This window comes from Thermobia domestica, chromosome 5, assembly GCF_964235325.1.
Source record: "Thermobia domestica chromosome 5, izTheDome1.hap1.1, whole genome shotgun sequence".
NCBI lineage: Eukaryota > Metazoa > Arthropoda > Insecta > Zygentoma > Lepismatidae > Thermobia > Thermobia domestica.
The window spans coordinates 130084316-130195609 of NC_137458.1; the positions used below are offsets into that span (position 1 = coordinate 130084316).

General features: G+C 34.9%; 1 protein-coding gene across 3 annotated transcripts; it reads left to right on the forward strand.

The window, feature by feature from the left end:
* Positions 1-6419: 6419 nt before the first annotated feature.
* Positions 6420-106916, forward strand: LOC145686127 (protein croquemort-like). 3 transcript variants are annotated; one of them, XM_081759103.1, is made up of 9 exons: positions 6420-6670; positions 69363-69541; positions 72385-72545; positions 74327-74468; positions 77308-77517; positions 86887-87098; positions 90345-90636; positions 93122-93195; positions 95549-106916. In XM_081759103.1, exons 2-9 carry the CDS (start codon positions 69422-69424, stop codon positions 95796-95798), a joined length of 1461 nt encoding a protein of 486 aa, XP_081615229.1. In that variant the 5' UTR covers positions 6420-6670; positions 69363-69421; the 3' UTR covers positions 95799-106916. The 3 variants fall into 3 exon arrangements, with proteins under 3 accessions (XP_081615229.1, XP_081615230.1, XP_081615228.1); XM_081759104.1 differs by lacking the exon at positions 6420-6670 and adding an exon at positions 33815-33937; XM_081759102.1 differs by lacking the exon at positions 6420-6670 and adding an exon at positions 56543-56857.
* Positions 106917-111294: the final 4378 nt, after the last annotated feature.

The window sequence follows — 111294 nt, forward strand, 5'->3', positions numbered from 1 at the left end:
TAAACCAAAGTGGAAGAGAAAGATGATATGCTTAACCAAGCCTATCAATTATTTACGAAGATCATGGTTTACATAGAAATCTTTGCAATTTTTTTTTTTTTTTTTTTAACTCCTACGGCACTTTTACTGCGTTTGTATAAGGTGTGTATAACAACACGTGTAATAATACGTCATTGACCAAAAACCTACGTGGTCATTTCTTCTTCTTTCGATGAGGTGATTCCATTGTTAGGTAACAAGAATTTATGAACTCTATGGGAAACAAATTGTCCAACTTACTGCGCAATTTAGGGTTGCATTTCCAAGAAATCCAGAACAAGAAATAAGTAGGCCCTACATTCTTTGTTTTCATGTCAGAAGCGATTAAAGAGAAAAAGATTGTTGAGAAAGTAAAAGCGAAGTGTGTTTACAGATTTACGCCCATGGTTTGACATATAGATTACAGAAGAAAATACAGAACAATAATAAACTCTGATAAAGACAATAGAGATGATCACAAGAAATATTTCTATGTATGGGATATGGATAGCCACCGTTAAAGTCTCTTTCCCATTAGGATGTTAACGACTTGACTCCATTAACGAGCTCGATCGAGACAATCGCTCTAGCTATCGATTGTAAAAACCAGAATTTTAAAAATCGTATCTATTCAAGAGTTATCATGCGGAGTAATTAACAGAGTAGCCTACTATCAACACCATCTGATAAATTAATCTCACTGCGCAATCCTAATAATGATTATGGGTAACCAATAAGAACATCGGAAGCAATCATGTCCCGAAGATGTCCCATGAACACGATATTGCTCACTATAAGTAAAGCTCCCAGATATCGTAATTTAGCCGGGACGGTTCCGGGTTTACATAATCTGTTCCCTTAAGAAATTGTTCTGGATTTCAAATGTTCAATCTTATTTTTAAATCCCGCCGTTATTAGTTACCGATACTCAACTGATAAGTGTACTGTAAGAGTTGGTCTTTTATGATGGTCCTTAAACCTGTAAAACTGCTTCGGACTCGTGCGTAGACCATGGTTCGGAGCCTAGCCTAATAGTAGGCACTGTTCTTGATAACCTCGATGATGCTTCGGATGTAAAACAAAAACTCAAAACCGTATAATTTTTATTTGTAATTAAAGTAGCCCTTAAATAGATGAAATATGAGAACACAAATCCTTATGAAAACATTTTTCTTTCACGCTCTTCCTAGGCAGAACGTTTGTGGTGTTACTATTCAAGAAATACTGTCCAAGAAAAGTATTCTTCCAGTGCAGCTGAACGTTTGCATAATTTTTGAACTGTTAATATGGTAGAAGTAGGCGTAATTCATTATTATTTACTGTCTTGGTTTAAAACATCTGACAGTCCACTTCTCTTTGCAAAGCCTAGCACTCTTACCTATCATTGAGCTTCCTCGTGGCTAAGTGGTTAGCGTACGCATCTTTGGCGTGGGAAACCCGAGTTCGATTCCCAGTGGGAGCTCATGGGTTCGGATCCCAAGTTAAGCTGTAGTTCCAGTCCCATATAGCCTCGCTGCTGAAAAGGACATTAAACTAAAAAATCAAATTGTACGTTATGTGTTTTCTTTGGCCAATTGAGATCTTTATCCAGGGCCAAAGTATTAGAATTTCTAACTGTACAGTTATCAGAATATGACCTTCTAAAGCAAAGCGGATGTCCAAAAGGTTTTGAACACTACTGTACACAAGGTAGATTCAGAAAAAAAAAATATTTATTTGACACCATTCTCTAGATCAGCAGTGTCAGATGATTCTGCCATGTCTTTACCTGAGAGATCCCAGAAATTAAAACAAAATATCTTGAGATATCTTATACGTAAGTGTATTGTCAGAGATGTCGCTATTATGTGCTATCTGCCCGTTCTACTAAAATGTTAAAAGGGAAATTATGAAGAACTAACTTACATTAAAATACAAATGCTGAGCAAAGCACCGTTTTATTATAACATAATAAAATAATAAATGTGACAATTTCGGATATATAACATATCCTTCAGACACTTATCGAAAATAAATCGACACAGATTTATTTTCGATAAGTGTCTGAAGAAGGATGTGTTATATATCCGAAACTGTCACATTTATTATTTTATTATGTTATTATGTTTGCTCAGCATTTGTATTTTAATGTAAGTTATTGAATATAGCAAAGCTAGTATGAATCAGTTAGTTATTGAAGAATTCAATATTCATAATTAAGGATTTTGATCCAAATGAAGTTTAGGGTGTTCACTAATTGGAAATTTCCCACAAAATATGATTTGCGGCATTTGGTGTGTGTGTGTGTGTCTCATTAGCTTTTCGTATAAAAATTAGTTACTTAGATCTACCAAATTCTGTGCGCAGATAGATTTTTAGCATATCTAATCGCGTACGAAGTTGATTTATCTATTTTCGGTTTGAGGGGTGAAATAAAGTGAAATCTTTCAGTTTTACGTCCCTATGTTATACTAAGCTGGGTAAAGAAGACAGTGATGATGAGAATGAATGATATGGTGGAATAAAGAAAGTAGGAGGAAGGTTTAGAACCGCAAGAAAACCAACACATATTGTGTTTGTTCACTACAGAGTCCACTTGGCACGAGGTGGAATTCAATCAGGAACTCCATGCATCAAAGGTGAACGCTCTACCATTGACCCACTGCGGCCTTTTGGTTAAAAATCCTTATATTATACAACCATCATTACATATTTGATGTGCAGGCTTACATAACAGCAGAGGATAAATAATCGGACAATGGAATTGATTTGGAAACATTCCTTTAAGTATATCACGTTTTAAAGATAAATGAGAGGAGGTGGGAAAGGGTAACATGTAAAATAATAATTGAAAACGATAGATATTAGTGTCGAATCCATAGTTTTGAGGATCACTAATATGATTGGTGTCAGTCGAGATAGTGTTTAGGCAAGAAGGGGCTTGCTAACTGGTGCAAGAATTGATAGGGTCAATGTCAAAGCGTTGTTCTTTGCTATCAATTAATTTACTCATATTGACACGGACACCCATGCTAAGAACGAGCATTTCAGCTAGTGTAATTATAAATGATAAAATGATGACATGTTGCCAGGGCCGGCCTTAGGCGGCGCGGGGCCCGATTGGAAACATTTTGCGGGGCCCCAGGTTTACAATTAACTTACACCAAGATCTGTAGAACCTATATATATATATATATATATATATATATATATAGAGAGAGAGAGAGAGAGAGAGAGAGAGGGTACTTCAAAACAATACCAACAACGTTTGGAAGGTGATTTATTACACCAAGGTCAGACAAAAAGTATAGACCAACCTGGATACACAAATGCTTTCTTTCGAATTTATCGACTGCTGAAAACATGAGAAAAATGAACTTTAAAGGTCCATAATTTCAAAACAATGGGACTTACCATAGTCGGGTCAAGACTACATCTAGGAGCCAATATGTGTGCTATCCAAAAATACATATTTCAGAATCTTAAGGTACTCACGAAACAATTCTTATAGAGGGAGTTTGACTACGAGTATATAATTTGAAGTACTCACCAACTACCTCTATAAAAATTGTTGTGGAAGTAGTCCAGGATTCTGAAACATGGATATTTGGATAGGGCACATACTAGTTCCTAAATTAAGTCTGGATCTGACTATGGTAGATCCCATAGTTTTGAAGCTTAAAGTTCATTTATTCATGTTTTCGGCAGCCTATAACTACGAAAGGAAGCATTTGTGCACCCAGGTTCGTCTATATTTTTTGTCTTATCTTGGTGTCAGGAATCACCTCTCAAATGTTGTCGGTGTTGTTTTGAAACACCCTGTATATATACCCCCTAGCGCTCTCTATGCTGGTGTAGTGGTTAGCGCGTGCACCCTGTGGGGTACATAATCTCGAACCCGATTGCCGGTGGGAGAGCACACAAAATTAAATTTCATAATTGCCTCCTTTCAGTAATCATCCAGTTCTTAAGAAAAAATCCTGGATAAATATACGTATATAATTTTCATTTCATTTCAAAAGTTTAATAGGAATTTTGCAATCAGAATGGATGGCAATCGAAATGTGTGCTTAAATAGTGCGTGAAAATTAATAGCCTAAACATATATAAGGTACATTTCAATATTAAATTGTATATATATATATATATATATATATATATATATATATATATATATATATATATATATATATATATATACAACTAGCAATATGAGTACATCATATCTGGAAAGGACATAGTCATAATACTACTTGTTTTAGTGACCTCCAGAAATTTGAAATTTTGAAAAGTTGTTAAAATAATGCTTAAAACTATGTTTTCAGTCCTCACATTGCCAAATATTACCAAACACTGACGGCCCCCGGACGCCTGAAAATTTTCAAGTTGTTAAAAGAAACCCTAAAATTGCGTTTTAGTTTCCCCATTGCCGAATACTTTCCAGGGAAGGACCCTCGGAACCACCCCGAAATGAAATCCTCGCTACGATACTGTACATATATTAAATCTGGTAAATATCTATAGTACTATAGAATTTCATACTAATCTATTAAAGATAACTGTATCAGCAAGCCAATGTAACAAGTTTCGACATGTATTTCGAAGAACTGAACACTTTTCGAAAATATAGGTGATGTAACTGACACCCTTGCCTCACCCTGCGGGCGGCCGTGTATACGACAATAATTATACTTTAAGATATGTTTTTAGAAGTTTAGTAAAAGCTATTAACAATCCTTATATTGTGTAAAATGTAAGTGAATGACGTCTTATACGTCATAATAACTATAAATACCACAGTTTCTTTGTCAATTTGGCCGCCTTACACGAATTGACTTTCGAAAAGTTATTTTGAAATTTAAGGTTAAAATAATAGACCCTTCTTGCACTGTGTGTAAATATGACTGAATAAAACATAACACCTGCGTATAATTTCTTATGAAAAGTCGCCCATTACTTAAGACATAATTGAAAATGAATGAATAAAAGAAATGAATTCATCTTAGGGGTGTGTTAGAGGTCTTGATGTGTGCAGAATACTCCCTGGACATAATATCTAGGCTATTTTTACAACAGAAATTGTAAACATAAAAAAATAAAAAAGAAACTACTGCAGCACTAAATTCAGAAAATGTTTGCTTATGCCCGAATACTAAATACAAGCTATTCATTTACTGGTTAGTGAGACGCCATCCCCTCCCCTGTGGAATCCATAAATGTACCTGTATTGCAATATGTTGTGTGTACTTGACAACCGAGAGTAGCAGAGCAATCTTAACGGTACTATAACCACTTGGCCGGGACCCCGCAAGCATTGGGGGGCCCGGCGAACAGAATGGCACGTATTAATTACATGTATTAGGAGCAAAATTTAGTCATAGGGACCACAACACACTTGTTTGTTCTGGGGCCTAGTATGCTGTTAAAACGATACTGGAGTAGATTAGACTGAAGAGTAGAGTAGACGGCAAGCGCGGGGCCCCCTTAGGCGCGGGGCCCGATTGGAAGCAATCGGTGCAATCGGCTTAAGGCCGGCCCTGCATGTTGCAAAGAACATAGTTGGTACTTGTTTATTTCATTTCTAATTCTGGTTGTCTATTTTCAAATTCGAAAATATGCAAAATAAACACAAATGAAAAGAAGTGTTTAATTTAATTTATTTTTATTTTTATTTTTATTTATTTATTTATTTATTTAGTTTACCAAATTGACGAAAAGAGAGCCCTAACTCTGTTAACCATGTAGGATCTCTAAGTTCAGACTTGCTTCTCTGGATAAATCCAGTGGCGTGCGCAAGGGGGAATTCGGTGTTTTAACCCCTCTTAATCAAGATTGTATACAAAAATAAAAAACTGGAAGTTTGAACTCATCTTCCACCCTTTACGAATTTCTGCGTATGCCATTGGATGATTGTATGAATGAATGAAAATGCAGCTATTTTAATTTTAATGTATTAGGAGGGCCACAGTATCTTAGTGGTAGAGCGTTCACTTCTGGTGCGTGGGGTCCCTGATTCGATCCCAGCCCGCGCCAAGTGAACTTTGTGGTGGACAAACACCGTGTGCGAAGGATTTTGTGGGGGTTCTCCTGTTTCCTCCCATTTTATTCACTCCATCATCAATTCATTTCTCATCATCATCGTCTCCTTTAATCTAGCCGCAGCCGGCATAAACGTGGGACGTAAAGCTGAAAGATTTCTGATAGATTATGGAATTAAACTTTTCTTGTTACACAAATTCTGTATTTTCAGCGTCGTTAGTTATTATATGATATTTATTTATCACAAATTATTCTATCCCTCTTTACGCTTCCTCTTCCCCGCGTCCTCGCACTAATATCAACCAATAACTTCCTCTTGGTTTGTGACGTAATCAACCATCATAGGCTGACAGAGGACTTCCAGCAGAAGTATTGTGGCAGTTTGCAGCGAGATTTTAGTTTGTCAGTGCTGGACGGCAATCGCTCGTGTGTGTGTTGTGTTGAGAGAAACAGCGGCGCCGAATACGAGTTTAATCTTGTTCTTTTCTTTTTTTCTCTCTCTCTCACTTAATAATCATTTTCTACGTAACCAATAAAAAACAAGTGTAAAGTTCTGTTTGAGCTCCAAAATCCAGTGAAGATTAGAATGTGTGCCAGAGTTTAGTTTATATTATTTCTAGATAGGAGGAAAAAGGTAAGTTTCTAAATGTTGATTTCTTCTTATTTCTCTTTGTTCCAATGTCATATGAAAGATGATTGTGTTGTTTACCCGAAAGGCCAATCATGTGTGTTGATTTAACTTGCGCAATTACTTTTAAGTTTCCTTACTTTGAACATGAAGGACAAGTGGCGGAAATACAAGACACTAACATGACATTGTGTGTATGTCTTTTTTCTTCTTCTTTTATCCAGACACTTCAAACCGACATGAAACAACAAAGTTTCATGTATAAATTTCTCCTTTCTTCTTCTTTGTCAAGATGTAACATCAGGAATTTCTCTCCGAGTAGAGAACAAAAAGTTTATGAAGAACCGGCCTGACTTTTGTTTAAGAACTTCCTTGTCTAAACGGTTAGGGTTTTCGACTTCGAAGCTGAAGGAACGGAGTTCGTTTTGGAGGGCAGCACGGTGGCTCAGTGGTACAGCCCTTACCTTTGGTGCGTGGGGTTCCTGGTTCGATCCCTGTCCAAGTAAGTTTGTGGTGGACAGCATCGTGTAGTTGGATTTTCTCCCACATTAAAATTCCACCAATTCTTCCATTAGCATTCCCTTCTCTTAATTATTCGTTTCCCTTAATCTAAAGGGCATAATCCTGTGACGTTAAACTGGAAGATTTCATTTCATTCCATTTTCCGAGATCGTTTCGTTGTAAGAGTACACATTAAGATCCCATATGTAGATATATATGTCTTGTGTAGCCATGGTGGTGAAAAGTAATGTTGAATCTCACACCAACAAACAAATTGTCTCTTGTAAGTTTGTGTCTCAATATTGCTAGTAAAAATCAGAGAAAGTTAGAGAGAACAAGGAAAAAAAGATGTGGGTGGATCTGAACTCTTCCTTACAATGAGACTAGCTTAGTCGAAAGTCAGAAGTCGTGGGTTCAAATCCTAAGTAATAAAATTATTAATTCTTTATCTGCTGATCAATACTTGGAGACAAATAATTTCAGCAGAAGAAGGGCTGTGGTGACTCAGTGGTAGAGCGTTCAGCTCTGGTGCATGGGGTACCTGGTTCGATTCCAACTCGCACCAAGTGAACTTCGTGGTAGACAAACACCGTGTGCGTGAGTTTCCTCGGGGTTATTCCGTTTCCTCCCATTTTCTTCATTCCACCATTTCATTCATTTCTATTCATTTCTCATCATCAGCGTCTCCTTTAGCCCACCCCGGGATAATCGTAGGACATAAAACTCAAAGATTTCATTTCATTTCAATTTCAGCAGAAGATGAAAATAAGAAAAAAAAATGAATAACTAACTATGTGGGCTATGAAACCCAGAGCTTAAATGTCACATTCACTTTATTGACTCCTCCATTACTGAAGCTCGTCATTGATTTCTACCCTTAGCCCTGGTCAGACATATTGCAAGTTGACTCCAGTATCTATTTTGTATGCTTCCTTCTGCGACGTCCATCTTAATATTGTCCTCCCATCTGTGCCTAGGTCTTCCTATTGCCGATTGAGTTTCCAATAATAATTTTAAAAGTGTTCCTATTTTCTTCCATCCTGGCTACATGGAATGCTCAACTGAGCTTCTTAGTCTTAATGACTCACAATGTCAGGTAAATTATATAAATTATGCTGTTTCTCGTTATGAAGTGTCCGCCATTCCCCATTTCGGCCCCTCTTGGGTCCGAATATTCGCCTCAGGATTTTATTCTCAAATGCTTTCAGTCTGCGTTCTTCTCTGTAAGTAGGCGACCATGTTTCATAACCATACAGCACAACAGACATAATTATCGTTTTATATATTTTAAAGCTTCAAATTCTTCGACAGAATTTTCGAAAACAAAAGGACTACTAGACTGAATAAATAACATGAATTCCCTGTTTTCAGTCGTGATTTAATTTCTTCGTAAATATAGTTTTGTTCTGTTAATATTGATCCTAAATATTTGAAAGAATCCACTTTGTCAAAAGTATTATTTGATATTTTACACCTATAATTTGCAGTATACAGTCACGGCGAATTTCTATGTATTTTAGTTTTCTGTGCCTTTACTTCTAAACCCGTAGCCGTGCAGGGAAGAAAATACATAGCTATATTTAAATGGGAAGCAGCAAAACAGTATTCATACCGGTACGAAGTATTCCTAGTTGAATCCCAGTCATTAGCGCTGATCCTGTGAGATTGGAGCTCCCGTGCCACCATCCCCCTTAAAACATGCTTCAGCCATCCATATCTGTATTAAGATCCTAATTGATGTCTTGTTACCCCCCCCTCCAAGAATTAGATAGAAATTGGTTCCACTGATCCCAGTCTATATGAGCTTGTGGTACACAACATAACGCTCTGGCTATAGGTTTCTTGTGGTTCTCTCTTGTCTTTCCAATATTTCCATTCCTCATTATTTTTTTCGTTTCCTTGTGTTTATTATTCGTTTCTTTTAACCTATAAGACATTACAGTAGTACCGGTACGTTAAAACTAATTTTGCATCTAAACTTGCGGAACGGGTTCGTTCATTGCATTCCAGCATAGCACTGTTTTTGTGACATTAATTATTATTATTATTATTATTATTATTATTATTATTATTATTATTATTATTATTATTATTATTATTATTATTATTATTATTATTATTATTATTATTATTATGAATTGAAAACAGCTCATAAATTTAACGGCTTTCAAATCTGAAGTCTGTCTTTTCGATATATCTTTTCTATTTTATCGATATGTAGTTACGTGTGAGAGTGATTGAAATGAGATCAGTGGTGATAGACTGTCTTCCACTGAAACTGAAAACGTCAGCCAATTGACAAGCGTTAACCTACTTACAAGATAGATCTCATGCATGCGGGCAGATGTGCCACACTATGAGCATACGGGAAGGATCTGATTCCTTAATACGCAGCGATTAGTACACTTTGGAGAGTTAAAGGAAATCTAGTTTGACTCCTATGATAAGGTTAATCTCTATAACTCCAGAAATTACGATCGGGTGATTTCATTAATCATACAAGTGAAGTACATCTACTCCGTGTAGGCAAAATATAGCCGAAAGCCTTTGAAACCACGAGCGTCATTTCAGATTTTCCATTAGGGGAGAAGTGGAGGTTGTTCACCGAAATGAAGGTTTCGCGTTTTTTATTAATATATGTTGTTTCTTTAAAGAAAAATATAAGGAAGTGTCTTTGGTGTTTGAAAACTTATATCTCTTCCTTTCATGGTGTACGTGTTACGGGAGTACCATACATGGCATCACAACCACACCATATCGTTGCGGTATTTATCCTCTGTATGTGTGGGGAACAGTGTCAAAATGGCCGCACTATTGGAAATATCGACAGACTTGCCATCCACCAGGTCTGCTGAAATCCATCGATAATTGCAGTGTGTATATGCAAATGCAGTGATGTCTCTTAAGGAGATATGTAAGTGGTGCAAATCACTTTAAGAAGGAAAAACTGGTGCGTTGGGGAGGTTGCTGTGTTCATTGAGAGACTAAGCAAGGAGTGCTGAATAATCACAATGCAGAATGTAGCAAAGGGAGTAAACATTTAAGTAAAACGTACCCGTTATGTAATGCATTAGGTACTTGACTACAGAAAAAAGTGTGTTCAATATGGGTACCAAAATTATTATACGAAGACCAGAAAGCCACGCGAATGGGCACAGCTCTGACCCATCTCCAGGATTATCATGTGGAGGGGAATGAGTTTTTGAAAAGTATTATTATCGAATATGACATGCTCCATAAGAAAACGTATTTTGTTACAATATATTATTTTGTTTCCGTACGGACAGTAAATACATGCATTTTTTCAAACTCGGGAGTAGATATTTCCCCCCTGACCTCTCCAGAAAACGCCCCTTTTTAAAACACTTTCAATTATCAGGGGATACTCTTTTTCATTAACTTTCTATTTTGGAACAGAAGATTTATCGTGGACATTGAATATACGCGATCAGTTCGGAAAGTAATCAGGCTACTTAAAATTCCTCGAAATAACATCCCTGAATTCCATTGGATACCGTTGTCAGTAGTTCATGCCATGCCTCGTAGTGAAAAGTCTCGAAGAGGGTCATCTTTCAAAGCACTTATCACGATAGCTTGCATGCTTTTAAGTCCCGAAATGGTGTTCTTGCAAGCTGGATTTGAACCACGTGCCTCGACGCATTGATGGGGTGAGGAACTTGAAGCACGAGGTTCGGTTCTTCAGCCGTTTAAGAACTTTCACATAAAATGCAGAATTGACCATTTGTCTGAGTGATAGAACTTCCTATGGAAAATATCTTAAATTAAAAAAAAAAGACAATGAACATCGATTTTACTTTCTTTGTGTTTATTTGAGCCTTCATTGGTTGAGGAGATTCGGTAGTGTGCACTCAGAACTTGACACTATATCTAACTTCTTGGAATGCATTGTGTCATCCCCTCCTTTCGGAAAGACATCTTTTCAAACCTTTATCGCCTTTCGCTACTCGACTCCTCTGCATTTTGAGTATAACGTAACACACAAACAATGTTCACTTCACAAGTGATGCACGCTTTGTAACAGTTCAGAGCCAACAGACCAGAAGTAGATCGTTTAACTAACACTGCTCATCAACTATCACGTCTGGAAACGACTCTTCGACAGGCTCAAGAAAATAAGTCTCATCTTTCCTTTGGACAATTCTTGAACATGAATACACTATGAAACTATAAATAGTTAGGTCTTGCTAAACATTAAGTCTGTCCTTGTTAATGGAAATGGACCTTGCACTCTGAATGACTAACAGTGGTGAAGGGTAATTTGGAATATTATCATATATCATGGAATGTTTTAGTGTAACTAACACATTGTTGGGAATAAAAGCGAGTTTTGTGTGTGTGTGAGTGTGTAATTAGAAAATAATAAATTCTGATAACTACGGTAATGAAGATTAATCGATTCCATGTACAGGATATGGATAACTACTGTTAAATTCATAGTTACCCGTGGAAATGTTAACGATTTGATTCCATAAACGAAATTGGCTGAGATAATTGCAGTATGAAAAGCTTCATATCCTTTTATCATAGGCAACCAACATTTCTTTGCTGTAGTGTTGATTGCATAAAAGCTAGATAATGCTATAGATTTTAAACGATATATGGACAGTCATAGTTAAAGTCACCGTTACCCTTGCAGGTGTTAATGATTTGATTCCATGAACGAACTCGGTCGAGATAATTCCAGTAAGAAAACCGACATATTCCTTTATTGTAGGGTGAACTCACTCGTGGCTAAGCGGTTAGTGTACGCGCCTTTGTCGTGAAAGACCCGGTTTCGATTCCCTGCGGGAGCTCATGTGCTTCGAATTCCACGTTAATCAGTAGGTCCACGTCTCATATAGCCTAGCTGCTGAACGGGACGCTAAACTAAAATCAACTCAACTCAACTCAACTTTATTGTAGGTAACCAACATTCCTTTGCTACTGTGAAAATTCCATAGAAGCTAGGGATTGTAGGAAATTTTATTGATTTTAAATGTGATATGAATCGTTACCGTTACCCATGACCCGTCGGAGTCTCTAACCAACCAGAAGACAAGTTTAGTGCTTTTTGCCCTGATGTATATATGTATATTGTCTCAAAAAGGACACTACTGTCCTAGTCTACAGGGCATAATCGTGAGACGTTAAACTGAAATATTTCATTTCATTTTTAATTTCGTTCAAGTGATCGTGTGGATTAACGGATGGACAGACAGATATATTAACAATACAATCTTCTAAGTTCCACTACAGGATCCTAATAAATTAACAAAATGTAAAGGCAGTATTGTAAACACAATGTTTTAATATTAATCAATACAGATTCTGATGTCAAAAGATGAACATGTTATCACTTAGTTACTGTGGTTGCCTTACAGGCAAAAATTCTTTTTTATAAATTCACGAAAGGACGGAAAAAGTTATGTAACAACGTTCTCCGTAATCAATCTTTACCTTGAACTTCATGATAGAGAACAGGTTATGGAAATATGGAAAATTTTCATTATATAAAAAATATATGTAGACCTATCATATATTGTTGTTTGTGAATGCTTCTGTACGAAAACTAGTTTAAAAGCGGATGTGTAAACGGTACAGGATAACAACTATAGGTTCGTCATGCGAATATTTGTGTTTTTGTTTATTGCCGTATTGTTAAGCGTCTTGTGTTAATTAGACGTGAATTATAAAGGTGAGCGCACTCACAAGGATAAAGAAAAAAACATACATTTATAGGAAACAGACAATGCTTTTAAGACTTATTATGATCCCGCGTAGCGTAGTTACTAACGCTCTCATCTTTGGTGCGAAATATCTCGGGTTCGATTCCCGGTGGGGACACTCGGTCGACAAAGTGTAAAAAAGCTTTTTTCAGACCAGCCATTCTGAGTGAGGTTTTCCTGGGTTCTTCTCATTCACACCAGGCAAATGCCGGAATAGTACCTAACGTACAGGTCCCAGGCCGCTTCTTTAGTTTCCTAAATCTTCCTTCCCTGCCTTTCCTTGGATGGTGTGATCGCCGAGGGACGTTATCCCTCATACGTGACGGGCTAACATGGCCATAGGTTCCGAAATCCCAGAAATCTAATTCATAATCCTAATTCTCAGGACTTATTTCGATGTTGTTTAAAGTGAATCTTAAGATTCTCTCGAATTTATCGAATATGGTGATATTTAAGAGAAATAATAAGTTTTCCGATTGCGGAGAAAGTTTATCGTTGATTGATTTTATTAAATCTTTGCTATAAGAGTACACACTGCACTTCCTTAATGTTGAACAGGTTTGTTCCATATACGAATATTTCGACCTAATTCTTGTTCAAAGAATACCGTAAATACCAATAATTTGTTTTTGAGTCTTTCAAAAATTTGACTAAGTCCAAACTAAATATGACCCTTTTCGAACATCAAAACTGTATTTCGTTTTTCATATTTTCAAAAAAAAAAAAAAAATCTATTTTTATTTTCTTTTATTATTTTGCTCTCGAAAAATTCATTTTTCGATATGGGGAAAAACTGTGAACACTCGTGTTCTTTCTGTAAACAATATTTTATTGTTACTAAACTACAGTTACAGAGAGCGTAAAATTAAACCACGTGACTAGAAAAAGAAGAATATTTTGAATATATTCTTAAATAGTCATTACTATTAAACGACGCCATATTAGCGCACAATAAGATTGTTCTATTTAATTTCAGTAAAGGAGCAGAGCCTTATCTCTTTCTGAAGTTGCGTTTCGTTTCCTTTGTTTGTAGTTTCAAATAGATAGAAAAGGAAACTCTGTTCTTTCATAACTTTCAAGATTTCTCTTCATTTTCGCTTTGCATCAACATTTTTCCATCTTCACTTGGGCCACATGGATACCAAATGGCCCAAGTCGAAAATTGAAATTTTGCAGGAGAGAAATTTAAAGAGCTACACCTCATGATCAATTCATATTTATGTTATGATTTTTTTTTTTTTTAACCAAAACCATAACTGTGTACTTTATGGTCTTATAATTTACTGTTTACAATAATCTTTTTAAAAAGGTATTCATGTGTAGAACTGAATGAAAGCATTTATCCATTCTTTTTTCAGTTTTATTGATTTAGGCCACTGGCATCCAAGTGGTACAATTGTATATATATTTAGTCTCGTTTTCAGGGGAATCGAGGCGATACGGGAAATTTCACGAACACCGTCTTAAATCGCGTTCCCCATTTTAGTATTACATTATTCATAGTAAAGAAACTCAAAGTGAGTCTCTGAAGGACATAAGAAACATTTATCTATGTCTAAAGATGCACAAGTGATCATTACACAATGACTTCAACAATAAATGTGGTTTAAATGTTGTTGTACCACACCCTTCGTGGGTCTCACGTGATTCGGAAGGATTCTTATATCTTCTACATGAAATTAAGAAGAAAAAATTAGATCATAAATTTTGTACATAAATTTACGAAACGAGACTGGAATATTTTCGAGACGAGATGTGTAAAGCTTTCTGAGGATCGAGACGAGGCGAGAAAGAATTCTTCGAGAATTGAGACGAGACGAGGCTTCTGAAAATACATGTGAGACGAGAAATAAAGTTTCTCGTCTCCATTTCATTTCGGGAGCAATTACTTTCTGAGCTTTCACGTACGCTACGCCTCTGATACGTATTAAGCAAATCAAAATTTCCATGTAAAGTTTAGTCAAGATCGGTTACGTTTCATAAAGATTTGATTTGATTTTGAGTTTTTAGCGTCCCTTTCAGCAACGAGGCTACATGAAACGTGGATGTACAAATTAACATGAGTTCCGAACCACATGAATTTCTTCCGGGAATCGAACCCGGGTCTTCCACGCCAAAGGCGCATACTCTCACCGCTTAACCACGTGGATGTACAAATTAACATGAGTTCCGAACCACATGAATTTCTTCCGGGAATCGAACCCGGGTCTTCCACGCCAAAGGCGCATACTCTAACCGCTTAACCACGAGGGTGCTCATTTTGTAGATTGCGTACGATATATATTGTATGTCTTTGTGAAATATTAAAAAAAAAGGAAAAGAAAAATCAAAAGAATGGAGAAAATGTAACACTTACACTATGCCCCACATACTTTGGTGCCAGAGACAATAAAAGAGTGGGCAGTTACCCTTTCTTCCTCACTTTTGGTTCCTTCTTCACTTCCCTTACGTAGAAGGGAAAACAAATATTTCTTATATAAACAGTTATGACTTTAAAGGTTCCTCACAAAGAATGAATTGTTCTGTTCAAAACTTAATATTATGATACTCCTACGTTTCAAATATATGCAAATTTTAACAAATTTCAGATATTAGCTATTTAGGAGCTTTGAAGCAGGAATTAACCCTCCACGTATATAAGCTGGGTGAACGAGCGAAAGATTTCAACGTATTTGTATAAGTTATTAACAACCTGAATCTGTAACTGAATAACAGTTTCATGTTTCAAATACAAGTTGTAGAATTGAGAGTTTCGGAAAATATTCATTGCATGATATATTAGGAAAAAACAAGGACTTTCAGAAATAGGTCATTATATGGCATATTAGAAACGAGTTTTGAAAATAAGTCATTGTATAACATTTAGAAAAAAAAAAAAACAAGCAGTTTTCAAAATAAGTCATTGTTTAACATTTAGAAAGAAAAAAAACAAGGAGTTTTGAAAATAAGTCATCCTATATCGAAAAACAACTTGAATAGTATAATGATGAACACTGAATAAACTCATTTGATGTGAAACTGCATCTATAAAAAACTATATTTTGTTCGATGTTATAAGAACATATAATCCAAACGGACAGTCAAATTGGGAATACATTACTCATTATATGCTCGTATGTACAATATATTCCAGTCTTAACTACCTTTCTTTGAGGATATGTTAAAGAACTTAACAATTTTCATTGCAACACTTGTATAAAAATAAAAGCACTATAATTATTATTCCCACGCACAGACTAATATCGTATATTCGTGATCGCGTGTTACTGCAGAAGTGACTAAAACAAATACATAACATTAATAACATGTCGGAGATTATATTTTCATAAGTAGGTAAACGATAAGTAGGTATACTTCAATGAATACAGTACTTACCAGTGGAATTCAAACGGGCAAGAAAGAAAGAACGATTTAAACATCCATCACCAAAAGTTTTAAAATCAGTTGGACAAAGCTGACTACAAAGATTGACGTAACCCTTTCGTTATATGCAACCTACCTTACTTCGTTGAGTAGCTGGTTGTCCCATACTTTAGGGTAAGTTTTTCCTCAGACGACACAGGAATTATTTGTTTTCTTTTTTAAATAATTAATTGATTATTCATTTTTGAAAAATATTTTATACACAAGAACCTTCATTGGAAATAACTTGTTGGGTTAATGAAAACCGCATCGAAATATAAGCAATGGTTCTTGATATAATCGCGAATACCTACATACGAACATACGTACATAAAAATCAAACTGAGAACTCCCTTTTTATAAGTCGGTTAAAACTGAGAGAGAGAGAGAGAGAGAGAGAGAGAGAGAAGTGAGAAATGAACAAGTGCGCTCTTAGGCATTATTTTCATAAACAGTAATAAAGCTTGTTTCAAATTATCACAGCTGGCATAATTTGCAGCATCTTGATGATGTTGAATACCTATGTAGTTCTTATTTTCATTTCGCTCATTGATTTCTATGGGGAATTATTTTTCAGTTTACTTTAAAATAGACTGAAATTTTAATGATTTGATTTTTACTGATTTCTCCCTTAGGTCTACTTAACTCTTGCTCTTTTCTAAAATGAATTTGCATCGTTTTAAATAACAGACACGTAATAACAGATATTTATATAAGATCTAAAGAATCCTGTAGAATCAAACCACTGAAATTTCAGTTTATTTTAAAGGAAACAGAAAAAATAATTCCTCATAGAAGTAAGTTGGCTAAAAATTAAATATGACGCAGGTTTTCGACACTGTTAATTTACTATCAGTATACAGTGAATGTTTAATGAAGGAAGCATTAATGGAAATTAGAGACTTCAAGATTGGAGAGCAGATCATTAACAAGATCAAGTATACAAATGTACGGTCATTATAGCCTAGAACCGAAGAAGGACTACAGGAGATAATAGTTGTTCCTAGGGAACTATATGGAACGGAAATCAACATCGAAAATTCGAAAATCATGAGAGTATCCCGTGGAAACGCACATTTACGGGTCAGAGTAGAACAAAGAGAACTTGAGGAGGTCGATCATTTCAAGTATCTGGGAAGTATTTTGACGAGAGACGCTTACTGCACCAAAGAGATGTGGTCAAAAATAGCCATGGCTAGAGAAGTATTCTTCAAGAAAAGATCACTCTTAACTAGCAGGCTCAATATTGGACTTAGGAAGTAGTTTGTCGAATGCTCTGCTATGTGCGGAGCATTGGATTGTATGGTTCAGAGACGTAAACATTACGAAAGTTAGAGAAAAATATATTTAGAGAGCTTCGAAATGTGGTGTTGGAAGAAGATGGAGAAGATAAAATGAACAGAGAGAGTAACAAACAAAGATGTTTTAAAATAGATAGGAGAGAAGAGGACGCTTCTAGCCACCATCCTTCGTAGGAAGGCCAATTGAATTGGGCATAGCATGCTAAGAAATTGTCTTCTTCATACCGCCATAGAAGGAAAGATGAAAGGAAAGCGAGGAATAGGAAAAAGAAGAACACAGCTGATTGATGATTTGAACAATAGAAGAAAGTATTGGGAGTTAAAAGTGGAAACTGAAGACCGAGAAACGTGGAAGAAACTCTTCCAGGTCCAAATCTAAAGTTAATAATAATAATAATAATAATAATAATAATAATAATAATAATAATAATAATAATAATAATAATAATAATAATAATAATAATAATAATAATAATAATGAAAACTTCATTAGTCTCAGGACCTGCCAAAAGGCAGAATACTTAATAATAGTGCCATACCGGATTTTATAGGACTAATATTATTACGGAAATTGGTACAAATATATATTCATAGAAGAACTATTCATATTTTTTAAAATGTTTCTTTTTCTCTTTACTAGATTCTTATAGATATTCGAAATCTTAAGAAAACTGAAAATTCATGCTTTAACTCTTAAATGTATCCCCAGATTCTTCAAAAATAAAGCTTAAATTCAAATTACTGCCGTGCTACTGTAAATCTATATGCACTAACTAACTAACTAACTAACTAACTAACTCTATGGCCTATGGAACCCGAAGGTTCAATGACGCGTTCACAAAAGCTCTCCACTGACTTCTATCCTTAGCCAATTGGATCCAGTTTCTACATTGCATTTCTATCTCTGCGAGATCCATCTTAATATTGTCCTCCCATCTGCGCCTGAGTCTTCTAATGGTCATTTTCCGATTGGTCTTCCAGTCAAGACTTTCAAAGCGTTTCTACTTTCTTTCATTCTAGCTACATGACCTGCCCACCTAAGCCTCCTAGACTTCACGACCCTAACAATTTTGGGTAAACTGTATAAATTATGTAGTTCCTCGTTATGAAGTTTCCGCCATTCCCCATTTCCGTTCCTCTTGGGTCCGAATATTCGTCTCAGGATCTTGTTCTCAAATACTTTCAGTCTATGTTCTTCCCTCAGAGTAAGCGACCATGTTTCGCAACCATACAGAACAACAGGCATGATTATCGTTTTCTATATTTTAAACTTCAAACTCCTCGACAAAATTCGCGACGACAAGAGATTTTGAACCGAATAGTACACGAATTCCCTGCTTTTAGTCGATATTTAATTTCTTCGTGAATATGATTTTCATCTGTTAACATTGATCCTAGATATTTGAAAGTGTCCACTTTATCAAAAGTATTATTTAATATTTTAACGTATCTATAATTTGCCGTATTACGGTTCCGACGCACTTCCATGTATTTAGTTTTCTCTGCATTTACTTCTAAACCCATGTCCCTGCAAGCGTTTAATAAGATCTCTGCACTTCTTTCTAATGTTCTCCTATCAGCCCCTATTAAATTTACATCATTAGCATATGCCATAAGCTGGTGAATACCGTACAGATAAAAATAAAAGTTCTTTAATTATTGTTATTTATGACAAATTCCTTTTGAAATTTGTTATTTATGACAAATTCCTTTTGAAATAATTACCAAGAAAACCTTCACAGAGAATAAGTAACCGGCTCCAGGCTTTGAAAAATAAACTAATCTAATTGCATTTCAAGTTTGTAATCAATATCGTGTTCTCATCGTTCCTTTTTTTGCTTCCTCTTACAAAAGTTTGGTTGTAATCTCACGTTTATGGTTTCCCTGAGAAACTTCTCTTCCAGTCACAAAAAGTTACATATTTATATATTGTTTAATGGTAAGGATAGTGATGTAATTATTTGGTCGTATTATTTTTGTTCGTGGTATGCTACGTTATAAACTTACTGTTTTCAGTTTCTCACGTTACGTAAGTATCTAATAAAATCAGACTTTGGTCTTGGATAGTTGCCAAATCCTGAAATCACAAATGAGAACGATTTTAAAGTAAATTTAGAATCAAGGAGTACAAGAACTTTAGATTGATGGAGGCGTTTTCTGTCGAGTAGTATTGTTATTTGCATGTTTTAAGATTAAAATTAAATTACGGAAGATTGTTTGGGGGCATGTCCGATTGATTTTCAGAGTGTATTTACCCTGTGAAAAACCATGGCACCAACATAGCTTGTATTCTGTTGAAACAACTATGGACTATCACTCGACATCACAGTTTCCACTGCGACAGAATACGTTGGGACGCAAGGATAGAAACGCTATCCCATTTCTCCCTGCAAATTTTCCACCGACAAGTGAGGCTGTTGTAGACATTGTTTTAACAGTCTAAATAGCAGATATTGACTAGCATTGGACTAGCGTCAGAGTTATTGACAGGAGTGTCATGAAAAGCAATATGTTTTCTGCTTCGTGATATGATGAAACCCGAGGTTATGGGTGGACACTTTGTCCATATGGATCCGAATGTGGTTCTTGATAGCTCTGCACAAACGAAGGGCGATTTCAGATAGAGTGGAGTGATTATGAATTCCTGGAAGTAGGCAGTTTCATTTTTGTCCACCTTGTGCACCACCAACTTCCTCTCGTAACTATATGGCGACATTCATGATTCCCTGCGGTGAACTGTATGTACATTTGTGGTAAAATTCTATATATTCCTTGTCATTGGTATCACGGTACGTATTGCCCGCATGCTACGTACCATTATGTATATGATAAAATAGACTTCATCCAATATGATTGTCGTCTTTCAGTTTTACTCTCTTCCCTCCTCAAATGTCTTGTATATAGTTTGCGATATTATGTCTTACTTTCAGAAATTTGTCGCAGGACGGAACTTTAAACCCGTGGAGGTTATGACTGACAATGGGTTGGGCCATCTCACATTGAAGTGTTCTGTTCTCCTGGCCTGCCAGTTGACAAATTTCACAAAACACTTCATGCAATATGTTCATTGGTAACCTCAAACGGACCTCTTTCGTTACTGATTGTTTCTTCATAGGCCTGATTTATGTTTGCTTAGCCACAATATCTTTAGTTATGATTACTCTGATGATTGAACATTTTCCGGACACTATTTTAATGTTCTGTTGAATGAAAAATTTGTGTGGAAAAGTGTCATGATGTATCCTTCTTAATAACGACTCACTTTCGACACTCCGACATCAGCAAACGGAGATGTCACACTGCTGACGAGGCTGGTTTCATATTTTTGGTCACAAAAACAGGCAAGAGCGTTACCAAATCGGCCACATATAATCCGAGTAACCTTCTATATTGGTTAAAATGCCTCTTTCAGCATCGAGGTTATGACGAGGATGCAAAGCTCGACTGGGGCTCTTAAATGCGGTACAGTTGTCGGATGTACAGATTACCATACAGGTCTTCATAGTATACAGGTCGTTCCCCACCATAATATCTCCACCTCCAACTTCCGAGAGAGGAATTACAGAACCACACTACCAACCTCATTTCGAGTCTATACGTATAAGACGGGATTATAAGACTACCTCTTTAACCCCTTCAGTGCGTAATTTTCTGATGCGAACCGCTGTAAAAAAGGGCAGTTTTTTTTTTTTTTTTTTTTTTTTTTTTTTTTTTTTTTAGAACTTTGGAATTTGTTTCCTTTTAATAACTTTTGAACCTCTCAAGCAATCACAATGAAATTTTCGGCATTATGATCTTTGTTGCTTTTAATTAGCTAGTACAACTTGTCATCGTCGTATTTATGGCTATTATCATCATCATCATCATCATATGGTTAGGTTACACAAAATTTGGGAATGCCTCAACAGATTAAGCCCAATTTTTCTGTGTTGTCTCTTGGGGTTCCTAGGTGAGCGCAAACTCGCTAAATATTATCAAAAATAACATTACTCATACTATGGGCAAGTATATTCGCCATACGCAATACAAAATAGCCAAAGCAAAATGAAAGCGTATATATACGCCATCCGCACAGCATGTGCGTTTTGAATACACGACTTATCTCGCCACCCACACTGAAGGGGTTTAACTTTAGAAAGGAGGCAAGGTAGCTCAGTGGTAGATCGCTTACCTCTGATGCGTGGGGTCCCTGGTCCAATCCCAGCTCGCCTCAAGTGGGCTTTGTGGTGGACAAACACCATGTTCGTGCGTTTTCTTGGGGTTTTCCCGTTTCGTCCCACTTTATTCATTCCCCCATTACATTCATTTCTCATCATCACCGTCTCCTTTAGCCTAGCCGGAATAACCGTGGGACGTAAAACTGAAGGATTTCATTTCATTTTAAACTTTAGAAGAAAGCAGAAGAAACAAAGAAACAAGTGCTAGCAAGTAAGTTAATTAGTAATTTAAAATATCATTAAATAAGTGAATAAGCATGGGCGTTAGCAAGATAGAGAAAACTTTAAAAATTACACAGTTGTTAATGCAGGAGTTTTGGCATATGAAGTAAGTAAATAAATATAATTGGTCTTTATTATGATGTAAGTTATGTTAATTTGTTTTTGATGTATACGAAAAAAAAAAAAAACTTCAAAACTGAAAACTAGCCACCCAGAATCACATGGCCCAAAATCTTGCCGCCCGATTTACCAAGGCCAATAAAGATAAAAAGTTTTCTCTGCACCTGTGTCATTTTCTTGAGACAAAAGTGAGATCATGCAGGAAAAGAATTACATAAATTCCTATGCACTTGGCCTTGAAGTCATTCGTGGTATATACTAAGATGTTACTTTAAATAATGTGCTTATACTTAAGAAATTGCACTTCACCATATAGGCCTACTCTTGTTAATCGATTGGCTTTGACGTGAAGTTTATAAAATGTTAAATCAAATTCCAGAAATGCTTCGAGCAACTTTTCATTCATCTTTTTAAAAAATAAATATTTTTATGGCTTTCTGCGTTCCGAAGTTGAAGCCAGATTATATTTAGATTTTAGTACTGCATTTCGTAACTCTGAAGGCGGAAATACATTCAGTAAAGGAGCGTAACAACTACGTATATATAAATACATAAAACACTTGCAGAAACAAATCCAGAAACGGATGTAGCATTCATAGACAAGGTTAGACACTAGACTTAGCTTTTTCGTGTCTAAGTGGTTGTCGTATGCACTTTCGGCATGGAAGAATCAGTTTCAATTCCCGTATGAAGCACAGTGTTTCGGATTCCATGTCAAAACTAGTTACAAGCATCATACAACATCGGAAGAATACTTACTGTATAATTTTCTTAGAACAATACATTTGTGGATTTCTCCTCGGAAAATAATTAATGATATATTTGGAATTTATTAATAGCGTATTGATTTTCGATAATAATATTATATAATCTTTGTTTTTACATAATCAAACTGAAGTAGACTTTAAAACTAAGCGAATCTAATATTGGTTTTTATAGTGATATGATATATACAAGGCAAATATGGATGGAAATTTTAGTCTTAATACGAGGTGATCGAAAAGTCGTAAACATCAAAGCAAGTAGAGGGAGTATTTTTTTCTGGTTTAAAACCTTACCAAAAATAATATATTTTTCTCTTTCACCGTTTTTGCTCGTACAGAGATCAATATTGAAATTGAGAGTGGAAGATTTGAATACAAGCGCCCTGAGATCACATCAATAGATAATTTCTTGTTATACCATTTTCACTGTAATACTAGCCGACAAACGCCGTAAAAAGTTTTTTTTTCGATGAGACTTCCTGTATCTATCTATCATATGCTATCACATATATATATAAATATATATATGTATATGTGTGTGTGTGTGTGTGTGTGTGTGTGTGTGTGTGTGTGTGTGTGTGTGTGTGTGTGTGTGTGTGTGCAGTGTGTCCGTAAAGTTGCGCAACCCAAAGTTTGATAGTGTGTATCTTTTGATCTGGTGTAAGAGTGATAAAGACCTGAGATTTAAAACAAATGTAAGCATGGTCTATGTAGATATTTTTGAGATCATGACCAATGCTGGAACTTGTGACGTTTTTGTGAAGTAACGAAAGAAATTACCGTAATTGTAAAATAAAAATATGCAAAATGAAGAAAGTCAATATTCAGGTGCATAAAACTGATTTCCTGCGGGTGAATTCTTGTGTATATGTACAGTATGCATCAACATTTATCCATTGGTGCGAAAATGTTTCAATGTTGATCCAGTGTTGCAACATAAAAAGGCTATTTAATGCAAGTCCGTAAAATGGGTGTTTTTTGACAGAAGCGCGGTCCCTAGCAACACTGTTGTCGTATAATTACTACAACAGGCGTGTTTCAGGTTAATTAATGATAAGCAATGAGAATTTGCACATAATTGATAAAATGAATTTTTATTCAAAAATTTGCAATATCTACATAGACCATGCTTACATTTGTTTTAAGTCTCAGGTCTTTATCACTCTTAGATCAAAAGATATAAACAATCAAACTTTGGGTTGCGCAACTTTACGGACACACTGTATATATATAGTTTGCAAGTCTAATAATAAGCATTATAGCGTCACTGACGGTTGCTTGCCATACGAAGAAACTTTGTACTCACTTTGATCTCCCACAAAGCTCTTCATTTTAGTATGGGAAATTATCAGCTTAAAACTGTCCGTCAAGTATAATCTTTTCCCCCCCTTGCTTGTTTTCCTTCTATTATACATTCTATATCACTCCGTGAAGGTTCTGGCTCCGAAACACTATAGGAAGCCAGAATACTTTGCACCATAGAAATATTAAAGTTGCGTGTATAAGTGATTACCTTTAAAAATGAAACCATAATCATACAGCTGTTATTTGCGTGGTATTCTAAACCCTAATTATCAACCTGTTTTTCTACTCCAGCTCTTAATTTCCAGTTTACCATAATTTCTTTTGAATCACAGGAAGAGTAACTGGCCATCCTATCTAGTGTTTGCTGCCCACCAGACGAGAGAAGAGATTAGAAGTATCTTTTCAAATTCGAGACGAGATTGATAAGCATAACAACTATCATCTCGTTTTCGAGATAAAATCGAGACGAGATGAGAAATTTAACGAATCTCGTTGGTAACACTAGTTGGTCCAGGTCTTACATCTCAAACATTGTTTTAGTGTTACATTATGTACACTCATGTCCAAAATTATTGTCGCATATCTTTAACTGTCTTCTTGTAAGAATATAATTTGATAATGATTTTGCAAGGGTACTTTTAATACTGATACTATGTGTACAATCGGGAAATGTATATTTGTGGTAAATTTCATAGGAAAAGAATTATAAATACGAAAATTAGGATGAGTAAAACAAAATGTTGCTAAATGGAGAAGAAAGTTTTGTTTTCGTTTTATTGTTCTTATTTACTGCTCTTTTGACATGAAATTTTCCCACATACAAGTCTTTATCGATTATACACATACTAACATTATAAGAAATATCGCGCGAATTCGTTATCAAATTATATTCCTACAACAATATATTTATAGACATGCGACAATAATTTTGGACATGAGTGTACATTATACATAGCATAAAACTGTAGATTAATAAAGTAATTGTACGAACATAATGAAGAGCATTAATAAACGTTTAAACGTTTTATAAACGTTTAAAGATACATAAATCATTGCACAATGTATTGTATTTCAATAATAAATATGGTTTAAATGTTGTTATATTACATATACTTTGTAGTTTTCTCTCGACATGGAAGGATTTTGATAAGTTCTAGATGAAATTCAGAAAAAAAATAAGACCATAAATTTTGTACATATATTTACCAAATGAGACGAGATAAGAAAACTTTATTTGTAGTGTCGTCTCGTTTTGTGGGTAACACTAATTCTACATTATTACACTATTATACTCCAAAAAAATCATCTGCTCTTAAACTTATTAACTGTTTGTTCCTTCTATTCTATGTCTCTCCCGCTGGATATAGCCTTGTTTTAAACGTGTCGTTCTTCGTTTAAATGTTTAAACTATTCTATTATGCGCTTCTACCCCCTCGTGACATATTTCGCGTCATGTCTCACCATTGTGGGCATCCTTGGTCGGAAACAAAATTTATTTCAGATCTTAACTTACCATAAAATACTTCTTGATATACTCTCGTACATACCAAATTCAACTAAACAAAGTTTCTTTGCATTATTTTGTACGTACTGGAAATACATGTTAAGTGCATTATAACGTAAATCAATGTCAACATAAGCAGCTGTGGTTGGAAAGTCCTTGTCAGCTGTACATTTTTTTTTTTAAAGAAATATAAACTAAACAGAAAACTTGCTTATTCGCATGCATTGGTATTCAAGCATGTCAATTCATTACGCATTCGAGCAAGACAAAAAGAGCATAAAACATTTCTAATTTTTTGCCCACGCAGCATGGTGAAAGTTTCTTTGACTCATATAAATAGGATTAAGTACTTTTAACTACTGACCTCATGAAATTTTATGTCACTGTGTGTTCGTGGAAATATACATAAAAAAAAAATGTACACACATTGCACATACTGTATTACTCTTACGAAAATAAATTGTACAGTATGTAGGTCACTACGTGTTACTTAACAAAATCATTTTTTAAGTTTGGTTAATATCGAATATTTTATCATACCATTTTCTTGCTTTAAAAATCTGCTATGTCAAGAAACACTAACAAGAATTTTAGAAATGGTCCCAAAAAATGGATCAAAAGATTGCGATCTTGGCCAAGGATTTTACGAATGATCCAAAAAATGCATCAAAAGATTGCGATATGGCCAATAATTAGATTTGGAACATGGAGTCACAAAAGTTTGGAACAGCCCCTAAATCGAGTTTTCGTATTTTCTACGGAATAAGCACATCATACTGAGTTAAGTGATAGTTTGGGTTTGTCTACACTATATGTAGTTCTCCAGATATAAGGCGTACAAGAAAATGTTTGATTGAATGAAATATATTGATTTTTTTTTTTTTTAATCAGGGGCCACAACATTTTTGAACGGCCCTTGAATCGAGTTTTCATATATATCGGGTGATTCAATAAGAACGTACCAGGCCTATATCGCAGCTAATACTGCACGTAGAGCCTTCAAACAAAAAATTGCACTACCAAATCGTATGTGTAGAATGCAATAAAAACAGTAGCGAGACCAGTGGCGTCTCATGAATATCTTCAACGGGAAGGGGGGGGGGGAGGGCAACTTCAAAATTTGCAGTGGAAAGTGGTATAACTGTTGGAATCGTTCGAAAAGACATTAAATGCAAGGCAACTTTTAGAGGACAAACTTTGTCATATCCTTTCCCATTTAGCCGCTAGAGACGTTGCTGCAGACTTGTATCTGACTACCCGTAGCAGGCCTTCATCTCAGCTAATAATGCACATAGAGAATCAAACAAATAATTTAACTACCAAATCGTATGTGTAGAATGCAATAAAAATAGTAGCGACACCATTGGCGTATCGCGAATATCTCCAACGGAGGTCATCTGCAAAATTTTACATGGAAACAGGGGTTGGTTGTGCCTCCATTGAAACAAGCGCACAATGGGAGAAACGTCGAGAGGAAACACCTTGGCATATTTCTTCCTCGTTGGCAGCAACACGGTCGCATTACTAGGTGAAAGTCAGATGGTGCGAGGGTGTCCTTTCGACGTTTCTCCCATTGTGCGCTTGTTTCAATAGAGGCACAACCAACCCCTGTTTCCATGTCAAATTTTGGAGATATTCACGATACGCCAATGGTGTCGCTTTGCATTCTATTTTTATTGCATTCTACACATACGATTTGGTAGTTCAATTGTTTGTTTGACGCTCTATGTGCATTATTAGCTGAGATAAAGGCCTGCTATGGGTAGTCAGATACAAGTCTGCAACAACGCCTCTAGCAGCTAAATTGGAAAGGATGTGACAAAGTTTGTCCTCTAAAAGTTGCCTTGCATTTAATGTCCTTTCGAAGGATTTCAACAGTTATACCACTTTCCATTGCAAATTTTGAAGTTGCCTCCCCCCCCCTCCGTTGGAGACATTCACGAGACACCACTGGTCTCGCTACTGTTTTTATTGCATTCTACACATACGATTTGGTAATGCATTTTTTTGTTTGAAGGCTCTACATGCAGTATTAGCTGCGATATAGGCCTGGTACGTTCTTATTGAATCACCCGGTATATATATATATATATATATATATATATATATATATATATATATATATATATATATATATATATATATATATATATATATGGGAACTGTACGAATGGGGCACTCGAGTTGCCGGACGAGGTGCATCACATGTGAAAGAGAATGAAACAAGATGTCCATATGCAAAATTGTAGCGGCTGAGGGCAACATGGATGAGCGTGAGAGGCGGAAGAAGTGGGTCCTACAGTGGGACTTAATAACACAGAAATATGCAGAATCACACGTTTCGCTCCCGAATGGGGAAAGAAATGCATGTCAAATGTATAGGAAGTGGAACATGAGAAGAGGTGCTATATTGTGGGGGATATGGACATCATGGGCGCCATCTTGAATTTGAATTCAAAATGTTAAATGAAAAGTATGGCATGTGGTATATCAATTAAGACTGAAATTTTACCAGAAATTCATTTGTGTGAATAATGTTATAGTTTCTTTATTGTGAGTTGAGAAATAAGAACATGCAACAACGTCTGGAGGGAATATATGGACATAGGCAACATAACCAATGTTTCATTTGAAAAAAATGAAATGAAATCTTTAAGTTTTACGTCCTACGGTTATGCCGGTTAGGCTAAAGGAGACGGTGATGATGAGTGATGAATGAAATGTTGAAATGAAGAAAGTGGGAGGAAACGGGAGAACCTCGAGAAAACCCACGCACGCGGTGTTTGCCCACCACAAAGTTTACTTGGCGGGGGCTGGGATCGAACCCGAATGTTTCATTTGAGTCCTGTTAAGGTACAAGTCAATTGTCCAGCAAAGAATACATGACAAAAAGATATACTGTACGCATATGACAGTGATCGTGTGGAAAACCATATTATCTAAACCATTCGCAGAATGTAGTCACTGGATGCACCTCTATAAGAAGAATACAAAAAGTGTGTTCACATGCAATTCACTGGGAATGTTGCAGGGGATAAAGATTGCTGTCTGTGTGTGAACAATATACGTACTTGTCTAAAACACGTTTCATTACACCGTGAGTCGTTTGAAATACAATAACATGAATCATAATATAGGCAACTACAAGTAAATATAGGCACGAAAAGATACCGTACCAATCTATGAAACACAGTTGATGTGGAGGGTATCGATAAGAATGTGCTGGAAGCAAAAGACATTTTCGCAGTGTGCACACCTGACGATGCTGGGATTAGTACACTGATCTTCCTGACAATTTGCTGCTATGTCAGAATCGAAACAAAAGGTCATTTGAGTTTGGAATTTTCCCGGATGTTCTTCGAGATATCCAGCTACGTAGAAGGCATGCTTAATGAAATTAATGAACCGGGAAGCACGAAATTGAAAGTGAGTGAAAGCTTGGAGACGGATGAAGTTGTTGCGATGCCAGATATGAAACCCATTAATGTTCAATGCGGCGTCAGTGATAAATCGCACATACTGCTTGTAAGTGCGAAAGAATCCAACGTCTAGAGGTTGAATAAGTCCAATGCATTTGGGGGGTATGAGTTGTTTGTGAAGGACAACATTGTCTGGAACAGTAGAATGTATCAATTGCGCATCTTTGTTACAAGACCACGAATCAACAAGCAGCAAAAGGCGATTTTCCGTCACAGTTGGCCAAAATACATCTTGGAGGAATAACTTCAGATCATTCTTGCTCATATTTGCAGTTTTTCGAGCAAATGCCTTGATATTCGAAGGAGTGTCTCGCATATTCGCGGGGAATTTACCTGTAGGTTCAGCAAATATTAGAAATAATGGTGATAACAGTTTACCATCCATCGCTATAATCGGCATTATCATACAAGAGTGCGTAACTGCTGTCGGTGATCTAATGCTAGAATACACCCGTTTGACGCCTTTAGTTGCCAGTGTTCTGCCTGAATGCAGTTCCTTATCAAATCGACTTTGATTTTTGTTAACCACCTGGCCTAAATAGAGGTTTTCTTCCACGATTATAGCATTTGTTTTCTCGGCAAACACGTCTGCAGTTCTCTGTAATTCTTGCTTACTTTTGCAGATTTGGACACGGAGTGCGTAATTTTGCGTGACACAATATTGTTACGCTTTTTAAATTTTGCTACCCAGGAAGACGATGCCTTGAAGTTAAGAGTGTCAGTTGGATCAATGCCTTTCTTTACATTCATCGCCCACATTCGAATTGTCCGATCGTGAATTACTCCATTCATGGCCCGCGTTGAAACGTAATAGCACCTCGTCCTTTATTTTGCTGATGGACGCTTTGTTGAGGTTGCGTTCTAAAGTACGAAGGGGTTTCAGACTACCCTGTATAAATTTGTACCGTGAAAATACAGACGATGTTTTTCTTCTTTTACCGGATGTTTTTTCTGTCTCAATCCAGTAAATATAGGATTTCTCTAACTGTTCCTTCGTACATTTCGTAGGTTGTTTTGGTGGAGAAGGCGCGTATGACGAACTACTACTCTGCTCACAACTGCTATCTTTTGGAGAATGAGTTGACGCATTCGCTACACAAGATTCTTCGCGATGGTCACTGTAACTACTCTCACTGTCAATCTCATTCTCATCTGCTAGACACTCGTCTATAACTAACGTTTGATATTCTTCGAGCACCGTATCGTTATTTACTAATAAGCGTCTGATGCGTTCAAAAGCATTACGATCTTTTTGACGGTGATTATCATCGGACGTCCCAAACTCACGAACTAATAACGCTACCACTACTTGGGGATTCATGTTCACGAACAGGTCCCAAATACCTTCTACACTTCAAGCACTACAACACAAAACGTCAATTTATAACACTTATTTACCAGGAAGTGAACAATCTAGGTCAAATTAATCTTCGCACTAGTCACTCTCTTGTCTCTATATTTTCGTCTACTTGCTGCTAACGCACGTCAGTTATTCATATCGCTCGCGCAGTCTCTCTCTGTTAGCACAGAATGTTGTCGATGGCTCTGTACTACCTGGTCCGACCTCTATCGTTTGTAACTTCTTTTTCTTACGCACAACTAGTTTGCATCTAGCCACAGAGTTTATACTGATCTACATTGAAATTGCAATTGAAATGTAATGCAACAAAAAGCCACATTTACAATATTTTATATTACAATATGTTATAATATTAACCAATTAAGTCTATAAGTCACAGCATTATAATATCAGTCACTTATTTCGACATTCTTTGTGTTGTCCAGTGTTCAAACCCCTACGTGCCAAAATTCCATCATTGTAGGCTTGTAATGCAACAAACAATACATACTGTCATCAGCCTCAACCTAATTACCTTTGGATTTTTTATTCTTAAGGTTTATTTCATAGGTATGACATTTGTTTACCCATCTCTGTGCTCTTTCTTACCTGCTCGTTTATTCTAATTCACAAGACAGTTACAATAGCAGTTTTCACATCAATGAATTTCTGGTAAAATTTCAGTCTTAATTGATATACCACATGCCCCACTTTTCATTTAACATTTTGAATTCAAATTCAAGATGGCTACTTTCAAGATGGCGCCTATGATGTCCATATCCCCCACAATATAGCACCTCTTCTCATGTTCCACTTCCTATACATTTGACATGCATTTCTTTCCCCATTCGGGAGCGAAACGTGTGATTCTGCATATTTCTGTGTTATTAAGTCCGACTGTAGGCCCCGCTTCTTCCGCCTCTCACGCTCATCCATGTTGCCCTCAGCCGCTACAAGTTTGCTTATGGACATCTTTTTACATCCTCTTTCACATGTGATGCACCTCGTCCGGCAACTCGAGTGCCCCATTCGTACAGTTCTCTGGTGAGTAAATTGTTAGTTTTGGTTTGGCTACACTATATGTAGTTTTCAAAATATGGGGCGTACAAGAAAATGTTTGATTGAATGAAATATATTGATTTTTTTTTGGGGGGGGGATCAGGGGTCACAAAATTTTTGAACTGCCTCTAAATCGAGTTTTCATTGTCTTTACGGAATAAACACATCATACTGACTAGGGATGATTCCATACCGGGACCAAGTACTTGGGGAAAACTTATATATCGTCCGAAAGCTCTTGTCTTGAGAAGTACGAAACCGTTTTCAAATCACGGGCAAACCCACTTGACCCTATAAGGGGCAGATTTGTTGGTGTTTGTGACCCTATGTATGGCATATTCGACAGAATAGAAATGAATGTTAAGATGTATCACACGTAAGCGCCTGAGCCCATCGTGTTCCTTTTTGGCTCATTGCTAGAACGTAACTTGGGCAAGGGTTTGATAATATCACTTTGGACCTTGACGTACCCATTTGGTAGGTGTTGCCAATGAACTGTAAATGCAATGTGGAAGATGGTTTCTGTACCACTGGATATATATCCATGAAACGTGGCATAAACATCGTTAGTCATTGGAGAAAATATATGGGTACGTCAGGGAGAACTGTTCGGAACTGTCTGGAAGAACCGTTTCTGCTTTGTTTTTCGCTTTTGGTTGAAAAGAATGTGGAGTTTGTATAGCTACCTTTTGTTAACTGACATGCTTACTAATATAGACCATAACACAATAAAATCTGATAGATTGGAACGCACCACTATTTTTCTCACAACTTGCTATATTTTCACTCAACTTTCTTTGTCCACCTTCGTAAGCAAAAGTAACTTGGGACGAGCGTAGCATGTGATATCTGGATGAAAAGTGGGCTACTGCAGTCGAATGTATTTTTGTAATAATCCAAACTTTCAACATATGAGTATCAGTCTCATAAATTTTCGTAAATAACTGTAAAGATGATCCTGAATCTTCCAAATAAGTACAGGTAACGATCACTAAAGTTCATAGTTGACTTTTTGAGAACATGCTGGCCCTAATTGATATATCACATGACTACCTTTTCATTTTAAAAACTCACAAATTTCAAAATGGTGGATTTCAAGATGGCGGCGGAGGTTCATGATCTACTCTGCCCATTCTTCTTTTGCTAATATGTGAAACTACTACTGTTTGTATTGTCTATCTTTCATTATTTTTACGACTCAACACTTTATTTGATGTATTTCTATAACATAGCATAGGCCTTCCCTACCAACTTTGACCCCTTCCCTCTCCGTTTCTTATAGCGCTCAGCCGCTATAACTTTGCACATGCACATATTTTCACATCCTCTATCAGACGCACTATGTCTCATCCCGCAACTTGATTCATCCATTTGGACCCTTTACTTGTCAGAGTTCCGGGGGTGCAATGTCCTCCCAAAACATGTCTGGAAGAAACACTGCTTGGGGGTACTTACGCTCTCTGATGACGCCAGAAGACGCCAGGAGATCCATACAAGAGACCTTAATTTTATTTAAAAAAAATTGAGTTCTATATTATTACTATATATTATGCTTATTATCTTCCTTATATTTATTATATTTTAAATGTTTACTGTCCCCTGAATCTCACTGACTACGTCACTAGTATCACTCTCTAGCCTCTGAGCACATATCCTGTAAATCATTAAAGCTTTTCCTAGTAGAATAGCTTAGTCAGAATCACAAAAGACTTAAATATAAATCGAAATCGATATAACTCATTAGGGTAATATGTCATAGCGTTTTTCTTTTCTGTGGGCGTGATCCCGGGTTCGATCACCCACTGGAGGTACTTGTCACAAATTCAAGCCTGAGTAGTTATTCAGGTCCCAATTTGAGCAGTGCATGCTGTCTGTTATAGCCTCAGTGCGTCAAACATAAAATAGCAATTGCTTTTAACTTTGTTCATCGGAGAAGGCTAAGTCGAAATATATTGTGAAAAGATTAACACTTGTAATCTCTGAATGTCGGTCACAAACCTTCATTGGGATAATAATCACCATTTAATGTAACATATTGTATCACGTTCAGTCGCGCGTGGCAGCATGTTTCTGTTGAAGTGGGTTTCACCAACCGATGCCAATGATTTTATTTTAAGGATAACCTCGTACGACCTCTGATAACATATTATGACGCTAAATAACAGTAAATAGGATATTAAACCTTTTGCTTACTTTTCATGACTCTGGTGGAAATTTTTAGTAGTTTTGAGATTGCATTGTATAGTCAAACAGTAAGTTTTACTTCATGGTCGATTAGTGGTTTGTGTATTTCGAATAATTAGGACATGCGCATGAAGTCAAATTCGATTGCTGGTAAGTACATAATTTTTTAGTGTTCCTTTTTCAGCATAGTGTGACGATTTTGGAGATCAGTTGAATTTAAAGGGTAATGCTATTCGTTCATGAAAACCAGAGCTCGTGATAAGAGGAGTCGATGAGCTGTTCAAACATCTCACAAATGAAAATCGTTTGGGTGGCATTAGTTCTTTATAGAGAGTAATGTAAATTTAAATTTAGTTTATCGTACTCTCGCGTACGGCAACACATCGGTACTTGGTAAGTCAGAAACAATATTAAGTATAGGATGGAGGTGTAAGAAATTATAGCTCCAACCTATACTTAATATTCTTCCTGAGTCATGATTGTTGTAGGGTTACTCTTGCCTGCCATTCAATTAAGTGGAGATAATAAGGAAGGATTGGACACGATCGATGGCGTGTAGTCTAGGCGAATGAAACGAGAACTGTAACACCACGTTGCTGCGAAGAGTAGCTAAGCAGATGCAGTACATCGGGAGCAAGTACCAGGTAAAAGAGACATCTCGCTCTGTTTTAAGAAGATAGACAAAACGTGACAACACTGTAGCTTTTTCATTTGCTAACAGCGTTTCAAGGTAACACGGAATGCCACCTTCAAATGCCAACAAACGCTGTCTCTTAGTATAGTTTTAAAGTAAACTCTGTTTGTGCTAAAAACAAAGTTCTGTGCAACTGTAGAAGTAGTGTTTTCATTCTCTTTTTATAACTGTTTTGTAACAGCTAAGACTTAATTTTTTTTAGGTTAATTATGGCTTACAATACACATGCGATTTTTCTTCCTTCTGAAATTGTATACAAAGATTAATGACGTGTCTTATACAAACGATAATACAGTAGTTACATACAATCTTTCATCAAAAATAGATACACAGATAAAAAGAGGGCAATGATGATCCGATGTTGTCGACTGTCGGTAAGTTCCAACCCTAAATCTGCAGTGGCTAATATTCATGGTAAGATTACGAAAGAAATAGAAGTAATACAATACTCGTACTTTTAATCAAATACTCTATCCAATTTAACAGTGTAAAATACCTGATACATTGCAAATACACTACATACAGTAAATTCAACATTTTTAGTTTTAAATCAGGTCTTTCAAACTTAATCGACTGCTGCAGATTTTGCTCGTTGTTTCCGATATCCGCCAAATGGAGGTTGCAAAACCAAACGATGAGTGTATTCCCTTTCACTACTTTTCTCAAAAGTGTCTCTTTGCGAAGAATTTGGTACATGTATGCTCTCTGTGCGTGTTGTCTCGGTTATAAGTCATTGCTTCGGATTAAAAGTGGTTCTACTTCTAAGTTTACTACAGTAGCGTACTTATTGAATGCTTGAACATCCCATTCGATGAAATTCTGCGTACGCCACTATTCCACTTTAAGCAGTTTCCATCTCATATAGAGTAACTTCTCAAAGGGTATTAAATATCTATCACACAATACGTCATCTCTGAGAACTTCTGAATTAATGTTTGATTATGTAAATTGGTGAAAAGCAATTTCTTCCTTTATATGTTCCTTCTGTATTATATAGCATATGTTCTGAACATTGTTTTCCTTCAATTTACATAAAATAGTACACTATGCATATCATATATACAGATGTTTCAAAACAACACCGGCAACATTTAGGAGGTGATTCTTGACACCAAAACAAGACAAAAAGTATAGACCAACCTGGGTGCACAAATGCTTCCTTTCGGAGTTATAGGCTGTCGCAAACATGAAAAAACTGAAATTTAGAGGTCCATAGCTCCAAAACTGTTACCTACTGTAGTCGGACCAAGACTTCACTTAGAAATTAATATATCTATGCCCTATCCAATAATACTTGTTTCAGAATCCTAAAGTACTCACGCAACAATTTTTATAGAGGGAGTATGACTACGGGCATATAATTTGAAGTACTCACTAACTACGTCTATAAAAAGTGTTGTGGAAGTGCCACAGAATTCTAAAACTGAGATATTTAGGTAGGGCACATACTAGTTCCTAAGTGAAGTCTTGACGCGACTACGATAAATCCAATAGTTTTGGAGCTATGGACCTTTAAAGTTCATGTTTTGAGCAGCCTATAACTCCAAAAGGAAGCATTTGTGCACTCAGGTTGGTATATACTTTTTTGTCTTATCTTGGTGTCAGGAATCACCTTCCAAACGTTGTCGGTGTTATTTTGAAACACCCTGTATAATAGGCCACCGTTATAAATCCACTATTGATGAAGGCACTCCAACTATTTTCCACAGCTACCTATCTTTGGCATTTCTATTTGACGTTACTCCACAGTCCTTTTGGTGTAATGGTTGGAGTGAACACGAGGATATATGAGACATGAACCTACCTTTAAAGTAGAACCCAAACCATTGCAATGCATTCAAATTTCAATGTTCTCCCACCGAGAATTGAACCCTGAAACCTGTACAACAAAGGTGCGTGCGCTAGCCACTAAATCAGTGAAGTGGGCTGTGGTGTGGTGGTATCATGCAAAGTTTTCGTATATTATTATATTTTATTTACAATGGTTCGAAAGTGCTGATACGTCTTATAGAAATTATGTACTTTTGTGTATGTAAAACTATACAGCACAAGTTTATTTAAGAAAAGCATATCAAGCAGCTATATTCTTTAAATAATTTTGTATTTGCACTATTTGTACCGTATTTGCAATTGTAAAAATTAAAATACTTTTTGTGTGAAAGTATGTGCTAATTATCGGTGACAACAAAAATATTCATCTATTTATTTTGTACAAAATTGTTACGTAACTTCCTCAAAATATACAGGGTTAATTATATTATCTCTTTTCTTCTCTTTATTTCAGTGAAAGATTGGATTACGTAAAATTAAACATAATACACCGAAAGGCTTCATAAAGACTTAGTGCAACGCATTTAAATGGTTCTGAAAATTAGAAATATGTTAGAATTTGTTGTGCTTCTCTTAATATGTACTACTCCATATAGTAGAAATAATTACTTGGAATGATAAATATCTTTATGTATGTTATACATACAACTTTTCTTGTGTGATTTCTGAAATTATCAGTTTTATTGCTTCTTGGTTGAGTCTGTCTATTTCTTGCACTAGGCAAAGTTCAATCACTTTATTACCATGTTAAGTAACCAGTACCAGGAGCAGGGTATTTACCGCCCTCACCTTCTTAAAACATCTTAAATTGAAGGGTTTATGAGATGCAGGGGCGAATTCAGGGAGTGATCGGGGCGATCGCTTCCCCCCCCCCCTAGAAGAGAAATCTTTCCCTTTTTATATATAAATAGAACCCATCCCAGAGTTTAGAGCTCTTAAAAATAGCTCTAAGTAGCAGTGTAATAACCCCCCCCCAGTTATCCGTCCTGGATCCGCCCCTGATGAGATGAATGTGGTATGTAAGAAATTGTGCATTTCGAGAAAATTGAGGTTAAAGTAACTATTATTGAATTCATTAGTGAATCGCAATTAAAGTTGTGAATGGAAAAAGTTATATTAATTTTTTTTTAGACACGAGTCACCGTTTTATTTCTAAAATAAGTTTTTAAAGACAAATATGAAATAATGTATGTAAAAACAAACGGAAAACAAAATTATGCTTAGAATGTACTGAGGTTAATTTCTATTGAAGATTTGCACAATAAAGACAAAACAGCAAAGAAATTTGAACCTACAACCTCTACATTTTGTGTAACAAATTTAATGTACAAGTACTATTGTCACATGTACACCACGTCAAGGAGTTTGATTTGAATGGTGTGATATTACCTCAATTTATACTTTAACCGGGATTGGTAATAAATTTTTAACACATCCGGAATATATATTTTTGGGATGTTCAATTGATTTGTTAGAAACCACTTCTAGTCATCTATTACCGCTTTTGCTCTATAGCGACCAACGTTAAAACCGGAAGTAGTTGATATCTGCTGTTCCCGGTTTGAATATAGGGTTAAGAAAAATGATGGTATCTATCGTTAGAACACTAAATCAATCTCACTCCCACCAAGAAAGAAAAAAAAAACTTCTCGCTATCTTGTATGACTTTTGCTCTATATAGATCAATATCGAAACCGGAAGTTGTAATGAACTTCTATTACTACCAGTTTTGGTAGAAAGTTAAGGATGGACAATAAATGTATTCTTGGAAGCAGTGCCCGTAACTTGTAAAGTGCAGGAACTAACTGACGTCTCATTCAAGCTCTCTGTCGTTCGAAGGGTCCACTTGAAGATAAAATTTTCGTACCTTGCAATAGGATCACCATATAAAAAGTGAAATGAAACGGAAGTGTGATTATTCCCATTATATGAACCCCCAGAAGTAATATATATTTCTTAAGGTTTTAAATTGTGTCAAATATTATCCGTTAAGTTTGATTAGTGAAGCACGGAATAGGGCCACCATCTCATTTACGAAAGAACTTAAAATACTTTACGATACTGCTGATGATAATCTGGACTCTGTTTCAGTAAAACCCAAACTGGAACACTTAGAAGTATTAAGAACGGATATAAAAGTTTCAAATTTTAAGGGGTAGGGCAAATTTCATGTTTTTCTAGTGAGAGCAAATATTAATGCTTGTCCTCTCAGAAAATGTTCCAAGTTACGTCGCTGCTGCTTGGAACGCTTAATCGATTGTAGGACCGCTAATCATTTATCTATTATCGTTTTCGCTCCATAATGATCAGCGTAAAAACCGGAAATGTTTGATTACTACCACTTCCGGTTTGAATATCACCTCCGTCACCGAATTCGAATCCTAACTTTTGACCGTCTACACCCTGGTCAAAATTGATAGTGACCCATCAAATAGTTCTTGATTTATTCTTTTGTCTCCCGGACGGACGGACACACAGAATAATGGAAGATGGAATGGATTTCTTTTTTTCTTTATTTCTTTTTTTCTATTTTTTAGTTTAACGTCCGACGGTTATTCTCTTTAGACTAAAAGCAAAGTGAATGATTGTGAACTTAACTTTGTTGTGCTCCTCCACTCGGAATCGCACCTTGGACCTAAGGCATATTTGGCAATAGAACCGATTCCGAGGTATTTTGACGCTTACACCTCCTTGTCAGATAAATGACGAATAATCACATCTACTCGGCTAAAAACCAGGAAACAGATACAGTGATCAATTGTTTGTTTCTGGGTTACCCTTTGGCCAGGAAGTGCCAGTGGCTATTGTAGTAAAATACCTTGTCCCTCAGATATGAATATTTCTCAACCAGAAGGAAGCGAAACTTTTTTTTGTGTGTGTGTGGTTGAGATGACCTTGACAGAGAAACCTTGCATGGATGTTGCATAATCTTGTATTGCATGCACGCATAGCTAGAAACTAACAAATAAAACGGATTAAATTCACTCTGCACACACAAATACATACCCAAATACACACACACACACACACACACACACACACACATATATATATATATATATATATATATATATATATATATATATATATATATATATATATATATATATATATATACCGCAAGTATGGATGGAAATTTTAGTCCTAATGAGTGATCGAAAAGTCATTCACACCAAACCAAGTAAGCGGAGTAAATTTTTCTGGTTTAGAGCACAAATTACACGACATACAGCAAATCCTAATAATGTTTAATTCCTTTAAATAGTATGAATAAATGCAAAATCAAAGCTAGTCTTTACAATATATGCTCGAATTAGCTGCTCTGTTCAGTAATGTTCAGTAATGTTCTACCATGTTCGAAGCTAGTTTGTCAACAATAAAAGTTCGTTGCTCTTGATTAAACGATGTGCTCCTATAACGCAATCACAGCTCTACTGAAGAGCCCACAATACCGCTACACGACAGATGACCGGTGATGGGCACTAGGAATATGCCCAGTGGAAAGGAAAATTTTAAAAAATAGGAATATTCCGTTTTTCGCCCCAGCATTTAAATTCCGGGAGGAAATTTATTTCCATTTCTTTACTTTATTTTCCAAATTATAAAAATCATATGACTAGCTACTTTATTTTCATTTATTATAATTTACTTTTAGGTTTTAAATAATTTGGAGGTTAAAAAACTTAAATTCATTGACTGTCGTTTTTCTTTCTTTTGTAACATCGTGTATCAGGGACGTACGTAGGAATTTATTTCGGGAGGGGTCTAAAGCATTTCGGGGGGGGGGTCAAATACAATTTGCTAAATTATATGAACATTTCTAAAATTGCTCCTAAAAGTAGACCACATTTACAAAAAAGTCGGGATTTCGGGGAGGAGGTTCGGACCCCCAGGACCCACCCTCTGCGTACGCCCCTGTCGTGTATATTGTTCGAAATATCCCATCTTCTTAAATTAGAGTTTTAATAGTACACAGTAAGAACACAGTAACAAAGCACAGCGTACCTCAACATCCATTCCATACACTGGCAACCTTATGTATTTTTCGACAGACTACGTATGTTTCCTAACAGTTACCCAACCTAATTTGTTCATAACATTTAAAAATGTAATATGTTTATAATCAGTAGTAACGTCAGGTTTAGAAAATCCACTTACATATAAGCTGCTTAGCGGTATAAAAGTATGTGGACTTTCTTACCAAATGTTTTTCCAATATTCGTATTTACTGTAACATATTGTAAGTAAATGTACATTTATGTGTACTCTCTAAATATAAAATAACATAATTCCGTCAGATACACATTTTAAAGAATCCTTTGGAGACAACAGTAATAAATATACTGTGATTTTTTTTTTAAACTAATTTTATTTTGAAATCATAATACACTAATAGAATGCAATTTTCTTTGTGTTTGTATATCTACATAAATTCCCGATATATTTTGATTTTTGGGAATCTTCCCAGAAATATTTCCGAAAAATATTTTCCCTGGAATTTGCCTATTTCTACAGATGACGTGTATGTTCATTGTTAATTTTACTACAGGTTACCTAGCGATAGAAAAGACAATTATTACAACTACAATTCAAATGAAATCCTTAAGTTTTCCGTCCCACCTCTTAGGCTAAAGGACATGGTGATGATGAGAAATGAATGAAATGGTGTAAAGTGGGAGGAAACGGGAGAAAACCCACGCACACGGTGTTTGTCCACCGCAAAGTTCACTTGGCGCGAGCTGGCCGAGGGATCGAACGAAGGAGCCAGGCACCAGAGGTAAAAGTACAATCCAATTTATAATAATAAGTTTTCTTGATGAACGCGATTTCTCTATCACTCGGTGTTTCTGACATCTACCGGTAAGTAGGGTTGTGTGATATTGAATTTGATATTGAAAATCGATACCGACCAAATATCGAAATATGATTGATATACTACTGAAATAAGGAAAATATCGATATATCGAATCAGCAAAATTTTTCGATATCGATGTCTCGATATTTAAAACAATATCGATCAATCAATATATCGCAATATAGCATAGTTCTATCTGTACGTATATGCTGTATGGAAAATTTACAAGATATTCAATGTATTCTCAACATGTCCATACTGTATAAAATATCACACAATGAAATAATTGTATTTTCACACATATTTTAAGTACTTCACCTGTAAAGTAGTATTTAATGAAATAGTGTTTTCGGAAACTTACTCCGACTTGCGTCATGGTTAAATGGACGATGTTCTCACCTTGTGTACGGAAGTCCCTTGTTCAATCCCCACAGGAAGAGCATTTGAGATTCGGTGGCGGAAAGGGACATTAAACCCTACACAAATGAATAAAGAAAAAGATAGTTATTATTCAATAATACGGTAATACTTTGTACCAAGCCTTATTATGCGATTAATTAATTTCGTGGAAAAATAAATTTCAATATATATCTCAGACTCGCATTTTAGGCTGAAGACGTCCAATGATTAATAAAAATACATGATTGTGGAAAAATTAGTGGAAACAAAACTTCCAAAAATATCCATGAATACGATGTTGTCCACCGCACTAGAGAAATAATTTCTTTCGATTGCTTGGTTGTTTTGAGTGTGTGTTTTGTAACATGGAGGAGGCATTCTTCCATCACTTGTAGAAAAAATTGGCCCACGAAAGGGTTAAAGGTACCGTGCCGCTGTATACTTTAGTTATTTTTTTCGCACAGGCCTTCTCTCAACAGCTGGATCCAACTGAGCCTGGCCTTAAGGGTCTTCACTACAGCGAAATTAAACTACAGCTAATTTTAGTGCTTTTCTGTAATATCTTCAAAACAAATAAAAATATTCGAAAAGCAGAGATGTAGTGAACTAGACAATACTATTTTGCATGTGGTGCATTTACCACAATTCACTTATCTGCTTTTTGTATGCCGCTATTTACAGAACCCGCAAAAAATGCTAAATCTATCTACAGTTGCAAATCGAAAGCAGATAGATGAGTTGTGATAACGGTATCACATGCAAAATAGTATTGTCTAGTTTACTACGTTTTCTGTTATTCGAATATTTTTATTTGTTTTGAAGATATTACGGAAAAAACTCTAAAATTAGTGGTAGTTTAATTTCGTTGTAGTGAAGACCCTTATCTCATTATATGAAGCTGAGTCACGCATCATACAGTGTGTCAAGCTTGCTCCCAATTCAATATCAATTAACAAACTCTTTATTATCCTGTATACAACTGTTTTCAGTCCGTACTATGAAATATTTCCTTTTAAAATTGGGACGAGTAAACGCAATAAATTGAAAAATCTGATCTCCTTCAACATTACATTATGTTATTTAATATTCATCATTCCTTTTCCTAACGTAAAATTGTGTTTCCCACGGAACATTTAATAGTAAATCTCGCAGAATATTATATGTAGCTCTAAAGGTTTTCCTTTCGATGCAATGGATTTAAGAAGAAATAAATTTTGTTTGAAATCATAAGGAAACAAAAGCTATATTTATATTACAAGATTTAGTTATCAGAGTACTAAAATGACGTCAACTTGGTATGTTTTCAACTTAAATGCTCTTGTTTCAATTGTTTTTCATTTTATACTACACGCACTGCTTCGTTTTAGTTGGTAACTGTGCTGTTGAATAAATACAAGACTTCGGAGCTGCACAATCTTAGCCGTAGTATAGATTGCTTTGACAGATTACTAATATTCTTATTTTGTTTGGCTAAGTGAATCTTCTTTTCTGCTAGTGATCAGGCGACTAAAACGAACAGAATATATTCGTTATGACAGAAAGAAGATTTTTAAGTAGTAGTGGATCTAGCCTAGGCACCTCTAGTTTTTCGAGTTACAAAAATAATTGAAGCTGTTATTTCTATACTTTTGAAAGTTTATAAGTAAGTGTTGCCCTTTATTCTTCATTGGAAATTTTTTGAAACATTAGATATAGTTCCAGTTGCGATTTTTCCGTTATGCAATGTGTTAAAACAATACTTGGGGTTCACAATACCAACGTCCAACCTAAGCATAATATCCATCGGAAGAGAGTTAAGTTACTAACTTCTGCAAGAGCCATGAAAAACTCTAAACTCATGATATACCTATTATAGTTTGAGTTCTGGCTGGTCACCCAAGCTTTTACCTTCTAGTTCCGCCACTGATGTTAAGTGGCAATGACCAGTGAATGATGTGATGCTAAACATTTTCGATAGGTACACGCTTCGATTGATTTCCTCCTCTTAACAATATCCAAAATTCTTCTTTTTTTCCCCTACTGCTAATATTTCTAACATCTCATTCGTTTTCCGTTCAACACAGCTAATTCTCTCCTTTTCTCTCCATGTCCATGTTTCGTAAGCCTGCAATTTTTTCATCGCTTTTGCGTAAATGTCAATGTTTCTGTCCCATTGAGTACATATTGGAATCAGTAAAACAAACTCTCAATATTTATTTGGAAGTTTGGTCAATACAAATATGAGCTAATCGTGGTTGAAAAGAAAAAATCTGATGCCTTTAGAGTGTACCGGTAAAAATAATTTTGCAATTCATGGCATTTCAGTAATCTGTGCCGTCTTGGTTTTCTTTCATGCGTCTCAGGGGTAGACTCCCCAGTTTGGGAACCAGTGGAGTGTTGGATCTGTTAAATATATATATATATATATATATATATATATATATATATATATATATAATAGATTACGAAACGTTGTGATTTATCTTATAAGTAGTGAAGCATGTGGACATTAAAAAAATAAAGGTCATCATCTATGTTGTACACTATTATCATACTTACACGAAGGTAAAACTATATTACATTTAGAAACATACATTGCATTTCCGTTAATATTGGCGCATTGTAGAGTTTATTATTCCTTATATTCAGAGTAAAATTTACCTATGAAAAACATAGAAAACATTAAATGCAAGACTTGCAAGTCTCTTGCAAGCAAGACCAAGACCAAGACCAAGACTGGCTGTGCAAGACCAAGACTAAGAGTTCCAGTGCAAGACCAAGACTAAGAGTTCCAGTGCAAGACCAAGACTAAGAGTTCCAGTGCAAGACCAAGACTAAGAGTTCCAGTACAAGACCAAGACTAAGAGTTCCAGTGCAAGACCAAGACCAAGACCAAGACCACCCCGGTCTTGGTCTTGGTCTTGCATTTGCTCATCACTAGATAGGTTACGTTAGGTTTTGCCTCCTTCATCTAAACATTAACCCATTTGTCTATCACGTGCTCGAGTGAATATTCGGTACGAGACTCTGTTGCATTGCTCATAGTACTGAACCTCGGACTCGACTGTCCTCTCCTCTGGTCAATATACGACCAGCTTGAGAAATCGTGTTTCAGTGACCTAATTGAAGTGTAACAAACACTAATATTTAATAGATTTAATAGCCTAAAAATGAAAGACAAACAAGTATACTCATTCCTCGTTTTAACATACTGAAAGAGTCCAGTGTTTCCGATTGTCCGTAAGCTCCGACAACAAATGTGTAATGACTAAAACCCACGATTACTGTATATTATTTAAGAAAGAGGAGAGGAACAATACAGGACTAAACTTTTAAAAAAGCATACTATCAAATCTAACAGTGTACACAATTATTCACATTTTTATTCAACATTTTACATTATTAGTTTAATATCACCACTTTCAAACCTAGTCGACTTCTTCAGATTTTGTCCCTTGCTTCTGAAGTCCTTAAAAACAGATGGGTGCGTGTAATGCGAAAATATTGGTAATGGTAACCCTAGTTGAACAACATCAGAAGTTCGTTAAGGGAGGAAATTTTATTTCTCTGGGGGAGATTCTGCATCTTTCACCCCCGGGCTATACCCTGAAATCATCATTAATATACAGTGTTTTATGATAATTAATCAAAGATACCCAATGTATGATGGGGGATGGGGAAAAATCCTTCTTTGAAGATACCATGTCCTCTGTAACGAATGAGTAATTATCCTGGGAAAATGAATGATATACTGTATAGTATATATTCTGTGTAAAATATTTTTGAGGTCAGCCATACTGAGTGAGGCTTTCCTCATTAACACCAGGTAAATGTCGGCATGGTACCTCGCATAATGGTCCCAGATCGCTTCCTTCCTTCCTTATTCCTTTCTTCTTACCCAGTTCCCCGGGCAACGTGATTGCCGAGGAATGCCATCCCTCATACGTGACAGACTAACATAAACATAGATGCCGAAAGCTCAGAAATCTAATTCCTAATTCTTAAATTTATTCTGTTTTGCTTTCTTTCTATTGCGTATTTCAGCCCTCCCCTTTTCGTTAGAATCTCCTTAATTTACATATTAGTTATAGTATAGTTCTAAAGTGCGCACAATCTACAGCAGGAAATTCAGTAGTTAATCTAGCATGGACTCGATCTGCACGTTACAGATGTTTTGTTTCTTTTTTTGGTATCGGACGGATGTTGATAACTCAATGCTCGAAGTGCATGCGAATGTGCTACATAAGCAATAGAAGTCCAGTTGGAAACATTCCAACAGCTAATAAATAATAAATGTTGTATTTTGTAAATGAAAGGAAAAACTAGTCTAGTACATATTTAGAAAATCTTATTGCCCAAAAAATATAAAAATATACAACGTACCGTTGTAAGTGTTCACCTCTGATGCTTGGGGTTCCGGGTTCAATCCCAGCTCCCGCCAAGTGAACTTTGTGGTGGACAAACACCGTGTGCATGGGTTTCCTTGGGGTTCTCTCGTTTCCTCCCACTTTCTTCATTCTACCATTTCATTTATTTCTCATCATCACCGTCTCCTGTAGCCTAGCCGGCATAACCGTGGGACGTAAAACTTAAAGATTTCATTTCATTTTTTATGAGATACCTAATTAAAGCAAATTATATGTATTATACAGGGCACATACATATGTATATGTGCACTCAAAACACCTCCGACTATGTTTGGGAGGTGATTCCTGACACCAAGATAGGACAAAAAGTATAGTCCAACATGGGTGCACAAATGCTTCCTTTCGGAATTATAGGCTGCCGAAAACGAAAAAATGAATTTTAAAGGCACGCAACTCCAAAACTATCGGAAATATTATAATCGAGTCAAGACTTCACTTAGTAACTAATATATCCTCTATCCAAAAATACATGTTTCTGAATCCTAAAGTATTCACGCAACAATTTTTATTGATGGAGTTGGGCTACGGGCATATAATTTGAAGTACTCGCAATCTCCCTCTATATAAATTGTTGCAGAAGTATCACAGAATTCTGAAACTTGCATATTTGGATAGGGCACATACTAGTTCCTAAGTGAAGCCATGACCCGACTACGGTAGGTCCCATAGTTTTGGAGATATGGACCTTTAAATTTCATTTTTTCACGTTTCCGGCAGAATGTAATTCCGAAAGGAAGCATACGTGCACCCAGGTTGGTCTGTACTTTTTGTCTTATCTTAGTGTCAGGAACCGCACCCCCCTCCAAATATTGTCGGTGTTGTTTTGAAACACCCTGTATATTCGGAATCCTTATTATGAGAGCTTTTTCTTTTCTTTTCTTTTTCTTGTTTTTTGATACCCATGTTATAAAGAAAGATTTTCTACTCAGGCATGGCGGCCGATGTCCCTCATATTGACTTCTTTGTGATGTGACTTATCCAGTGTTAGACGAACTGTCCACAAGATTCCAACGATATCCCATTTATTGAAATCGGTTCAGGTGTTTCAATTCCAGAGTGGAACTAATGGACAACATGTATATCATATATACATACGTACATACGTGCACAGACTAAACTCCAAATCGCTTTTGGGTTTATGTGTAATAAACGGCCAGTGGCATATTTACGATTTTGTTTCGGGAGGGGCTTTGCTAACTTTCGGGGGGGGCTTTGCCTGGAAATGTGAAAATTCTGCAAGATATTTCATTTACTTTACTATACTAAGTAAGATTTCGGGGGGGGCTTAATCCCGGAAGCCACCCCCCTAAATACGCCACTGCGTACGCATATAACGGACACAATACTTTCCTTCGCCATTGTCGATTAAAAATAAACAGCAATCGTCTTCAATTTTAACACATGGTGCCTAAGTACTTAATTAAAATACCTAAACAATCATGAAACATACCGTCTTGTTCGAGACCTTTGGCACTAGAGGGCAGACACGGGGAGTTCTCATTTCCCCCTTGTAATGTTGAGAATATTAATGCATTGCATGTGTGAGTAGGCATGTGTGATAAATTTCTGAATTCACAATCAGACGTGTAACTGGTGAGCATTTTGATCTCGGAATCAATACATAGATTTATTTATCGCATTTGTCACACAATACGAGTGATTACTTTTATTTATTTTTATTATTATTATTAATAATAATAATAAGTACTGGAGGAATTTAGGTATTAGTTACACAAAAGCACTGATTTACGTTAGTCGAGCAAACGTTTCTGCAAAATATTTGTCTTAAATGTTCTGCAGTTCAGAAACAAACTGACTTTTGAACCGTATGCATTATCGTCGTTCTAACTAAACCACCGTATTCAAGTCAGAGAACCAATAACCTTCAATTAATATACATTTAAATTCGACAGCTTCGAAACCTGAATTCCTGGCAACATCACTGTCCCTCCTAGCCAACAAAATGATATATTTGAATTCCTACTTATCTACCTGAAAAGAGATTAAAATTAAGGATTTTTTATGGTTTCAGAATTTTGAGACTCCCTGTATATCAAATTATGGTATCTACTGGCGTAAAAAGAAATTTCTTTTTAAAGGGAGATGGAGTTTCAGGTTGCTTTGATCGTAAGTACATTAATTACTCCTCTTTAATGTTATTGTTTACTAAAATTGTTTTTCTTCCGCTAGTTTCTCTGTTCCTCAATTCTTGAATTTTAGATCTTAATTACCAATTTCCTGTTCTTGAGCGGAAATTCTGTAGTGTTTTCTTCCGATAGTCTCAATTCGTGGCTTTTAAGAAGGAAGCCTCGTTTCTTGAGTAACTCAATAAAAAGAAGTTGTCAATATTAGTCTTTGAATAGCTATGTTGTTTCACCAGAATGGTTTACTTTCATACAGAAAACTTATATGATATTGAAAGAATCTCCAATTAATATCTAAATTAGTTAAGGTACTTCGATATGTACTAGGAACTTTTGATAAATCCGTGTCTTTGAAATGAAAGAATTGTTTCATACAGAAAATCAATTTATTTAGCGACATAGTCAGTCTTTACACTGAGAAAAATCCGTTCTCCAGACAGCGGTATATTGTACAAATATACGGAATCATCTTGCTTACTACAGAAAATCAGTATGGAGTAAACGTTATCCATATGCTATATACGCACTACTACCCTTAGATGTTACATCATGCCGATGCAGGATGTCTGACATCTAACAGTTTTCCGTATATCACATGCATATACTTATGTCACATTCCTCAGCTATATGTTATATACGTCCATTTGTATGTGAGACCCTAACCGCCTATATTGTTTCGTACGGAAAGTACGTATAGATGGAACAGTTATACGCAAAGTATTATAAAACACGAGTTTTCAGTTATACATCTGCTGTACGTTAAGTACAAAAACTACAGGAATTACGCATGTAACTTACCTTTTTAAGTACGCCACCTACATTTTTTTTCTCATTGTAGCCAGAGATGGATCCAGAAAGGGGGCGCAGGGACACGTACGTTCCCTGAAGAGAAGATGTCTCTTTTTGCACTATTTGGACGAGACGAGACAACAAAATTATTCTTTTATCAATATATTAGACCAGTGGTTCTCAACCTAATTCCTATCACTTCCTCCATTTTATTACATCCTTTTGCCAGTGACCTCCTTATAATTTCTGGTTTGTAATAATCTTGTGTAGATTTTTAATATGCGGAGATCTTGATATCCATCTTTTCTATAATAGTAGTAGAATCCATTTCTTGTATATAGAGGGTAAAGTAACTTCCCTAAAAATGAATGGATTACAACCAAATTTGGTCAGATCATTCATATTACAAATATTGAATCCGATCCATCATACTACTTCAAAATAGGGGCCGTTTGAAAATTTTAAGTTCACAACTCCCTTAATTTTTGGTGATTTGATAAAAAATAAAGAAATTTCTAATCTATATATATAAAAGAGAACGTACAAATCCTTTGTTAGCTCATCACGCTAATACGGCTGAACCAATTTCTTTCATTTTTGGGGGGTTATTAAGATTTGGACCCTAGATGGTTTTTATCATATCACTTTAATTTTCAATTACCAGTGTCTTGAGATAATTGACCATTCAAGTGTCCATAACGTACAAATCCTTTGTTAGCTCATCATAGCTAAATCTAACCGTATTTATATGCAACCCACATGACCGTGTCACTCGGCGGGTTAACATAAATGACAGGCGATATAATGTTAACATTTACTCCAATCTTCTATGGTTTTTATCATATCACTTGAAAGCGAAAAAGAAAAAATTATCTAAGTAACAAAGTTTATTGCGTTCCGGGGTGACCCCAGCGAAGCGGGGTGAACGCTGCTAGTTTTAGTTAAAAGAAACTTGGACAGTTGTTAAAAATGTTATTGAGTATTTTAAATGACTTGATAATGTGCGTCGCGAAGATTGAACAGGACATTGCCACACTAATGAAATCACACCATACTCAGATATCTCGCAGGTTCTGTTATATTCGTATTTTTCTGGTATTCCAATATGGAGTTCTCATTAATTTTATATCGAACCTCTATCATTTAAATTGATTTTTAAACAACTCTGCACCTGTTGAAAATGTTTAGTAGACCTATTTGTTGTTGTATAAAAATAAAAATACGCCTATAAGAACAAAATTCAAAATAATATTTAAAAATATTTTTCGATATTAGATTCTAATTATATTTATCTTTTTCCCTTATCTTCGCAACCACCAGGTTAATAAACCCTTGTTAGACCAATAACCTGCTTTCAATCCATTGTTAATACAAACTAGCTAAAAATCCTCAAATGATATAGCGGGTAATATTTTGTGCCTCGTCCAATTCTTCCATTCTTTTGCTCACGAATGAAGAAATATTAACCCCGTGCCGTATTAGTGATGGATGCAGAAGAGGTTGCGCTCGCCAGAGATGGCACGAGTCAATGAAAACTTGACCTACGACTCACTGACTCACCACTCTCTGTGACCCACTCAGATCCACTACCCACTGTGACCCACTCTGACCCAACACCCACCATAACCCATCGTCATCAACTCTCACCCATGGTCCACTCCTTCCTCTCCACTGACTAAAGCGTTTATACTTTGTAATAAAACAAATGAAATGAAAATGAAATGAAATCTTTAAGTTTTACGTCCCACGGTTATGCCGATTAGGCTAAAGGAGACGGTGATAATGAGAGATGAGTGAAATGGTGGAATGAAGAAAGTGGGAGGAAACGGGAGAACCTCGAGAAAACCCACGAGCACGGTGTTTGTCCACCACAAAGTCCACAAGGCGCGAGCTGGGATCGAACCAGGGACCCCAAGCACCGGAGGTGAACGCTCTACCACTGAGCCACCGCGCCCCCTGCTATGTAATAAAACAAAACTGTGAAATTATCACTTATCAGAGTTTCAATTTCTACGGTCAATTGCTCAAGCACCGCTTTGTTACAATACCAGTGGATCTGTCCTTTACGATATGAGATGGTAAAATGTTTGTCATGGGCCAAATTACGATGAATTTCAATTTAATTGTCATATATAGTTATTTCCTCGTTGAATTACAGATACTTTTCAGTGGAAAATAGGATGAAATTTGAAAGTCCCGAATCAACTTAAAGTAGACCAACGTAAGGGGGAAAAAAGTGTAAAATTTTCGAAAAACGCGTAATTAAGCATACCGTACAAACTTAAAATTTTCATGTAATTAAGCTTATAGCACAAATTTTATATCTATTTGTCTCACAAGTTTATGGCTTAATTACCTTGTGCTCTGAATGCTCCATATAATAAACACAAGCTTCAGCAATTTTATAATAGAAAGCTGTGGATATAAAAGGCGAAGCACTGTTTTTGTTTCTCAATTAATAATTGTTTCTCAATTAATATCGATCGTTTTCGGTTATTTTTACATCCAATATATAGCAAATGCCCTCCCCCATAAAAGAGAAGTTTAAAAAATGTTAGGACATGTTGTATTTATTTTTAACAAAGAGTTAATATACTGAATTTCAGCTCCCTAAGTTGAACTGCTTGTAAGATACTCAATTTTCTGCAAAAATTCGGACCCCCACTCCTGATATGATAACATCCCAGTTGGGGTTGGGGTCTAACTGTATACAAAAGTTATTTCGCTTGACTTTGCAATTTGACCATTATGATCACCCACACATAGTTACATAATTATTCATATATTATAGGTGATGCAAAAATATATTTCTCCAGTAGTTAGCTCTCCTTTAAAAACTCACAGGCTGTGTCTCGAAAGCCAAGTAGTAAGTTCTATTGCCAGTGGCGTATTTAGGGGGGGCTTCCGGGCTTAATCCCCCCCCCCCGAAATCTTATTTACTATAGTAAAGTATATGAAATATCTTGCAGAATTTTCATATTTTCAGGCAAAGCCCCCCAAAAGTTAGCAAAGCCCCCCGAAACAAAATCGTAAATACGCCACTGTCTATTGCTATTATTACAATTACAGATATCAATATCCAAAAGAGCCTGAAGTTCTTTCTTTACTTAGATATCTCAGGTCAAGTAAATAGAAACAAATGAAAAAGGAAGAAAAATGGAGGCCTTGAAAGTAAAATACACAGACAAATTCACCAGTGTTTAGAAGATACTGTCTACAATGCAAGAGTTTCGGTGGGTGGTGGGTCGCAGCTCCCTAAGTTGACCCACTCACAAATCTTGACCCACTGACCCATTCCATCTCTAGCGCTCGCTCCTCAAGGGAAAATATAACCCTTTTTGTGTTCTTTCAACAACATAAGATAGGAATATACATATATTTTGTCAATACATTACACCAATCATCTCCTCTCAGTCTATTGTTAGTACAAACTATCTAATATCCTGAAATGTTACTGCAGATAATATTTTGCGCCCCTTCCGAACTTACCATCCTTTTGTGCAAGAAAGAAGAGATAGGCCCTATATACCTTCTGAGGCCGGAAGTGTAACATCAGTCATTCTATGGCCTATAGAATACGTAGATTCAATACCACATTCACAAAAGCTCTTCATTGACTTCTGTCTTTGGCCAACGAGATCCAGTTTTTGCTTACTAGTCTTATTTCTGCAAAATCCATCTTAATATTATCCTCCTATCTTCCTATTCCGTTTGGGTTTCCAATTAAAATTTTGAAAGCGTTTCTACTTTCTTCCTCTTTTGGGGAAGGTGAAGTAAATAAAAATCGTTGTCATAACTTTACCAGTCGATGGATCAGTTCTTGCCTATGTTGGAGTACGTTATCCTACTGAAACCCACTGTTGCTGTTACTGTTGTTTGTTTTCTGGTTGGTAATATTATGTCAAAGTTGCATAAATAGTGATATAACGCCTCTAAAACTGACTTCCCACTTCCTCGCTATGTCTGTATATGTCCCTTTACAGACGCAAGTGAAGAACGGGAAGACTTACGTAGAGAAAATTACTATAAACAAACATACGAACATAGCATTTTACTATGTAAATGTTGGAGTGAGTTTGTGGCAGATTTGGAGAACTGATAGATGAATTCAAGTCCAAATAATTATTTTTTCTTATAAATACTCACATTACGCCTCATTGCAGGTCTACAGGCCTATGAAGCATTTAATAGGTTTCGCCATTCAGATTAAAGCAAAGCGCCTTAGGTGTCCATCAACCCACTATACGTAGCTCATTTACTGGTTGCCTAGCACAAGGACATCAACCTTTATCAACGCCCTAGTGACATTGTTAATTTTATGGGCTCAAAACAACACCTAAAACTTTGAGTAGGAAAATAAAGTTTTTTTTCTCTCTCTCTTCTATTCTTTTCTTTTTTAAAAAAAATTCAGATAAGAACTGACAAATCTACAGAAAATTTGGAATTGATCAGAGAAAACAAAACGTTTTTAGAGCTTATGGTTTCCGAAATCTCATTGTCGAAAGGAATTGACCACAAACATTTAAACGTAGCATTTTAACATATAGACTAGCTGAATCTGCGCTCTCTACACAGCGCATCATTCGCATATGAACATGAATATCCTTGCCATTCTTCACAACATCTGTACCTGTCCCTTTACAGACAAAAGTAAAAAGATGTCGTGATAAAAATCGTGAAGGATACTATAAAAGGGAGATTTTTTTTTCGATTATTTTTTCAATATCTTGGACCGTTTGCAAGATTTGAGCCTACTTCCGGTTGAAGTTTCTAATTCATGTATGATATGTATTATTTCTTCTTGCATGCAGTATGTAATAAGCAAATACATTAATACACAATTAATTATAATGTCAATTATATATGGAGTTCATTGAGCAAACACTCCAAAAATAAAGATTCATCTTAGACTGGAGAAATGGTTATCCTTCCTTTTTTATTATTATGTGGCCATGAAACAAACGCCTGAGATATCTTGTACAACTTCGCCTTAGGTACATAACCTTTCGCATCCAAACAGGCCATCCGCTATTCTTGGATATTCTTCACATATTCTTCACACCGCAGCATATCGATACAAACACTCGCCTTTAATATCTTCGTATCTTTGTATGTGAAACACGAACATCTTTCTGCGGCTGAAAGGGAAATATATGAAGTATATGCAGTCTTGGAAAGTAACGTAACGCAAGTAACACGTTACTTGTAACGCGTTACTTTTTAAGTAACGTTTCCTAGTAACGCGTTACATTTTTCAAAGTAACTGTAACGGTAACGCGTTACAAATTTTTAGGTAACGTACCTAGTTTGCATTACTTTTTTCGCGTTACATTTCGAATGAGTACTACAATATATGTATATATTTTTTCGGAAACAAATGTTTCTTTCCTATAAATGAATTTCTCAGAATGAAACAATCGAGCATGAACTACTTATGTCAGTGACCGACAGTCACAGACACACAGAGAAACATATAAGTTCGTAGTGCCACTTGCTGTTTTCTGAAGATGAGGACAGCCTTAGGGAAATCACGTGTACTGATTGCAAGCACCTGGAAGATTTTGTCGTAGATTTTGACAGCTCCAAATCAATACATTCTGTGAGTGAACTAGGAGTACAATGATACTGGTAGTCTGTTTTACTTTGATTGGTGTTGTTTTTATAAAGATGGAGAACGAAAATATTTTACCGTTCGAACATTTGAAAGAATACTTTCTTCCTAAGAGCTGAGGATGATGGTGGACAGAATTTAAAGTGTCTGAAGTGCCCCGACGGGAAATATTTATCAACAACTAGGGTGTCATAATTAACGATTTACAGTAAGGGGTTAATATGAATAAACTGTGTTCTGATGAGCAGACCTACTTACTAAAAAATAGTTTGCTTATGATAGTCTATGTAATATTGGAGTTCTTTCAGATCAGTTTGCTTATCCTAGAGTCCCGTTGATTATAGAGTTTGAAACTAGCTTTAAAAAGCATGTATCGATTTTAGAGTTACTGGCAAGTTTAGATTCACTCGCAGTTCATGTGTTCTCATTTTATTGGTTATAGTGTGATGTTTCTCTATATTCTGTATTTTTAATTTTACACAACAACATTGTTATTATTATATAATTAGTTAAGCGGAATAATAATAAGCAACCATTTTTTTCTAACGCATAGGGATGAGCACGAGTTAAGCTAAAACTCGACTCGAATTCCAGTCGAGTTTCGAGTCAAGTCAAAGGTAATATTCTCGAGTCGAGTTTCGAGCCGATTCAGTTTTCCGCGTCGAGTTTCGAGTCCAGTCAGGTTTGATAAATGGCCTGATTACACTGGAAAACGAAAGCCATGAGAAATATAAGCTAAACAGTAATATGGAATACTTTTAGTGTTGCTCACGAGAGGGGACACCGCTCGCATGATTACTACACTTTGCCCATATATCCATGGGCGTCTCTGGCGGGGGACGGGGGGACGCGTCCCCTCCAATATTTTGAAGTACAAAATATTCCATATTTTATTCTAATTTAATTTATTTACTAACGACCGTATTTGGCATATAATATTCAGGCTGTGAAACGATTATGGGGTATGTTTAGTACAAGGGGTCCAGAAGCACGTAAAAAACACAAAATTTACAGGAGAAATGAGTGATGCAAGTACTTAGACGTAACATAACGCAACCAAATCTAACCTACCCTAACATAAACTAACGTAAGCTAACCTGAACTAACCTAAACTCACGTAATATTAGTAGAAATAACCGAAATTCTATCATTTTTTGGAAAATTATGCGGGACTCCTACACTAATATAACATAAACTAAACTAAAGTAACCTAAACTAGCCTAACCTAACTTAAACTAACCAACCCTACCCTAAACTAACCGAATGTGAACAGAAACTACCAAAATTGTAACATTTTTTAGAGAAAAGATCTGGACCCCTTCTGCTAAACATAGGCCACGATTATAACAGAGTTCGGAGTTCTCAGGGGGTCCGTGAAAGTAACAAATGGAATCGAAGATAATACATAGCTTGGGTTAGGTAGTACCATTTAAATAGCTTTTTTATGCCCCCCCCCCCCAAAAAAATTTACATGCCAGAGACGCAAGTGCATATATCATTATCTTGAAATCAATAGAAATACTCTAAATTCCATGCCAAAAAGAGGGCGTATCCTCTAATGGCAGGGAGTAGGAAATTATTTTCTCTACAAGATAAAACTAAATTGATGAATAAAGATTTCAATAGGTTACCCTATTCCTGCATCCTTAAAAAAATAAGAAAGGCGTTTTAATTGCTATTGTAGCATTTTAATAGATAGATAATTCACTCTAAAACCCCTACTGTCTTTAAGTATTTATAAGAAAAATTTGCCCATATATCAAGCATGTTATTATAATATTCTTCCAATACATACAGTATATACCTACTGTATTAACTTGTTTGTAATTTTCTATTGGTTTTGAAACATAGTTTCTCTTTTGCGCAATTTCCATTTTTCTCATACGTTACTTTGTACTCATTTTTTAAAGTTAATATTTATTTTTTGTAGTAAGATAATAAAGCAAAAATCATGCCCGCACAATCCCAACATTGTTCACATCATAAGTGAGGAGTAAAAGTGACGTCAATAGAAGTCGCCAATAAGAAAGCCACATTTTCTCGCCATAGCAGACGTTCGAAATTAATCGGAGCCGCTTTGATAGGGAGTGACAACACTCGTTTGTGAATGTGATATGATAAGAGAAAGTGAAAAATACAAATGTTTGTGTGTGGTGTTGCGAATGGAAAAACAACAGACGACTTATGTTAGTGGTGTTTTCACTTTCAAGGCACAGTTTCATTGTTGTTATTGATTTATTCTTGTGAATTAATATCGACATGTATTATTGTAGAACTGGGAGTAAATCTTGGAGATAGCACATCATGCACACTGTTTACAAATCATTGGTTTCTAAAATAGGGTAAGCAATAAATAGTAATAATAATAATAAAATACATTTACCATTATGTATAGATGCATTCAATCGTGTAATAGAATATGTTTGATTAAATTTTTTTGAAGGACACGCAAAGCAAATCTAAAAAATAGAGCCAATATGAGACCCCAAACAGTTTTATTGCGCCTAATTTATAGCAGAGCAGCTATTACTATTTTGAAATGATTGAATCTTATCAAATGCTAACATAATTTATTGTAGATTTTGTTTTGAAGTGATATGTAGTGGAATTAAATAATTAGCCTTGTACTTAAATAATTTCGTACAGGTTTACTTTTGGCGCACCACTAGAAAGAATGGTCAATGTTCCGTTAAGGGGGTCCAGTGTTTTTGACACCGCTTCTTTCTATTGATTTTCGTTTGATTACATAATATAATGGTATATTAGGTTAGGTTAGCTTAAGGGGGTCAAGTGTAGTTTTGGACCCCCTTAACGGAACGTGGACCAATGTTGAAAAATTATAGATCTTTCACTAATTTCCTTCTTACTGTCCTCTAAAAGGTTTCCATTGGGCGACATGAAAATATCTCACGCGGCATTGATAAAATTCAAGGGAGCCACCAGAACTAATTGTTAAAAAATTACGATTCTTTTACGATTTGCGTATAAATACGGCTTCCGGATATGTAGGATAAAAACTACAGTGCAAAAAACACAAAGCAACCTGTGCGGGTGGCCACTGAAAAGACCGAATGCTATCTAACCCAGTCAGAACAGGGTGAAGCTGAGTCTGCGTCGGAAGGAAGCAGGCGCGTCAGAGATAGTAAGTATTTGCGCAAGCGAGGCTAGTGGAAAGAAGTAGGTTTTGACAATGATACTTGTCATTGTTTCATACTAGTAACGGTCCACTTGTAAACATAAAATATAGCTTCTGTACACTGTGCAAAAATATGTCGCCCGTGGAAAATAGCGTCTAATAGAGCTATGTTTCATATGCTTTTACTTATTTTATTTGTTGTAAAGCAATTGTAATGATTTTACACTAGTAACCCTACACTTGCAAACCTAAAATATAGCGGTATTACTTTGTATTTAATTCTCTCACCTACAGAAATATATTCCTTATGTACATCTTTTCATGCAAAGTATTGTATTTTACCTGTAAATCTTCTAAAATGTGGTGCGCCGAAACTACACCTACACCAGTAATTTTTCATATGGATAAAATTATTATAGTAAGAGACAGCATATTATAATCAATTATGCGAGTAATAGCATACAGCAATAATATTGTTACTCAGAAAATTCATGAAAATGAAATGCATCTGGTGAAACTTTTTAAGAACACGGTATATAGTGGGACACAATTTGATTTGTTACTAAATTGCCTTGCAAAGGAGATGTGCTTAGCTGTAGAACTATTTATTACACAAATATAGCAAGTAGGGCTCCCAGATTTCAGACTAAAAGAACTGGAACACTCTATGGGTAACAGAGTATATTATGCCTATTATTTGAGTTTCGATGTGTAAGAGTTATCTCTTAAATAACGCACAAATGATTAGATAAAAACTGGGACATTTCGAGTTCTTAACAATTTTACGGCAAAAGATTATGTAAATCGGAACCTTTATAGACCTATATCGCCGCAGTAAATGTTCAGGACGTAGCAGATACTTCCTCTTTGCTTTAGTCGTACCGTATCAAGACTGCTGTTCCTCAACCTGTTCTTTACACAGATATGAAAAATATGGATAAAATATCGTGAATTAAAGAATCGAACGTCTTTGTATATATTTAGCAAAATCTAAAACACAGTTAATAAAACAAGGCAACATAATTAAGATGAAATATTGACACCGTGTAGCTTATTTTTCTTAGCTAAATGGCGAAAATGACCAGGGTGGAAAAAATCATTTGTTTATTTTTTTATTTAATCGATTTTTTTATTTAAATCAAAGCTTTCTTCTCGTATACAAGTCGCGAACTGAAGAGAAAACATTAAAACTTAGTATTAAATGTTAATTATCCCATTTAAGTGAAAGTATTGGGGTTTCATTTTGAATTAATCCCCAATCGTTAACCTATTTCAATCCCAAACAATGTTTCTGCAGCATTAAGGAAAAAACGTACAGCAACGTTTATCAACGTGACATTTTTCTTTTCACGAAAGTTCCTGATATTTGGTAAGGGCATATTTTTAAAAAATCGGAACTAGATAACGGCACGAAATACATATAAAGGACAAATTTTGCCTAAAATTAACTAACTCATCCTATGGCCTGTGGAACCCGGAGGTTCAATGCCGTGATTACAAAAGCTCTCCATTGACTTTTATCCCTAGCCAACTGGGTCCAGTTTCTACTTTGTATTCCTATTTCTGCAAGATACATCTTAATATTGTTCTCCCATCTGCACCTAGGTCTTCCTAATGGTCATTTTCCGATTGGTCTTCCAGTTAAGACTGAAAGCGTTCCTACTTTCTTCCATCCTGGCTACATGACCTGCCCACCTGAGTCTCCTAGACTTGATGACCCTAACAATTTTTGATAAACCGTATAAATTATGTAGTTCCTCGTTATGAAGTTTCCGCCATTCCCCATTCCCGTTCCTCTTGAGTCCGAATATTCCTCTCAGGATCTTGCTTTCAGTCAATGCTCTTCCTTCATAGTAAGCGACCATGTTTCTCAACCATACAGAACAACAGGCATGATTATCGTTTTATATATTTTAAGCTTCAAATTCCTCGACAGAATTCGAGACGACAAGAGATTTTGAACTGAATAATAACACGAATTCCCTGCTTTTAGTCGACATTTAACTTCTTAATGAATATTGTTTTCGTCTGTTAATATTGATCTTAGATATTTAAAAGTATCCACTTTATCGAAAGTGTTATTCGATATTTTAACATCCAAAATTTGCCGTATTACGATCCCGAGGAACTTAACTATGTATTTAGTACATAAATTTCGCCTGAAGTTTCAAAATCTATTTTGTTTGTTTGTTTGTTTGTTTGTTTGTTTGTTTCGGAGAGGGGATCGGGCTCCTCTAAATACGCCTCTATTATCTGGAAACAAACAAATGGACGTGGACTCAAAATAATTTTCTTCTTAAATGTCCATGGTGATCTCTCCGTTGAAATAGTTAACGATTTAAAAATCCTATGTTACGAAGAGAAGAAAGCAGGATTCACCCGTTACTCATTTAAAACGGGATTTTCCCTAATTATCCTCTGCATGATGCTTGTTTTCATACTGTGCTTACATACATTTGAGTCTCATTGTATTATGATTATTGTCTTCCATAATCGAAATAACAGAGCAGAAACGGGATTTTACTTATTTTCAATTTAAATTAATTTATTTCGGAATTTGATTTAAATCAACAATTTTTATTTTTAAAAATCAAGTGATTCAAATCTGGATTAAAATCGTGATTTGAATCTGATTGTTTTAGATCAATCCACCCTGAAAATGACTTGAGTTTAACATGCCAAACTCAGCAATATTATTTTGAATACCACTTCTGCTCTCGTTCTCTGTTGCACCAAGCCCGTATATACGGTGAATTCACTGAATTTATTTATTTGTTTATTCATAACTAACGTTCACTAAAATCTAGGACGAAATCATGATATGTCGGTCTACTAATAATCCTAGAACTTATATGCACCGAAAAGATCACAAAAATTATATAATATAAACGGAAACTTGTATGTAATATTCTTACCTTGCGTATTCAGTTAGGTAAATTGTTTATATATATATAATTTCAGCATCCTCTGACGCTATTAATTGGCTACTGAAAGTGACAACATTATATTTAATATGTATTCTGTACAGTGGTAGGCAGAACTTCATCAAGGGGGTGGGTTTAAACATTCAATCTTATATCCTTTAACAACAACCGTGATTTTCGAGTATATATATATAGCATAGTAAATACTAGGTCTAATTTTCCATAATATTCGAGAGAGTTTTAAAAGACCAAACTCCTCTCACGTGCGTACGCCACTGATCCTACGAGGGTTGCTATATATATTTCTGGCCTAGGCAACACTAAGTGTTGCCAGGTGCAATCTGACATTTCCATTGGAAAGTTTGACATTTTGTAGCATAAATGTACTCAGAACTTTTTGACTTACGACAATTTTTTTTTCTTTTACAGGTACTTGAAGAAATCAACTTGGCAAAAAAATGGAATTAACTCGTGAACATTTTCGTGCGATCATTTTTCACAACTTTCGACGTGGATTATCACGACAAGAGTGCATCGATGAACTTAAATCTTTGTATGGCGACGAAGCACCATCCTATAGCACTGTGAAAAACTGGTACAACGAATTCAATCGTGGCCGACGCTCGCTCAAAGACGAATTCCGTGAAGGTCGTCCAAAAACAGCCGTTGTGCCAGAAAACATCGATGCCGTACGTGAACTGATAATGCAAGACCGTCATGTGACTTACCGTGAGATAGAGGCATGCCTAGGCATTTCTTCCACCAGCATACATTCGATATTGCATGAACACCTGGCCGTAAAAAAGGTTTGTTCTCGTTGGATCCCGCACAATTTGACAATCGCTCAAAAGAAAGCTCGTGTGGATTGGTGTAAAGAAATGCTGAAAAAATACGATCGCGGTGCTTCAAAAGACGTTTATAAGATCGTCACAGGTGACGAATCATGGATCTATGCGTATGAGCCCGAAACAAAACAGCAATCGACCGTGTGGGTCTTCCAAGACGAGCCAAATCCAACGAAAGTTGTTCGTGGAAGAAGCACTTCGAAGCAAATGGTCGCCTGTTTCTTCGGCATAACTGGTCATGTGGCGACTGTTCCGCTTGAGCAACGTAGGACGGTCAATTCTGAGTGGTACACCACCATTTGTTTGCCTGAAGTCTTCGGAGAAATTCGAAAAATGAACAAGAGAAGACGAATCATTGTGCACCATGACAATGCGAGCTCTCACACATCGGCTCAAACCAGCGCATTTTTGACCGGCCAAAACGTCGAAGTGATGGGTCATCCGCCGTACAGCCCTGACTTGGCACCCAATGACTTCTTTTTATTCCCACACATCAAGAAAAAAATGCGTGGTCAACGATTTTCGTCGCCAGAAAATGCTGTTGAAGCATTCAAAAACCATGTTTTGGAGGTGTCTCAATCGGAGTGGAAAAAGTGCTTCGAAAATTGGTTTGAGCGCATGCAAAAGTGTATAAATCTTGATGGAGAATATTTTGAAAAACAATAAAACCATTTTCGTTGATAAATATTCGTATTTTCATTATTAGGCCAGAAATATATATAGCAGCCCTCGTATAGCATCGATAAGTAAATACAAGTCTTGTAGTTTGGTTTGACAGTTGATACTATTTCACTCTGTTTTATATACATGATTGAAAGCCTAATGGGCTTCTTTGCTTTATAGTAGTGACTAGCGAAAACGGGTATTCTACATTTCTACATTTGTCTTTCCAATAACTTCAGAACAAGTTAAACCATTGCACCAAAAGTGCAATATACTGTCATTAAGTGATTTGATGTTCATATGAGTGACTTATCTGTTCAAGGAAACTCATATAGACGCACTAAAATCAAGTAATTATTATACTTAATACGATTAAACTGTATTGAAAAATGTGTCAGTTACTTTCTTTAAATAAATGTAAGTGCAGTTTCCAGCAGGGTTGGCTGGTTTAAACCAGTTGTTTTTTTTGAACCAGCCAAAACAAAAAAAAAAAAAAAAAAAAAACAACTGGTTTAAACCAAAAAACGAAAAATGTTCGTAAAAGTGTGTGTTCGTAAAATCTTGATGAGCACACATTTGTGGGTTATCGCGTGTCACTTCCGCATATTATTCGTATTATATTCAGACCTAAATTCCCCATTCATTACTCAGAGAATATACTACAAACAGATATTAAAAATGAATAGAAACTGTTTAAAAGAAAACTTTTTAAAATTAGTTTATGAATGTTTCTTTTGTGATTTTTTTATAGTTTATTATGATTGTTATGCAGTTGTAATCAAAGAAAAATTCTAAATATTGTTTCGTTTTAATAATGTTTACTATTGATAAAAATCATCGAAATACCTATTTTCTTTTTTTTTGGGGGGGGGGGGAGCATTTACTGAAATCAGAAGTATCTTTGGTATCTATTTATGTATAAATGGGTCAGAGCCAAAGTGGGCTCAAATAACTTTTACTTTATTTACTTTTCTTAGTGATATGCAAATTAAGTCGTCGTATTTCTTTAACTTGGACTAGCAAAAGTCGTAGTGAACTAACTTGGACTTGATTAGTTCTTCTATACTTTGAAGTGTTTTGAAATTGTCCATCTGTAATTATGTATAATGGTTTCACGTGTGCAACTGTTTATCTTTTTGTCCTTCTCAAATGACTCTTGACAATTAGACAATTATACAGTGTGTTTCAAAACAACACCGAAACGTTTGGGAAGTAATTCCTGACACCAAGATAAAAAGTATAGACCAACTTGGGTGCGGAAATGCTTCCTTTCGGATAGGCTGCCGAAAACATGAAAAATTAAACTTTAGAGATCCATAGTTTCAAAACTATAGATCGTACAGTAGTCGGTTCAAGACTTCACTTAGGAACTAGTATTAGTTCTATCCAAATATCCAACTTCCAGAATCCTAAGGTACTCACGCAACAATTTTTATGGAGGGAGTTTGGTTACTGGCATTTAATCTGTAGTACTCACCAACTACCTCTAGAAAAATAGTTGCGAAAGTACCGCAGGATTCTGAAAGTCGGATCACTAGTTTGACCCGACTACTGTAGGTCCCATAGTATTGGAGCTATGGACCTCAAAAATTTAGTTTGTCATGTTTTCGGCAGCCTATAACTCCGAAAGGAAACATTTATACACCCAGGATGGTCTATACTTTTTGTCTTGGTGTCAGGAATCATCTCTCAAACGTTGTCGGTGTTGTTATGAAACACCCTGTATTATAAGTATGTAAAGATTAATACAACGTCTCAGTAGTCCTTTGAGAGTGAGTCGGCAGACATATCGCATTTGTGGCTAATTAGTCGCGGTTTCGAGTTCAAATGGAGGACAATTTGTTTCGGATGTAAGTCAAGAAACGGTTTGGACTCCGCTTTAAGCTTATGTGACCCCTTCCAACATAACCCGGCTGTTGCATAATAGCAGCAAGGTGAAACAAACTTATTTCTGTACATATGTGATATAAATACATAGAGCAAATTATTTAAACCAAAAATACCGTTTTTTTTTTTTCTTCAATAAAAACCCTGGTTTCCAGTACTGTATAGAGAATTACGTTCTTTGTGTAGCAATGAAAGCTATATCCAAATCGCTCCGAATTTGGGTCCATGACATTTGGGCGCAAAACCTTTTATCCAAATAGGTTTACCTATCTGCATATGTTATAATGTATTTCATAACTAGAACCCAAATGTTTAAGTACTGGAAATTCCGAAAAACTTCCGCAAATAATTTTTTCAAAAACTAAAAATAACATTCTGAACACAGTGAAGTTTTTACATATCATGCACAACTTGTCTGTACCAGTTGAAAAGAAATGGGAAGAAACCGTAGCAAACTATTGACTGTCCGGTCTCCGTACTATGTGGCTTAGTTTTAAAAGTATATTTCCTTTTAATAATATAAGACATATGTAATAAAGACATGTAATTTGTGTAAAAAAGAAAAAAAGTACGGTTTTCGTTAATGTTTAGTTATTTTAAAGATATGACTATATATTCATACTGCACTGTGCACTTGATTTTTTGAGTCGGACATTATTAAATTTACCATAAAATGTGTACAATACTGTACATATTTTCATTTTCTCTAGTAAATTATACCAATATAATAAGTACCGAGAGATCAGAAGAAACGAATAAGAGCTGTTTTTGGAATGAAAATGGTAGTTTTAATGATATGGCTGATTCAGGTATTTATTGAATGCTTTTTTGTTATTTGATTTGCCCATTAGGCCGGATAGTTAATACTCTATTGTATTAATAAAAAGTTATTTCAGATTTCATAAAAATAGGCACTAACTATACATTGAAATAGGAAGAATAGGCCAAATAAAATTTACTGTAGGCAGTCTGTGACACCCCAAAATAAATTTTCTCTTTTATAATATATCTAACGTAAAGGAACGATACGATTGGGCGGCAAATGAAGAACAGCATTATTTCCAATAAGGATATGGAATCTGTATGATAGTATGACAGAGTTCTCAATGGCCAGTTAAGAACGAACAACCACGCCGAAGCAGTTCATCGTGGACTGCTTTGCGTCCAAATGGCCGCGCTCAAACGTCCTGCTCCGCCGAAGTTATTACCAAAATAATATTGAAGGTGAATGAGTGTGTAGCCTTTTTTGTAACTATACCAAGAAGATATATTTGTATTTTACAGTTACTAATATATCCTGTACAACTCACTTGACACTTCATAAGGGAATGGTGATTAATTTCAAATATCAAAAACAACAACCCTTTCTATGATTTACAGATCATAGGATTACTGAAGGGCACACACTTTAGCCAAACACTCTTCTCTTTGTTCTATTTGGAATTTCTCTTATCTTTGGGCCTACACTTTAACTTCAACAACCTATGACGTAGTAGGCGCGGGTTCGATTTCCAGTGGAAGCTTATGTGATGCGGACCCCCTGTTAAGCTATATTTCCAAGTCTCGTATAATCTCAGTGCTGAAAGGGGCGCTAAACAAAAATCCAGTCTGATTCAACAATCCAATTAGAATTTCTCCTGAACTCGAAGCAGATATCTTGTACCAAACAATTCGCTGCTAATCTCAGTGTGGATACGTCTTATTAAAAAAATCCTACATTGAATATACTCGTACTAAACAATAACTATATCGTCTGACGTCAAGCTGTTTCACGGATTCTATCTTGGCAGCTCCTTTGTGCCAAGTATGTGTGTACTTCCTGTATCACTTACAGCCATTTTATTAATTATCAATTATGCTTACCTGAACGTTTGCGTAATATATCATCCTGAAGTAAAGAGATTCTTTGAAAAGTACTCACCCCAAAAGCACTCAGGGGAAATACTTTTTAATGAATATTGAAGATACATTCTACAAAATGAAATAGCTTTTATTGTATAGTTGGATTGTTTCATTCAGTGCAGGAAAAGGAAAGAAAAACAAATCAAAATTAGTTACTAGAAGACTTTTCTACCCCATGCATCTTTTTCATTATACTTTCAAAATCTCAAACCAATAAAAATCATACCTAAATAAAATTGTCTTTCTTTATTTGCTGAGACACAGAAAATAAAGCTCTAAACCCCGCAGAAAAGAACTTTTTGTATACTGGATTATCAGAATGAACCTCAGGCATGCCCAGAGAGCAGCACATTTATGTAATTGGGAACACAAATTTGAATCAGACGATTTTTGCGTGTTTATTGTGTCACCACTGTTAATGGTGCAAGAGGGGGTGGGGGAGTCGTGGTTTTAACCCTTCATAGAGCAAGATGTATGGGAAAAACAAACACTCACTATATTAAGATACCTATATATACAAAATTTACCGTGTCCTGAAAAGATATATGGAGTGCGGAACCTTCGTCCCTTGAAGAAAGTTTACGTACGCCACTGACCACCGTTATTTCTAATACTTATAACAACAATTACCACCAATTAACCAAAGGATATTGTACCGAGCTAAATGAAAATAAATTAGTGATTATACACGCCTATCTTCTTCTTCTTCTTCTTATTATTATTATTATTATTATTATTATTATTATTATTATTATTATTATTATTATTATTATTATTATTATTATTATTATTTTAAGCTTCTTGCTGCGTCAGGTAGAGTCATGCTTTTGAGATCTTGACCAGTAATTTTCAAATTCATCTGAATACAAAGTTCTGACAACACAAGCCTGTTTCTGTCATCTGAACAACACATGTCTGTTTCTGTCATCTGACTATTACACACTTTCCAACATGTGCATTACTGACTAGTATAGCGAGAAAATTCTGCATTATTTTGAATGGCTTTAATGGATCTGCTTTTTCGAAAAACGCATTCCATAATCTACAACAAGTATTATTGTCCTTCCTATGAAATGTTGATATTAAGTTTATTTCCATCGAAACTAATTTTAAGAGCCATCCCTACCTTTTTCAAATAAACAAATAATAACATTGTTGGTGCCACACGATAATACAGGCACAACAATGGGAAGAATTTAAATGTACTTTTTTGTCACAATAAAAAATACAATAAGTACACCTTATAAGTACAACATATAAGGTGTTAGTGTCTTCATTTTTGCATTATACGCATTTATATATGATGAAAGAAATTACATGATATATCTGTGTGTTATCCTTAATTTAATAGGACTATATTTCGGTTCCCAATTTCTGCTGGAACCTTTGTCAAGTTCACTTCTCTTTTGTTGAAAAACCTGGCTCGTTTATCTACATTTTGGGTTTTTATCCATCATTATTTTTTCCCCGAAATTTCGTCTGCTGGTGCAATATTCTCGTATTAATTTGTTTTCATGAGTCTATCACGTATAGTAAATTCAAATAAAATCCTAAAATGAAAGAAATAGTCTTAATGAATAGTTAAACCTGTAAATTTAATTCATTGACACCTCTGGTGCTTGGAGTCCCGGGTTCGATCTCAGCCCCCGCCAAGTGAACTTTGTGGTGGACAAACACCGTGTGCGTGGGTTTTCTCGGGGTTCTCCCGTTTCCTTCCACTTTCTTTATTCCACCATTTCATTCATTACTCATCATCACCGTCTCCTTTAGCCTAACCGGCATAACCGTGCGACGTAAAACTTAAAGATTTCATTTCATTTTTTAATTCATTGGCCCGTACACCCATAGAATATATTTCGAAGCCGAAAATCTGGCAACCCTGTATGTACAGGAAGTATATGGATATATATTCTTGATTTGTACTTTTATTCATCTTCAACGGAAAAGAAATGTATACGTGTCATTTTTCATCAGAACAAAGAGCAGAAGTTTTAATCTGGACAGAGAGCCTATCTAGGAGCTTAGATAGGCAAATGGACTTCTTCATTAACAATAACAATGTTTAATATTCAAATAAGACTCTTTATTAACTCAGTATGTCACATTAAATTTATGGTTAAAACAAAATTAAAAGTAATATTTGGTTTAATCATTTTGTAAGCCGATCACGCCTGAGAACCCAGAAGTACAAAAAAGTAGCAGTGTCACGTGTATATCATGTGAAGAAGTTTGGTTTCTGTGATTGTTGGGCGTCATATTTTCTCAGTTAGTTAATATGGGAACTGGAAGTCGTAGCAGATTTCTATCGCTTCTGGTACTGTATTAGTAGAGAGATTAGAATGGGGATGGAATTTATTCTTGGGGTGCTTAATCGATTGCAGAAAGCCGGTTCTTACTGTCTATTACCGTCAGTTAACATTAGAACCGGAAGTGGTTGGTTCTGCCACTTCCTGCTTGAATAGTGAGAGAAGATGAGACCTATTCTTACAACGCTAAAACGATTTCAAGAAACAATTTCTCGCTATCTCTTCTAGTTTTTGCATTATGTAGATTAGTATTGAAACCAGATTTTCTACTGGATTTCTATCATTTCCGATTGAAATGTGTTCTTAAGACCTTTAATTGATTGCAGGAATCCACTTCTCGACATAAAACCGGAAATGGTTAATTTCTACCACTTCCGGTTTGAATATCACCTCCATCAATGATCTCATTTCCAAACTTTTGACTCCCTATATCTTGGTCTGAATTGATGGTGATCCATCAAGAGTTCTGAAGATTTTTGTCTCCCGCACGGACATACGGACAGAGTAGATATATAAAGGAGTTCTAGCAACACAAACAATTGAAGAAAGGCTTCCATTAGTCCAGTAAACCGACGAAAGAAAAAAATTAATCCAAAAGTCATTTTTTTAGTGCTACATTTGAAATGAGTTGGTTAAGTTATTTATTACATAACGTAATGTTCCGTCATAATTCCCCAGCAGAGTAAAGGAATATGTAATAATCTAAATTCAATGTGTAATTATTTAAATACAAATAACGTTATTTGAGGTAGATTTAAGATTATAACAGCAACAGCATTTTCAGAAAGTACCTGTCAGAAGTGAGCAAATTTACATAAAACAAAAGAAAAAGCTTCTTAAGTCTTCCCCAGTAAAAAGTTTTTAAAAAAGAAAAGAGTTCAAGTCCAGGAATTTACATTATTGTGTTATTTATTTATTTATTATTTTTTTTTTTTTTTCGTGCACACGGAATAATGCACTGAAAAAATTCTAAGAAGTGAGGTGAGCATCTGCGGAAGAAGGTGTCAGGAAACACTGAAACAGTACAGTTAATAATACATTACATAGTAGACAGAGTACATAAAAGGAGTACCTTACGTTTACAAATTATTATAAACATGCGTCAATTCACATATTCAAATGAATATTCTAATGCTTTTGCCGAGAGTAGAACTTATATTTCCTACTTTCCATTTTCTTTACAGGTGATTGATCATTTCAACTTTCTTTGGGGAAACAAGTGTCCTTTAGCACCAACATCACAATGGAACAATCAGTGAAGAGGAAGAAGATTGTGGTCTTTTCCTTGGGTTTTCTATTTGTAATCTTGGGAGGTTTATTAGGGTACTTCTGGCCTACGTTGTTCGAAGACATACTGAAAAAGGTAAGTGAATTAGAGTTGTTGTAGTTATTTTTGTGTCAATTTTTTCCTTGTAATGGTGTATTTAGTGTATGGTTCTTCGTAATAGTTTAAAACAAAAATTACTATTAGGTGCCATTTCATATCAAGGCTCGAGGTAGAGCGATAGCTTGAAAGAAGGATTTTCAGGTGTCAGAATCTAAAGTGAGGTGATAGTACAGGCTGATAATTTTTTCACTACTAAGGCTGACCAACAAGTTAGGAGACCTTGTGCTGCCTTTTCTAGATTTAGAACTGGAAGGAATCGCACAAGCGTTTTTTGAACATGGTTGCGCGCTAGTAACATCATTTCCATTCAAATATTTATGTTAATGTTTTATCACCGACCCGAAGCTCATTTTTTTTTTCGAATTTAAAAAAGACATTGGGAAAGACAGACTTAATTTCAAACTTTATTAACCAACCCTCGTATATAAAAGGAACAATCTCGAAGCTTTCTTCATCAGTTTGGTATTTTGTACATTTGTGTTGGTGAGCCTCACTTCGATTTTTACGACCATATATGGTCGAGAAGCAGGACCTTTGTTCACCTGATAGTGATATGCTTGGAGACTTTTCTACTCCTTAACTTTCGGGACATTTGCATTACTACCTACGCACTGTGGCAAATGAGCGCTGATTGGACCATGACTTTGCTCCTGAAGAAAAGTTAACAACATGTAAACCATGTTTCGGCAAGGGGAACTCCAGTCGCGTCAGCGTTTACAAGGAGGTACGTCCCCTTGAGCTTGCCACCCTTAAATGCTAAACTGGGTGTGCTGTTTAAGTTGCACACTTGCATTACCGAAAGTCGGCTCCCCTCACTCGTTTTGGGTTGAGCGTAAAAAACGATTTCATAATTAAATAACGGTAAGCTATAGTTGAACGTCTTATTACTAGTGAAGTGAAGTTCTTAGTTTTGTCAAACAAGTGAGTACCAGATCGTCAAAATCATAAAAGAATTACGACAGTGTGGATATTTATTGAGCATCGCCAAGAAGATTAAGGCAAACCTTTTGGGCTTAATTGACGCACCCCCAAGCTTATTCCGACTCCAGTACAGAAACCTTTTGTGGATCTGTTGTCCAGTGGATTCAACGCCAGGGCCCGAGTGGTGTCAGCTGACCGGTCAAAGATTAACTGTAAGTGGAACCTTAATTTGTTGATAAAGCCACCGTTTTCATTGGAAGAGAGTAAATAGAATTGAAATGAGAGGTGAAAACAATCAAAGAATAGCAAACAAAAGTTACTTGTTTGCTTGTAATCTTTTAATGTTCTTTTAATTTGTGTAATTCATATTCAGCAACATTACATTTTTTTGCACAGTTTAACTAGGTTTTCTTGATTTGTATCGTAGGGTGATTTCGTTTTTTTTATTTATTAATATTTGTGCTGAAATTAACCATTTACACATAATTCTACTTTACGGTTCTTATGTTTTATCAACCGTATGTGCCCAGCTTCGGTTTTCGATAAGGGGGGCGCGGTGGCTCAGTGGTAGAGCGTTCACCTCTGGTGCTTGGGGTCCCGGGTTCGATCCCAGTCCCCGCCAAGTGAACTTTGTGGTGGACAAACACCGTGCTCGTGGGTTTTCTCGGGGTTCTCCCGTTTCCTCCCACTCTTCATTCCACCATTTCACTCATCTCTCATCATCACCGTCTCCTTTAGCCTAACCGGCATAACCGTGGGACGTAAAACTTAAAGATTTCATTTCATTTCGGTTTTCGATAAGATATAAGTGCGGATGTAATTATGATTTGCCGTAGCAAAGCTGGGATGAATGCAGATGAATGCTTAGGTTTATAGAATTTTAACAACGGCAAGAAACACAATTACAGTTTCAGTTTTCTTCATATTCTTATGATCCATGCTTCGGTTCCCAATGGAGACACTCAATCGGCAAGATGTAACAGTTATTTTCAGTGTGGCCAAATTGAGTGAGGTTTTTCCTGTTTTCCTCCTCATTTATACCAGGCAAGTATCTACCATAATGGTCCCAGGCCGCTTCCTTTCTTCCTCATTTGTTTCTTTCTTCTCAATTCTCCGGGCAGTGTGTTCGTCGAGGGATGTTTCTTCATACGTGACGGGCTAACATGGCCATAGATGCTAAAAATCCAGGAATCTAATTTCTAATCCGAATCTAATCCTAATTCATATTCTCATTATTTAAAATGGTACAAAATAGAAGATCCTTAATATTAGACTTAGTGTACCCTTAGGACATTCACTATCAATGAAATGAAATGAAACATCGTGTTTTAATATCTGTTAACACCATTGATTTTCCTTTTGAATGTTGCATGTTCTTTTTTCCATTTAGAATATTCAGTTGAAGTTAAAAAAAGGAAAAGGGGCACATCTTTACACCAATTATCCTGAAACTTTTATTCCTTCATATTGTTTAACGCGTATATGACACATATTTAAAAACTTATTCAAATGGTCAAGATTCAAACTGTTAAAATTTAACTTTTCTCATATTTAGAAACTTAAACTGCTAATAGTTTATGGATTGTTCTGTAGTACAAAAATAATTTAATTTTGGATATTTCCGTCAGTAATTGATCCCAAGTATTTCGCTTCTATACGCTATAGGGTGCATATTCAATATTTAAAAAGACACACATCTTACCGTAACATCCTTACTACTCGCTGAGAGAGGAGCTACAGAAGTCTTGAAACCATTTGTGTTAAAATTAACTCAAGGATATAAGATGTCTGTGTCGTTTTAAGTAATCCGAATTATTGTATCTATGTTTTTGTTTCATAGTATGTTCCATTCTATACATTATTGGTATGTACTAAAACCTATTATTTATGCTTTGCAGGAGCTTACCTTAACCACATCATCTAGAAGTTATGGTTTGTGGAAGAATACTCCAATTCCACTCTTTATAGAATTTCACCTGTTTAATTGGACCAATCCAGAGGAAACGTTAAATGATGGTCAAAAGCCAGATTTTGTAGAAATGGGCCCTTACGTGTTCAGGTAGGAGGACATGGTATTAGTATATATATATTTGTTTAGGCACTAGCAATAAAAGAAGGAAGTCGTTAAGACATCAGATAAAAATAAATACCAAGTGAGTTCTTCATTAAGATATTGTTCATTACAAAGTAGTTACACTATCAGAAATTCCTCACTCAAGTACATTGTTCAATCCGATGCCCCGGATAGATGGATATGGTTGAAATAACCTGACCACATTAATTTTGGAGAGGACAAATTTCCTCCACTGCTTCTTTCTTTAAAATTATATATATATATACACCAAGAATTTTGACATCAGATGGTAAAACTCGTCAAAAGGGAGTTAAAATTGAATTAGAAGGCCAGTCCTGCATTGGTGATTGCACTCACATACACTTTTCGACTGTACTTTGAGCCATACTATTTTGTCATTGTAAATAAAATGTATTTTATGTACTTTACTTTAGAAAAATGAATTACCGTTATAAAAATTTGCAGTTGATTCATTAAAGAATTTTTAAAAGAAAAGAAAGTTCGAAAGCGTCTAGACAAACAAAATAATCCACGAACCCTATAACAACTGAAACAATATCTAAAATGAAGAAAAAACATTTCTTTAGGAAAAGGTGCTCACCGTAGTTGATTTTACTTACAAAATGGTAACAGTTAGTTTCTGCAAATTCCTACAGTTTATTTATTTATTTTTTCCTCTGATGCATTTCATTCCCATCCAATCTAAAGCAGGATATATAGTCATGAAATATAACGTCAGGTGCGTCATATTTATGTGAACACATGCCACTTTCACAAACCTAAACGGACACGCAATATAGGATTCTCACTCACCTTGAAAGTCAGGATAATTCTTCAAAATATGCCGAGAGTTAGCGAAATTGCAATATTCACAGAAGAACCAGGGAAGTTGCAATCAGAACTCGATTCTTCCTACATAATTCTCCAATACAGCATAAATAGCCGCACTTACGCATCAGTCTCTATTAAAAGTCATATTTATATGAACGCTTGCCGCTTCCACAAACCCTAAAGAACACCCAATACAGTGTTTTTACCTTGAAAGTCAGGAAAATTCTTCAAAGCATACCGAGAGTTAGGGAAATTGCCATATTTCACAGAAGCAGGGAAGTCGCAATCAGGACTCAAATCTTTCTTACTTAATTCTCCAATACAGCATAAACGGTCTCTATTAAATGCGGCCAGTACTATATCACTTTAAGCCTGCCATTATTTAAACTAAGACAGACATTACTTTTCTTAATCCTTACGATCTGGTGTTGTTTTGCCACATTATCTAAGTTGGCGTGTACAGAGTGGAGTAACGAACGGAAATGTTTTATACTTTCTATCTTTATTGCGTCTTCTCTTTCCTTTCATGACCATAGACGATTATAGTATATTGGCTGGAGTTTATATGTGTAAGCTCAGGGATCATTCAGAGAGTTCCCTTGTTCCTAGATATTTACCGTTCTCATCTTTAGTACGGGCGGTTCGAGTTCGATCACTAGTGAGTACCTATAATCCGATTTGCACGTTAATATTTAATCGTAGTAGCTTCCATAGTGAAACTTGACATTAAAACTAACCCCAAACAATGAAATCAAAGATCACTTGTAGATATCTCAGTGTGAACGAGTAGATAGCGATTTTTCTTCCAGGAACTGTTTCTATTATTTATTTTGCCACTCAGACGTAAGTCTTGTACAAATTCTATCATAATTGATTCTGTGAATGACTTGATTGTTTACTAATCTATTGTAATTTTATTTGTTTTACCATTATAGGGAACATCATGAACGTGTTAAATTAGAATGGAATTCCAATGACACAGTTACATTCCGGACCAAAAGAACTTGGCATTTTGTGCCCGAATTGTCAAATGGTTCCTTAAGTGATAATGTTACTAATCTTAATGTTATACCTCTGGTAAGTTGTACTTAATAAATATTACTAGTTTAAAAACTTTAATCCTTTGCAATCCTTTTAAGTTTTTCCCAGTTTGTGTGAATAGTCTAAATTAAAGTTACAGTCTTTAGTATTCAGTTTTTTACACGTTATGTCGCAGATAGCATATCGAGCATGAGGCGACATCGGACTGGAATGAATAATACTAAATGTCGATTTCCACTCCACAGTAGACCTCAAAAGGTTAATGTACGAGGGTGGATCAATAAGTCTTCGGCCTAGAGTAGAAAGAAAAGAAACACAACCATGATTATAATTTCACTTTTCAATAATGCTCTGGATCTCAATACACGTGGACAATCGATGTTCCAATATTTGCATGCCCTTTAATAATCAAATAAATAAACTTTCTTCGAGGCTATATACATACTCTTCTACTACACTCGTAAGATCATAATCAGGCTCAGATCTTTCGTTCCGGCAGTGATCCTTCAAATTCGGGAATACGGAAAAATCACTGGGCCAAGTCAGGTAAATAAGATGGGCGATGGATCAATTCGAATCTTGAATGGCGGCTGTTGCCGTTGTTGACTTGTGAACTGCATCATTGTCCTGATGGATGAATAGTTTACCTGACAACTTTCTTCTTTTCTGCTTGATGGTTTCGCTCAAGAATCGGATTGAGTTGGCGTCATAATCAATAGTGATAGACTCTCCATGCGACAATTATTTAATTAATAAATTTCCTGTAGCATCCCAACAAACAGACGCCATTACAATCCCGGGTCTGGATGCTACGCGGAATTTTCGGATACATGGGGAACCATGGTGTTTCCACTCCATAGATTGCCGTTTCGTCTTAGGATCGAAATGATGGATCCAAGTCTCATACATGGTTTCAAACTGCTTGTAATACTTTTCTGGATTACACCTTATCCTAGCCAAAAGATCTTGGGAACAAACCATTCGCTGTCTCTTCTGATCAATAGACAACATTCGTGGCACCAGTCTTACCGGTAATTATGAGATTTTCTCCCAAACTGAAGCTCGTGAGACCATCTCTTCACAGTTGAATATGACGGAAAAAAATCATCCAACGTATTCAACAGTTCATGATTTCTTTTTTAAAGAGAAGCTTTTATCACTGCTCGATAATCAGAAGGTTCCATTTTCAAACAAAAATAAATAAATAAATAAAATTGCAGGTTCATTCTCATACCTGTAATTAGAAAAGAAAGTGTTAGAAACTCGAAATTTTACCAATAAGCCTACTAAAGACTACCAGACAACATACTAAATTTCCGAGGCTGGATTTTATTTCTGAGGGCATCAGGCCAAAAACTTATTGATCCCACTTGCATATGCATCTCAGGTAATTTTATGCGGTATAGTATCGAAGAAATGTTTTTTGTCAGTTACACTTTTTTTAATTTAATTTTATTTTATTTTATTTATTTATTTATTTATTTTTTTATCTGTATGAGAATGTTCTAACTCTGGAATATTTTTATTTACTTATTTATTTTACATAGAATGTAGATTATTTTTCGAGACAAAAACTAAGTGTTAAAAAACGTTGTCTCAGTCCCGCCCGCTCTGCAAGTCAATTCAAATGTTAAGTTGCTGCAGGGGTGGCCAACGCGAGACCACGGTCTACCAGTCGATGTCAAGTCGTGACAGGCGGACCGTGGAGGTCTGTGCCATCATACTGTCTGTATCGATTACTATTATTATTTGACGGGTCCCTTTAGTGAACAGATAAGTAGATAGAGAGTGATTCTGAATTCAAAAGTAGCCCTCAAACGTGAAAAGGTTGGCAATCTTCTGCTGTACGGATTAAGGACGAAAATGTACTTTGAAATGAGCATAAACTTTGTTGCTATAGAAGAAGAAATTGTCGTTGGAATAACTGAATCGTAAGAGGCGTATTTCAAAAATTGCTATTTTGAAGTATTTCGAATTGACACCGGTACCTTATGAGATTTTATGAGATCAACCGATCAATCCACCTTCTCATCATCTCAGAAGTGAAGCCTCCATCTTCTCTGTACATCGTAAAATCATATAATGTACCGGTGTTAACTCAAAATTGCAATTTTTGAGATACTCTTATTGGTTATTCCAACAATGATATGTTCCTAGATTCTAACAGCGATTGGTAGATCTCGTAAAATCATATAATGTACCAGTGTTACTCAAAATAGCAATATTTGACATACGTCTATTGATTATTCTAACAACGAAATGCTATAGAAGGTCTTTTATTATTGGGAGGTCTTAAATCCAGATGAAATTCTATAACTTCTGAGACTCGTTTTACTGAATAGTATGATTCTGATACATATTGGTTTCGTTTTACTGTAATACTGATGCAGTGTGGCAAACTTCGTTTAGATTAATCAACACTCATTTGTTATGTGCCCTGATTATATTCCTGGTATGATTTCAGCAACTAAAGCAAAGTGAAGTGAAGTAAAATTGTGTAAATTGTATAAAGCGTGTGCCTCATATTGTTTTTTGTAGTGGTATCGCCAAATTGTAAATTAGTGTGTGTAGTGATCACCATTTTTTTCAAAAATATTTCTGATTGTAGTGTTCCTTTCGAAAGAAAGGAATACTGCATTGGAAAAAGAGAATCCACGTAAATTCGACCTTGCATCCATGATTTCGAATCTGAAGTAAGAGTTTTATCATGCCATGAAAGGTACAGCGTTATTATTATTATTATTTTAATGCATGTAAAGTAAGCGCAGGTATATTTTAATTTCTCAAATTCATTGATTAGGATTTTTAATTCGTTGAATTATCCTTCCAGTCTGCTAAATAACTTTAATGTTATTATTTTTTCTTTCATTTACAGAGTGTTGCTTATAATGTGAGTCGTCGAAATATTTTTATTCAGTATATCTTCAGTGAAATTCTAACGCAAATTGAACATAAAATTTATATTACAACGAATGTTAGTAGTATATTATTTGATGGATTTGAGGATCCGCTGCTTCGAGTTGTTGAAAAGTTAAATTCCAGTTCAATACATGTTCCATTTTACAAGTTCGCCTGGTACTATCAGGTATGTATGTACGATTGTATATATTTGTAATAGTATTTATTATGAGTATCACTTATCGATCAGATAGTTTAACCATATTTGTCGTATACACTAGTAATATTTAAGAATATGTAGCTATGCAATTTTCCATTTAAGAAATAACAAATAAATAAATATTCCAATGTAACACAAGGTTCGACTGAGAAACCTGACTGTTTTCAAATTGAAATTGTGACTACAGTGATTATATTTCATATACGGTCTTCTATTTCCGAATTAAAATACAACTTAAAGCTTTGTGCTTACAACAGTTAGTTATAAATATACCACTCCTACTTTCTGAAAATTACGTCTTTCTAAAATTTCATTTCTTCATTATTATTTGTGGTTCGAAGAGTACACGAATTTCCTGAAGATCTCTTCTTCACGGCGCAAATTTTTTTCTCAGAACTTCGTAATCCACAACAGTATGATGTTGCGACTTGAAACACTGTAATTCCAGTGAATGTTGAATTGGCGGTAAAATGCACGCTGAGTAACAATCACCAACTTATTATTTTTAAAAAGATGTCTTCACGATAAATGCTTAGTGTTCTGCAGACCTACCCAGCTAAAATGATTTCAGCTGGCTACGATGTCAGGTTAGCATGGACAGTCACATTTGTGCAGAATTGATCTGAAACAAATAAAATAAAAAAAGAATCACACAGCTTTCAGTAACACCAATCGTGAGTACTGCTCTCAGACATGAGAGAAACATCTGAAAGAATGTAATTTTCAAAAAGGTAGGTGTGGTACGTTGCATAATTAATTCTTGTAAGCAAGATGCTTTGAGTATCTAGGATAATTGATGTACCGAATGCACTAGTGTTGAAGATACTTGGATTGAAATTAGAGATAGCATTAAAATTTCAGCAAAGAAAAATTGGGACACGCGGAAATACGTAGGAACAAACGATGGTTCGACCAGGAATGCATTAAACTATCAGAGAAGAGGAAACAGGCAAAATACATTGGCTACAAAATCCGAATGAAATAACTACACAAAATTTCGTAGACATCAGACGGGAAACTTCCAAAACTTTTAGAACAAAGAAACACGATTTTTTGAAAGCTAAAATTAAGGAACTTGAAGATAATAGTAGAAATAAAAACATCCGGGACATGTATAAGGGGATCAGCGAATTTAAGAAAGGCTACCAACCTCGTGCTTATATACTAAAGAAAGCTGACGGAACACTTCCCACGGATACAGATAGCATCTTAAATAGATGGAAAGATTTCTTTGACGATTTGCTTAACACGCAGCCAAAAACTAATATGCTTGGAGAAAGGAAGATACACACCGCAAAACGGTTATTTCAGAACCCAACCGAATAGAAGTAGAAAACGCTATAAAGAAATTAAAGAAACACAAATCTCCGGGTGTAGACGAAATTCCGGCTCAGTTAATTTTATCTGGAGGCGAAAAATTGTGGAACAATATACACAAACTCATTCTCCTTATCTGGGAAAAGAAGGAATTGCCACAAGAGTGGAAAGAATCAATCATTTTTCCAATTCACAAGAAAGGCGACAAAACTGACTTTAATAATTATCAAGGCATTTCTCTTCTGTCAACATCCTATAAAATCCTTTCACACATTCTATTAGTAAGATTGAGCCCATTTGCAGATGAAATTATTGGAGATTATCAGTGCGGATTTAGACGAAATCGATCAACTATCGACCAAATACTTAACATTCGCCAAATACTCGAAAAGACGCGTTCATACAATACCCCGGTACATCAACTATTTATTGATTTTAGAAAGACTTACGACTCGGTTAGGAGAGAAACATTGTACAACGTCCTTACAGAATTTGGAATACCGAAAAAGCTAATTAGATTAAGTAAGGTATGCTTAAATGAATCCGAAAGCAAAGTTTGGGTAGGAAAATTTTTGTCCACGAGTTTTCACGTCGAAAATAGCGTGAAACAAGGAGATGCGTTGTCGAGGCACGTAGCTAGGGGGGTCCGGACCCCCCCCCCCCTTTGAGACCAGAAATGAAAAAAAATTAAGGAAGGATTAAACAAAATGAAATGAGAAAAAGAAGAATCAACGTTAAAAATTAAAAAAAAAAAAAAAAAACTACAGGAAGCTTTTGATTACTCTTTCTTATGAGGAGATTTGTATTATTTGCAATACATGGTGGCGAGGTAAGCGAGATATCCTGGAAGAGTAAGAGAATTTGAAATTTCAAGAAAAGTTACTGAATTCTCAGAATTTCTGCTACTAGTCAGGAAGATTTTAAGCTTCCGAAAGCATAGTGTCGTTGTGTAAAAGCGTGAACATTTTTTTATCATAATTTTTCGTCATCGCATCCTTGCAGTATCAAACATGTTATTTTCAAGAAAAATTCTCTACTGCTCCTTTAATCTGTCATTTGGAACCGACAGTAATTGGCAGAATAATGAAAACAAAAGTTTGTATGGAAAGTCCTGTTAGCATTTGATTCAACAGAGAAAAGAACGCAGATATTGTAAAATAGTTTACAAGATGTTATTGAGTATGTAGTTTTTATAATAGTGAATATGTACTTTTTATAATAGTTGAGGTCATAATAAAAGGAAAATTGTTATATTTGAATTTACATGAGGAAGGACTTAAATATAGTAAAATCTTCAATACGTTTATTATTGTTATCTTACTTGAGATTTCTTCAGCTCGTTATTAAAATACTTGCCAACATATCCTCATTTTATTGTCATAACAAACCAATATATGTTGATGGTAAACTAGTTTAGATTGATTAAGCTCCTGGGCCTTCAGAATTTCATGTCATGCCCCCCCCCCCCCCTGTTACGAAATCCTGGCTAAACGAACCAATATATGTTTCAGTAAAATTGTTGAGAATGATCGAGCCCGTAGTGTAATGACTACAATATTTCATGTCACGGACCTTCCCCCCCCCCTTCACGAAATCCTGGCTACGTGCCTGGTTGTCGCCATTATTATTCACTTTGTCTTGGAATACGCTATAAGGAAAATCAAAGATAGCAACCAGGCCTAGAATTGAACGGTATTCACCAGGTTATGTCGTATGCTGATGATATAAATTTAATAAGGGATGATAGGAGAACAATAAAAAGAAATGCAGAGGTCTTATTAAATGTTTGCAGTGGTTTGGGTTTAGAAGTAAATGCAGAGAAAACTAAATACATGAAAGTGCGTTGGGTCCGTAATATGGCGAATTAGGGATGCGTTAAAATATTAAATAATACTTTTGATAAAGTGGATAGTTTCAGATATCTGGGATCAATATTTACAGACTAAAATCATGTTCACGAAGAAATTAAATGTCGACTAAAAGCAGGGAATTCGTGTTATTATTCAGTTCAAAATCTCTTGTCGCGAATTCTGTCGAGAAATTTGAAACTTAAAATATATAAAATGATAATCATGCCTGGTGTTGGTGTTCTGTATGGTTACGAAACATGGTTGCTTACTCTGAGGGAAGAACATAGAATGAAAGTATTTGAGAACAAGATCGTAAAGCAAATATTCGGATCCAACAGGAACGGGAATGGGGAATGGCGAAAACTTCATAACGAGGAACTACATAATTTATACGGTTTACCAAACATTGTTAGGGTCGTGAAGTCTAGGAGGCGTAGGTGGGCAGGTCATGTAGCTAGGATGGAAGAAAGTGGAAACACTTGCAAAGTCTTGACAGGAAGACCAATCGGAAAACGACCATTAGAAAGACCTAGGCGCAGATAGGAGGACAATATTAAGACGTATCTCGCAGAAATTGGAATACAAAGTAGAAACTGGACCCAGTTGGCTAAGAATAGAAGTAAATGGAAAGCTTTTGTGAACGCGGCATTGAACCTCCGGGTTCCATAGGCCATAGAGATAGTTAGTTAGTTAAGATGCTTTGAGTTATAATTCAATTGGGAAATAAAAGATCATATGTGAATAATCAATTTGGTCATAATTTCAGTTTCAAACCGTCATTTTTTTTTTTTGTACCCTTACAAGAATCATTACTATCGATTCATATGACTATGGTGTATGAAACGCTAAGATTCATCGCTGAAGCAACAGCTTGTAATTGAGTCATATCGACAGTAAACGAAAATAAAGTGTCTCACAAGAGTTGGTTGGTCATGAACGACAAAATCTTGTTAAGTGACCATTTCATGGCTAAAGAATGCGGTTCTATATAAGATACTCTTTATATTAATGTTGACTGGACTAAGGAAACTTCTAGAAAGACAGTCAACATATATCAAGTTATCTATAGGGGACACAATATTTCAGTAATTTCAGTGGTAGAATGCTCACTTTTGATGCGAGGGTCCCGGGTTCGATTTCAGGCTATGTGACTTGTACTGGACAAAATCGTGTCCGTCCGTTCTTCTGTAGCCTAAAGGGCATAACCGCAGAACGTAAAACTACAAATTGCATTTCAAGTAAGATGTAGATATATATATATAAAGAATGAGAATACTCGCCCGATCATGTTCTCAAGTATCGGATTATTATTATTTTGAACGGGAAGATAGTCTGCACAAATCATCGCGTTTCTGCACATAGTTAAAAGAAAAATCAATGCATATATTATTATTGAAGTACATACAAATTACTTAGAAATTGCATTTGACCTATAAAAGAAGAAAAAGCCTTGTTTCATATCTCCGTTGTTTCGCATCAGTTCACACGGGTGGTTGGTAGAACTTCTACATGATTCACACAACTACTGACATCATTCGTAAATTGTTCACTTATAATATGGTTTGTTCGCCATACCATGCTTCCGATCTTCGGAAATATCAATAACTTTGATGTCATTTTCGCTGAGGCACCTATTTTGGGTCGCTAAGGGATCCAGATTCGATTCAGGTCCAGGTTCAATACGGTCTTCGTGCTAAGAAGGACTTGAAGCTTCAAAGAAAGACGTAAGGCTTTTACTGCAACTACACAAGCATCAAAGAACAAAATTACAAATGAGTACCGAGAGTAGAATATCTACAAATCATTGTTGTAGTACGATTATTTCTTTATATTTACAGTTAAATATTTCGGTCATCTCTTGAGCAGTTATTTTGCAGATAAATCATAATTGATAGGAAATTCACTCCAATTTATTTTATATTAGTTGAAATACTTGTTCTTCGCACGGGGAAAATAAAAGTTTATGGAAAATATTTGAACCTACTTTTCCCTGTTAGAATATGCACTTCAATGAAAGTTAGTAATAGAAATCCATAATATACTCCGTTTTTGGCATAAATTTTGAAACCTCCCTATCCATTTAGGATATACCTTTTGATCAAACTGATGTAATGAAAACCCAATTTGAGGTAACTAATAACTATATTCCAAAACTTATTTCAAACTCTTCAGCCATTTTCCCCTGATGCGATCACAAACAACAGACAAAATACTAAATTTTTCGCATAAATTTTGCCCCACCCCCAATACTCTCCTTAGGATATTTATTTTAATCAAACTTACATTATAATAATCCAGTTCAAGATAAATGGTAATTGCATACCAAACTTCATTTCAAACGAATCAGCCGGTTTTATCCTTAATGCAACCCGGCGGAAGCTCATGTGGTTCGGATCCCACGTTAATCTGTAAGTCCACGTCTCATATATCCTCACTGCTCAAGACACTAAACTGAAAATAAAATTTTAAAAAATCAAGGGACCGGGCATTTTCCTCTAATTCGACCCATACAAGATGACTTTCATTTCTATATATTGTTGTAAAATGTGTTGATGTTGTATCAGCTGTTACTATAGATATATTTCATTTGTGTGTGTGTGATAAATCTACGTTCGGCTTATTTCAGTTTCTACGTTATATTGTAAGTATATACTATACGCATATTGAATAAGGAAATTATGAACTTTAATTTCAAATTTCTTTAAAATGGTGTGTCACAGAACAGTGGAGTTTCCGAGAAAGTAATATATTCAGTGTAAATAGTACATATTAATTTGGATTAGTCCTATTTCAGAACAAAAATATTCATCGTTACTCATGATATTTGTTAAACAGAAAGTTAATATAATAACCAATGTGAACCCATGTAATTCAAATTTAGATGTAGAAATATATCAGGTAGTCTAAAAACTAGTAAGCCTTTTGCGCTCGAGATGGCGTTAGTCCTAAATATCAGGGTATATGAGTCGCAGCAGGTTAAGCCTAACGTAATTCAGCAGCTAACAGATGTGCAAAAAGTGCTGGAATTCTTGGAATCAGACTTAAGATATTGCGCCGTGAAGATGATTGAGCTTTCCGCAAAACTGCTACATTTTAGAATTTTGTTTCGATAAAAACAGAAACGCTTCGCATGCTCGTGAAGAAATTTGTGCTGATTGTGGACAAGATACGTTATCAAAAGCAACTACCAAAAAATGATTCAGTCTCGTTTTCGTTCTGAAAATTTTGATGTCTTGGATAGTCTTTGCAATGGGCAACCAATCACAGCAAGAGTGGATGAGATTCTGGCAAAAGGCGAGCGAGACAGAACATGTAAGCAGTCATGACACCCCCAATGACCTAAACATCCATCACCAAACAGCATTAAACCATTTGGAGAAAACTAACTGCAAAAAGGAACTCGATGCTATATGATCTGATATAAAAACATTTACTTGATTGAACTTCTATCTGCGAATCTACTAAAACGTAACGTACGCGAGGCATTTCTGAAGAGATTGATCATGAGTGACATAAAGTAGGTGACCTACGGAAACACGTGACCGAAGCGAGAAAAAGCTCCACAGTCTGTGGCAAAACCCACAATGACGCCTAGGAAGGCTATACTGTGCGTTTAGTGGGATTGGAAGGGCATCGTACATTACTAGCTGCTGCTGACAGACAGAACGATAGCTTGAGCCTGTATTGTCGACAATTAACACGAGTACCCCTAACAATTGAAAGGAAACGGCCGGAATTGAATAATAGTAAAAGTGCTGACAACGCCAGACCGCATACATCTTTAAACAACCCGTCAAAAATTGAGAGTACTTGGCTGAGAGGCTTTAATGCATCTGTCGTATATATCGAACTTGGCATCGTCAGACTATTGTTTGTTTCGGTCTCTGCAGAACTCCTTGAATGGCGTTAAGTTAGTTTCAAAAGAGGCCTGTAAAAAACCACGTGTCAGGACATTTTGAGCAAAAACCATAGAAGTTCTGTCGGAAAGGATTATGATGTTTTCGAAAAAACGGAAGGTCATGGAACAAAATGGTACACACGTGATCTCGTAATGTTATTTTCAAATCACAATAAACGTGTTATCAATTTTGACCTTCAAAGGCTCAATACTTTCCAAACAACCTGATATTTAATCATCAAATTTAAGTTACATTACATTTATAATTACTTAATAAATGTAAGGGACATTAATTTAAAAATTAAGCTTACTGCCCGTGTTTCTTGAAGTCAGATAGATGAATTGCAGTTTCTAGATATTTTAAAAATCTACACGGCTTTTCTTTTTCTAAAGACAAGGCTTCTACTTCATCTTGTGTAGTAATTTTTACATATTTTTAAGCTGGGTGTAATATTTCTTTTGTTCAACAAGATAATACACACAACTTAAAAATATAGGATGTCCCAATAAAGTATACACTGTTTAACATTTTTTACATTTAAATGTTAAACTTTTTAACGACTCGTCATAACCGTTAAAAATGGTATTTCCAGCAGGATTTTCAACACCTTCTCACTACCATCGCAATGTAAGAGCCTACATTGACGAACACCTGCGGAACAAATGGATTAGACGAAAAGACAGTATCGAGTATCCTCCACGCTCACTGCATTAGACTCTCTTGTGGAAGCATGCCAAGCACAATGTTTATAGCACAAGACCAGCTACAACCAATGAGTTGAAAGCAGTCATTGAAAAGGAATATGCCAGAATATCAATTACAACAATTAGAAAAGTTTTGGATTCCATCCGTCAGCTTTATCAGCTGTCTGGACCACAATGGCCAACAATTTGAACACTTTCGATAAGTGACTAATTTCTACATTTGTTCACATTGCATTTGAATCTTGAAACTTTTCCGTATCATAATAATTATTAATGTTACAGTCATTCAAAGAGTATATACGTTTTATTGGGACGCTCTGTATATAAGAATTACCAATATAAGATGAAGTAGAAGCCATGTCTGTTAAATTTATATATTATCCAAATTCGGTTTGAGAAAGCAAGAGATATTCCAAGGTTCCTACTGGTCAGGGAAGTCAGGAAAAATGGTGCAGGTCAGGGTAGCTCAGAGAAGAAGATTGGAAATCCGAGAAAGTCAGAGAAATATATTTTTTCTTACATTAATTGTACACCAATTTCAGCTTAGCCAACCATTATAGTAGAAACAGACGTAAAGCAAAAAAGATAAATTACAACTGAAATAGATGACATTAAAAACGAAATAAGGAATATTGCACGTCACAGATCTTAACTGAAACAAAATGTGCCTATTTTAGTGTAGCCTTCTCTATTTATTAATGAATGCATAAGGTGTCTTATATATAATGTATGTTTCAATGTGAGATGTTCGTGGGTAATATAATAATTGTAGTATTGGGTAAGTAACATATCTTTATTGAAACTGGATATGGATATTCTAAAAGAGCCTTGTCATTATTAAATGAATGTATAAGAAGTGTCTTATGTTCAGAGTAATTGAGTGTCAGGCGTTTGTGGGTAGATATTAATGATCACAGTATGAGACGTTGCTTAGATTTTTATGGGAGGTGAGTGGAATGTACGTATGAGCAACTGATTACTATTTGTCTCTATAGAATAAATGTTCTCATTCACCATTATTTATTCTTTATCATCCGACACCTGTCATAAAAGTCAGGGAATTTCCTCTCAAAAGTAAGGGAAATGGTTTTCTTCATATCAGTAAGAACCCTGCATTCAACTATATTTGAAGAAAAAATCAGTAAAATCTCATCATTATAATTGTAGTTATTTCAATGAAAACAGAAAAATAATTCTCCATATAAATCAGGGGCTAAAGAAAGGAAAAAAAAAAAAAAAAAAAAGCGTGTGTATGTGGACCTAAACTTACACTGATCTAACACTTTTTATTTATTAGAAAATTCTAAGTTTCTGATTATAATGGTCATGTCATTTTCATGGCAAATTTGTGTGATTTCTTTACGGAAAATATAGTCTTCATTCGAAACGATAAGATCCATTGTGAATTTGATATTATTAAGAAAATGAATTCACATATTCAAGGCCAGCTAGATTTACATAAGATATTCATCTTAAATTAGCAGATTTACATTATTTTTAAAAAAAGATTAAGTTAATCATTATCGAACATCAAATAAATAAATAAATAAATATGTTTTATTCCAGCGAAATGAGTCCATAACTTATGATGGGATTTTCAACATGTATACGGGGAAAGATGATATAAGCAAACTTGGAATTCTTCATTCTTGGAATTTGGGAAACAATACACATTTTTACAGTTCTTCTTGTGGTATGGTGAATGGGACAATGGGAGAATTGTGGCCACCTCACAGACAAAGGAATAACATCACCTTCTATTCCACAGATATATGCAGGTAAAGTGAACAATATAGTGCTAAATTATATGCTTAATATTAAGTGCCAGGTACTTTTTTATTAAAGATTATATATAAGTATACGTATAGTAACATATACAATATATATTTGGTGTGTCCTATCATTATCGGATAATAAAAGAAAAAATTAATGAGTGATAGAAAAAGCAAGCTACGAGATGTATTTCGAAAGAGTAACCTTCCTTTTGAATTTCTGTTCCTGATATGAAACTAATTTAACGGCCCACAGTTATACCCATGAGGCTAAAAGAAACAGATGTTTAGTAGAAGTGAGTGATTATGAAAGAATTTGTGAAATGATTATGTGGAAGGAAACGGGAGAACCAGAGAAGAGCCACGGATACTATGTTGTCCACCAGAATCTCATGCCCTGGAATCAAACTATTGATCACTCATATCAGGAGTGAGCACTCTGCCACTGAGCCACCGTGCCCCTGATATTTTTCTGTTTATTTCGCTTATTGTTAGATATGGATAATAGTATTTGTATACGATTGTTTGGTGATTAGTGATAATGGTAGTCATAAAATTTTGGTCGATTCATGAAAATTGCAAACAACATATTCAGTTATAAGGTAATAAGTCAAAGTACATATGTTCATATTGTTTATTATTATTTTATTTATTTATTTATTTTTAATTGGGCTACATAAGCCCAACACTTAACACGGAATCCAAATCACATTCACGTAACAAGCTTGAGACAGTGGTTCGATTCCAATCGTTTCCATGACTTTCCATGTATAAAATAAGACAAATTCTGACCGAAGCTTATATTATTTACTTATTAAATAGTATACACTTTAGTCAGAATTTGTCTTGTATTTTATACAAGAAGTTCCAAAGCTAAAATGAGTGATATCCACACTTTCCATGACATGACGAAGTTCTCTTTCCTATTACGTCCTTCATTCCAGCAACCCTTCCATCATTACTCACTTCCTTAGCAAATAGTTTGTTTAAACTTCAAGATATAACAACTCGAAATTAAACTTCGTTGCATATACTCGGCAGTTAGTTGTGAAAACAGTGTATATAGTATCATAGACAGTTAGTCTTCGAAAACAGTCTACTTCAATTTGGAATAAATAAACTTTTAGTTATGTTTATTTTAGTATCATCTGTTGTGTTCAAATTAGGTTAATAAGAATACTTTTGGGGGTACGGTGGCTTAGCGGTAGAGCGTTCATCTCATACGAGTGCTCTCCTATTTGATCGCAGGCAATGTGGCCCCGCGTAGTGCATTCACTGAGGCTCTTGCCTTTGGTACGATCGGTTCCACGGTCGATTCCCTTTGGGAATACTCGGTCGAAAAAGTGTAAAAGTTTAAATCCGATTTAAACTACTCGCTGAGCAAAACAATATGTTTATTGTATAAATTATTAACGTGCAACAGTTTCGCCAACTAACCACTTGGCTTCATCAGACACTGTAAATAGTAATGACAGATTATATATATAAGAGACAGCGAAACAATTCCTGAATGGTGATTAGCTACCTAGGATACTTCAACCAATCCCCTTCAATCACAAAACCAGAATATATATATATATATATATATATATAATCGCTAATCCCCTCCCTGTTGACACCATATACATATATATATCTAATTTACTAAATAAACTTACAAATAACTCTTAAATATGAGTACCAAACAAACAGCAAAGAATAAACAAATAATACAGAACAAATAAACAATATAAAATATAAATAAATAACATAGAATAAATAAATAAATAAAGAATACTAATATTTACAGAAATAACCTGTACAATTAACATGTTCAATCATTAAGGCTCCTTAACAATTTATTCCACTGTTAATCAATTTTAAATCCTGAATTCCACTTCATGATCCTATCACCTCCTATTTCAATGAATCTTGCTTCTTTCCATTTTCTCACTAACCTCCCCTCTTGGCCTAGCACTTTCACTTGACTCCAATTAATCGAATGTTCCGTGTCTCTTATGTGCTTATAAACTACATTTCTCTCTCTCTTTTTCCAACGTAACATCGTCCTTATGTTGTTTTATTCGCTCCTTTATCCGCTTTCCCGTTTCCCCAACATAGCACATATCACACTCACTGCATGGTTCTTATATATTACTCGTTCTTTCTCCAACATTCTTTCCTCTTCTCCCTAATTACTTCTAGTAATCTCTTGCTTCCTTTTCTGCACGTGGAAATATCTCCAATCTTCTTCAGCATTCTTTTGATGCTCTTTCTTCTTCCCCCATATTATAATTCTCCCACCAGTTTCCTTTCTTCTTTTTCTCCTTCCAATCTTCGTGCTCTTTTTTCTTCTTCTCTTCCTCTCTTCCTTTTGTACCTTAGTTCCCTTCTATCATATCCATTTCCCTCTAACTGTTCATGAAAGGCCTCTGTCCCCTCCTCTGCTTTCCTTCTCTCACTGTTCACCTGCCTGATTCTTTTCTCCATGTTACTAATGAGGTTTATTTTCGTCGAATAATCCACATCACTCCCCGCGTGGCAGTAGTTTCCCGACGCATAACTTTTCTGGTACTATTTTGTGTATATCTTTCCTTCCTTCTTCCCTATCTTCATGTCCAAGGACACCAATGCTTCTTCATTTTCCACTTCCAACTCCAGTTCTACGCCTTTTTCTTTAATGGCTTTCACGAATTTCTCCAGTTGTCTTTGTGTTCCTTTCCGTATTCCTACACAATCATCAACATTTTTACTAAAAATAATAATTTATAATCTCCTTTTGACTTTACTTTCTTCTCCCAATCATCATGACAATCTCTGCCAACACCGGATTCATCCTTGACCCTATACGTAGCCCCTCCTTAATTTTAACCAACCTATCACCTATTATGGAGTAACTGTTCTTCCATATGAGGCTTAGGGCCTCTTTAAGACCTTACCCACTCCAGCCATTAATTCTACTTTCTTTTGTCATAAAGAGATAAAGAAAGTGATAGAATTAATAAAGAAGCAACATGAAAGTAGTAGTGTGAAGAATTCGGTGGAACTGAAGAGAAGATTGGAGGAAATAGATCAGATTAGGATAAAAAGCATCATATTTAGTGTTGATGTGAAAGCCATGTTTCCTAGTTTAAGAAGAAGGAACATATTGAGGGTGATTGCAGAACAATAATAGTCATTTTCTTATGTATTATCTCCATTTTGGATACATATTGTTCTATGCTTCATAAACAGTTACATCTTTTTATTTATTTTTTTATTTGTTTCTGACAGATCTTTAACCTTACAATATACTGAAGAGGTTATGCGGCATGGAATCTTAGGATATAAATACGTTGCTCCTAAAGAAGTTTTTGATAATGGGACTATAAACTCTTGTAATAAATGCTTCTGTGATGACGTCTGCTATCCTGTTGGAGTATTGAATGTATCTGCTTGTCGTTTTGGAGCGCCAGCGTTTTTATCCTATCCGAATTTTTATTTAGCTGATAACTATTACTCAACGCGAGTAAATGGAATGAAGCCAGACAAAGACAAACATGAGTTTTCTATGACTTTAGAGCCTGTAAGTATTTTGCATAAAATGTATATATTCATGTTACTTTATTTGTACAATGAAACCTTTTAATAACGGACACCGATTAGACATGATTATTTGCCCTAAAACGAAAACTGTCCATTAAAGATGTGTTTCACAAACTAGATTACTCACAGCTCATGTGGAAAATTGTATTCTGATTGCAGTAAATACATTAGTTATAACTGCGAATATGTATTTCGATAGTGACTTTTATTTAGTGTTAAAATTACTGGAGGAATAATAGGGACATTCTCTCTGTGAAGAAACAAAAATATTTGTAGAGATATGGACGTGTACTGCAATATATAATGCTTGTGTGATAATTTCTCCTAGAATACAGGCCATATCTCTACAAGAGCCCCTTAATTTGCTTACTGACTGTATTAAAAGTAAAAGTAATCAGACAAGGACATGCAACATTATCATCAAATACTACAAATAAAGACAGAACTAGCCAGTCAGGACTATTTATAGATTTCCTGGGGAAAACTCTGTAATAGTTGTGTGCTTGTAATCTTGTGGATACTAGTTTCTGATCAAAATTTGCATGTAACTCCTGAATCAATTGAAGATTTATTCTGAAATTGCAGAAAGTGTGTATTTTTTGCGCTAAATACATATGGACAAAGAATAATTTCTGTCCATTATGAAGAGGTTATGAAACGTAGGGGGTGAAAGAAGACTCTGTGTCCTTATTTAAAAGTGTACATAAAAGGGAGGGTTCTCTCCCATACCTGGACAAAAATATGTGCCCATATTATGGAATATTCGCTATTCAGTGAAGCCCGTTAAAAGAGGTTTCACTGTACTTGTCAATCTGCATCATACATGAAGATTAGAAATATGATACATGAAGGCTAAAAATGTAGTATGGTTTAAAAAAAAAAAAAAAAAAAAAGCAATCTGGAAAAGGTGTACTTAACAGGATTATTTAGTAGGGTAAAGAAAATCGAACACACTTCTCTTTTAGATCAGCTCTTTTATTTGTAGATAAATTTGTGCAGACTTATATTCAATTAGATATGTTCTTTTGTCATATATATATATATATATATATATATATATATATATATATATATATATATATATATATATATATAGGTCTGAAATCAACTGCAAATGGTTTAATAAATTGCTTTGATCCATGTCTAACATTGCAGTACACCAAAATTATTTGTAAATATTCAAATGTTCTGTTTCATAATTAAGTAAATGTTTTATGTCTGGCTTGAATGCAAACACTGAACTGTTTTACTTGAATAGATTAAATCATGATTGTTCTCAACATTCTATGTAAAAGGTCTCTCTGAATTGAGTATAACATCAGTTGTTCTTCTTCGAGACAAGAGACTCGAATTGCCATTTGTTTATAGTAGCGAAATAGAAGTGAGTATTTCTCAGTCTAGAAGGGGAACCTTTTACATAAAATATTGGGATGTCTTCTGCATGCCTTCCTTGTTTGAAAGTTTCACGTGTCTGTTTGATGGAATAAGATAAGCTCTGGACTTCTCTCAATAATTTAAATTTGTGTTTTTGGAAATAACTCGGGCGTAATCCGTTCAATTCAGGCAGTTGGTGTTTTTGTATTTAAGTTAGACTCAGTTTACAAATAGTAATTATGGTGTACTGCAGCGTGTAATTTTGCAGGGCATTAGTAATATTGGGATTTAATGATATATTTTCGTAGTGATCGTTAGATTATTTCGACATTTGGATTTTTATCTACGATCCTTCAGTTTTGCCATTACTTTATTTTACAGGCCTTGTATTTAATTCACTTACCATAGAATATACTTATAAGTTTATTTGATTGTAGAGACTTTGATTGCTTTTACATGCAGTTTTCCACAATTTCCAAAATAGCGGAAACATTGAAATATATAATGTAATTTCTGATTCTTCTGAATAGTATTAACTAAAATTAATCCATGTCCTCGAAAAATTTCTCTTTATTTTTTGCAATATTTTGAAAACATGGAAGAAGAAAAAACAAAAAAAGTGTAGACAGAAATATAAGCAGGTTTCAACATGAGAATTAATTAAACATAAGGACCTCTGTAAATTTATAATAATATTCACAGTACTAAACTTCAGTGTGGCTGATCCTCTTAAAAAATAGATGAACATGAGTGGATACTTCTGGTACAAAGTATAAAGAAGTTTTAAATTTATTCTTGAAGCAAGAACTGCACTGGGTCGGGTGGGCTGCAATATTTGTTAATTGATGTGTTTTAAAAAGGGTTTGTTTTAATTACCTGAAGGAACATTGTAAATACTTGGTGTAATATTGGGAATTCAACAATAAATCGCACCGAAAATTGAAGTGCAAAACATAATGTAATTGTAACATCATTGTATATGCAAAACATAATGTAATTGTAACATCATTGTATATTTCCTCTTAGTATAATAAATAATTTATATCGTCCTAGTATGTACTTATTTATTTTATTTTTTCTGGTGTTTTCAGACGACAGGAGTGCCACTGGACATAGCTGCTCGGGTACAAGTTAATCTTCTTCTTGAGCCTTTACCTCATATTGGGTAAGTTGTGCTTTTTTTTTTTTTTTTTCCTTTTAATGAAAAGAAAGTGTATTATAGCTCTGGTAGAACTCTTTAACACTTGAGCATATGCTTACAATTATTTCGATAATGTAGACTTGATTGTAGAGCAATACGATTCGTGTAATTTTTCTTTTGAGTATTTGTTAGTGACTAAATGAAACTGAATATCAAACTACAAGAGAGGATGCATAGATTACCTTTGTCGGCTATATCAATTCCCTTAAAGAAGTCCCAGTACATATGAACCAGGCGTAGCCTCATTAGATTAAACTCACAAATAAGTCCAAGTTCTATAAAAATCAAAGCTTGTTTACCTAAATGATGTTTGAAGACCTGCAATATTTTGTTGACTTTATTCCTATCAACGTTGACGAGTTGAAGATTTCCTTTTCCTATACACCGGAAAACTAAATAAATAAATAAATAAATATGGAATTAAGCAGATCAAGAAATAACTACTCGTTAGTGTTGACAGGAATAAAGTCAACGAAATATCGCACGCAGGTTTTTCAGACGTCACGACGAACCACTCAGATAAATAAACTTTGGCTTTTAAATATCTTACAATATCTTTTAAATATCTTACGATATTCTGTTTACTCTTTATAATATCCTTAAAATCATCTTCATGTCTGTACACTCATAACTTCAATATACCCATAGCTCCAGATTTACTAATAACTTCAATAAAGCTGTAAATCTCAGACTACAACAAATTCCAATTTGCACACATAACTAAGACCAAAGTATATGTTCCTGTAATGTGTATATATAAACAGTAGCTAAACTGTATGGCCAGAAATATTACCGTTAACTGCTTCGTGCTGCTTCTGTGTAACATTAGTTTTCCACACACTAACAGTATTCTGCATTCTTTTCCTTTTAAATTCATTGTTTCTTATCGTTACTGTGTCTCATCATTCTATTACTGTATACTTAAAATGCAGAGTCGTGATCACATAAAGGAATTCACTCACTCAAAATCTTCCGCACCCAATTCTGTATTGTCATTTTTTACGCGAATGATAGTAGTTAAAGACATCAAAAACGAATATACAGTTTATTCAAAATCAATATTCAGCAATAAATTAAATAATATAGTTTTCTTTTTATATTTCATTGAATTGACTCACTTAGGAGTTGTTTAGTGGCTCTAAGCCGTCTGTTTTGTTATTAGTAACTAGCAGCGTTCACCCCGCTTCGCTGCGGTCACCCCGGAACGCAATAAACTTTGTTACTTAGATAATTTTTACTTTTTCGCTTTCAAGTGATATGATAAAAACCATAGAAGATTGCAGTAAATCTTAACATTATATCGCCTGTCATTTATGTTAACCCGCCCCGCTTCGCTGCGGTCATCCCGGTGCTGGCATATTGTAAAAGTGTCTGTAAAAATAAGCAAATCAATTAAAAAATTTTAAACAGAAGATTCAAGCTATTTTCCGCTGTATATCGCCTGTCATTTATGTTAACCCGCCGAGTGACACGGTCATGCGGGTTGCATATAAATACGTTTATTTTTACCTATGATGAACTAATAACAAAGGATTTGTACGTTATGGACACTTGAATGGTCAATTATCTCAAGACACTGGTAATTAAAAATTAAAGTGATATGATAAAAACCATCTAGGGTCCAAATCCTAATAACCCCCCAAAAATGAAAGAAATTGGTTCAGCCGTATTAGCGTGATGAGCGGACAAAGGATTTTGTACGTTCTCTTTTATATATATAGATAACACTGTTGGTATCTTTATAATTCGAGCGAAACTTGTAAAGTAAGTTATTATTTTCTTTATAAACGAAAAATTTTAATGACTCATTATGAAAAAATTTAAAACTGGCTCTCTGAAGACCTAATGCGAGCTGATTGAACTGGTTACATTAAAATTGGTAATAAAAAAGTGAGGTTCTATTCATAAAAATTTAAGGTATGCACAGTATAGTTTGACACTGTTTTTAGTGGTGTATTTAGAAATAAGCAGCTTTTGTTGGCACTTCTTTCTCGCAGATGGTGAATCGAAATAAACTTTTGATACTTTATCGTATTTTTAGAATCTTGCTACAAAGCTTTTGCATTGTATTATTGTATTTATTTGGATTTCAACGTCTTTTTAACGTCAAAGTTATGAGAGGGGGACATAGAATTTATTGTGAGACTCAAGCTACATGCAACCTTACCATATATCAAACCCTGTACCATATTACCAGAAGCACATATGCTAAATGTACAGTTATTCGAAAAAAAAAAAAAAAAAAAAGTTTATTGCATGCATTGTCAAATGCCTTGTTACTTTTGAATAAGATATTTATTATCAAATTTCTTTCCAGGTTATACAAAAATGTGCCAACAGCTTTCTTCCCAATGGTGTGGTTAGAACAAAAAGCATACATCAGTGAGAGCTTAGCAACACAGATAAAAATGTTGCTTATTATGCCAGCCGTTGGAACAGGTTCGGGCTTCGTTATATTGGGTATAGGGCTTCTGTTTCTTATTGTTGGAGCTTTATTACATTTGCGCAAAGGGTGGTATAGGAGTGACAAAGATCCTCTCATTAATGAACAGAGTGATACATCATGAAAGTCATTTGTCATTAAAAGAATGGTGCTCTTTAATAATACATGTTTGTTTGCTCAAAGTGTATGAAGTCTCATATGTATGTGTGAAGTATGTGCTACGGGTTTTTGTCCTGGAGAATTGTTATAAAGGTTACCTTTTGATGTAGTCCTAGTCTTCACTTCGTCATTTTAAATACATTGTAATTGGTTCGTTTGCGATTTTCTAGTCTGCTGGTATTGTTAGCAACACTAAATCCCGTGGCAACACTAATACTAAATTGAATTGAGTTACCTCAGCTTCGCAAATGGTAAGCTTTCTAACAAAATAAGTGATAGTGAACAAATTAGTCTAATCTTAAAGATTTTTTTTTTTTAATCACTGTGTGAACGTGAAAGATTTATTAAAATATACAGTTGTGTTAAATATGTTCCTAATATGTTCTATCTCGTACATAGAAAATTGTGACACAATATGACTAAAATTTTAACATCTGTTATGAGTTTTATTTATCATAATTAATCGCCTTTCAAGTCACCAGCGAAAAGGAATCATCACATCCTACTTGTACTTTTAACTGGAATTTTAACATCTCTTGTGTGTTTACAAGTAATATGTGCGTAAATATTAGAATATGAGTGTTAATTAACAGCTATAATTTTTTTACACATTTATTCTGCCTTTCGGCAGGTCCTGGGACTAATGAGATTTTAATTTTAAATTTGGACCTGGAAATGTTTCTTCCACGTTTCTCGATCTTCAGCTTCCACTTTTAACTCCCAGTATTTTTGTCTATTTTTCAAATCATCGATCAGTTTTGTTCTTCTTCCTATTCCTCGCTTTCCTTCCATCTTTCCTTCTATGGCGGTATGAAGAAGACAATTTCTTCGCAAAATGTGCCCAATCCACTTGGCCTTCCTACGAAGAATGCTGGCTAGAAGTATCCTCTTCTCTCCTATCCGTTTTAAAACATCTTCGTTTGTTGTTCTCTCTGTCCATTTTATCTTCTCCATTTCCCTCCAACGTCACAATTCGAAGCTCTCTAAATATTTCTTCTCTAACTTTCGTAATGTCCAAGTCTCTGAACCATACAGTCCAATGCTCCAGATATGGCACTTGGATAAGAAATGAATGAAATACTAGAATGAAGAAAGTGGGAGGAAACGGAAGAACTCCAAGAACCCTCCCCTCACACGGTGTTTGTCCAGTGCAAAATTCACTTGGCTAGAGCGAGAATTGAACCAGGGACTCCACACACGAGAACTGAACGCTCTACCACTGAGCTACCGCGGCCCTGCTGCTGAAAGGAACAGTCACACTGTCCTTGTTTTATCGTCAAGATTTAGCAAATGAACTCATCAATTAAAAGACAGGTTTAAGTACTCAAAAGCAAATTACTTTCTGTCTATACCAAAATAAAATTGAATTAAAATTATCGATCGTTCTGGGAGATGTTGATAGAAGTACATTCACTTTTGCTCGTGACTATACAATCACTGTCAGAAAATTGCTTGGTGGAATACATTGAGTAATCTTTATAGAACTCCCAGAAAGTGTACGAAAGAAGAAAACCACTCGATTCTAAAGATAAGAAAAAGGAATAAAATAATTTTATATTAAGAAAGATAATGTAATATATATATTGTAAAACTGAGTTAAATCAATACAGCTCGTAACGATAATGCACGCTTGCAAGTTGCAATGCAAATAATAACGTAACTCACTTTTATTATACGTTTCTTTTTTTTTTAAACTTTTACTTGTGGATATATCAGAAGGTAATCTTTCCATGGTAATCGAAATAATTTTGTTAACTGTGCTAGTAGTATACGTGGTGAGTTCTTAAGGTTTCTTTTAAAATTGTTGAGTATTTATATTTTTCTTGAAAAAAAAAATAAAGAAAGAAAAACAAATTACTATCGTCAAGACAATAAATCATCTAGTTGCAAGCTTTGGAAAAGAAGGATAGCTGTGAATGCATCCAGTGTATCGCTTATATATAATTAATAGGCAAAGTGAGTGGATTGATAAAATACTTGCATTGATAGTTTTTCCTAAGAGATTATTGAATTTCGTATGTATGTCAATTATTTCCTGTTATAATTTTCGTAAAATTTTCAACGAAGTATATCTTTGTTTCTTCTTTGTCTTCTGTAAAAGTATATAATCAGTACTGAGTATTCGAATATCAATAGTTGTTCTTATGTTGTGATGGAAGTATCACGAACTGGTTGAAATTTCCCTGATCTAAGAACATTTTTTTTTTTTTTAATTATGTGCATATTTTCAAGACTTAAATAATCAATGAGTACAATCTATTAAAGCCAAACATTATGAAGTATTCAATTAATGTTTACCCTTGCACGCCGAATGAATAATCCTATTCAATTTTGAATTCAAATAGAATTGTCTTTCATTGAAATTCTGCCAGGTTTTGATGTTCTTTTACTTCATGAGCACTGACAGTTCTTAATTGTTACTGACTCGTTTTGAATTCATTGATTGATTGATTGAAGGAATGTTTGAGCTTGTTTGCCTGTTACTGAGCACTAGAGAACAAACTTTGTCAATTAATCTGTTTTAAATGAGTCAATTGCTATAGTGCAAATGGAAGTGGTCTACTAATATATTAAGATTACTACGTGTATTGTAATATTAGTAGTAGTATTGAAATTTCAGGCAGATGACATTGAAATTATAGCGTAAGCCTGTTAAGCATTCATTTGTGTGTGATGATCAATTATTTCGTTAAATATGACGGTACTTTAGATGGTAATGTAATGCCGGTGTTTATATATATATATATATATATATATATATATATATATATATATATATATATATATATATATATATATATTCTACAGAGGAACAGGGTTGCCAGACATTCTGCGCTTCGCAGGGTAATCCCAAATTTCACAGTATACCCCTGTTCTGCAAAACTGAAAAAACAAAATAATAATAAAAATTGAGAGGTACTCAAACTGATGTACTACTTTGGAAAACTATTGAGTCTCCTTGATACTGTATGAACAAGAAATTTAAGAAAAAATTCTCATCCTAAACGATTTTTTTCGTGTTCATTTTCTTGCCAGTTGTGATGGGATATGACACTGCGGAAGGTTGTGTGTCAAATCTAGTTTTGTGGTTCATTTGTAGAGATGAGGAGTTTGCGTACATGGTTTGAGAAACAAATGTATTGCAGAATTAAAAAAGTAAAATGTTTATTATTATAATTGTTATCGCAATAGCGTATCAAAGTTTCTGAATAAAGACGAAGGTAATTAAGATACGTTAAATCAGTTTTGCAAAGAAAGAAAAAAAAATGCTCAAATTGGTACTTATTGTTTTTACTTTAAAGTTTTTTTTAAGAACTTGCTTTTCAACAAATAATAATAAAAAAAATTATAACACGTGAATCGAGTTAGGAATTTTAAGTATTCAAAAAGATTTTCAAATAGATTCTTCTTAAGAGTCTTCATCCCGGCGAAATTAAAATACCGCTAATTTTACAGTAATTATGTGATATCTTCAAATAGATAAAAAGATAATTGAAATATGGAACAAGAGCGCCCTAGACAATATTATTTTGCGTGAGGTACCGTTATCACAAGTTACCTAGTGGCTTTCCGTTTTCAACTGTTTAGAAAAGCGAAAATAAATGCCGATTTTCAAAATGGCTCGAAATCGAAAGCAGATAAGTGAGTCGTGATAACGGTTTCTCATGCAAAATAATATTGTCTAGGGCGCTCTTGTTCCACATTTCGATTATCTTTTATCTATTTGAAGATATCACATAATTACTGTAAAATTAGCGGTATTTTAATTTCGCCGGGATGAAGACTCTTAAATCATTCTTACTGAAGTTTACATTTTTAAATTGTAATCCGAATTTTAATATGCGGAATTTGGCAGCCCTGTTGAGAGCTGAGTTTGTTTCGTTTCTTTCCCAGTGGTTCATATTTAAAAGTTAAAAAAAAGAAAAGAAAAGAAAAAAGGAAAAGGAAAAAATGAAGATTATCTAATATTTGAGTTGCATAAATATGAAATAAGCCAGTGTCTCCTTGAGAAATTACTTGCCTCAGTTGTCAATTTAACATTGATTGTCAATTTGAGTGTCTTTCCAGGACATTTCAAAATAATATTTTACGTAATATTGTAAAAGAATGTTATTAAATTGAAGTAGAAATTCATTTTCAGAAGATATTAACACGACAGGTTATATCAGCGGTATGCTTTGCATCTTTCGACATAGTGTACAGTCTTGTCTAACAAGTACTTGAAAAGCAATTATTTCTGTTTTATTAAAATTTTATTAAATAGGTATAATTTTATGAAAGGAAAACGTATATGTATAATGATGACTCGTTGCATATTAGAACTTCCTATTGTTTCGTGAATGACTTTTAACTGGAAGATAACATTTTTAAAACACACTGTACGTTATTTATTTCTAGGTACAATGAACGACATATTCTTTCAAACATAAAATTAAAATAACGAATTGGCATTATCATTTATCAAAGTTAATTAATTCAGTAAGATTCTGGAATTTAGTCTGAAATGTAAAGAAAGAATAAATGTAAATATAATTTTTACCATCTTTTTAAACCAAAAATTAAACATCTTCGTCGTTGTTTACACTAAGTATTTATTTAGCACTGTATTTCCTTCCATCCACTACAGCTTCATAACTACAAGTAATTCAACGTACAGATATAGATAAAATAATATACATTTTTGAATTTATAGTAGTTTCCAGTGCAAAACGTTCCAGTGACGCAATATATTTCATACCCAAGATCGTTGAGATAATTTTGGAATGAAATTATACTGTAGGAAGTAATGACTGCTGTTGATTTTTAGAGATTTTATTAAATACAAATCTAAGGTATCTAGCTTTCTGCATAATGTGGTAGAATTGTTATTAAGAGAACATCGAGTATTATGTAGTAACTTAACCCGTCCCAAATTTCTTCTTGATTTTAAAAATGACTTATTAATACAAGGTGTAAAATATCTTTTTGTAATGTAGTTGCATTGTTAAGAAAATAAGGTTGTTAAAGTTTAGAATGGATTACTTACATGAAGAAGTCAATACATTATCTATTTCAGTTCACTGTAAAATATTGCAGTAAATTTAAAACAATCACTTTGTTGGTGAAATAAAAATATTTGTTAATATATTGCCAAACCAATTGCTTAAGTTCAAAACTGAACGAATGGATATGTTAAAAAAAAAAATATTTTTCTGGTGACGTTGGTACCACGGCAGAATCAAACTTACAGCTATTTGTACATGTGTTCATGTTAAAAGGTGTTCCTTTATGTTTTCTAGTATTTTATTACAAGCTTCTGAATTAAATATTTCAGCTTTGATACAACGTATGTGGGTTTCAAAATTCAAACTGATACGCGAATGTTAGCAGCATTATTAAAAATAATTTGTTTGTTTTAGAGTTTCGGGTCCCTTTTAATTGCCGAAGCTATATGAGACGAGCACCTACAGCTTAATATATGAAGGAATCACTTACTCCCATCGGGAATGGAATTTACATAGTCTTCTGCACCAAAGACAGTCATACTAGCCATTTAGCCACAGAAAGTCTCGGTAGTCAAAATGGATAACTTTTTATATTCAGCAGAAGAGCCATTTCGAGAAAGAGAATTTACAATTCTAATTAGCAACGGCAAAATAGGTATAAATGGTGTGTGAAGGACGTAAGTCATTCAAGAAAACGTTGAAAAACTAATCGGGTACCGCGGTTTTCTTTTTCAATAAGTTAATTTATAATAAAAAGGATGGCAAACGTTTTTAGTAAAACCTCAGGTAACAAAGTAAAAATCTCGCCACCTTGTACAAATATTCCACAGCTATTTATCAGACTATCTTAAACATTACTTAGGGAACGTGGTGATTCAATCGTACAGTACTCACCTTTGGTGGTGCGAGGGTTTCATCCCAGTCCATGTAAATTTGTGGTGGACATTATTATGTACGTAAGTTTTCGTGTTCTCCCGTTTCCTTCCACATTTACATTCCATCAGATTATTTCATAACTACTCACTTTTATTAATTATTCGCCTCGTTTACAATAAAAGGCATAATCAGGGAACATTAACTTAAATATTTAATTTGTAATGATTTTTGTAAGTTATGGAACTGTTCCCTATATATAAGCCAATGGTCGTAGTTCGAAAAACATATTTGAAGTTTGTTATTAATGTGTAAGTGATTAAAAAAAAAGTATGGAAGCACTTGCTAGTCTAGTGATTGTGAACTTGGAAATGATAGCATTTATTTAACGTGTTGCTGTGTTTATATTGAATGCATCTAGTGAATATTGTTTTTTTTGTGGATGAATAACTGATAAGTTTAACGCATTAACTAAAAAAAAAGGAAGCAGAATCAAATTTCCTGTTGTTTACGAACACTTCTCAAATAACATCCACAACGTTGAAAAGGTTAAGGAAATAATAGTTTCCAGCCTAATTTCGTGATTTTTTTTTTTTTTTTTTTTTTAAATCTTGAGTCTCTCTATTATAGAGGACATAAGCGCACAAAGAATTGATGTCCATCATTTTATAGCTTTGTAAGTCTTGCCATGCTCTTAAAACAAATTATAAGTGGATGAAACAACCTAAAACTATTGCTCATAGTGATGGCACTAATATATTTCTCAGTAGAACAGCAATAATTGCATAATGTAATAATTCTTCGTGTATTCTCTAGCAATTGTGGATGTGATACAGTTACAAACTTAATTTCTGTATGTGTGTGTACAGATACTGTGTAGTACAGATACAAACTGTTTCCAAGTTCTTCCAACCAAGAGGAGGAAAAGTAATGTAGTGTGTCATAAGAATCTTGTCAATAATAATCACAGCTTACAAATACAATGTATAATTTGTAATTTCGGTACACATGTTTCACTATCACAGCACTAAAGAAAGTATGTTGTAACTCTTTTGCTGGACGCATCATAAAGTAGGAAGGGCAAAAAGAGGAAAAGGAAAATTAAGGAACAAAAACTTAGCTGTAATTGGGCACTGTATTGAATTCTGAACAAGTATTGCCAGGTTAAAATTATATATTTGATTATTCAGAAGTTCACACGTGTTTTGATTCATAACAGGAATCATTGTAAAGCGAGTTTGCAATCTAATTTTATGAAATATAGCCGTTATCCAAATAGGCTAGTTAGGTAATGTTTCATTTTATAGGTAGTGTAATTTAGATTGACATCTCGGAAGGTAGTGAAACTTATTTTTAGTATCGATAATGAAACAAAATTTATAAAGTAATTGCACCTTATACATCAAAATCATACTATCAACTTTGATGGAGATTTCAGGGTCAAATTAACAATTCAAGTTTTAAAGAAGTATAATAGTTGTTGCCATGACATGAATTTTTAAAACCACTTTATGTTAACCCTGGCTAGCCGTTGGCCTAACAATGAGATATGCATTAGTAGTTAATATACACTAAGTCATTTTTAAGAAAAATGTTTTGTTAGTTGCTAGTGTATAGATCCATAGAGTTTTAAAGTAGAGAATTTAACAAGTGTAGACTAAAGAGAAGCTAGTATTCTACTTAGATAATAAAAAAAATATTTACAGTGCATTAAAAGCATATGAAAACACATTTAAGTATGCAAATTTTTCTGGGAACGTTTAATTTCAGGAAATGTATCTTGGTTGCCGTTTGTTTTGAAGATAGAACTTCAGATTTGTATAATTTTACATACTTCTAGTAAATATTATAGACGTACAACAGACGAGTCAATTTAGTGTTAATGAGCTCCTATATGCTTACGCCGGGAGCTAATAAATTTATGAATAAGAAGCAAAATTATATTTGATTTAGTGCAGCCGAAAGTTCATATTTCAGCGTTATAGTTACTGCAAAATATGATTTCAGTGAAACTAAGTGCGTGATGCCATATTGAATTTCATTATACTTATTTAATATGTACTTGACTTTTTTCCGCTTATATATGATTGTTTATAGTCTGTGTGTTGTGCCTAAAGACATATCAAATTTTTGTCTTCCTTTGTCTTAACACATAGACCTGACGTTTGTGTCTGTGATACATATTTTTTCAATAAATTTAAATATATATATATATTAGTAGCTAAGTTCCAGAATTAAACTTTTTATGTGTTTAGAGTGTAAGATGTCTAGCAAGGTAGTTGCATAGAGTTTTAGCCACTACATGGTGGTAAACTTAAACATCAGCATTATTATGAGTAAAATTAAAGGGCCGGAATGAAGTAGATTTTCATTTTACTATTTGTCAAGTATGGATGCAGGCAGGTAAGCATAAAATAATTAAATCTCTACAAAAGCTTACTTCACTTCTTAGCAGTAAAGACTATTAACTGGTAATTCTATTCGAATAATTTAAATGAATTCAACACTAAAATTATTAAAACAAGATCAACGGTAATAATGTTTACTAATAGATAAAGAATCAGTTAAGATTTGGGTGGAAATGATTGAAGGGCTCAGAAGGAAATTTAGAAAATATGAAAACACGAGTTTTGAAATATTTAAAGGTACTAGCAAGAACTTAGGTTCACCATCACAAAAGTTCCTTAAAATTCTAGGTGTGTATGAAGCATCTGCAACCAGAATGTTTGCAGAAAGTGTCCAGCGGATCCAGATGGCCCCCTCCACCGAAATCTCGCCTTTTCTGTAAATTTAATCTAATTTTAGGTATGATTTTAGAAATTTTAATATAATTCATGCTCATATTGAATTTCTCCCTCCCCCTTTCCCAAGCTTTCGATCTCTCTCGAAATAAATTCCTGCGTACGTAGCGGTCTGCAACAACTTGCTTCATTACTCATTTTGAAACTTTTCCCATGTTACTCTTTGTACTCCATCGTGTCATAGCCCTCTTCACTGATCTAGTGGCTAGCACTTATGTTTGTACGCCTTCGTTACATGAAGCTCCTAGATTGACCTCCGGTGGAAACAATAGTTTAGATCTTACTATAAAGTGTAGGTCTCGTTCTATTTAGCCTTCGTGCTGACAGAGGACTTAAGTACAAATTAGTCAATTTTCTTTCGTACTTTCTACATATCCATACCATATCAACTTAGTCTTGATTTATATACACTGTCTTCCTGGTTTCGTACATTCCTTATAAACCTCATTTCCTATTCGATTTTTTTTTTCTCCAGATTATAAGGAATCTTGTCTGGATTCTGCTGATTGCTCTCTTCTTTTCATCGTCATTCAGCATACGTTATTGTAGGTATGAACGACAATCTTAGTTAATTTTTAAAATTATTTACAATAATGCTGACTTATTGTACTGTATGGGTCAGAAACATGGACATTACGCAAAAAATGATGAAAAACGACTGGAAAACTTTCGAAATGTGGGTGTGAAGACGAATGGAGAAAATTAGCTGGATCGAGCGGAAAACGAATGAGGTCTTGGAAATGGTTTGGGAAAAAAAGAACAATTTTAGATATTATTAAAAAGGGGGAGAGAAACTGGTTGAGATATTCGATAAGAAGGAACTGTATCATGAGGGATTTGCTAGAGGGTATGTTGGCAGGAAAGAGGGAGGGGACGAAGGAGACTATTAATGGACGATATCAAAAAAGAAAAATCGTACGAGAAGACTAAGAGGTTAGCAGAAGATCGTGGAGTATGGAAACTTCTCGATTTCAGCAAGTGAGCTGCCAATACAGGCAGAATACCTATGATGATGATATGCACATTTAGGATTTTAAATGTAAAATTTTTGGACATCACTTTTGGAGAGCGATTTACAAATAAGCCAATAATATCTAAAATATCACAATTTAATCATATTTTCCTCTGAGCTCTTTAGTTATTATATCCTTTGATTTTATAATTGAATATCTCTTTTACAGAATAATAATAAAGTAAATAATGTACGAAAAAATTACCTGCCTTAGTTAAACATTTTGTTAACTTCCTCATCTTTAAAGTATTAATGAGACTTTTGTGTGCCAATATAAGTAATCTTTTGATATATTATTATAAGATATATTTAATTGGTTTGGTAAGATTTATATTCAGTTCTGATCACTGTGCTAAACTTTGTAAATCGAAGCCTCTTATCTCTTTCAGACTCACATTTGCCCGTGGAAATAATTCGTAGTATAAAACTCGACAAATAGTTCTCTTGATATATATGACATTCCTTGCATATTTTGAATAATTATTTGTGTAATCATATGTGCTAATATTGACATATTGCTTGAATGTATAATTTAGGTGTTATAATCTATGTATGATTCCCGCTATTTGAGAATTCGTTTGTGTTATTTACAGAGGAGACAGCTAGAATCGCCAATTCAGTAATACATAATTTGTTTAATTTTATAAGCCATTGTTTATATTTTAGCTGATACTTAAATATTTGTCCTTTTTGCAATTAGCACATTTTTTATCAAACGATCTATTCATTTATTTAACTTTACATGCTCTTAACAATTTCTGCAAGTTATAGTACATTTATGCCTTTCAACTTCGGTTCTCTGTTTTTCCAAAAGGTACAAATTCTTTTGAAGGATTCCACTACTCGCTTAGTCAGGCTGAAAGAAAACACGGGCTTGAAAAAGAGCGGCCCCTGAGTTCAGTGTAAATAGTTGGAAATATAGTGTTTATTTCGGTTAATTAATGATAAGGCGTTTCGTTTATTTAAAAACTACAAACTAACTCTGCATTTTAATAGTACGCCACGAAACCTACTTCAGAACTGATGGAAGCAGCTCTTAGTGACGTCAATTAATTCAATTGCGTTAAAAATTTTCGAAATTTCTTTTCTTTTTTTCAAATACAAATTAATGAGAATATATCTATAGAAGGTGTTTTTGTACATGATCAAAACACACTTGATTTTTCGATGGGACAAGTAGTGGAGTCCTACGGAATAGACAGAAATTTAGAAACTGAAGCCCGTTTTTCTTTATCTGTTATCATTCAAAAATTAATTCCAATGGGCGATAGACGGGCGGAAGTACAAAACAACCCCAATCGAATTTCTTTGTCAGTAGCTGGTAAAAATAAGAAAAAATGCTGTTAGACTAGGTCTTGTCCGATTTCGAATCTGGGACCTCAAGTATAAGGTAATTTATTTTAGTTTTACTTCCCAAAGACTGTATATTGCATATGCGTAAAGAGTGTGTGTAACCTCTATTATTTAGATTCAGTCTTTCGTATAATATCTTGTTTCCAAATATGTATATGCATATTTTTGTTTGCTTATTTTCTTGTGAAAACATGATGTTTTCGAAGTGGAAGTGAATAATCAATCAGCTTCACAAATACATATTAATATGTTTGCTGCGAAATTTGTTTTATTTGCGTAAAACAATTTCTTTGATCAATGTTTGATAAATATATGTGGTAATAGTGTAAAATGACAGTGTGTTTTATAAGTTATTAAAGAAGGATGAACTTATTTTAATGTAATTTCTGTAGTATATGTGAAATTTTATTTTGATACAAAAAAGGAAGAAATATTCCTCAATACTGTATGTGTTCAGTGTTCAGATCTAGAGTAATAAAAAAAATACAGAAATATTTTTGTAGGTTACATAAATACCTGTTAAAAATGATCTGTCATTTGTAATAATAAAAGCGGAAAAAGTATTTAGGTCAATTATGTTTCTTCATAGTTAGATATTTAAAAAAGTAACTAATGTTAAAATCATATTTTGTTGGTTATTGTATAGTGTCATTTAATATATATATATATAAATATAAAGTCTGATAATAAAGTAAAAAGGTTAATTGAAAATTTGTATGTTTAATTTCGTCTCCTTACTTAGATATAATGGCTAAAACGTACTTTGAAGTACATCTTGTAAAGTTATATTACTACACTAACTGTAAATACAAACTATGGAGCTTGAGATTAGTTTCGAGAAACGGGCCTAAAGTGCAAGCAGCCACTCGAATACTAGACAAAAGTTATATTATTCGTTTTCTTAAGGGGGCAGACTACTAAATATTTTTGAAAAACTAACAATTTTTCTTTTGCCCGTTTTTCGTAAATGGAAAGAGGTAATAAAGTGTAACTTACCACAATAATAGATAATGTTATTCTACATCCGAAAATACAAACCGTAAGAATTTTCAGTGTTGCCATCCATAGAAATTACAGTGTGACCAGAATTTGAATTACTCAAAAATCTAGGTTAAGGCAGCGACTAGAAAAATTAACTCAACGGTAATTGATGACTTATCATACTGTCTATGTTCCTTGTTTACTACTTTTTAAATAACATTTCTATTTATTTTGTAATAACTTATTTATTTTGTAATAATTTATGTAAGTTTTATAAAATAAATAGAAATATTATTTAAAAAGTAGTAAACAAGGAACATAGACAGCACGATAAGTCAAGTTCCGTTGAGTTAATTTTTCTAGTCGCTGCCTTAACCTAGATTTTTGAGTAATTCAAATTCTGGTCACACTGTAATTTCTATGGATGGCAACACTGAAAATTCTTACGGTTTGTATTTTCGGATGTAGAATAACATTATCTATTATTGTGGTAAGTTACACTTTATTACCTCTTTCCACTTACGAAAAGCGGGCAAAAGAAAAAAATATTAGTTTTTCAAAAATATTTAGTAGTCTGCCGCCTTAAGCTTTTATGACGAGAGTTCAACATTGCTTTCTTTGGTTTTCAGGTAATAAACGTCGTGTATTTGAAGTATTTAACCGATGATCGTTTCGCTGGTCCTATCGCCAGCCTACTCAGGGTGAATATTATCATCATCATACTGACCCTCAGGGGACTGGCGATAGGACCAGCGAAACGATCGTCGATTAAATACCTAAAATACGCAGCGGTTTATCACCTAAAACCAGAGAGCAAATGTTATTTCCGGAAAATGATAGTTGACTGTAAGACAGATGTCAAAACATAGCATGACTACACACATGTGTTTGTTGATTAGTGTGCTATTTAAGACTAAAAGTTTTCTGACATATGAGGTGATTTTGAGTTTAACGTCGTTTTCAATAGCGAGGCTATAAGAGACGGAACCTACTGATTAACGTGGAATCCAAACCACATGAGCACCCGCCGGGAATCGAACTCGGGTCTCTCACGCCAAAGGCGCGTACGCTGTGCAAAAGTAGATGAAGCTTTGATCAGTTTGTGTTCCAACTGTCAGTCTCTGATGTGAAACCAGTGGCATATAGAGGAAGAAGATAGTAACTTTTCCCTTTTATTGAGTTTTTCGTGTTCTTTTGAAACGGGAAGATTTAAGTTTTCGTAAATCTTGAAATTACAGCATTATCTGTGTGTGGAAGAAAGTTGTATACAGGGTGTTTCAAAACAACACCGATAACGTTTGGGAGGTTATTCCGGACACTAAGATAAGACAAAAAGTATAGATCAACCTGGGTGCACAAATGCTTCCTTCAGGAGTTATAGGCTGCCGAAAACATGAAAAAAATTAACTTTAAAGGTTCATAGCTCCAAGACTATCGTAGTCAGGTCAAGACCTATCGTAGACCTCCTATGGAACCTATCGTAGTCGGGTCAAGACCACTTAGAAACTAATGTGCACTATTTAAAAATACATCTTTCAGAATCCTGAGATACTCACACAACAATTTTTATAGAGGGAGTTTGGCTACGGGCATATAACTTGAAGTACTCACCAACTACCTCTACAAAAATCTTTGCGGAAGTTTCGCAGGATTCTGAAACATGAATATTTGGATAGGGCACATACTAGTTCGTAAAGTGAAGTCTTGACACAACTACGGTAGGTCATATAGTATTCGAGCTATAAACCTTTATAATTCATTTTTTCATGTTTTTGGCAGCCTATATCTCACAAAGGAAGCATTTATGCGCTCAGGTTGGTCTATACTTTTTGCCTTATCTTGGTATCAGGAAACACCTCCCAAACGTTGTCGATGTTGTTTTGAAACACGCTGTATGTATGACATCACATCACTTTCAAAAAATAGTCGTATGGCAGTTCTAACGATTTGAACGTTCATCTAATCGAAACTTGAAGAAAACATTTAAACGACTGCTTGAGGCACCGGGCCATAATTGCATTACGTATACGGGAGACACAGGTGAGATCTCCAATTCCAATACGTACATTTCCAGGTTTTCTTATGGAAGATAGTTAATTGACGGTGTTAAAAGTCTAAGTACCTTAAGTAGAACTACGTTTGAATGAATGTGTTAGGCTATGACGACGTGTATGACCACAACTGACAGTGTCATACTTTAACATAATTGCGTTAAGCGCCCGATGTGATGTTACTGTTTCGGAACTCCTGGATGGGACGCAGTAGCTGGCAATGGACGCACTAACTTTTTGTATTTCTTACAGATAGGAAGATCCCTCTGATTTTAACTTCCTAGAAAAAGAAAAATATGTTGATAACTGTATTTTCTGGGCCAGGAAGGAAGTAATCCGTGCTGTAGGGCGGTCGATTCAAACCCAACAGAAATGGCTGTGCAGCATGTACAGTAGCTAGCAAAAGTAAGCAGCCACATATACGTTGTATTTTTTAACGTGGGAGTGAATGAGCTGATTCTAAGTAACCATTTTAGTATAAGTAGCTTCCAGTTGACAGGTCTTTCTATCCTTCACCGTGGATTTATTGACATGAATCACATCAGTAAAGGATGATTTTTTTCATGATTTTTTTTTTTATATATATATAGAAATAAATAATAAAAAGGAGACTCAATGGTATGCTCAGTGTTGGGATCTTAGGATAAAACGACAATTCAACACGGAAAACATGGGGGAAATACGCAATAATGCCTCCAAGTTTCAAAGTGTACGTTTGGTAACTAATGAGCATATGGAAAATAGCAGTTTCTCTAAAACAAACTTCATTTATTAAAACAATCATATCTAAACGTTGATAAAATATCAACAGAGGACGTGATGGTGAAGGGATCAGATATCAAATCCTAGATTCACTCAGAGCAAAAAGCGTATAGTGGTTACCGTTACGGCTTCGTAATCAGAAAGTGACAGGTTCGAATTTGGTGACCGGCTATCCTGACAGGTTTTTCCAGAGTTTCTCTTCAGTTCCACCAGGCAAATGCCGGGATAGATCCTGACGGGACTTCCTATCACATTTTATGTCATTGTTAATTATCGATAATTCCATTGGAAATTGGTCTTGAAGGCTGTGTCTGAAGTTGGTTCTATATAACTACTAATCACCAACTCAGTGGGGAAAAAAAGGGTTAGTTACAAATCTGCGATACCATATAGTGAATCTCAATCGTGTTATTGTGTTCAAGTCACGTATGCCTTTATACTACAAGGTGTCTATCGGTCACGAAAAAGTCACGAAATCAGAAAACAGTCACGAAATTTAGCTTTTGGGTCACGATTTTTTTAAACTGTGCACATGTAAGTACAGATTGGCAAATTTTGTTCTATAAAATATCAAAATTCAACACCAAAAATGTCTATGGTCGGCTTTAGACGCTACCAAATCGCAAGCAAAGTACGTTTGTAT

Coding starts and splice junctions, on each gene's coding strand:
- LOC145686127 (XM_081759103.1), top strand. CDS start 69,422: ATGGAACAATCAGTGAAGAGGAAGAAGATTGTGGTCTTTTCCTTGGGT. Junction 69,542..72,384: donor TCGAAGACATACTGAAAAAG/GTAAGTGAATTA, acceptor TATGCTTTGCAG/GAGCTTACCTTAACCACATC. Junction 77,518..86,886: donor AGTTCGCCTGGTACTATCAG/GTATGTATGTAC, acceptor GTTTTATTCCAG/CGAAATGAGTCCATAACTTA.